General features: G+C 50.8%; 2 protein-coding genes and 1 pseudogene across 6 annotated transcripts; 2 read left to right on the forward strand and 1 right to left on the reverse strand.

The window, feature by feature from the left end:
- Positions 1-13,379: 13,379 nt before the first annotated feature.
- C14H10orf143 (chromosome 14 C10orf143 homolog) lies at positions 13,380-57,724 on the reverse strand. Of its 5 annotated transcripts, none has more exons than XM_047702193.1 (4): positions 56,234-57,436; positions 26,936-27,043; positions 26,766-26,828; positions 13,380-13,935 (listed from the first exon to the last, which is right to left on the reverse strand). In XM_047702193.1, exons 1-4 carry the CDS (start codon positions 56,333-56,335, stop codon positions 13,906-13,908), a joined length of 303 nt encoding a protein of 100 aa, XP_047558149.1. In that variant the 5' UTR covers positions 56,336-57,436; the 3' UTR covers positions 13,380-13,905. The 5 variants fall into 5 exon arrangements, with proteins under 5 accessions (XP_047558149.1, XP_047558146.1, XP_047558147.1 ...); XM_047702191.1 differs by lacking the exon at positions 13,380-13,935 and adding an exon at positions 54,799-55,519 and having other exon boundaries at positions 26,803-26,828; positions 56,234-57,724; XM_047702190.1 differs by lacking the exons at positions 26,766-26,828; positions 26,936-27,043 and having other exon boundaries at positions 56,234-57,724.
- A 14,137-nt stretch (positions 57,725-71,861) lies between these two features.
- On the forward strand, positions 71,862-105,238 carry GLRX3 (glutaredoxin 3). The gene is made up of 11 exons (XM_047702041.1): positions 71,862-72,016; positions 78,957-79,065; positions 88,105-88,179; positions 88,938-89,139; positions 94,429-94,601; positions 94,820-94,881; positions 97,166-97,223; positions 98,877-98,929; positions 101,720-101,759; positions 101,853-101,945; positions 104,987-105,238. Exons 1-11 carry the CDS (start codon positions 71,928-71,930, stop codon positions 105,035-105,037), a joined length of 1,005 nt encoding a protein of 334 aa, XP_047557997.1. The 5' UTR covers positions 71,862-71,927; the 3' UTR covers positions 105,038-105,238.
- On the forward strand, positions 82,201-82,313 carry LOC125085391 (uncharacterized; annotated as a pseudogene).
- Positions 105,239-142,218: the final 36,980 nt, after the last annotated feature.

Here is a 142,218-nt window from a genome sequence, read left to right on the forward strand (position 1 = left end):
TTTTAATTTTTACATTTTAATCAAAAATAGATCAAACGGTGGTGGTCCCTCCGGGGACAGCCTTCAGACGGGAAGCCGGCCACGCTCCTCTTAAATCCGTAAAACCGCTGTGCCACGTGAGCCACGTGAGCCACGGAGCCCGCGGCCCACCGCCCCTGCCTGCCAGGGGCCGGGTGCGTTTCGGGAGGTGCCAGTCCCCACGCAGCCCCTCCTGCTCCCGCCCTTCTCGTGGGCTTTAAACCACGGCCCCGAGCGGCACCGCGTGTGGCCTGAGGTCTCCCCGAGAGGCGGTTCCCTCTCCCCAGGGAGTCCCCTGAGCTCTGCAGGGGCGGAGCAGGCGGGCCATGCGAGTTGGCGCTCGGTGCGTGCTTGCTCTGCCCTGGAACAACAGGCACCACGGCCTTCCCACCGCAAGGACAGGGCTGCGCGTCCTGACCTGGGTGCCTGACAGGGATGTTCCCCACCTCCCATCAGTGTCACTTACGTAAAAATCCCCTGGAAGTACTTTTTCTGATTTAGCTCGAGGGAAACAGGGCAAGAAAAACAAAGAACAAGTGTGTTTCTTTCCTCCTGGCCATCGGGTATCACCCGTCCTTGTTGCCTTAGAAGCCAGAGGAATCCGTGCTCAAGCCCGTGGCTGGCTTTCTGGTCCCTCCGCCTCCCCTCCAGTGCGACACGATTCATAGGACAGCGGGGCTAGGTAAGGGCTGGAATGGCCGCGCCCCCTCCCTGGCCCCAGCAGCCAGCAGCCAGCAGCGGCAGGAGGTCCAGAGGGTGGGAGGGCCCTTTCCTCCTCGCTGGGCGCTGTCTTTGCTGCTCGCTTCATTCCCAGGTGCGGAGCACGCCCTCCAGGCCAGCAGTGACTCTGCGCTTGGTGTGCGACACGGCAGGCAGGTCCAGATCTCCCCGCATCGGGGTCAGGGACCCTGCCTAGGGACCTGCTTTCCCGCTTCTGGAAGCTGCTCAGGGCAGCGAACCTGCACAACCACCCAGGCCCACGCTGCAGCCCAAAACCAAAGTTTCTTTTTTTTTTCTTTTCTTTCTTTTTTTTTTTCTTTTTCAAAAGATTTATCCCTCCAGTGTTCCATATTTATCCACCCGCTGATTTATCTCAGTATCCACTGAGAGAGAGAGGGTGTGAACGTGGTCCGGGGAGGGGCGGAGGGAGAGAGAGCATCTCAGGCAGACTCCCAGAGGGGCCCCACGCAGGGTCCAATCCCAGGACCTGAGACCGTGACCCCGACTGAAACCAAGAGTCAGGTACTCAGCCAGCGGGGCCACCCAGGCGCCCCAACGACAGCTCCTGACTTAGCAGCCGGCCCTGGCTGTTTGGGTCTTTTGAGGCCAGAGCGACAGGTCCTTCTCGGGCCACATGCGGGACGTGCCCCTTCCAGTGCTGGGGACAGCATTCTCCTGGCCGGGCTGAGTCTGGGTTTTTCAACTTTGAGGACTTGGCTCAGGACCAACACGGGGGAAGAGGCAAGCACAGCAGACAGGGACTGATGTGGTCAGATTAGAGGTGAAGTGAGTTCCAGTCTTACGGCAGGTGTTCTGTACTTCCTCAGCCTACCGGGCTGTCACCCAGGAGAGGGTCACCCAGACACAAGAGACACAGCTCAGGGCGCAGTGCAGGACCAGGAGGCGGGTGGCAGACTCGGAGCTGGGAAAGATGGACCCTTGGGAGCTGTGGGCGTAGGGCTCAGGAGCAGGAAGGGGACCCTCAGTGGCCCCCCAGCCCCTCGGCACATGCTCGCACCTCACAGAGCCCGGCTGGCCAAGCACACGGCAGGCCTCATGGTGGCTGGAGCTCTTGAGGCTCTCAAAGGTCAATAAAATCAGTTCAAGCTGACCGTGTGGATGTGCCCCAAACCCGTCTGGGTGCCAGGGAACTCTGCCCAGCTCTGGGCCCCTCCCCGTGACACATCCTCCCTGCGTCCCATGCAAGCCCGCGACGACCCTTGCTTGGCTACGCCACTGGGTTTTATGATCCACTTCCTCATCTCCAGAATGGATGACGGCACATGCCTCAGTGCCATGGTGGGGAACAGAGCTACCAGCCCCCCATGCAGGGTGTTGGGGAAGCGGACCTGCGTAGACGGGGCTGGGGCCGTCATAGGCAGACAGCTGAGTCAGTGGGACTGGATACAGGACAACGGCACAGTGACCTTGTCATCATCCTTGAAACATTGACGTCTTCACCCACAGAATTAAGTCAAACTACAGAAAAGAAAAATGCAATCCTAGGAAAGTTTTATAACATGCTTTAAAGACACTTGAAAATCCACACATGACATTGTCCACGTCAAATAACACAGGGGACATGGGAATTAAGTTCCAAGAAGCCACCAAAGAAACAGGAGTTAGCATCCAGGTTTCATTTTAAAAATCATTCTGAGAGATTGTTCTCGGCATAGAGAGCGTAAGGCAAGCAGATCTGCGCGGGCACCGCCGGGAGCTTCGGAGCCCCTCAGCCAGGGGTGATCCCTGCTTCCAGCACCGACCTGCCCCGTGGCCTCAGCCAGGCACCTGCCCTCCCTGTCTCCAGAGCAGATGACCCTTCCTGTCTCGGTGGACCATGTGGGGACTCCCCAAGCTGCTCTGCTCAAAGCATCCAGGACGTGCATGGACAGAGCCAGGCGCAGCTGTCACCACAGACCTTGGGTTGTACTACGAAGCCAACGTGCTCCTTATTCCACGTTAATTTTTGAGAGAACATCTTAAATACAAAAAGATAAAAGAAAAATACATCACACACATGCATGTTCTCCCCAGAATTAAGTGTGAGCCCTGGGTCATATTTGTGTTAGATTTTTAAACTAGTTAATCATGACAGCAGCAGCAGATGTTCCTTCGGTCACGAGAGCTTGTCCCCTGCAGCCAACCCTCTCTTTGCCTGGCCACCAGCGTCCTTCCCACCCAGCAAAATATGCTCTGCCTTGACCTCTGGCCAGGTCCACTGGGAGGGAGCCCGAGGCAGGGGCACCTGTGCCAGGGAGCGTGGATGGGCCCTAGAGAGGCAGGAGCAGGATGGGAGAAGCAGGGGCAAGGCAGCTTCAGGAGACGTCTGATCAAGCAGGGCCCGATCCCATGCGGAGCCGTCCGAGCGCCTGCAAGTGAGGGAGCAGGGGTCCGTGGACCCCACACAGGCCAGTCGGTGGCTCTGAGCCCCAGTGGGAGGCAGGAGTACCAGCCACAGCCCCCGGACCTTCTGGGCTTCCCCAGGACAGGCAGCCCAAGGCGACCACGCCCCAGAGGAAGCCACCAGGAGCCCGAGCCCCAGGCCTAGCCTCGGGTCTGCACGGTCTCATCAGGCCGGCGTCATCCCAGATACCACCGCCTATTCCCATGTTACAAGTATTCCTATGAGAATACAGGATTGACGTAGGAGTTTAGACCAGGACACTGAGGGTCAGAGGAGCCCCAACAGCGTCCTAGATAAATTAAGTATCAGACAAGCGTTTGAAAATCTTGCATTGACTTTGAGGAAAGAACACATGTCCTAAGAACGTTCCCCAAGCGTGCGCGTCTGCTTAAAATGCCGGTCAGGTGTTGGTGGAGATCATTTGTGCAACAAACATTTCCCACCTTCCAAATTCCACATCTGACAATCTTATAATTTATACAAATTGTGCCAAAATGTCATTTTTTGTTACAACCCAAAGGTTCTCAGAAGGGCACAGAGGAAGACAGCTTGTCGATACTGCTCAGCTGCTGTGGGACTTACGGAGTCTGTGGAGGCCACAACTGCTGTTCTTGGGGTTTTGGGGGACTGGGTCAGAACTTCCAGGTCTAGCCTCTGTGTCCAGGGAGGTGTTTTCCAGAATGAGACCTGGAGCCCGCAGGGGCCTGGTGGGAGCGTTTCTCCTTGTGCGGGGACTTCACTGTGGGACGTGGGTGATCAGCTGTGGGAATCTGCAGTCTGGGTGGGGTGGCCGCTGGTGTGGGCGTCTCTGCAGCCTGAACTCTGGGACTGCAGGTCCTGAGCGCGACCATCACTTGCCCAGACGTCAGCAAGACCGCACTGTAAGGGGAACTGTCTGGGGAGATAAAGGGTCTCTGTGAGAAGTCCCCCCTGCTCTGTTGTCGGGGTGCAGCCCTAACCTCAGGGAGAAGCTGCTGGCCATGGGGAGTGTGAGAAAACCCTTCAGCGGTGACCATGGAACAGAGGACACTCCGGGAGCAGCAGTGTCTGGACCCAAAGGGAAAGACAGAGCGTGAGCACAACCCTCCCTCCAGAGTGCTGCTGTAGCGACACGTCGGGTTTGGGTTTGGGTTTGGGTTTGGTTTTTTTGGTTGTCGTTGTGGTAAGAATGCTTAACATGAGCTCTAGCGTCTCCAATGTCCAAGGGCACAATTCGTACTATGGGCTGTGGTTTCTGCATTCATCGCCGAGCTCCCCAGCGTAACCGTCTCGCAGCTGGAGCTGTTCCCGCTGAGCCACAGGTCCTCCGTCCTGGCACCCCCTTGTCCTTTGCTTCCCTGAGCCTCCTGTCAACGCCTTCCTTTAGCGCAATGACGCAGTATTCGTCCTTCAGTGACTGGCACACGTCACTCAGCAAAACATCTTCCAGGCTCTTCCCTGTCGTCGGGTAATGCCGGATCTCCTCCTTTTTAGGCTGAGTAGTACTCCATCGGGTGTGTGTGCCACTTTCCCACCCACGTATGTGTGGACGGACACTAGGACCGTTTCCAAGTCTGGCTCCTGCGACTCATGCTGCTCCTTCGAGATCTGACTTCAGCCCTTTCGGGCACATACCCAGGAGTGGAGCTGCCGGATCATACGGCAGCTCAATTTTTAACTTTTTGAGAAACCTCTGTACCGTTTTCCACAGCAGCTGTGCCGGTTCGTGTGCCCACCAGCAGCACACGAGGGCTCCTGTGGCCCCACGGCCTCGCCAGCGCTCACTGTCTTTCGGTTCTTACAAGCGGCCACCCCCCAGCTATGAGGTGAGATCTCATCATGCTTTGGGTTTGCATTCCCTGGTGGTGAGCGATCTAGGGCGTCTTCTCATGTGTCCGCTGAAGGCATCCTCCATCCTGACTTCCAAATATATTACAAATCCACAGTCACCAAAAAAAGTATGCCCTGATATGACACAGGCATGTAGACCTGTGGGGCAGGACAGAGAGCCAGGAACAAACACATCACGGTCAAGGGGCCTTCACCTGCGGCGCTGAGAACACACGGCAGGGAAGTCTCTTCAACAAACGGTGTTGGGGGGACGGGAGCCCACGATCAGAAGAATGAAACTGCAGCCCTAGCTTACACCACACACAAAAACACGTGGGACATGGAGCAAACACCGAGACGTAAGGTCCGAAACGCACACTTGCAGAGGAGAACGCAGGAAAAGCGTCCTGACACTGACTCTGGCAATGACATCACGTGGCATGGCCAGGACGCCAAGCACACCAGCGACGGGAGCAAACGTGACCCCCATGCAGCTTCTGCCCAGCAGAGAAAGGCCCGGCAAAGTGGAAAGGCTTCCTGCAGGCTGTCTGGAAAGGCCAGCACCCCGACCGTCTGACAGGAGGAGAACTCCAAAGGTAAGTCAGGAGCTCCTGTCCTTCCCTCAACAGCATGAAGCTGAGAACTCGGTTTGCAAAGGGGCCGAGGACTGGACAGACATGTGTCGGAAGGAGATGGCTAACAGCCACGGGTCGTTTTTCACGATCGGCAGCTTTCAGGGACTGGAAAATCTCACTGAGGTGAGATTTCTTTTGCTAATTCAAATGAATTATTAGGAGGCTTGTAAAAAATGTTTTTAAAAATTAAGAGATGTAGATCGTCACTGAGCTGGCTCTGCTGAACCATGACTAAGGGGGTCTCACCAGAAGAATGACCAGAGAGATCACTTTCATTGAAATATACATTTGTGGTTGATGGTTCCATCTTTTCTCGTAATTTACTCTTTCTTTTAAAGGTCATAACTAAATGTGATGTAAGTTTGTATTTGTGTAACTATTGTCACATAAATGAATTTAGATGTCACTCACCAACCTTGTGTGTCCTGAATTTCGGCTAAAAAGTCACTGTATGTTTATAAACGCACAATGAGCCTTGAGTGACCCAAGCAACCCATTCCGAGTGCTGCTCCCTGTGCCCCCAATGCTCCCAGACTCTCCTGTCCACCGGGAGGCTGCAGGTGGGGCCGCTGTCACCAGCAGGATGGGAGGGCACCCAGGGAACCACACGGACATGGTTCCACAGCGGCAGCGACCCCGTGGGGAGCATTCCCCACAGGCGTGTCCCCTGAGGAGGCCCGCAGACTGGCCGTGCCTCTGTGAGATATTTGGCCCAAGATACAGTGGAGAACAGGGTGGTTGGACAGAAGCCCCAGCTGAGTCCGGGGAGGTGGGAAGCGCAAACCCACACTCTGCATTCCGCCCCCCTCGGTCAGCGAGGGACACCGTCACCTGCCACCTCCAGCCAGGGAGCACGCACACGGCCGGGACTCGTGCTGCCCCGCATCCTGGCTGCTCAGAAACAGCTCAGTAAACCCAACCCACTTACCACCCTGGCTCCAAGGGCCTTCAAGCCATCTGTCCATGGCAGGGACTGGAAACAGGGCGGCGGGGGTCGGCTTGGGAACAGATGCTGCCCAGCCCCCGTCCAGTGCTCAGCGAGAGGGCATTCCTGCTGAGGCCTTGAGACAGGCAGTCACTCTATTTGACGTAATCTGTGGGTCTGGGATGGGGTCTAGAAGGAAACGAGGTCAGGCGTCTGACAAGGCCCCTAGCAGAAAGGTACCGTGAGGCTCAGGGCTCCGTGCTTTGTCCTTCATTTTGTCAGCTGGGCCGTCCCACGTGTGATGGACAGAAAGGCCAGAGACCCACATGCTGCGGCTGCCTGGGACCTTCCCCTGCAACACGGTTAATGAAAAGCAGTTATCCTGGTCGTCACTGGGTCACTGCCCAGCACTCTGCCATCCAGCTGCCCCGCACCCCACCCCTAACTCCAGTGGGGGCCCAGGAGCGCCACCCACCCCTGCAGGACGGCTCAGCACGACTGGGAGGAGTGGAGCCCGTCCAGATGCCTGTCAGGGCCGTGTGCCCCCAAACACGGGGTCGAAGCCTCACCCCCAACGCAGACCGTCTATCTGCCCATCGCACCTAGGGTGGGGGTGCTTGTCTGAGTCCCCAGATTATCCGGGGTTTCCAGTGGCTGGAGGAAGGGGACATGGAGAATGAGTGATAAGGGTCTGGGCCATCCACAGCCGATGATCGCAGAAGACGAGGGGAAGAAACACCTCCATTCCTCACAGAGAGGAGAAAGACCGAGTACTTATAAGTCTTGACTGGATTTGTTTTTGTTTTGTTTTGTTTTTTATTATTGTGGTAAAACACACATGACCTAAATTGTGCTATATCTGAGCGTCCCCATCTGTGGCACAAAGCATGGCTACAGTGTTGCACAACCTTAACTCCAGGGGTCCCCAGCGCTGTTTCATCTTCAACTGGAAGCCTGTCCCCGCGGAGCAACTCCTTGCCGCCCGGCTGAGCCCTGCGAAGTTTGCGCCAGGCAGCCCCGCCCTCCTGCCCGGCTGTGCAAGTACGAGGTCGCGTGTGATGGCCGGCCGGAAATCCTCACCAAATGTGCGTACGGATTTGTAAGGAACTGATGGGCCAGAAGTTTCTAAAGGTGCTTTACAATGCACAGCGAAACCACAAGTCCTAGTCATGAGTGGAGGGCAGCGGCCCTGAGATGACGTCTGGAATGGCACTCTCCATGGGGCCTGCCCTGCAGGGGAGGGGGCTTCGCCACAGGGTCAAGGTCAACGTTGGGGGGCAGAGAGGGCCCGGCTTTATGACCTGTCACTGGCATCCAAGGCCCCATGCACAGATGCACAGTCGCAGTCACTACTCCCGGGTCCCATTCAAAGAACCTCAAATGCGTCATTCCACGGCTCACTGCTCACAGCGGGCTCCAGAGGGGAAACTGAGGCACAGGGTCAGGGCTGGGGGAAGCAGAGCAGTCCCAGGCAGGCACCTACCCCAGCAGTCCACCAGACAGTACTTCAGGCAGTGGGTTTGAGGGCTACCTCGTCTGGCAAAGTATACGATGCAAATTCCTCCAAAAACTGGAAATACTATCCACGTAGAACCAGGAGCTGTCTGCCCCTCCACAAAGGTCCCGTTTTCTCACCACCTCAATGACTCAGGGATGCCGATTCTCAGAACGGTGGGCAGCATCTATGGGAGCTTACTGAAAGGCCGACTTCAGGGACCCTCCCAGACCACGTGTCTGCAGGTTACAAGACCCCCCCAGCCCTGGGACCCACCCACGGGCAGCCTGAGGAGCATGGGTCTGCACGGGCAGGCGCTGGGGTCTGAGAAGCCCGCTTTGGACAGGCTCTGTCCTCATTAGTACAGTGAGGATAATTACTCCCTCAAAGGGTTTTAGACTATAGAAACGATCACTCAGCACACTGACCTACAGTGTCACTAAGTACAGAGTAGCTTCCTTCTCACTACATTTTGGGGGGGAAATGCACTATTCAGTAGTAGACAGCAGTATTCCGAGAAGCGATCTGCTAAAACAGTTATGATCAGAACATCTAATGGAAAAGAGACAGCTAGGACTGAGCTTCAAGTACGGGATCTGCACTAGTGAAAAAGGAAAGGAAGCCTAGATACATAAAACGTGTTTATCTGGGAAAATACCCAGTGTCTCTGGGCAGTAGGTCCCAGTCCTGGAAAGCTGCTTATCCTGCAATTAGTAAATTCAGCCGCAATCCAACTGCCGTCTTATGTGGCTTTTATTTCTGAGACCTGATGAGGTGATTCTGAGGTAGATGTGGATGAAAAAGTGAGAAAAGCCGGGAGCTGGGAGCGCCCTGACGGACAGCGGGAGCCACAGAAGTCGGCCACCCACGCGAGGACACGTACGTGCCTGGGCCTGGCTTCGCACTTTCCGCATGCGCGGTGTTTTAGTAAAAAACCTCCATGCACGCATGCATCCCCCGTCACACATACGTGCACACACGCATGCACACGCACTCGCACATACACACATGCACACACGCACGCAGAGCTCCGGCCACCGGATGAGAAAGACAGATCAAAGAATGGAAGAGAAAGCACTTTTCTCATAATTTTACTCTTTTTTTTTAAAGGTCATAACTAAATGTGATTTTAGTTTGTATTTGTGTAACCATTGTCACATAAGTGAATTTAGATGTCAGGGTAGAAATGGAATTTACAATCAGTGCAGAAAATGTGGTTAGAGTAACTGCTAATATCTGGGGAAGAAATCGAGGTAGATGTATCACCCTTTGCTCCTCAAAATTTTTTAGCTAGTGCCAGGTTTTAGATGTTAAGAATGAAATAAGAATCATGCAAATTGGTAGATGCATAATTACATATCAATTCATATGCTGTACAGAATTCGGGAGAAAGGAAGGCCTTTCCTGAGGGATTCTCAAGCTAGAAACCAGAGAAAAAGAGGCTGACAGACAGCACAGGAAAGTCCTACGCGCGGCTAAGAGGACCATAAGCATCACTGAGAAGAAAGTGAAAAATCATAAAGTGGAAAAAATATTTGTAACAGAAAAACAGACTTATTAGCCTTAATATATAAAGAAGTCTTAAAAATAATTAACAAAAAGATACAGGTACCAAAACAAAAATGGGCGAAGATGGGAGTTCATGAAAGATACACACACGGCCGATAAATGTATCAGAAATGCAAACACCAGATGAACGGAACAAAGTCAGCAGCAAAGATCAGAAGGGCAAGGATCAAAACAGAACTTCTGCCAAAAAATAAAAATCGAATCTGATCAAGTTTTCCAATCAACTACCAATTCACAGGAAATGCAGAGGTCAGAGGCATAGGTATAACACAATAGAGACACGATTAGCAAAATCTTAACACAAACTCTACGAAGAAATGAGCTTTTTGAAAATACAGTCCAGGGGGGAAAAGTAAGGGACACCCTCAATCTGTAGAGACAGAACTCATCAGCCTGTTGGATGTGTAGACCTTATTTGGATCCCAATTCAGACAAGTCATAAAAAACAAAACAAAATCAATCACATATGAAATTGATAAGACATGCAGAAATTTAACCAGAGACTAGAGATTTCTTAGTAGAAGGAATTATTGTAAATGTTGTTTGAGGAGTAACAATCACATCCTGGTGATGGCTTTTTAAACGTCTCTGGGAGGGTCACATGGAAGTAATTCCAGGTGAACTGACATTATGTCTGGGACCTGCGTCCAGTGCACGGAGTGGGTGGGCGGCCAGAGCTGGCCACGGGCTGGGCACTGCCAGAGATGAATGGCACTTGAAGGAGTCCCTTGTACTGTTTCTTCTGCCAACTTTGGGTGTGTTCATAATGTTCCAAGTTTAGAAAAAGAAGAGAGTAGGCTCTACCTAGCATTGGTGAAAGGGAAAGAATGTGGGCTCTTGGAACAAACTTTGAGAGGGCAGAAAACCAGAATGGACCCTCTGTCCCACCAATTCAACTTGTAGAATGTTCTCTTACGAAAATAGTTGGAAAACTTTATGAAAAAGTGTAAGAATGGTTACCCAGCAATTTCTGTAATAGCAAGTAGATAAATGAACAGTGAACAGATGAAGGACTGAGAAGAACCTACACACACACTCCAGAGGCACTCGACAGAGGCCCTGGGGCACTTCCGCTCAAGGGGACAATGTGCAGCCATTCAAGGAGAGGACCCCGTACACATTCATGACGCGCATGATGTCAACATCAGAAGTACATGTCTCTGGGAGTTTATGTTTACGGGGAAAGTTTTACAGCGACACGCATGCTACCATCAGGGTGGGACTGGGGGACCTTCGTGTTCGTTTTTCATTTTCATTGATGTATATAGTTTTAAATTTTTTCTGTACTAAGTATGGATTTGAGGCCTAATTTTAAATGTTTAAGAAAAAAACTTGTAAGTGAACTATATATTAAAAGGAGGCAAAACATTTTGAACGATGTTAATGTCTCTTCCTTAACCACTTAACCGCGTTTTTGGGTTTTCTGAAATGAGAGTTTTAGAATTTGTCGGTTTCGAAGCCACCAGAAACTCACTTTGTGAAATGACAGGAGGAACGTGCTGACGTTCTCGTCCCTGCACCAAACACGAACAACGCTGGAGTGCGGGTTCAAGGACAAACTGAAAATTTAGCTAATGGCCCTGCACAGACAAACCGCTAGTCTGCTTCCTCAGCTGACAAGGGCAGGTCTTCCCTTCTCTTCTGACAACAAAACACAGATGGGGCGCCTGGGTGGTTCAGTCGGTTGAGCATCTGTCTTCAGCTCGGGTCGTGTTTCCGGGGTCCTGGGATCGAGCCCCATGTTGGGCTCCCTGCATTGGCCTGCCACTAGCACTCTCACTCTCACTCCCTTTCTCAAACCTTTTTTTTTAAAAACGAGAACACAGATGAAGCACTTTAAGGCATGAGCCCTTCTGTGGACCTCACGGGTAGGGTGTGTGCAGGATTGACCTGTTAGCCGACGTGCTCCTGTCCCGCGGTGCTGACAGACTCACGTGGCCAGGAGGGGTGGCTGCCGTGGGAGGCGTGTGGCCGCCCCGGGCACTCTTCCAGCAAATCCCAGCATGACATGCAGGCCTCGAGCCTGCCACGCTGGGCATCCTGGCCTAGCTTTCACCCCCAAAGACGAAAAAGACATCCCCACGCTTACCTTCCGACTTCATAATCAACCTCTTCTGGCAAGACAGGCAGACTTGGTGTCAGCGCCGTCAAAACGGTGGGCGGCGCGCTCTGGGATGGGGTCCCCACCACTTCCCTAGGCCACGTTTACCTGCAGCGAGCAGCCCCCCCTGCCACAGCACGGCAGTCCACACCAGCCCACAGCCACCATCTGTGCCCGTGGCGCCCGCCTCCCCGGCTCCGTGTCCCCCATTCTTCTTCAGTGAACAAGCATTGCTCTTCTAACCCTGAACACAGCCAGACGGGGCATCACCTGCGCGCGGATCTCCCTCGCGGCCTCCAAGGGCAGCGCCTGAAGGAGGCTGACTGGGCGGGGCAGGCCCAGAGCCGAGGGGGAGGCCGCAGGCCGGGGTGCGTGGCAGCCGGGCAGGGGAGGCCGGGCTGAGATGGGCCCTGGGATGGGGACCCCACAGCCATCTGGCCTGTGACCCGGTCTGAGTGGATGAGTCGCGCTGAGAAGACACCGAAGCCATGCGTCACACGCGCTCGCTGACACTGTCCATGGCGAGCGTCCCTCCCCACCCGGGGACCGGAGGGATTCATGATGAAACTGCCGGGTCGGGCGTCACCCCATTCGTCCTTGCTGCTGCTGCTCTAACTTCTGTGTCCTTTTGCTCTCTGGAGGAGTGTCTGCTTTGGGGTTTGAGGGGCTGCTCAGGGGAGCACGGCAGCGGCCCCCGAGCGGTCACCGAGGTCGTCTGTGCATGCCTGTGTCTCAGGCTCCCCGCAAGGCCTGTGCGCCGTCACCCCCTTGTGCAGATGGGAGGGGGACAAGGCTCCAAGACACTGGTGACTGGCTCCTGCAGCACGACGCCGTGGGGGACGTGAGCCCCGCACCCCGTGTGCCCGGCTCTCCGCGGGTGCTTTCCAGCCGGCAGGAAGATGCACGGGGCTCATTCTCTACAGAAAAGCTTTTCATTCCCTAAGTAGCCAGGGCGAAGTGTGTGCTACGGCCCTCACCACAGCGACAGATGACAGAGTCTGGGTGTGGCCACCCCCTCTCCCCGTGAGGCCAGGGCAGAGGCACGAGTTCACCCCAGAAGAAATGCTGTGAACCTAAGAACTCCAGAACGCCCGCTGTTTCTCGGAGAATGAAGACGTGTCTCCTGAAGAGAGGAGCCCATGACAGCTGTCGCACAGCACACATTCAAGGCCACGAATCCCAGCCGCACCGCTCTGGGCCTCGGCTTTGCTGGCGGGGATGGCCGCCTTGGCTCAGCAGACCATGCCCTGACCCGCGGCCAAGTGCCCACAGACTGCCCAAGACGCCGGGGGCAGAAAAGTCTCATCTGTCTCCTGCAACACAGGAGTGTGCCCTGCGATTCCGGGTGACCCACAGCTGGCCCGTGCTGTGCCGGCTTCCTCCCCACACCAGTCTTCTCTGGCCCTTCCGCGCCACGGGAAACCCCTCCACGACCACACGCCGTGGCCGTGCGTGGACTGGCTCTTCAGACCACCAGTGCTGAGGGGTGGCAGCTGGCAGAGAACATGGCCCTGGGGATGACACAAGGACAACACAGGGAGTGCGGGGGCTCTGGGAGGGTAAAGGACCTAGGAGCAGTCCCATGACCCAGTGGCTTCCTGGCGACCTTGCCTGTAAGTACTAGGACATCTCAGGGAGCCTTCAGACCCAGGGAGAAGGACGCCAGTCTCCACAGTCAGATGATGCACAGAAAACCCAAGAGAAATGAGAAATTTCCATTTTAATATAAAAGAGGCTCTGTGTCTGATAACTTCATTTGGGGAATTACACAGAACAGACTGGATACCCGCATTTACTGAAATTTAGTTTAAGATGATAGAGCATTTTAAATATAAAAATAAGTCTTTTAATTACAAAAGAGTACACGAGCAGCCCCGGATCCATCCACGAAACAACAGGAAAGTGCGAAAGCAGGGCCACATCTGGATACCGTTCCAGAAGCCACACGGTCCTCAAACCTCACAGGAAATTTGACACTGACATTTTTTTTTTTTTAACTTTTAAACGATGCAAACTATTTCCTTGTCAAGAAAGAGACGTCTGAAAGGTGTGGCGGGGGACGTCAGGCTGAAGACTCAACTGAGGCGACAGGGTCCTCCTGACTCGCGCGCAGCAGGCGGTGGTATCTCCCGACCGGGGCAATCGGGCTGCGATGTGACAGGTGAGCACCCAGTCCATGCTGAGGGCGACCCTCGTTGGCACACAGACAGAACCTTCCAGCTTGCGCTCCTACTGGCTCTCGGTGTGGTTAAGATGTCCCTACAATGATACAAAAACACACGGTGGGAATGGATTCACCACGGCTGTCACCCCCACGCAGAGCTGCACCTAAAATGACAGGGCCATCACTTGTGAAGAATGTTTTATTTCTGAGGTAAATACACATTTACAGACTATGCATAACATATAATAAAAAAGATATTTAAAGCACTTCCTACAGTGCTTGTTACATAGGAAGTTCTCAATAAACATTATTTTTCTTCTCCCCTATAGTGCTATGAGGGAAAAAAAAAGAGTGAAAATTTATATATTCATAAAGTAGAATTTTTTAAAATTATGTTGTCTAAATATCGAGTAGGGATCCAACACAAAGGCGCTGTGGCGGGGACCAGGCTCTGGACGTGCCCCAGGTTCATAACAGTCCAGGGCCCCTGCCCACCTCGCCTCACGCCCCCTCACCTTCACCCGCAGGAGGAAATGGGAGGACCAGATGGCTCAGGGCAGACAGGCAGCCAGACACTGAGCCACTGTGAAATGACCGGTCTTGTCCAGCATCTAGGAGCCTTTGTCCCACTTGGGCATGATCCCAGCAGAGAGCAGCGTGAATCCGTGGCCCAGTGGCAGGAGCCAGCAGGGGGTTCCTGCTCTGTAAGACCACGTCATGATGCCAGCGGGCTCCCCGGGCTGGCAGAGGCCCGGAAGGGTGGGTGGGGCCAGAAAGCCTGGTCCATGACCGTGTCCACTTCCGAGAAGGCAGTGCTGTTCTGAGCCACGGGCACCCAGCCTGAGAGACCTGGGACTGGCAACAGTTGGGGAGGTGGGACCCAGGCTTGTGAGCTCCTGGGTCACAGACATGGCTCATTCAGGCAGCTCGGAATGGGATGGCTTGGAGGCCGCTGATTCTACCTGAGGGGGCGGGTCTGGAAGGCTTTACACAGGAGAGGTATCTTGAGTAGACCAAAAAGACACACTGGAATCCTACAAGGTGGGAGAGAGCCTCCCAGGCAATGAGAACAAGAGGTCAGAATGTTCTAGAACCAGAGAAGCCATCGGGGACAATGGAAGCCACGTTCACGGCACACACAGGCAGGGACAGGGGATCTATTTGGATGGTCAGGCTGCACCCAGACTGTGAATACAGGTGCTGAATTTACTCAACAGGCCTGTGTTTCCCAGAGCAGTAAGACTGGCTGGTAGGGAGGGGCTGGACAATGCCGTCGCCATCATCATCACTGCTCCCAACAGCACCACCAGCGCGTGGCCCGGAAACCAAACTTTCTTTTCAAGAAGGTCTTCACTGAGACGTCTCCATCTAGCCCCCGTCCCCACCCTCCCCGTGCAATGGGGTCTTGCTGGAGGCAGAACGGACCAGACGGTAATAATTACACAGACAGAGCCACGTCAGCATGAACACTGAGACCCAGGACCTCAAGCACAGAAGAACCTGCAGAAACTGCTCCTTAAAGCCTGTCACCCAGCGTCTCTCAGGTTCCCACGTCGCTCTAGTCACTCTTCTCAGCACCTTGTCAACGTCCATCTCGCAGGGCAGAGCCACAATGACACCCAAACAGGAGCCTGTCTGTCCCTGACCGAGTGGCCGGGCATGCGGTCCCCAGACCTTGCAGTGCCCCGTGGCGCACACCAGCCCCCAGGGCGCGTGTGACGGCGGGGTCTGGGCGCTGACTGCGTGTTTGACTCCACCCGTAAGGCCTGCACTCGCTGACGATGCCGGTGCCTGAGCAGGCCTAAAACGTCATCTTGTAAGAAACTGTGGGAACATGTCACTTTTGATAAAATACACTTCCAATAATTTTCCACCAAAGAAAGGTGGGTTTTGAAGACAGCTTTTATTTGTTTCTAATACTGGGACCAAAGGGGCCTCAGGCCCAAAGGGGTCCGGACCTGGACACGGCACAGTGAGTGTCAAAGTACAGATCCTCTCGGAGGCAGAGCAGGGGAAGCCTCCAGGCCTACGGCGATCCTCTGGAAGGCGGACAGCTGACTTCCCGTCAGAAACACAATAGTCAGGAGGCAGTGAGAGGACGTAGGCACAGTGATGAACTAGGTCCATGCAGAGTTCTGGATCCAGCCAAACTAGCCTCCAGAGACAAAGGTGTTCCTAGGACAGCCCCAGGTACACAGGACAGGCTGTGGCAAGCAGACCTGCCTGCGACAACTACTGAAGGGAATCCTGCAGGTACAGGAACCCAAAGCCAGACCTTCACACTTTTCTGAAAGTGCGAACTGGCCTTTCAACACGGCTCCCCCTCTCCTCGGGGCGGAACAGATCTTACCCTTCGAGAAGCTTTTGTTCTGTTCTTCTCGTCATCTGAAGACTTGCTGCTCCCCACCTCCAGAAGAAATCACGTAACTGTGCCTTGTCTCCAAAGTTCCACCGAGTAAGACTTCATCTCTCTCTCTCTCCATCCGAGCCACCATCCCAGTGCACCCACCAGCCTAGGGCCTCATACTGTAGGGGGCCCCCCACTCCGGCATGTTTCAGCTGTACCTCTCCATGGGGTAAAGAATCCGCAGAGCCAATGGGATGTGTCCTCCCCTGACCGCTGTTCCCCTTCAGAGCCTGCTTCCTGGGGCCAGCCTCTTCTCCAGGTACGTTCCCCTGAGGACAGACCGCTCCGTGGCCCTACTCCAAAGGCTCAGTGTCTGTTGGAGGGAGGCTATGTGAGGTGGGAGTGGGGGTGAGGAGCCTGGACGTGTCCTTCAAATGTGCTCAAGGCCCCGTGTCATGCAGGACAGAGCCCAGAAGCAGGTAGAGGTGTGCCCAGCAGCCAGCTTTCCCACATCCCACAGGTCCCAGGATGGGACTCTGAGAAATTCAGGGATTCTGTATCAGAACCTGGCCTTCCGCCTTGTCATGAAGGCCTCATTGTCAGCAAGCACATGAAGTAGTTGAGGATAGCAGGGCCTACATCAATGCAAAGGACACCTGATTCTTGAGATGACTTTTTTTTTGGCCTCCATTCCAGAATCTTCCATAGCTCGGAGGCTCTGGAACTTGCTGTAGCCTCATCTGTGTAGGACCCTTCTGGGCGTGGGAATGGACAACATGAACAAAATTCAACAACCAGCAGCAGTCAGCAGCTTCCAGTGAGCAACTCGGAACAACACTGAGCAAACTTTATCATCTCCTCCCACAGATCACCCTCAAATGGACCAAGGTTGATAACTGCTCCATTTGGAGCGGGGGCGGGGGGGAGGGCAAGTGGGTAGGACTGAAGTCGGGGAGGTGGAGGCGGCCAAGTGGCATCCCGTAACCTTGCCCATGCTCCCGAGGTGGAGTCGGGTGCTCGCGCTGGGTAAGGAGATCTAGGGCTGAATCCGGGCTAAGGCTTGTGCTGGGCGCAGATCCACCAGCCCGAGCGGGTGACTCACAACACTCCCATCCCAGATGCATGAGGACGGGGAGCTTCGCGGAGGAGTACTGTTGAGCTGGGGACAAACAGGTCCTTTTGAAACCGGGAATGTGGAAGAATGTGCATTCTGGAAAAGCCTCGAGTTTACAACAAAAAACCAAACAAACCACATGCCCACCTTTCGTGGACTTCGGAAGTGGGCACAAGGGCAGACTCTCCAAACTCCAGTGAGCAGCCACTCTCACACAGAACTGTTTCGGCGCAAACCCATGTGTCCGGGCTCTGGCGGAGGGGCGTCTGGAGCTCGGAGAGGACGCCGCCGCAGTCTCCAGCAGGCACCCCTGTGAGGAGCCTGAGCACTTTAATGAACCCCCAGGTTCTGGGGCTGCTACTGGGGCTGCTACTGGGGCTGCTACTGTCTTCTAAATTTTAAGTTTTTCGTTTTACCCCTTTTGACCCCTCTCACCCTCTACCTTTGGCACCCAACAAGCCGCTCTCAGTCTCTACGCACTGCTTTTTCTTCTTCTAAGACTCCACTCATAGTGGGATCACACAGTGGGAGTCTTTTACTGACTCATCTCACTCAGCACAAAGCCCTTGAGGTTCACCCACGGTGTTGCAAATGGCAGGATTCCATCCTTTTTCACAGCTGAGTAACACTGCACTGTGTGCGTACACACGGCTTCTCTACCCGCTCACGCACCCTGTGTTCGAACATCCGTCTTAGATCCAATAGGCAGGAGGACTCCGTGTCCCGGCACTGTCCCCGCAGCTCCTCTTGGGTTTTCTGTGTAGGTAATTATAGCAGCTGGAAATGACAGTTTATTTCCTCCTGTCCAATTCTTACACTATCGCTTCTTTTTTGTTGTCTTTATGCACCAAAAGTCAAAGCATCCTCCCTCCCCGGGCAGCCAGGCACCCCCACCCACGAGCAGACTCCGTGCGCTGAACAGAAGTGAGACAGCCAGAGAATCCGTGCTCTCCTCTTTGTCAACACAAACGCTTCCACAACGTGGGACAAGCCCCAAACCTTCCCAGGATAAACCCTTCTGTTTCTGGTTTTCTGAGTTTTCATCCTGGGTGGAATTGGGGGTAACTAGATGCTGTTTCTGCATGGATGTAGATGATCATTTGGGTTTTTCCTCCTTTGATCCAGTAGTCATTTTCTAATATGAACTCACCCACCTGTTACTCCACATAGGATTTCTGTTGACCTATAAAGTCATCTGCGATGGTAGCTTTTGGGTTATCTTTCACAGCTCATCTCAATCTCACTATTACTGGTCCTTTCATGTTCTCTTCTGGAGTCAATCTGGGCAGCCGCATTCCCCGGGGGTGGGGCAGGGGGGTTCCCACTCTGGTCATCCTAGCCTTGTGCTTGGTACAGCCGGTCCCCATGTTCACATACGCACTGTCCCCTTTGAGCACGTCAAAGATGTCATGCCAAGGTTTCCCCAACAAGAGGTCCGGGGTCAAAGCACCACCCGCCCCGAACAAGCCCTCCCACCTCCCCAGCAGCTCCACAGAACCTCATTATCCTTCCCCTTCACCGTGACGATGTGTGCAGACTCCAAGCCCAACACCCACCGCCACAACTTCAGGAGAACGAAACAGCTACAGACAAGAACACAACACACCCTCACGGAGCACCGTGTAGCCGGGGTGGGAGGTGGGGGGGAGGGGAGCACATGAGAGAAACGCCTGAAGCGCCCTGCATCCCCCAAGTCCATCCGCCTTAGGAGAAAGCAGCTCATCGTCCTCAACATGGGGTGTCTCATTCTCAGCAACATCTTTTACTCCTTTAGTTTGTATCAATGTTTTACATGTTCACACGGGCTCTCAACAGCATCATACTACACGCGGTCTTCTGTAATTCCCTTAATCCATCCGTTTTTACTGTGTCTACTTCATCGGATTAATATACCCAAACTGGTCTATCCGCGTCCTATTGCACAGGTGGGCTGTTTCCGGCTTTTTGCGAGCAAGCAATGCTGCTCTAAGTTTTCTGTACACATTTCTTCGAGCATCTGTTAAGATTGCCAGGAAGCAATCTTCTGGGTCACCCAGAACAGCCACCACAACCCTGAGCAGGTACCAGCTCTGCACGTCACCGAGCCAAGGTGCTCAGCCTCGAAAGAGGTGGGAGGACCCTTTCACTCCACATTCTCGCCCGCACGTCCATCATCAGCTTCTAATGAGCAACCCGGCACTCTGTTCACACTCCGTCTCCTAGGCATAATCTTTAAAGGGCTCGGGTTTGGCAAGCAGTTCCTTTCAGATCAGGGGAAGGGATGTGGGTAGGACTCAAGTGGGGGGGAGGTGGACTAAGGCTAGAGGACAGAGGATGTCCCATATCCTTCTCCACACTGAAGCTCTGTTCCTATTTTTTTCTTGCTAATTCGATGCTTTAAGTTGATACCCTTAATTACTAGCGAGGCTTAATGTCCGTTTACATTTACTGGCTCATCTGGTTCCCTCTTCTCTGAACTTCCAATTTACAGACTTTGTCCGTGTATCTGCTACACTCCATCTGTACATCACGAATGTCTCCCTGCCTTATGGGATCTTCTGAAACCGTAATGAGGAACTTCGATATGCAACGTGTCTTATGTACGTAGTCAACTGTATCCATTTTTTTCCCATGTGGCTTTATTAGATTTTGTACTTTGCACATTTAGGGTTTTTAACCTTCCACCCACCTCCCAAGACTGATATGTGTGAGGGAGAGATCTAGTCTTCTTTTTCCCCATAAGATAGCCAAACATCTTGGCACAGTTAGAGGACCCGTCCTTCCCAAATGACCTGCTATACCATCTCTGCAATGCAGCGAGCGGCCATATACCCAAGTTCAAAGCCCACAGATTTACTGCATTGGTCTATTTCCCTACCCCTGGGCCAAGAGCACACTGTCGGAATTCTCGCAACTTTGTAATGAGTCTTGACATCTGACGGTGACCTCTATCACCTTGTTCTTCCATTCTTCCACTTCTAAACTGTCTGCCTACACATGTCTTTCAATTCTGGGAAATTCTCAGCTACTATCTTTTCAAAAGCCGTAAGTCTTTTCATTATCCTTTTCTTTTCTATTCTCTAAATTCATTCCTTCTGGATTTCCTGACAGAACTTCCAATCTTAGGGGCGTCTGGGGGGCTCAGTGGGTTGAGCCGCTGCCTTCGGCTCAGGTCATGATCTCAGGGTCCTGGGATCCAGCCCCGCATCGGGCTCTCTGCTCAGCGGGGAGCCTGCTTCCCCCCTCTCTCTGCCGGCCTCTCTGCCTGCTTGTGATCTCTCTCTCTGTCAAATAAATAAATATTTTTTAAAAATTAAAAAAAAAAGAACTTCCATTCTTTCCTCTGACTCCCAATCACAATTTCATATTTTCCAATTCATGCTGTTTTGGATGACTTCCCCAGACAAACCTAGTTCACCAATTCTGTCCTTAACTCTTCCTCACTTCAATGATTGTATCATTCACTTTGATTTTATCATTCACTTTTAGAAGGTTTTTTTGAGGGGATTGACCTTCCAATTCTTTTTTCACACTATCCTCTCATCGTGGCTGTTTCTTCTATCTTAAATCTTATTATTTTTGAAAGCGAGAGAGAGAGAGAGAGAGAGAGTCCATGAGTGTGAGGAGGGGCCGAAGGAGATGGAGAGAGATTATCTCTAGCAGATCCTTGTGGAGTGCAGAGCCCAGCACGGGACTTGATCTCACGACCCTGACCTGAGTTGAAACCGAGTGTTAACAGTGTCAGTCGCTTAACCCGCTGCATCACCCAGTGCCCCTGACTCTATTTCTTATTTGTTTTTGAAATTCAAAATAATTATCTTTATAGTGAACTTCATACAGTGAAGGTCTTTCAGAACGCATTTCAGAATCTTGGAGGTTTGTATTCTGTTTGTTGTCCTTCCAGATGGGACCCCGGCCCCGCAGTGGCAGATCTGTTTATGTCGTTATATTGTTCTGATGGGACATCCTCCGTACAGACGGCCTCAGCTTTGAATCCTGTGTGCCCTGGATGGTGGGGGTGTCCCCGAAGGATGATTCTGCATCTGCCACTGTCCAAGGCCTTAAAGGACTTCAAAAGCCTGTATCTATTTTTATGTTCATGCTTTCTTTTTGGTTCTTGTAGCACTGGGACAGAATAAACATGGGGCCCACACCCATGTATGGCCTGTTATTTTAATTCCTAATCCCCTTAAGGTAAAAGCAGTTCTCCCAGGCTCAGAACTTTTTGCAAGGGTCCAGATTCTGGCTCCCATGCCTCCACTGGTCAAAGTCACATCTGTCTCTGGGCATTAAGAGTTCCCGCCCCCTTGCCCTCGGGCCCCCTCCCCGCCCCATTCCAGGACCAACCCCAACAAAGGAGGACCTCACCACGGCCACCAGGATGTGTGTGCACACACAGCCCGCCCGTGTACCTGGCAGCGCAGTCCACCCACAGAAGGCAGCACGCACATGGGTGCAGCCGAGCGGCTCTGAGCGAGTCTACGTGATGGTTTCCTTAAAGTGCTTCTGACCCACGGCACCATCTCCTCGCAGTTTCACTCACTCTATTTAGAGAGAACGAAGCATTTGTTTCATTTTTCTAGTCATCTCAAGGCTCTGTGTTCCTTCAAAGCCTGGAAAGACAGTGTACACAAGTCGATCCAAACGCCTCTGTTCTGGGATTCACCTTTGGCTGTCCTGACACAGCCAGGCTCTTCTCCTGGCCAGCGTGCTCCTCTGGTCGGAGTCATCCAGCACTGAGCCTTGGCCAAGGAGCTGTCCCTGCATCTGGGCGAGGTGGCCGCGAAGACCCAGGCCCCCGCCGCGGGTGAGAGCTGCTCGCCACACCCGGTGCGGGACAGGGAAGCCGTGAGCACGCGGAGTGGCCAGGAGGCACGGAGAGCACCGCGAGCCTGCCCGACACCACGGGGGCCCTGACTCCTTATCTCTCAAGGGATGGGGTTGAACAACCTCTAGGATCCTTGACACACCTGGGCCAAACGGACAGGCGTGATCAGATTCTCACAGACGCGGTGAAGTTTCCCTTGGTTCCATCTGGTGGCGTTTTCTCCTCTCAGGTTAAGAATAAAGGACTGACAAGGACGAGCTTCTGCGGAAACGGGACACAAAGGGCAAACGCGCCGCACCTCGGCCTTCTCTCCTCTGTGTCGGGACGTCACAGCTTCATCCCCGCCTGGGCCGCTGCGTGTGAGCTCGGCAGCCATCGCCGTGGGGCGCGGGCCGGAGAAAGGCGGACTGTGCGCGCCAGCTCCGGGCCGCTCCTGCCTCGGGGGCCGTCTGCAGGCCCGAAGCAATCACCGATGACACAGAGAGGTAAACACAACCAGTATTTTAAAGGTCACCGTTTAGAGATGGAAAAGTGCGAAGAAAACAAGTGTATCTATTCAGAATCAGAATGTTCCCCCACGGGCTGGCCCGGATGGCCCTTGGGGACACCAGGCGGCGGGCATGGCCCAAAGCCCGGACGCCCCAGCCTGGATTTCTGCTCCCGCGTCTCCCCACAGGGGTCAGACAGGGCGTCCCTCGCCAACAAGCGAGCAGCACAGAGGCGGTGAGGCGGCTGCCTTCGCACCTGCCCCCAGCGCTACCCAGAGTCAGCTGGCGGGGGGGGGGGGGGGTCCATAAGACCAAACACCTGCTTCGCGCGCTGGCCCCCGAGCGGCAGTTCGCTAGCAGCCCAGGTCCTGACACGCAGGTCGCCCCCGATACCACAACGAACCGCCGGAGAGCGACACGGAAGGACCTGACTCTCTTCCAGGCTGACGCCAGGCGGCTCCGAGCTGGGCCGGGGGCTGTCCGCCCTCCCAAACGCCGAGCGCGCTGGCCTCAACCTGGAGACCCAGAGGCCCGTGCTTCACACCGCAATCTTTCTCTTTTTTCCCCCCAGGTGGACTTGTCCTCTCCTTAGATAATTAAGCCCAAAAGGGTCTAGTCAGAGAGGGACCTAGGGACTGGCACAGGGAGATTAATGTGGCTTCAAGCACACTACGGGGGGAAGAGCAGAAAAGCCCCATGGGGGAGGGCAAGGCAACCAGACACTCCCTCCCCAGACAGCCTCAGCCTCCCCCAGGGGCAGGTGGTTGCGGGGAGGACCTAGGGAGGCGGTGGCATGGCCCAGGGCCAGGAGCCCAGGCCACCCACAGAGCTGGGACCACGGGGACAAGTCTGCAGGAGCTGGCACCCTGGAGGGAGGGGCAGAGGGAGAGATGCTCCCGCTCCCGGCCGGCCCGGCCCCATACCCCAGCGTCAAGGTCAGAAACCAGAAGCCGAGGAGTCCCCACAACGCAGAGCAGAGCAGAGGCGGGGAAGGTTGCTGAGGAGGAACAGGCAGTTGGCGTCACGACGACCCGTACACCCTGAGGGCAGCGCCGCCCGTGAGGACTCCTGTGCTGGGAGCTTTGATGTCAGAGACCAGACGCTCTTGAGGACGGTGGCGGGAACCCAGCATCTCCACCTCAGCAAAGGAGGGAAATCTGTCCTTCCTGGAGTTTTCTGCCTTATGCTACCCCCTCAGCGCACCCGAGCTTCACTCGGTTGCTTGGAGAGCTTGCGGAGCCCTGCCAGGTTTCATTTAATGGGTCAGAATCCGCAGAGGACGGCGTGGCCCGCACCCTCCCCACGGCTGCCGTGGACCCCGTGCCAGGCCGGCCGAGCCAACCCGAGCAAGGAAGCGGGGGGCAGGGCTGGGCCCAGAGGAGCGAGCACCTGTGAGGGATGTGGGGTCCGCGCGGCAGCCAGCGGCACTGCTTCTGGGCTCGGGCCCCAGTGGGGCAGCACAGAGGGGTGGGGCAGACACCCCGGGGCCGGAGCACCACACCTCACCACAAGGACAGGGACGTCTCCCTGCAGCTGTCAGTCACCTGAGCGGGACGCAGCAGAGCTCAGAGGAGGCAGCTCTGCCCCGGCGGGGACCTCGCGGCAGCCGAAGCTGCTGTCCACGCACAGGCAGCCGGCGCAGACCCTACGGAGAGGGGACCACGCGCCAACCTGGAAATTAGGCGGAGGAGGCCAGCTAAGAAAGGCCCCGCGTACCTGTGAAGCCAAGACCCCCCATTCATGAGAAACGGTCCATGTTCAAAATGAGGAAAAGCTCAGGAGGAGAGAGAGAGCAGGTGCTCAGGCACGAAGCTGAGAGCGCGTGAAGATTCAGGGCAGGACCCGCCAGTCGGCTGAGGTCCTGCTCAGTCAGAAGCACACCAGGAAACGAGGTGCAAGGGAGGTGATGGGGGACACCACGGGAGGCAACGGGGGGAGCAAGGGAGGTGATGGGGAGAGCACCAAGAGATGTTATGGGGGAGCCAAGGGACATTATAGTGAGAGCAGCACCAAATCAGCTGAGACTCACAGGCAGGTTTCCCGTTAGGGATCCACAGACCCCTTGATACAAACTTTGCTTCTCTTTGACCCCAGGTCACCACCCTGGGTCCACTCTAGGAAAATGGTACAGGACAGGGCACACTCACGCACATGAGTGCGCATTTGTGAATGGAGCCATGTGTCTAATAAAGTCTTCTGAAGTTTGGAATTGCTGCCCATTGGTGATTTACTGTTAAGCACTTCTCCCTGGGATCTCACATTTCTAAAAATACTATTTGCTTTTTATTTAACACTGAACCTTCTGATGTTCCAGAATACAAAAATGGTGTCTTATTATTTTAAAAGCTTAGGAGAGAAACTAGCCATATTATTAGAAAAAGAAGATATATGCAGCTATAGTCTGTTCAAATATCAAGAGGTGTGACTTTTCAAATTCACATTTCAATCTTTATTTACATAAGACTTTTAGAAACAGTGGGTGTAAATATTAAATCACCCAAGCCTGGGTGAAATTTTATTGAGAATAACTACAGATAAAGGGAAACTGATTTTTTAAAGTCAGTTTCTGAAATTTAGATGAAAAGAATATTGAGCACTAAGGGAAAAAATGATGTATTTACCTATCAATGTAGGTCCTCTGCTCACAGATTCATTTCCTATGAAACAGAACAGAGGCAAGCTTGGGGAGTTACAAAGGAAGGAAAAATCCTAATCAAATAGAAACTGTTGTTCAAACAGAATATTAGCTAAAATGATCCAATCAGGTGCTTGAGCCAAATTTTTTTTCTTTAAGCCATTCATGCCAGAACACAGCATCTCAGAGCATTAAGAATCCATATGACGTTCCAAGTGTCAGCCCAACAGATGGGGGATTTGAGAGATACATTCCATGGAAATGGGATGAGAACAAAGAAGGTTACCAGTTAGTCACCAGTATTAACACAATTTACTCATAATGGGGCCACATTTCTCAAGGTAAACATTATGTATTTGTATTCCTGGGCATGTGTGCCTGTTTTAGGAATCGACCCAAAATACAGTAAGTTCTAATCACCAGATCTCTGACTTCACTATTGTTCAGGATTATAGCATGGAGTGCAGTGTAACATGCAGAAATTCTCCTGAAAATAAGAGTACGAAAAGCACACCTTCACAGAATGAGTTGGACACTAGCTTTGTTTTCCTATTTCTACAACGACTTCAGATGATCGGCAGTTCATACGGGCCATAACTGACACAGCACTAGGTCTTCAATTAAAACAAAATCCGTGCCTCTCACTGTAAAACATGTAAAACCCGGCAGCCTGCGGTACGCCCATTCAAAATCTTAGGATGGATCAACCCAATCTTTTGCTGACCAAAACAGAGCAATACAATTCTCTAAACCCTGTAGAGGGAAATCTAAGAAACACTCACGTGTACAAAGATACGCACCCCAGTTTCTAAACACACACACACACACACACACACACACACACACCACACCTCCTGGTTTCTATGTGGCAATTAAATGTAATTCTATTTTATTCCAATATTAACATTCTAAGTCTAAAATAAAAAAAAATTACAGAGGTTACCAAGGACATTAACTTGTTCTTAGAATAAGTGCAAAATTAATAACAATCGTACTATTATGCCTGTGTGTACTTTACGGTACTCTGCCCAACAAAGGAGACTGATATTCTGACTCCAGCCATTGTAGACCTCTTTATGTTGAATTAACGGTGTGAAAACTGCATTTCTCCTCCTGAAATCTGCAGTTTCTGTGAAGTTTATGGGAACACCAAAGAAAGTTTAACCAGGGAAAGGAGAAAACAACATCCATTCCTATTCCTATTTTTATAATTAACTGAGGTCAGGGCTTCGCTCCAAGATGCCCTCAAATGATCTCTATTAACTGTATCCAGTGGCCTGTTCCCTTCCCTGAACCCTGTGTTGAGAAAAGATTTTAAGTGCATTTTCATTTCTATTTCCAATCTGAAGCTGGAAACAAATCAGTCTGCACCCCAGCAGAATGCCAAGAAAGGCTTAAATCAATCTGCACCTTTTTATTTATATCCCTCATTCCTTAGAAATGTAATTGCCATTTTTATTAACTTTGTTTTATGGATCTAATATTTACGAACAAGTCTGTCTTTTATGTCACACAAGAAGGTTAATGCACTTACAGACTCCCCCGCAATACATCTCGGGCAAGGCTGGGCCGAGCTCCCTCCACCGTTGTGAGGAATCTAGTCAACAAATCAGAGCCGCAGACGCATCAGAACAGGGACTATTTACACTTTTTATTAAAATATTTAAATGGGTCATAGCTGGCTTGGTGGGAACGGGAACCTACCCCGACACGTGGCCGCCCCTCACCACTCCAGGACACCGGGGCGCTGAGGTGTGTGGGGGGGCAGGCCCACTCCGGCCCAGCCGCTTCTCCTCTCCTGCATGCCCGTTTCTGAAAGACATGAAGCGTCACTTGAGGCGGCTCCGGGAGCGCGGGGCGCTAACTGGCTCGGCCTTCTGCGGACTTCGGTGGCAAACACAGACCCCTGCGCAGCTGCAGGGCTTCCAGGGCGTCTGAGGGGTGATTTTAAACATCGTCTTTCAGGAACACGTTCCATCGATTACATTTAACTTCATTATTTCTAGCACTGTTTGGTGTTTACTTGGCTTTATGGATTTAAAATAGACATTTTAAACAATTTTGGTCAAAACTCTTGTAATAAACACTTGTGACTGGTTTATTGATATTGAAAATATACAAAATCTATTATCCATTTTGATCTGGAAACTAGTTACATGCTTTAACACATTTTGCCTAGTTCCGAGTTCCATACTTTCCTAATCCAATATGAATGATTCACAGGAGGATAATTCTTTGTTCCACTGACACTGAAGAGCAAATTAATTTTACTTATTTTCAGGTTGCGCGCATGCTCTGTAACTGACAACCTCCGGGAAAGTTAGCATTTGGGTTTTGCTTCCCCATGAACTAAAAAAGATAAAGTACAAAAGCAATCCTCTAACACTAAAGGAAAAAAAATATTCACTCTCAAAATCCCAAGACTTCGTGCATTTTGTGCACAACTTTGTGTTCAGCAACACAAAGTTGAGAACCAGGAAGAGTTCTGCAAAGGGTGGTGAAGTCCATCCCTTATCCCCAGGTCCAGCCTGCAGACTCTGCTGCTGGACAGCTCCCACCAGGTCAGAAAACAAAGCCCTTACACCGGCTCACTCTGCTTCTCTAGTCTCTTGCAAACCATCATCATGGTTTCCACCCAATTTGTTTATCTGTACTATTACTTGTGTTTTCTAAACTGACTTTTTTTTTTTAAACTCAATGGATTTATTCAATACAGGAGCCTTATATCATGGGTTTACTGTTCTCTAACATGTCTTAAAAGATTAAGGGAAATTTTGAAATTAAACCAGAAAATGCTGAACTCTGAGCCCCTCAGCCCACTGAGAAGAATTTCTTGGGTGAGTGCTTGACCTCTGGATGGCTGAAGACAAGACTGGCTACACAGTCACTGACTTCCTTATGGTTCCCCAAATGAAACTACAAATTCTACATCAAACCACACACCAGGCATAATGAAGCCAGAGAACGTGAAATATGAAGAAAAGGGTAGGAGAAAAGCCACCGGGTCCTGGTGGGGGCCACCTAGGCCCCCACCTCACACGTGCTGTCATAAGCTCCAGGGAGCCAGGGCAGAAGGAAAGACCGCAGGACAGAGAGGAGCACCGAGAAGGATGAAAAGTCCACATGAACATGAAGACGTTCTGACGTGCCCGAGCGCCTGCGTCAGCCCACACGCAGCGTTAAGGGGACAGACACCATTTACAGAGGCATTCCCAGGAAGACAACAGGCAAAAGGGGAAGGGAGAAGCACCTTTTGGCAACTGAGTGGTGAAGCTAAAAGAGGAAGAGGAAAAGCATGCGGTTGTAGGAGTAAAGAGGAAATAGCATCAGATTCACCCCGGCCCGTCCTCACCAAAGCCAAGCAGCTGGCTAACAGCTACCACAGCGTCATCTGCACTTGGCCACACCAAATGAAGAGGCTGCCACCAGACTTGCGATCTTTTACCAGAGAAACGTCCTCCTGAAAACCACCGCAAGTCAAAAGAAAATTGGAATTTACACTCCCAAAACATAATTAAGCATATTCAAACATTTGAGGATATGAAAAACCACCCTGAAGTAGAAATGCAGAATTAAAAACAGAAAAGGACAAAAACGGAGAGAGCAAGGGATTGGTAAGTGGACTCGGGATAGTAATGGAAGGAAAATAAAATTACCTCAGAAGTAAGGAATTGATTACAGAGCATCCAAGAAGAATAAATTCAAACAAAATTAACAAAGGGCATTGAGGAAAGACAGGCTCACAACCAAGAGGAGGACAGCGATAGAAGGACTGGAAAAGGGGAGGAAAGCAAAACAATACAGCAAAGCTAACATTTAACTCTGTAAGAAAATTCCCAGAATAGAAAAAGGCCCAAATCTTCAAAGGAAAGGGCTCACAGGGTACCTGGGAAAAATGACTCAGAAGCATCAACTTTGAGATGCCTCCCAATGAAACAAGGAATTTCAAAGGAAAGGACAAAGTCCTCAGGGCCGGAGGGCAATAACCAATGACTCTGCAGAGGAAGCCAGCTGGCAGGCGACTTCTCAAAACCAACACACATGCACCCCAACGAGGCAGCAACATTTTTTTAAATTCAATTAAAGTATGAACCAAGACTTTTAAATCCAGCCAGCCATCCTTCAATTACCAAGCCCACAGAAATGCAGTCTTTAACAGCATGAATTTGGAGAGGAGGACGCCCAGTCAACCTTTCTTGAGGACTCTATGGGAGGGTAAGCTTCACTTGCCCGGGTGATGACTGGGAGCTACAGCAGAAGGATTTAGGAGACACACGTAAAAATACTTAGATGTACATGTTAGGCCAGAATAAAGGTGCAATGAAGCTGAAAGACCCATGTGCAAATATGACACACAGTGACAAAACATAAGTAATTCAACTAAAAAATGTGAGTTGAAGGAAGAGGTAAAGAGCAAAAACTTTGAGTAATGCACAGGTAATTACCGCATAAGCAACAGGTGTGTACTGAAGAATGTGAGAAAAAACCAAATCAGACAATAAAGAGTTCAACAAAACAGGTTACTAAGGACATAGAAATAGGTTTATATACATAGGTAATGACTAGAAAATACAAATCTCTCTAAATCCAAAATCAAAAATATAAAAGCAAAGAATACAGATCTTTTTTTTTTTTTAAAGATTTTATTTATTTCACAGAGAGAGATCACAAGCAGGCAGAGAGGCAGGCAAAGAGAAAGAGAGAGAGAGAGAGAGAGAGGAGGAAGCAGGCTCCCCGATGAGCAGAGAGCCCGACGTGGGACTCGATCCCAGGACCCCGAGATCATGACCCGAGCCGAAGGCAGCGGCTCAACCCACTGAGCCACCCAGGCGCCCCAAGAATACAGATCTTATAAAGGAATTGCAAATACAACAAAACAAAATATGCACATTATAAAATATTTGGATAGAGTTGCAAGCAAATCATCAGTCATGTCAATAAATATTAATGGCCTTAATTTACCTATTAAAGAAAAAGGTTTTTAATTGGGCTCACAGAACAAGACCCAAATGAACCCTGTATACAAGAGGGACACCTAAAATAAAGTCCTTCAGAATGGCCAAAGAGCAAAAGAATGAATGAAGGTAAATTAAACAAAAAGAGAGACATAGGCAAGTAGAATTCAAGTCCCAAAGGGTTAAATACAAGCGGATATATTTAATATTAAAGCCACAGTTTGCAATGAAGACAGTAATACTCATGAACATCTATACAACGAAGTCACACAACCACCACCTTGGGGGGGCCCGTGTGGCTCAGTCTGTGATCTCAGGGTCCTGTGATGAAGCCCCACGTCAGGCTCCCTGCTCAGTGGGGAATCTGCTTCTCCCTCTCCCTCTATGCTTTCCCTCTTTCTTTCTCTCAAATAAATAAAATCTAAAAAACAAAACAAAAAAAAACCACCACCTTTACAAAGCAAAGGTGACAGGATATGCAAGGAGAGGCACGTAGGCATGGACGGAAAACAGGAGCTCAAATACACCATCTCCATTCAAGGCAGAGCAAGTGCACGAGGAAGAAGTATGAAGACAGACAGAAGCAACAGCAACAACCAAGGCAGAGCTTATAACATACAGTAAAGTCCATACCCTGATAATATAGAAAACACATTTTTCTCAAGAATCTATAGCACATTCCCTACAAATGGTCATATATTAGGTCACAAAGAAAACATCAACCATTTCCATAATGTAGAAATACTCCAAAAGCTTTCTGATCACAATGCAATAAAAGTATACATTATAAAAAACAACAAAAAAACCCAGAAAGTCATTTCCACTTGGATATTTAAAAAATCTATTGTTGACATTTAGTGAAAGACTAATAAATACAAACTAAAAGTATAGAATTTTTAAAAATAATTACACAGACAAGGATGCCCACTCTCACCACTCTTGTTCAACACAGTATTAGAAGTCCTAGCAACAGCAATCAGACAACAAAGAGAAATAAAAGGTATCCAAATTGGCAATGAAGAAGTCAAACTCTCTCTCTTTGCAGATGACATGATTCTTTATATGGAAAACTCAAAAGACTCCACCCCCAAATTACTAGAACTCATACAGCAATTCAGTAACGTGGCAGGATACAAAGTCAATGTACAGAAATCAGTGGCTTTCTTATACACTAACAAGGAAAACACAGAAAGGGAAATTAGAGAATCGATTCCATTTACTATAGCACCAAGAACCATAAGATACCTGGGAATAAACCTAACCAAAGAGGTAAAGGATCTGTACTCGAGGAACTATAGAACACTCATGAAAGAAATTGAAGAAGACACAAAAAGATGGAAGACCATTCCATGCTCTTGGATCGGAAGAATAAACATTGTTAAAATGTCTATACTGCCTAGAGCAATCTATACTTTTAATGCTATTCCAATCAAAATTCCACTGGTATTCTTCAAAGAGCTGGAGCAAATAATCCAAAAATTTATATGGAATCAGAAGAGACCCCGAATCGCTAAAGAAATGTTGAAAAACAAAAATAAAACTGAGGGCATCACGTTACCTGATTTCAAGCTTTACTACAAAGCTGTGATCACCAAGACAGCATGGTACTGGCATAAAAACAGACACACAGACCAGTGGAACAGAGTAGGGAGCCCAGATATGGACCCTCAACTCTATGGTCAGTTAATCTTCGACAAAACAGGAAAAAATATACAGTGGAAAAAAGACAGTCTCTTCAATAAATGGTGCTGGGAAATCTGGACAGCTGTATGTAGAAGAATGAAACTCGACTGTTCTCTTACACCGTACACAAAGATAAACTCAAAATGGATAAAAGACCTCAACGTGAGACAGGAATCCATCAGAATCCTAGAGGAGAACATAGGCAGTAACCTCTTCGATATCAGCCACAGCAACTTCTTTCAAGATATGTCTCCAAAGGCAAAGGAAACAAAAGCGAAAATAAACTTTTGGGACTTCATCAAAATAATTACACAGAAAACACAGAATCTATGGGATGCATTTAAAGCAGTAATCAGAGAAAAATTCATAATAATATGTTTATCAATAAAAATGAAAAAAATGACATTAATCAACCAACATGCCTTAGCTTGTTAGTACCCCAAAACAAAATGTAAGGAAAAAACAATGGAGGGAAAAGCTGACTAATGAGGGGAGGTTTTCTACTAAAAACAGCAAAGCTAACTAGTAATTAATTCTGTTTTATGGTTTTTTGCAGGGCTGGGGGATGGGAATTAACAAAGTAGACAATCTACCAGCTATTTGATCAAGAAAAAAGGGGAGAAAGAACAAATACGGAGAATAAGAAATGACACAGGGTAAGTGACCAGTGAAACAAGAAATTTTAAAAATCTGAAGAGACTCCTTTGTAGACCTCCATGCAACAGACTCGAACACGTTGCTGGCAGGGACAGCTCCCCAAGGAAGCTCAGACAGCCATGACCGAGACTGACCCCACTGCGGTCAGAGAGCCAAACCAATGAAAGTCAGAGAAGACAAAGTTCCCCAAGGAGCACCAGGCCAGAGAGCTTCACAGGGGGTTCTAGCAAAGGCTGAAGACCAGAGAGTTCCAGTGTTCTACATAAACCTCTCCAGAGCACTGACGGGGATGGACAAGTCCCCAAGTCCTTTTACGAAGCAAGAGTAATACTGATACACCAGGTAAAGAAGAACAAAGAAAGAAAACCATGACCAGTATCCCTCATGAATATCAATGCACAAATATTAAATAAAACTTTAACAAACAGAATCTAACACCACAGGAAGAAGCCACATACCATGACCAAGTAGGATTTTTTCCAGAAATGAAAGTTGGGTTCAATATTAGGAAATCCGTTTTCATTCCTCGTATTAATAAACCTAAGAAAAAGATGTATGATGATCTACCCAAATACTGAAAAATGCTTTGGCAAAACTTAAAACCCATTTATAAAATTTACAGGAAACAGAAATTGAGAGTTATATTATTAACATGATAAAATATACATGCTTTATTTCTAATGAGAATATCTTATTTAATGGGAAAAGACTAGTGGCATTTCCACTAAAATCAAGGCAAGGATGTCCAGTCTCCATTTCTGCTTACCACCACCCTACCCTAGAGGCATTACATTACCCTAAATAATTACGAAAGATAAATCAAGTGGAGGCATAAGAATGGGCAAGGAAGTAAAACTATCACTATTTGCAGATATCATAATATATATCTGGAAACCCCCAGAGAATCAATGATAAAACTAACCCAAACAATGAAAGAATCAATTGACTAGTAGGACACAAAGTTAATATACAAAAATTGCCTTGAAATATAAAATAATAAGTAGTTAGAGAACATCCCATTTCAGATCATTATAACAAGGAAGACTAAATGTTTAGGAATAAGTTTAATAGGAACTGCACTCAACCTGTATAAGGGGAATGTAAAACATTCTTGCAAGACATGAAAGTAGAAATGAACAAATGAAAAAGCATCTCCTATTGTTGGTTAGGATGACTGAACATTAGAAAGAGGACAGTTGCCCCTAAGTTAATTTATCAAGTCAATGTAATGCCAGTAAAAACACCAACGGACTACGGTGTAGACTTACATGGGTTGGTAATAAGGGTCATATGGAAAAACAAACACACAAGAATGGCCAAGAAAGGGGCACCTGGGTGGTTCAGTGGGTGTGAAGTCTCTGCCTTTGGCTCAGGTCATGATCCCAGGGTCCTGGGATCGAGCCCCGCACTGGGCTCTCTGCTCAGCAGGGAGCCTGCTTCCCCCCCCGCTCTCTGCTGCCTCCTGCCTACTTGTGGTCTCTGTCTGTCAAATAAATAAAATCTTTAAAAAAAAAAAAAAAGAATGCCCAAGAAAACCTGAGGGGAAAATCAGAATCTATGGGATGCCTTTAAAGCAGTAATCAGAGAAAAATTCATTAGAGTAATATTTTTATCAATAAAAATGAAAAAATAAAATTAAAACTACTGGACACAAAACCGTATATAAAGACTCTACTTTTAAAAAGGGTGGAGCCGGTGACAGACAAATGGGACTGAATACGAAGTGCAAAAGTAAGCCTGAATGTACACAGAACTCTGCCATCACAAGTCACTGGGATAAAGATGGGCCTTTTAATCCATGGTGCCAGGACAACAGGGTAGCCATTTGAAAAAAGATGAAATCAGATGTGTGTTTTGTATCCTATGTACGAATGAACCTCAGGTGGACTAAGGGCCTAAAAATGTAAGAAAATGAAACCACAGAATTCCTAGAAGAAAACAGGGGCGAGCTGTTGGTACAGACAGACTTTCTCACTGTGACTCCATACCCAGAAGCAATGAAATAAACACTGAGGAATTTGACTACATAAAAATAAAAATGTCTACAGGGCAAAACGAAACAAAACAAAGCAAATGGTGCCCTCAACTGCACAGAATATAACTGACAAACTGGAGGAAGTATTTACAACCTATACCACAGGAAAAGAGCCACTCCCCTTAATATATGAAACTCTCCTAGAAAATGAGGGACAAAGAACCAAACACACAAAAGAAACATGGAAAAAAGCCGTGAAGAGACAATTAACAAGAAGTTTACAAGTCCAAGCTCACTCACACTTAGAGGAGAGCAAACGAGAAGACCCCACATGTCACTCCACATCTATCAGACCAGCCATGGCCGAGATGGGACGCGGACTCTGTTGGAGGCTGTAGGGAAACGGGCTATCCTGCCCTGCAAATTGTGCAGGAAACTGGTGCTACTTAACAAAAGCTATAAACAGACTTTTTAACCCAGAAATTACACCTATAGGAACTTACCCAATAGGCACACCTACAACAATATGGGAAAAAAGGCTGCACAGGGTTATTCACTGTAGCCCTGGTTAAGCTGGAAGATCCTGGAAACCACCTCAGTAGGCACAGGCACAAGAGCAGCTGGAGAAGCAGCTGGAGAAGCAGCTGGAGAAGCAGCTGGAGAAGTGCGGTGCAGCTCAGCAGCGTGGCTCCAGGCAGCTGTGAAGACCTGTGCGGACCCGCTTGTGGTGATTCCCAAGACTTACAGTGACGGGACAAAGTGCAGAAGAAGAAGAGAATGCAAGAAGGGGGATGAGCTTCTGCCTGGGCCGGAGGTGCCAGACACCTGCTGGGGCGGAAGCGGGAGTCCGGCGGAGCCTCCGGTCCCCAAGACCACCAGTCTGAGCATCTGCCAGTTGATGTCGGAACACTGCGGCCAGCGATTTCCGGATTTTCACATTTACCTCAGAGAATCCTGGATCACTTCCCCACAGATTGACACCCCGGAATCCTAAGGAAGACCAAGACTCCTAACATTCAGCCAAGTTCCCCAGTTCTTTAATTTGCATTAGAAACACAGCTTTCGGCTTTAACAATGGGGAGGAGTCAAGATGGTGGAGAAGTAGCGGCTGAGATGGCATCAGGTCGCAGGAGATCAGATACATAGTTATCAAACCATTCGGAACACCTACAAATCCAACAGGACATCGAAGAGGAGGAGAGCAGCAATTCTAGAAACAGAAAATCGACCACTTTCTGAAAGGGAGGACCAGCGGAGAAGTGAATCCAAAGCGACGGAAGATAGACCGGGTGGGGAGGGGCCGGCTCCCGGCAAGCGGCGGAGCAACGGAGCACAAAATCAGGACTTTTAAAAGTCCGCTCCACGAAGGGACGTCACTCCAGAGGCTAAACCGGGGTGAAGCCCACGCGGGGACAGCATGGCCTCAGGTCCTGTGGGGTCACAGAAGGATGGGGGATATCTGAGTGCCACAGAGCTCGCAGGTATTAGAGCGGGGAAGCCGGCTACAGAGACGGAGCCGAGGAGTGAGCTCTCAGCTCGGGCTTACCTTGAACTCTGATCCGTGGCACAGTCAGGCCACTGCTCTTTGAGCAGGGACCCCACAAGTGGTGGATCCGGGGACACCCCCATGCAAGAGCAGCAGGGATCTGCTGGGTTTGGAGACTCCAGACGGGGCTGTGTGCCAGAGACAGAGACACAGGTCACAGGCTGGGGGAGCTCAGAGCACGGCCAGAGGCCAGGGAGACAGGATTGACTGAGCGCTTTTCTCCAAGGGTGCACTGAGGAGCAGGGCCCTGAGCTTTCTGCTCCTCCAGGCCGGAGACTGGGAGGCCGCCATTTTCATTCCCGTCCTCCGGAACTCTACAGAGAGCGTTCAGGGAAGAAAAGCTCTGAGAGCGAACCCCAGCGGATTACTTAGCCCAGCCCAGGGCAAGTGCGGTGCAATTCCCCTTCAGGCAAAGACACTTGAGAATCACTACAACAGGCCAGAAGATCAGCAAGAACATCCAGCCAAGACCAAACTCACTGATCAAGAAGAGCAGAATTCAAGAGGAGGGGAAAGCAAAGCATGGAATTCATGGCTTTCTCCCCACGAGTCCCTCATCTTGCAAAGTTAATTAAATTTTTTGAATTTTTTTCTTATTCTAATTGTTTAAACTTTTCCTCTTTCCTCTTTTAACATTTTTTAACTAGTTTATCTTAACAATACCTTTCATTAAAAAAAATCTTTTTGAAACTTCATTATTATAGTCCTATTTTATCCTTCATTGTATCTAACTTTATTTTTTGTATTCACATAGGGTTTTTGCTTCTTTAAAAAATGTGGGATACAACTTCTTCTAATAGATCAAATATACCCTAAATCTAGCACAGGGCTTTATTCTAGTCTCCAGCCTGAGCAAATTCTCTCCACTTTTCTTTTTCTTTCTTTTCCCAACCAACTCATCAACTCCTTTTTTAGAATTTTTTTTAAATTTTTCATCTTTATAGTCACATTCCATCCCTTCATTGTGTTTACCCTTATTATGTGTATGTGTATCTATATCTATATATACAAAAGTTTTTCTTTCTTTAAAATTTTCGGAGGTGGTTTCTTCTAAGAGACCAAAATACTCCCAAAATTAAGTGGGTGGCTCTGTTCTACTCACCAGTCTAATATATATATTTTCTTATTTTTTTCTTTTTCTTAATTTTTTTTTTCTGAACTTCTTTTTACCCCCTTCCTTCCCCCCACGATTTGGGGTCTCTTCTGATTTGGTTAACACACATTTTCCTGGGGTCTTTGCCACCCTTTTAGTATTTTATTCTCTCCTTTATTCTTACCTGGATAAAATGACAAGGCAGAAAAACTCACCACAAAGAAGAGAACAAGAGGCAGTATACTGAAGGCTAGGGACCTAATCAATATGGACATTGGTAATATGTCCAATCTAGAGTTCAGAATGATGATTCTCAAGGTGCTAGCTAGGCTCGAAAAAGGCATAGAAGTTATTAGAGAAACCATGTCCGGAGAAATAAAAGCCCTTTCTGGAGAAATAAAAGAACTAAAATCTAACCACGCTGAAATCAAAAAAGCTATTAATGAAGTACAATAAAAAAATGGAGGCTCTTACTGCTAGGATAAATGAGGCAGAAGAGAAAATGAAGCTGAGCAAAAGAGAGACAAACAACTACTGGACCATGAGGGGAGAATTCGAGAGATAAGTGATACCATAAGATGAAATAATATTAGAATAATTGGGATTCCAGAAGAAAAAGAAGAAACAGAGAAGGGAACAGAAGGTGTATTGGAGAGAATTTCCCTAATATGGCAAAGGGAACAAGCATCAAAATCCAGGAGGTGCAGAGAAACCCCCTCAAAATCAATAAGAATAGGTCCACACCCCGTCATCTAATAGTAAAATTTACAAGTCTTAGTGACAAAGAGAAAATCCTGAAAGCAGGCCAGGACGAGACGTCTATAACATACAATGGTAGAAATATTAGATTGGCAGCAGACGTATCCACAGAGACCTGGCAGGCCAGAAAGGACTGGCATGATATATTCAGAGCACTAAACGAGAAAAACATGCAGCCAAGAATACTATATCCAGCTAGATTATCATTGAAAATAGAAGGAGAGATAAAAAGCTTCCAGGACAAACAAAAACTAAAAGAATTTGCAAACACCAAAACCAGCCCTACAGGAAATATTGAAAAGGGTCCTCTAAGCAAAAGAGAGAGCCTAAAAGTAGTAGACCAGAAAGGGACAGAGACAATATACACTAGTAGTCACCTTACAGGCAATACAATGGCACTAAATTCATATCTCTCAATAGTTACCCTGAATGTAAATGGGCTAAATGCCCCAATCAAAAGACACAGGGTATCAGAATGGATAAAAAAACAAAACCCATCAATACGCTGTCTACAAGAAACTCATTTTAGACCCAAAGACTCCTCCAGATTTAAAGTGAGTGGGTGGGGGCACCTGGGTGGCTCAGTGGGTTAAGCCCCTCCCTTCAGCTCAGGTCATGATCTCAGGGTCCTGGTATGAAGCCCCACATCGGGCTTGCTGCACAGCAGGGAGCCTGCAGCCCCATCTCTCTCTCCCTCTGCCTGCCTCTCTGCCTACTTGTGATCCCTCTCTGTCAAATAAATAAATAAAATCTTTTAAAAAATAAAAAATAAAAAAATGAAGTGAGGGGGTGGAAAACACTTTACCATGCCAATGGACATCAAAAGAAAGCTGGGGTGGCAATCCTTATATCAGATCAATTAGATTTTAAGCCAAAGACTATAATAAGAGATGAGGAAGGACACTGTATCATACTCAAATGGTCTGTCCAACAAGAAGATCTAACAATTTTAAATATCTATGCCCCTAACATGGGAGCAGCCAACTACATAAACCAATTAATAACAAAATCAAAGAAACACATCAACAATAATACAATAATAGTAGGGGACTTTAACACTCCCCTCACTGAAATGGACAGAATATCCAAGCAAAAGATCAACAAGGAAATAAAGGCCTTAAATACACACTGGACCAGGTGGATATCACAGATGTATTCAGAACATTCCACCCCAAAGCAAAAGAATACACATTTTTCTCTAGTGCACATGGAACATTCTCCAGAATAGATCACATCCTGGGTCACAAATCAGATCTCAACTGGTACCAAAAGATTAGGATCATTCCTTGCATATTTTCAGACCAAAATGCTCTGAAGTTAGAACTTAATGACAAGAGAAAATTTGGAAAGAACCCAAATACATGGAGGCTAAAGAGCATCCCACTAAAGAATGAATGGGCCAACCAGGAAATTAAAGAAGAATTTTTAAAAATTCATGGAAACAAATGATAATGAAAACACAACGGTTCAAAATCTGTGGGACACAGCAAAGGTGTCCTGAGAGGAAAATATATACCAATACAAGCCTTTCTCGCGAAACAAGAAAGGTCTCAAAATACACAACCTAATCCTACACCTAAAGAAGCTGAAGAAAGAACAACAAAGAAACCCTAAACCCAGCAGGAGAAGAGAAATAACAAAGATCAGAGCAGAAATCAATGAAATAGAAACCAAAAAAAAAAAAAAAAAAAAAAAAAACCCAATAGAACAAATCAACAAAACTAGGAGCTGGTTCTTTGAAAGAATTAATAAGATTGATAAACCCCTGGCCAAACTTATCAAAAAGAAAAGAGAAAGAACCAAAATAAATAAGATCATGAATGAAAGAGGAGAGATCACACCAACACCAAAGAAGTACAAACAATTATAAGAACATATTATGAGCAACTATACGCCACCAATTTGACAATCCAGGAGAAATGGATACATTCCTAGAGACATATAAACTACCACAACTGAACCAGGAAGAAATAGAAAACCTGAACAGACCCATAACCAGTAAGGAGATTGAAACAGTCATCAAAAACCTCCCAACAAACAAGAGCCCAGGGCCAGACAGCTTCCCAGGGGAATTCTACCAAACATTTAAAGAAGAACTAATTCCTATTCTCCTGAAACTGTTCCAAAAAATAGAAATGGAAGAAAAACTTCCAAACTCATTTTATGAGGCCAGCATTACCTTGATTCCAAAACCAGACAAAGATCCCATCAAGAAAAAGAATTACAGACCAATATCCTGGATGAACACAGATGCAAAAATTCTCACCAAGTACTAAGCCAATAGGATCCAACAGTACTTTAAAAGGATTATTCACCGCGACCACGTGGGATTTATCCCAGGACTGCAAGGTTGGTTCAACATCCGCAAATCAATCAATGTGACACAATACATTAATGAAGAAAACAACAGGGTGCCTGGGTGGTTTAATTGGTTGGGTGACTGCCTTCAGCTCAGGTCATGATCCTGGAGTCCCAGGATCAAGTCCCACATTGGGCTCCCAGCTCCATGGGGAGTCTGCTTCTCTCTCTGACCTTCTCCCCTCTCATGCTCTCTCTCACTCTCTCTCTCTCTCTCCAAAAAAAAAAAAAAAAAGAACAAGAACCATATGATACTCTCAATAGATGCTAAAAAAGCATTTGACAAAGTACAGAATCCTTTCCTGATCAAAACTCTTCAAAGTGTAGGGATAGAGGGTACATACCTCAATATCATCAAAACCATCTATGAAAAACCCACCGTGAATATCATTCTCAATGGAGAAAAACTGAGAGCTTTTCCGCTAAGGTCAAAAACATGGCAGGGATGTCCATTATCACCACTGCTATTCAACATAGTACTAGAAGTCCTAGCCTCAGCAATCAGACAACAAAAAGAAATTAAAGGCATCCAAATTGGCAAAGAAGAAGTCAAACTCTCACTCTTTGCAGATGACATGATATTTTATGTGGAAAACCCAAAAGACTCCACTCCACTTGTACAGGAATTCAGTAAAGTGTCAGGATATAAAATCAATGCACAGAAATCCGTTGCATTTCTCTACACCAACAGCAAGACAGAAGAAAAAGAAATTAAGGAGTCAATCCCATTTATAATTGCACCCAAACCCATAAAATACCTAGGAATAAACCTAACCAAAGAGGCAAAGAATATGTATGCAGAAAACTATAAAGTACTCATGAAAGAAACTGAGGAAGACACAAGAAATTTAAAAATGTTCCATGCTCATGGATTGGAAGAACAAATATTGTGCAAATGTCTATGCTACCTAAAGCAATCTACACATTTAATGCAATCCCTATCAAAATCCCATCAATTTTTTTCCAAAGAAATAGAACAAACAATCCTAAAATTTATATGGAACCAGAAAAGACCTTGAATATTGAATAAGAGAAATACTGAAAAAGAAAGCCAAAGTTGGTGGCATCACAATTCCGGACTTCAAGCTCTATTACAAAGCTGTCATCATCAAGACAGCATGGTACTGGCACAAAAACAGACACATAGATCAATGGAACAGAATAGAGAGCCCAGAAATGGACCCTCAACTCTATGGTCAACTCATCTTCGACAAAGCAGGAAAGAATGTCCAGTGTAAAAAAGACAGTCTCATATGATCTCCCTGATATGAGGAAGTTGAGAGGCAACACGGGGCTTGGGGGGTAGGAAAAGAATAAATGAAACAAGATGGGATCCGGAAGGAGACAAAAAGTAAGACACTCTATCTCACAAAACAAACTGAGGGTGCTGGGGGGAGGGCGGTCGGGAGAGGGTGGTTGGGTTATGGACATTGGGGAAGGGATGTGCTACGGTGAGTGCTGTGAAGTGTGCACACCTGGCAATTCACAGACCTGTACCCCTGGGGCTAATACATTATACGTTAATTAAAAAATTTAAAAAAAAAAAAAAGAAATACAGCTTTCAGGGCTCCAAACTTAAAATTAATCACGGACTTCTGTAAATGCTAAGAGATGTATCACTGACTGGAGTTATTTTCAGAGATGGAATTTTCCCTTCTTGTCAAGTTTCTTGGAAGTTTCTCACTTCCCTTCCTTGTCTCGTGTTAATTTTGTTTTCGACATCTTTGGCAAGAAAATAAAATAAATTATTCACAAGAGAAAAAAAAAGTAAGGGGGTGAGAACACCTGCCCCGTCTGTTTATCCGGACAAAGGAAAGACAGGAAGGAAACGCCAGGAACTAAAGATGCTGCTTTCCCACGGATGGTGGATGGGAAAAGGTAAGAAGGAAGGGGGATGACAGGTATACAGCGGGGGCAGACACTTGGTGCAAATTCTTCCAAAGCTCTAGTCTCAGAACTGCAGTAACACTTCACATACCCTAAAAGAAGTACCAAATTGAAATCACCCAGGACGTCAGACCCAAATGGAACACAAATTATAACAAATGAAACTATTCTACAAACAGATAAACAGAGCCACACTGAAATGCAGAACTAGCCTCAGTAATTCTGGAAAATACTATTTTCACTAGAAACTCTTAAGTCTAAGGACAAAAAAGAGCTGTATGCAAATACTGACTCTAGTTAACAAATCTGGTTCTCAGAGATTAGCAATTTTGAAACGATTTTACTGGTAAACTAGGACTGAATAAATAAGTAAATGCACTGTGAATAAAGAGAGCCAGGTTTCTCTCTGTTGAAGAGACAAGTTATAAGTAAGGGAAGGGAGGAGGCTGATGGTGGGGCACCTGGGAGGCTCAGTCGGCTGAGCTTCCAAGTCCTGATTTTGGCTCAGGTCATGATCTCAGGGTCGTGAGATCAAGCCCCACATCGGACTCTGTGTTGGGTGTGGAGTGTGCTTAAGATTCTCTCTCTCCCTCTCCTCCTCCTCCTAAATAAATCCTTAAAAAAAAAAAAAGAAAGAAAGAAAAGAAAAGAAAAAGAACCCAGGGATGCTGGATCCGGACTGAAGTCAGCATGAATGCAGTTCTCAGTACGTATCCAGACAACGGCGGAGGAACACAGCTGTGTGGATATGCACATGATATGAAGCACAGGTACGAGTACTTACACACTAGGATACGCACCCACACCAATACGTACATTTTCTAGCTGTGTCTGCTGTGACTGGTGGCATCCTACTGGTAGCAAGACTATACCTAGCACGTAGACAGTGCTTTCTAACTACCATCTCCTGTTAAAGGAATCTAGGTTCCATGGAGAGGGGCTGGATCAGGTCTCGAACAGGCAAAGCATGAGATGAGCCTGAGACACTTTGTGTCACCCCAAATAAGTTTTTTGAAAAAGCATGAGACCACGTCAAAAAGACGAAGGCACGCCATCCTGAAGGAGTTCCCACAGCCAAAGCCAGAACAACTTAGGCAATAAAATAAGTAATGAGAGCACTGGATCATAATGTAGAGAATAAAATAAATACCTGTGAGTCTAACCAGGACATCAACAAACGAAAACATCACGGGGGAAGAGATCCTGTTCTCCTTTTCAGCGGAATTCTAATTAACAAGTGGAAAGGAATGAGGAAAACACAAAACCACCATTAAGTAAATGCCACAGTGAATGTTATTTCAAACAAGATTTACCAGGAGATGCTAAAAATCACTGAGCAAAAGTTTAAGGAGAGACAGGATATTGGCACAGCCTCAAAGCATCTCCTCCAAGGTTTTCATTAATTACAAAGAGAAAGATGGTGACTTCACAGTGGTTGAAATCACCTTCGTGGAGGGACAAGGTCGACGTCAGCAGTAAGGACAGGCACTGCCAATCCCTGATCTGAAGCACTGAGAAGGAGGAGCGTCACCTCTGCGGTCCTCACGCCAAACGCGTGGCCTTCATTAGTCACAGGAAACGTGAGACAACCCAGACCGCGTGACGCTCCACAAAAGAACTGACCACCGTCCATTAAAAGTGTCAAGGTCATGAGCACTGGTTAGTGCCACAGATTGGAGGAGACCGAGAAGCACAAGAACCACATGCAGCGTGGACCCTGGACTCAATCTGGTTAGAGAAGGGCCGTTACGGGAAAACAGGGGAGATAGGAGAGGGTCCAGCGTCGTCGCAGCCCCTCACCGGGGCTGATCTCACAGCACGCTCAGTGCACTAACGTTATGTAGGTCGTTTCGCTGACAGTATACCTGAATTCTCCCCATCATATTCGGGGGGACCCTTTCTGTAAATCTGAAGCTACTTTGAAATAAAGTTCTTAAAATCAAAGGAAAAAAAAAATCTCTCATAGCCCTGGTGGTATGTAGACCACACTTGCAGAAATACTGATTTCAGCCAAACTGCTTTCCCATGATCTCAACCCACTGATTCCAATTCTTCCCTCTTGAGCAACACAAAATAAACAGTCTCTCAAAGCAGGAGATAAACATCCTTCCAGATGTTTGCAGACGCTGCTCAGGTACTCGTGAGGTTTCCTCTCTCCAACCAACCATTCCTGTGGCCTTCGCTCTCCCACACCTGAGATGTTTTCCAGACTCGTCCTATCCAAGACACCCCGCTCTAGAGTTTCTGAACTGTCAATACCCCTCTTAAAATAAACCATAAAAGACACTTGCAAAGCTCAGTGGCCCCCACCGCGGAGAGCAGCATGACTGCCCTCCATGGCTCCACCAGTGCGTGTACGAGGAAGAAACCCACCTACTGGAACAAGCGCAGTGGCCACATGGCGTGGCTTGTCTGAGAGAGGTGGGCATCCTCCACTGCCCCGGCGTCTTCTCCGCGTGAAGCAGCTGCCCCAGCCCTGGTGCTCTCTGAGGGTTCTTCTTTACATGGAAGGGCTCCCTAATTTGACATCTGTGTGGTCTTCTGGTCTATCGGAGTACGTCCAGTCCTTCTTGTCCCGAATGCTGCAGTAATCCTACTAACCATCCCCAAGATGTTTGCAAAGAACGCAGCCCTCCGCACCCTGGCCAAGGCAGATAAGAACACCCTGGGAGACCGAGGACGTGGGTCTCCGGTTACTCGGGACATAATCCTCAGACTGTCAGCACAAGTACAATGGGTGAAACTGGTCTACTCCCGCAAGCTGGGCTGACAGAGAAAGTGGAAATATAAAATAAGCCCACATCACTGTATACACAGGCTTCACGCTCCCCGTCCATAACACCGCAGCAGGCTGACAGCGGTGTCGTTCCCCTGCTCTTTTCTGAGTAACACCAGACTGGCCAGAAAGGAAAGCAAAGAGGCATGGGTGGGAGACTCGGAGCTAGAACCCATACTTTCTGGATGACCCCTCAAACGCTGGAAGTGCATTCGGAACCATTTCTGTGCTGCGTCAAGTGACACCTGCGCGTTAAGTCAGCAGACTTGTGCTCATCCGTGGCGACAAGCTGACACTCTTTAAGTAGGTCAGGCAGTTGGGGAATTGGGTCCCCACACCCAGTGGCGGGTGAAAGGGGGAGTCATGCTGGTACGTAGGTGGTGGGTAAGAGCTGGGCTCCTCTAGGGGATGTGGGGGTTACCTGCTTGGGGGCTCCTGACCAGCTGAGTGCATTAAATTATTCCTGTTTTCTGCTATTTACGGCGGATTACAGAGAGCTGACCGCATGCGCTATTGACCTGACACTTACGTGGCAAATTGTGCAGTTATTATGGATTGGCCCAGACCAGAGGAAAATGAAGCCTGCGGGGACATTTAACTGTAGGATTGTGTTGCACGGTTCCTTTTACTCCCTCCTGCAGAGGCTATGTCAGCCTTCATAAAGGCAAACAAAGATTTACCACCCAACTACGAAGACACTTGCGCCGTATAAACAAAATTAAAATCCCGAGTATACACAAAGACCCCGTTACTTAACAATAATTGAATATCAATCGAATAGCAACCTCACCAGAGAACACTGGAAACAGAAGCACGGTTGGCTATGAGAAGACACTTGATAAGACACATAAATTAAAATATAAAGTATGTATCGTGCTGCCTCAATGACGGAACAGAAACCCTGGCAGGGTCGAAAAAACGAGGTGCCCCAGTGAGGAGGCAGGGGCCCACGGACTCTCTCCTTTACCAGAAGTGCCGAGGCCCAGCTGGATGAGCAGGGCGCAGGGAAGGGAGGAGGGTCACGGCCCCACAATTCGACAGAAGTGTAGAAACCAGACTGGGGACGTCTTCACAACGCACCTGGCACACACTGCGAGCCAGAAGAGGGGGCACAAGCCCACGGAGCGCAGCCCTGGGCCACCTCTGGAAACCTGTTCCTCCGCCCTATGCCCCAGAGGGATGTGGAGGAAAAAAAGATGCCAACTTCCTGAAATGTCAATAAAAAAGCACCCTGTATTCTCCCCAATCTGCACAGCAAGAAAATGGATTACTTCTTAAAAAATTAAACACTCTGAATTAAGCATTTTTAATGCATGCGCTCGTACACAAGCTAAGCATACACAGAATACGGGTGTAAAATCACTAGAACTCAGAATGCAGTTCAGGGTGAGTCTCTCCACACACACACATCTAATCTTTCATTCTGTACACACTGTGGGCATCTCTATGACTAATCGCCTTTTTTTTTCTTTTCAGCGTAACAGAATTCATGGTTTATGCACCACACCCAGTGCTCCATGCAGTCCGTGCCCTCCACAATACCCACCACCTGGCTCCCCCAACCTCCCACCCCCACCCCTTCAAAACCCTCAGGTTGTTTTTCAGAGTCCATAGTCTGGTCTTTTTTCTAAAGACCATTTGCACTAGCAATGTGTACCGCTGGTTAATTGAGTCCTAGTTACCAGAAACAGTGGCAAAGTGAGGCTGCATAGTTCAGTAGAGAAGTGCACTTTTGCTGGAGGAGCAGGTGTGGGCATCCACCAGCCCCGAATACAGAATCATTAATGCCGGGACAGCAAGATTAATAAGGCCTGCAGACCATCAGAGAGAAAACAGCTCCACCAGGCCCAGAGTCTCCTTCAGTAACATTGTGGTGTGGTGTGGTGTGCCCTCTTGGGAGGCCCGCTTTCTTGGGAGGTTGAGGGTGGTGACACCTGACACAGAGTCCACTACGGAGGCCAGAAGCTAGGGTTCCTCCTCTCCACTCCACACTCTCAGGGCATGCTGAAACTTTAACCACATGGATCTTACATCTTGATGCCGTGCTTTATTTGGCTGTGACCACTTCTGGAAGATGTGTCAGCCTACCGTACGTGGGCTTCCCAGCCCATACCCCTACCCCGTCTGGCTGGGACACGGGGAGGTTTAGGGAAGAGAAGCAGTCTAAGACCATAGTCAAAAGCAGGAGTGACAACTTAATTCCCAGTGGTCTAGTGACCTAGAGGAAGACAACGGGGGGGGGGGGGAGCCATGCTCATACTTCCAATTAAAGTAAAAAATGTGAATGAACTTACTAGACCTACAGAGGATCAAGTGCAGGCTCGCGAGATTTACGAAGTCCACTGTAAACTGCAGTCACTCTCCTGATTAAAGTGAAGGATCTTAGGAATCCAGGTATACAAATTTACCCACCGCAGCTGGGACTCACAAAGGTCACGCACAGTTATAAAAACTACAGTTTAGGGACACTTCCACATTGGTTACTTCATTGGGTCCTCTTACAACCTCATGACATAGGAAGGGTAAGAAACTTTATTTCTGTTTTGTAGATGAGAAAAATGAAATCCAAAAACCTGAACTAACTTGTGTGGAGTCTGGTGATCTGAAAGGACAGAGCTGGGGCGTCAGTGGCTTTCAGTCTAACCAGGGAGATAAGACTGAAAAATAAAACCAAAGAAACACTAAAAACCAAACCATGTATGAAAAAGATTTGAAAAGTTAATATAAACTTAGAAAGAGCTACAATAATCAAAACAGTGTGTTACTGGCATAGGGATAAACATACAGATCAACAGAACAGTACAGAGAACCCAGAAATAAACCAGTGCATTTACGGTGAACCGACCTTTGACAAAAGCACCAAGACAACCGTCTTCATCAGAAACGGTGTGGGCACGGCTCAAGCTCCGTGTGCAAAAGGAGAAACTTAGGGGCCTACCTGCACACCACACACAAACACTCACACAAAGGGATCAGAGAGCTAAACGTAAGTGCGAAAAGCATAAACATTTTAGAGGGGACATAGGACAAGATCTCTGTGAACTCAGGTAAAGAATTCTAAGATATGACTAGAAAAACATGACCTAAAAAGAACCAAGTTAATAGACAGGACTTCATCAATAGCCAGAACTTTGCGGGCACTGAAAGGCAGCATTAAGAAAGTAAAAAGGCAAGTCACATTCTTGGAGAAAATGTTCACACCTCATCTGTACGTTAAAAGACAAGCATCCAGAATATAAAGACAAGTCTTCCAATTCAACGAGATAACATAATTTCTTTTTTTTTCTTTTTTTTTTAAGATTTTATTTATTTATTTAACACAGAGAGAGAGAGATCACAAGCAGGCACAGAGGCAGGCCGAGAGAGAGGGGGAAGCAGGCTTCCCGCCAAACAGAAAGCCCGATGCGGGGCTCGGTCCCAGGACCCCGAGACCATGACCTGAGCCGAAGGCAGCGGCTTAACCCACTGAGCCACCCAGGCGCCCCAAGATGACATAATTTCTACCCGAGTAAAGGATTTGATAGTGAGTTCCCCAAGAAAGATATGCAAAAGGCCCGAAAGTGCGTGAAAAAACATTTGACATCACTTGTCATTAGAAAACGGCCGATGGTCCCGGACGGTACCGTCAGAAAGGGCGGGTACGCAGCGCTGGCACGGGTGTGGGGGACTGGAAGCCTCGTCCCACGCTGCTGGGAACCTAAACGGTGCAGACGCTCCGGGAAACACTTGGGCCACTCCTCCAAGTGCTAAGCCCCGGTTACCACGCGACCAGCCTCTCCACAGCTAAGAAACCGCCCAAGAGAACGAGACCCGCGCGCGCAAACACTTGCGTGCGATGTCCGCGGCGGCGGCCCGTCAAGCCTCAGCCGCCGGCGGCGCAAACGCCCACCACGCGAGGCGCCGGTGAAACGGGGAAGAGCCGCACGGGAGCTTCGTTCGCCAACGGAAAGGGAGGAGGCACGGACGCGTGGCCACAGGGTGGACGTCAAAAACGCGACCAGACCCAGTGGAAGGAGCCAGTCGGGACAGAGCTAAGCGCGCTTCCGTGTCCCACCGGCCTGACACAGACGGACCCACACGCACGCAAGGTCGGTCGCGGCTGCTAAGGGCTAGGGAGGGTGGAAGAGAGTGGCTGCCCCCCCGGAACCCGGTTTCCTTCTGGTCATGAAACGGTTCTTTGTCTGGATCCTGAGGATATTCTTAGAGCTCTGTAAATATATTAAGGCCACTGACCTGTGCACTTTAAAATCGTGAACTTTATGGCACGCAAACTGCAAACAAAGCTGTTCTTAAATATGCGCAGAAGTTCTGAATAATTCACGGAGAAAGTTACCGCGATGAGAAGGCCCAGGAAAAGCGGTCCGCGAGCAGGTCACTCGGGAAGCGCAGACCAGACTCAGACAGACACCAACCGCCCGCCGGGGATGCGGACTCACCGACGCCCTCTCCAGGCCGCCGGCGGGACGAGGCGAACGGGACTCACCGGCGCCCTCTCCAGGCCGCCGGCGGGACGAGGCGAAACACGGACTCACCGACGCCCTCTCCAGGCCGCCGGCGGGACGAGGCAAAACACGGACTCACCGACGCCCTCTCCAGGCCGCCGGCGGGACGAGGCGAAACACGGACTCACCGGCGCCCTCTCCAGGCCGCCGGCGGGACGAGGCGAACGGGACTCACCGGCGCCCTCTCCAGGCTGCCAGCGGGACGAGGCGAAACACGGACTCACCAACGCCCTCTCCAGGCCGCCGGCGGGACGAGGCGAACGGGACTCACCGGCGCCCTCTCCAGGCCGCCAGCGGGACGAGGCGAAACACGGACTCACCGACGCCCTCTCCAGGCCGCCGGCGGGACACGGCGGCTCGGGCAGCACAGGCCAGCGACCCCAGCTCCGCGGCTGGGGAGGACACCGGGAGCCACAGCCGCCCGCACCTGCTCTGAATGCAGCACTGCGCACGGCAGCCCCACCGCAACCAGACGAGGTCTGAGGAGTGACACACGGGGAAAGAGGTCAGGGCAGGTTCGCAAGGAGGAGGGCCAGCGGCGAGGAGGCCCGGGCTGCGGGGGACGGCCGGGAGCTCCCCGTCACGGAGCCGTGCGGGGAAGGCGGACCCAGGGACATGAACACGTGGCCGCGACTCGGCCCCACGGGGCGACGCGAGGTTCTCCATCAGGGCCGAGACCCAGCACCGCCCTTCAGCAGGGACCCCCACGCGGGCCAGATGGGTCATGGCCTCCCGTCGCTCCGGTGACCGCCGCGGGAGAAACGCGGGCTGAGCCGCAGCCCGGACGGCGACAACGGGGCGCGCTGTGAGCGCCGGCCCGCGGGGTCCCGTCCGCCCCCCCCCCCCCCCCCCCCCGGCCAAGCGCAGAGCGGTCCCTGAGAGCAGCAGGGGCAGCGCGCGCCAGCGAGACCCTTCGCTCCCTCAGCGACTCGCGCCCGCGTCAGTCAGCCGGGGCACGCCCGCTGGACACCGCTCCGCGCCAGCCCCGCACACCCCGCACACCGACGCGAGCGACGGGAGGCCGCGACCCGTCCGGCCCGCGTGGGGGGTCCCTGCTGAAGGGCGTCACCCCGGTGGGGCCGAGTCGCGGCCACGCGTTCGTGTGCCTGGGTCCGCCTTCCCCGCACGGCTCCGCGACGGCCGCCGCCTCACTCCGGCGCTTCCGGGCCGCGCAGGAGGAAACCTGCGGCGACGGTCGCGGCCACGAGCAGGCGGAGCGCGCGGGAGACGGCAGCGCGGCGGGAAGCCGGGCGGGCGGCGCGCGCAGAGCCGGCGGCGGGAGCGGCCCGCGGGGCCCGAGCTCACAGGCCGGCGGGGGGACCGCGGAGCTCGGGCCCGAGCCGGGGCCGCACAGACCCGGCGGGAGAGCGACCCAGGAAGCACCGCGAAGGCGGCGTGGCGGCCGCCGTGGGGGCCTGGCAGCGGGGAGCGACACCCGCGCGGGGGACCAGCGGACCGACCCCGACCTTCCCGGGGCAGACCCCGCAGGGCTCCGCGAGGGCCGCGAGGGCCGCTAACGCCGCCGACGTGGCTCCGCGGTTCTGCTGACGAGGCCCCGCTACGTTCACTGCGCGGTTTTTCAAGCATTAGCAAAGGCAGGTCTGAAGTTATAAACAGAGCAGGGACGACACGAGATTTCCTCAGCCCTCGGCTTCAGAGGCAACTATTCCTAATACCAAGAACTGGTGAAAATGGTAGATTGGAACTTTATAATACATTTATTCATATCAAAATCTCCCCAGTGGCATCAAAAATATTCAGTAAAGCCTCAGGATACAAAATAAACAGAAATCTGTTGCACTTCTGTACACTAATAAGGAAGTAGCAGAAAGAGAAATTAATCCCATTTATAACTGCACCAAAAATAATAAAACACCTAGGAATAAACCGGACCAAAGAGGTCAAAGACCTGTACTCTGAAAACTATAAAACTGATGAAATAACACAAACAAGGGGCACCTGGGGGGCTCAGTGGATTAAGCGGCTGCCTTGGCTCGAGTCATGATCTCAGGGTCCTGGGATGAAGTCCCACTTAGGGCTCCTTGCTCAGTGGGGAGCCTGCTTCTCCCTCTGCCTCCTGCTTCCCCGGTCCGTGCTCGCGCTCTCTCTCTCTCTCTCTCTGACAAATAGATAAATAAAATCTTTTTTTTTTTTAAGTACATTTTTAAAAAAAGAAGGAGGGGCGCCTGGGTGGCTCAGTGGGTTAAAGCCTCTGCCTTCAGCTGGGGTCATGATCCCAGGGTCCTGGGATCCAGCCCCACAACGGGCTCTCTGCTCAGCAAGGAGCCTGCTTCCTCCTCTCTCTCTGCCTGCCTCTCTGCCTACTTGTGATCTGTCAAATAAATAAATAAAATCTAAAAAAAAAAAAAAAAAGAAGAAGAAGGAAAGAAAGAAAGAAAGAAATTAAAGACACAAACCAATGGAAAGATATTCTATGCTCATGAACTGGAAGAACCAATACTGTTAAAATGTCCGTACTACCCAAAACAATCTACAAATTTAATGCAATCCTTACCAAAATACTAAGAACATTTTTTTACATAACTAAAACAATTAATATTAAAATTTGTAGGAAACCAAAAAAGACCCAAATAGCCAAAACAATATCAAGAAAGAAGAACAAAGCTGAAGCTACCACAACCCCAGATTTTAAGATATCCTACAAAGCTGTAGGAATCAAAACAGCATGAAACTGGCACAAAAACAGACACAGACATCAATGGAACAGACTAGAGAACCCAAAAATACAACCACAATTATATGGTCCATTAATCTATGACAAAGGAGGCAAGCATATGCAATGGGGCAAAGAGAGCCTCTTCAACAAATGGTGTTGGGAAAACTGGACAGCTACATGCAAAACCATGAAACTGGACCACTTTCTGACATCATATACAAAAATAAATTCAGAATGGATTAAAGACCTGAGCATGAGACCTGAAACCATAAAAAACCTAGAAGAAAACACAGGCAGCAACCTTTTGGACATCTAGTAAGAAGCTGCTGTCTCCTGAGGCAAGGGTCGCAAAAGCAAACAACCAATAAAACAAAAGGTAACCTAGTGAATGAGAGAAGATATTTGCAAATGATATATACAATAAATGGTTAATTTCCAAAATATATAAAGAACTCCTACAACGCAACATCAAAAAACCCAAATAATCCAATTAAATGGGCAGGACGTGAATAGACGTTTTTCGAAAGAAGACATACAAATGGCCAACAGACACATGAAAAGATGCTCAACATCACTAATCACCACAGAAATGCAAATCACAACTAAACGAGCTATCACCACAGAAATGCAAATCACAACTACAATGAGCTATCACCTTACACCTGTCAGGATGGTTAAAATAAAAAACACAAGAAATAACCAGTGCTGGTGAGGATATGGGAAAAAAGGAACCCTCGTCCACCACTGGTGGGAATGCAAACTGGTGTGGCCACTGCGGACAGCAGTATGGAGGTTCCTCAAAAAATTAAAACCAGAATCAGTATATGATCCAGTAATCCCATGACTGGGTATTTACCCAAAGAAAATGAAAACACTAATGCAAAAGATACATGCACCCCTATGTTCACAGCAGCAGCATCAACAAAAGCCCAGATATGAAAGCAGCCCAAGTGTCCATCCAGAGATGAATGGATAAAGAAGATGTCGTATATACACACAACGGAACATCACCTAGCCGCAAAAAAGGACGAGGTCTTGCCATCTGCAACACGGACTGGCCTAGAAGATACGATGTGAAGTGACATAAGTCAGCTGGCAAAACACAAACACCATATGCTTTTGCATATATGGAATTTAAGAAACAGAACAAAGAACAAACCAAAAGAGACCAAAAAAACCTTCTTAAATAAAGAGAACAAACTGGTGGTTGTCACAGAGGCGGCGGGTGGGAGGTCGGGTAAAATAAAGGGGATTAGGGGGACACCCACTGTGATGAGCACTGAGTAATGTACAGAATTGTTGAATAATTACACTGTATATCTGAAACTAATATAACACTGTACATACATTACACTTCGACTAAAAAAAGTACATACCAAAAAAAATACTAAGGTAAAAATGTTTTTCAAAAGAAAAAACAAGTGTTAAACAAAAAAACCTGTCAATAGCCAATTAATTAATGCATCCTGATATGTTATTTCCACAGGATACTGACAAAGAAAGGAAATTACAATAGAGAAGTGGCCACTTCTCCCTAGGAATCAAAAGCTGGAAAATGGATCTTGGATCAACCCAGAGGAAACCGGAAAAGATACCAATTCAATTGTGAGCTGAGACATTCTGGGTGCTTCTCTCCCAGAGAACTGGCTTTTTATAGAGGTCATGTGGAAGGAGTGTCTTCCCGGACGGTACAGGCTGAGCATTCACGACTCGGAGGTGTTCTGGGCATGTACTTTCCTTCTGGAACAGGTAGTGCGGTGACTGTGCCGTGGGTCGGGGGCCTGAACGAGCCGCACACCTGATGCCCCCAGGTCTCAGGGTCAATCTAACCAAGAATTTCCCTTTTCTTTCTGCAGAGCCTAGAATACTGCTTGCTATACAACAGGTGCTCAAAACGTCTCTACCTAACAGAAATGATAAGCCCTACTGATACTTAACTGCTCTACATGTGACCTCATAAGGCACCCTTCCCACAGTCAGGACACTCGATGGATGCGCGGAGGTGGCAGCCTCTGGCTCTGACAACTGCTTGTGAAGCTGTCACAGAGATGCGTCCTGGCAGCTGCGGTTTCTAAAACTCCACTGGTGGTCATAATGCACAGGGTGTAGAGCCACTAATCTGCGAACAGAGCTAGGAAATGCACTTCGCACAGAACCAAATTCTGGAAGGGGGCGTGTGTGTGTGTGTGAGAGAGAGAGAGAGGGAACAGAAAACGCAGAACAAGGACTTGGATACTTTATTGAACTCCATCTGGATTATTAGATCAAAGACCAAGGCACACGACAATACAAACAAGGACTTTATCGCATTAAGAGGCCATACACACCCTGGCAGTCAGACACTGAGCTCACTACTCGGGGGCAACGGTAGGGGCTACTGCAGCCTCAAGCTGGGCACTTTGTTTCAGCACCGAAATCTGAAAGACCATTCAAGGTTTCACCTCTAAGCCTTTCTTCCTTTCCAATCAATAAGGACTTTGTTGCGAAACCCCACACGGGAGGCTACAGAGCCCCGTAGCTAAGAGGACAGGCTCTGGAGGCAGACAGTGGGGTCTAAGCCCTACTTCCCTACAAGCTGTGTATCCCCGAGCTGATTAACCTCCCTGCACCTCAGCTTCCTCCCTTGTAATCTGGGAACAGCAATAGGGTATTGCGAACTTCAGAGAAGCCCCTGGTACCCACTCAATGAGCAGAAGTACCTGTAACCTCTGTTAAATGTCCCAAAGACGGAAAATGCAGCCTGTCCCAAGCGCAGCTCCTTTTCTCCTGCAGATCCACACCAATCTTCTCTCAGTAATAGCACCACTGCCCACCCAGGTGCTCCAGTCACAGACCTGGGAGCCAGCCCATTCACTGTCTCACTGTCATCTCCGTCCAAGCCTGTCACCTCTCGGAATCCAGACACTCCCTGCCTTCACTCTGACCACCAGCCCCTTCATTCTCCCCAGAGGTCCCAGAATAAGCTCTTAAAATGTCAGTATGATCATGTCACTTTACTATTTACTTCCAGCATATGGAATGTGAGCAGTCGTGATGACCCAGCGCTGACCTCACGTAAGAGGACAACACTGGGGAGTGCAGGAACCAGGAGGAATCTGGGTCCCTGGGTGTCTCTGATCTGGGCAGCACCAGTCCCAGCCCTGTATTGAAGGTCCCCAATCCACCCAACCCTCCGCCTTGTCGGAGCGAATGTGGTTTGAAGCCTCCCTTGCAGAAGCTGAACCTGTGCCCTGGTAACATGGACCCTGGAAGTGCGGTGCTTCTGTGACAGGGCGTAGGTGACACTGGCCTCATGGTCAGGCAGTGGGGGTGAGGACGCCTGTGCAGGGAAGGAGACTAGCCACTCCTGTTACGCTGTGCAAAACATCTGAGGAAACAGTGCTTGCATTACTCGGGCGCCAGACTCCAGGCTGATGGAGCCTGCAGGTGCAGAGGACACAGAATTCAGATGCGGGGCTGCCGGCGACTCCCGGGTGCTCTCAGCCAGGAGCCCCCGAGTCAAGGAGGTGCGGTGAGAGCCAGCCAACCCGCAAGCGGACATGGAAGTCAGAGCCCAGCTCCGGCCCCACGGGACCTCCTCCAGCTCCCGAAAAGGCTAAGGAATACTGTCTCCCATCCTGCTTCCCTTCCAGACTCCCGCAGGCCTGGTCAAGCTGGTCCAGCTCCCGCCGGACCTTGATCGGGGCCCGCCACGAGCCACCTCGCCTCACCCCGTTCCCTCCGCTCGAAGCACTCCACCCAGGCGTGTCCTCCACCCCCCGGCCCTACCCGCCCAGCCCAGCGCCTGCACGCGGGGACGCGACTCAGGAGCAGCAGCGCGCACACCCCGAGCTGGCGCGCGGGTCAGGACACTGCGAAGGACACTGGGTCCCGTCCTACCCACAGCCCCTAACAAGCCCCTCGCGGTCCCGCATCTCCGCGCAGGCGCGGCCGAGAGGCCCGGAGGCGGGGCAGCGCCGCGGCACCGCCCCTGACCCCGCCCCTCGGCCCTGGCCTCACCCAGCCCGCCAGGAGGGCGCGGGCGCGACCCCGGTCAGGCAGCCTCGGGAAAGCCCCCGGGAAGCTGCAAGGCCCAAAGGGGCACGCCCAGGGACTCCGCCCTTCCGGCCCTCACGCCCAGGCCTCGGGGCTCACCGCGTCCCCCGGAACCTGAAGCTCCTCCGCCCTCCGCCGTCGCCACCGGCCCAGCACCAGCGTGTCCATCCAGCCCCACGCCAGAGTCCGCTGGCCTCTCATCCCACCCGGCGCCGGCCGCCGGCCCACACCGCTGTGTCCACGCCTCCTTCCCCCCACGTGTCCCCGGGGAGCCAATGAGCGATGGGGGGCGAGGCGAAACCCGGCGGGTCCGGCCCCGCGGTGCCTGCGGGCCAGCGCAGCGGAGACCAGCGTCTTCTGGGCAAAAGGGCGCTTCTGTCCCAGGTCACCATTTCTCGAGGGCCGGCCTGTCACCTCTCCGACCACTTCGAAGAACCCACTCTTTAGCGTCCCGCCACGCCTGGTCTACAGGCGGCGAATCGGCCGGCGGAGCGCCCGCCTCCTCGCTCTCGTGATTGGTCGCTCAGCGCCGTCGGCAGCCATCTTTCTGCGGCTGGTGGCTGATGGATGGCGCAGCGAGCCAATCCGCTTGGGCGAGGGCGCGGGTCTCTGGGAGCTGTAGTCCCGGGGAGCTGACCTCACTTCCGGGCGGCTGCGTCCGTGGGGCTGCCACCGGGCCTCCGGCGGGTGCGACCGCGCGGGGCTTTCTCGGCCGGCTGCAGGGCTGTGCAGGGGGGCAGGGGAGGCCTCGCCGCCCGCCGCGGCGCTCTCGTCCTCCGGGAGCCTGGCCCGGAGCCGGCAGCCCCCGCGCAGAGCGCGCCGCCTGACCCTCCTGTCAACCAACACCTGCGCGAGCCGAGCCTCCGGCAGTGGCCGGCGGCGGCGGCGGATCACCGGGCTGCGGCCAGCGGGGAGGAAGGCTGGTCTGCGGAGGGCGGGGCCCCGGGACGGCGCGGTGGCCAGGCCCCGGGTGCGTGGGCGCCGCGTCCTCTCCTGCCCGAGCCTCAGCTCCGGGAGCCGCCGCAGCCGTCGCGCCAGCGTGAGGACGGCCGGCGGGAAAGGGGGCGGCCCCGCGGCGGCCGGTCGCTCGCAGCTTCCGAACCCACCCGCGGCCAAGCGCCTCCAGGCCGCGGACCTCGGCGGTGCTTCTGCCGTTTGAGTCCCCGAGCGAACCGCCCTGCCGCCGGCGAAGGCTCGGCCCGGCCCTGGGACCCGAGCGAGACCCGCCCGGGCTCCTCGCTGCAGGTCCTGGGCGAGCGCGCCGGCTCGTCTGCCTCCGCTCGCTCCCTGTGGACGGGAGGTGAAGCGGGGCATCCTGAGGGCGAGGGGAGACACCGAGTACTTGGCACAACGACACAAACGGGATGCTCAGAAAACGGTGCGTCGCCACCGCTAGTCCCGCAGCGACGCGGCCGCTGCCAGCCGACGGCCCCGTATCGGAACCGGGGCTCTCCCCGCGCGAGGCCGGCCCCGAGACCTCGCGGACCGCGGCGACCGCGGTTCACACACTGTGTCTGAAAGTCGTGAAGACTCGATGTGAAAGTTCTCACCCGAAAAAAGATTAACCATGAGAGGTGACACGTGATAACCGACCCTATTACTGTAATCATTTTGCAATATAAATATATGTCAAATCATTACGGTTCTACAATGTTCTATGCCAGTCGTGGCGCAATAAACTTGGGAGGAGGGACTTTGGGGCCAGATGTGTTTTTGGAATTCAGGATCTCTAGGATTTTTTTTTTAAGGGCAGTATATATATGGTGTGAAACACCTTCAGCAGGGCCTGGGATAACACCCTATAATCAAGCACAATATTTCTGTGGCAAAATGTGTGAATGTTCAGAAATATTCACCCTAACTGGGACAGCTTTAGTCTTGTATCAGTTTACCTGAGTTTGCTCAAAATGTAGGAAGAACTCACTTGTAGGACTGTTCGCATTTCAGAATTGAAAATAAGGTGCTATCGTGATCCTGTATGACTCCCTCTACCTTAAAAGCTTTTTTTTTTTCTTGGTGTTGCAGTTCAGATGAAATGATCTGCTGTGTCGTCTGGTTTCAGTATCACTGGTCTTTGTACTTGGGATTGCTCTTCCAGATGCTGAGTCAACCGTTGGGTCATGAAGGTCATGTAGCTTAGCCTACAAGCTAGTGACAGACCCTCTCCTTGACCAAACTGCGCTCGGGCTCCCCTGAACTCTTCTCAATGAGTCCCCGACTTTTGGGCTTCCGTGTCAGTCTCTGCATCGTCCAATTTAAGCAAGAATCTTGCTAAGTCAGTTTGCCAGAATCCCCGATCCTTGATACCTGATCAGCCTCAGTATCTGATGGGGCTCCTCATTCCCCACATCCCCCCAGGTGATGTCTGATCACCCCGCCTGCCTTCAGCAAGAATCCCATTAGGTTGATTTAGAAAGAATTGCCCCTCATCCCAGATGTTTCCTCCTAGTAACTTTCCACCCACCAACTTTCCCCTGCCCCGATCATACCCCTTGGCTGTAAATTCCCACTCTTCTTTGTATTGGGAATTGACCCTATTCTTCCTCCCCTGCTGCAAAACTCCAATGTAGTAATTCCTATAACTGTCATAATACACTAACTGTTAGAAAAAAAATTGCCACAATGGTCCCCCTGAATAAAGCCTACCTTACCTTCATGTCAAGTGTCATGAATAATTTTTACTTTAACACTGTGTACAGAAATAGATATATATTTAATAGGTCACAATTTAGTGTAATACACGATTTACCAAACACCAATCATTTGGGTATCAATTATAATATGTATACAAAACTCTGCTATTACTCACTTAGTATATTTGTTTAAATTAATATCGTAAACTTTTTAAACTAAATATAAAACATAAAAAATATAAAAAAGTATAAAAATATATAAAAATAAAAATATAAAAAATAATATAAACTAAAAAATAATATAAAAATAAAAAATTATATAATGTTTATCGTGCTCACTATTTTAATATTTTAAAGCAAATACATTAACTATTAGAAAAATCTGGAAAATCCTCATGACCGGATTCTTGCATATGACTCCAAAACCAGAGTCAACAACAACAAAAATACATAAATTGGACGATATCAAAATTAGACACTTCTGTGCATCAAAGGACACTATTAACAGTGATAAGGCAACCCATGAAATGGATTAAATATTGGCTAATCATGTCTCTGATAAGGAGCTAATATCTAGAATACATAAAGAACGCCCTCAATTCCACAACAGAGGAACAAACAACCTGATTAAAGAGCAGGCAGAGGGCTTGCATAGACATCTCTTCAAAATGATACACGATGGCCAATAGCCGCTTGCAGAGATGCACAACGTCAACTGATCATCAGGAATGGAAACCCAAAGCACAGTGAGATACCACCTCACACCCATTGGGAGGCCCATCGTAAAAACACAAGTGTTGGCTAGAATGTGGAGAAATTAGAAGCCTTGGGTGTTGCTGGGGAGAATGTCAAACACTATTAAAAACAGAATGGTGGGGGCACCTGGGTGGCTCAGTGGGTTAAAGCCTCTGCCTTTGGCTCAGGTCATGATCTCAGGATCCTGGGATCGAGCCCCACATCAGGCTCTCTGCTCCGCGGGGAGCCTGCTTCCTCCTCTCTCTCTCTCTCTGCCTGCCTCTCTGCCTACTTGTGATCTCTGTCTGTCAAATAAATAAATAAAATCTTAAAAAAAAAAAAAAGAGGGGCGCCTGGGTGGCTCAGTGGGTTAAGCCGCTGCCTTCGGCTCAGGTCATGATCCCAGGTCCTGGGTTCGAGCCCCACGTCGGGCTCTCTGCTCCGCGGGGAGCCTGCTTCCTCCTCTCTCTCTGCCTGCCTCTCTGCCTGCTTGTGATTTCTCTCTGTCAAATAAATGAATAGAAATCTTAAAAAAAAAAAAAAAAAGAATGGTGAAGTCAGTCAGAGAAAGGCAAATACCACATGATTTCGCTGATATGCGGAATATGAGAAACAAAAGAGATGTGTTTATCTCTTCTGGGGGGGGGGGAACCCAGAGGGAAACAAACGTAAGAGACTCTTAGCCCTAGAGAACAGACTGACCTCGACAGAGGGAGGTGAGTAGGGGATGGGCATTAAGGAGGGCACTTGTTATGATGAGCAGTGGGTGTTGTATGTAAGTGATAAATCACAAAATTCTAGTCCTGAAACCAATATTCCACTGTATGTTAACTAGCTAGAATTTAAATAAAAACTTAAAACATAAAAAAAAATCCAACCCTGTATAGCATTTCCTCAAAAAATGAAAAATAAAATTACTATCCTGCTCCACTTCTGGGTTTATAACACAAGATAACTGAAAGCCAGGGCTCTAGCTCCCATGTTCATAGCAGCACTAGACACAGTAGCAAAAGGTGGAAAGAACCCAAGTGTCCAGAGACGGATGAACGGATAAATAAAATGCGGTCCACCCATACAATGGAATAGTGTTTAGCCTTAAGGAAGGACATTCTCTTTTTTTTCTTTTTTTTTTTTTTTAAAGATTTTATTTATTTATTTGACAGAGAGAAATCACAAGTAAGCAGAGAGGCAGGCAGAGAGAGAGGAGGAGGCAGGCTCCCTGCTGAGCAGAAAGCCCGATGTGGGGCTCGAACCCAGGACCTGGGATCATGACCTGAGCCGAAGGCAGCGGCTTAACCCACTGAGCCACCCAGGCGCCCCTCTTTTTTTTCTTTTTTAATTTTATTTCTTTACTTGACAGAGACAGAGAACACAAGCAGGCAGAGAGGCAGGCAGAGAGAGAGAGGGAAGCAGGCTCCCCGCTGAGCAGAGAGCCCAATGCGGGGCTTGATCCCAGGACCCTGGGATCATGACCTGAGCCAAAGGCTGAGGCTTTAACCCTCTGAGCCCCCCAGGCGCTAGAGGAAGGACATTCTGACACCAGCTACAACATGGGATCCCAAGGGCGTTATGCTCAATGAAATGAGCCCGTCACAAAAGACAAAGGATAACCCTACTTCCATGAAGTACTGGGATAATCAGCCTCGCAGAGACAGGCAGATGGTGGTTTCCAGGGGCTGGGGGAGGGGACTGGGGTGTTAGTAGTTCATGGGTGCAGACCTTCCCTTTAGAAAGATGGTAACGGTTCCAGACACGGATGGATGGTGTTGATGGTCGCTTAACGCCACCGAACTGTGCACTTAAAAATGTTTAAAATGGTGAATTTTATGTTATGTACATTTGACTACAATATAAAAGTAAATATACTAAATAATAAAAGAAAAGGGTTTTTCTGTGCACTGCTTGCCATCACTTGCACACCGCCTTCCAGGGAAATGGCTCTCAGGAGGAAGGTGACCTGAGTTCCACTTCTACCCTGCTCAACTCCAGCTCCCCGGCAGAGTGCTCTAACCTCTCATTCCCCATCCCTCTCTCAGGGTATAAAATTGGGATGCTAAGAGAGGTGCCTACCTCATTGGGGTGCTGTGAATTTTTGGTGAGATACTGTCTGTCGAGTGGCGGGCATGACGCCCGATGTGGAGTACATGGTCAGCTCACAGCTCACTGTAGCTGCCTGGCCACCTCAAGTCTGTCCCCATCTGAGCACTGGACGTTTCCGGTGGTTTGGTTTGGTGAAGGCTGCAGAACCTAACGAGTGATGTGCAACTGTTCATTTCTGAGCCTCTATTATAGCAATAACGATCACCCTCTTTGCCTGGAAACATTTCCCCCTAAGCTGCAAGGGCTTGTTTCTGGTTGCTCAGATGTTGACTGATCTGTCCCTCCTTAGAGGGGCCGGGCTGACACCCTGCCCTGAGCAGCCACCCTGCACGCCGCTCACCCACAGCCTGGCTCCCCACCTCCAGGACACTCGGCCCAAGGCCTTCGTTTTCTCTTCTTCCGTTGGGGTCCCGTACCCACCCCCTGCCACCGGCGTGCTCGTGCTCCCCTGGCCAGGGACAGGCCCACAGCGGGACGCAGGCGCTGGAGTCTAGAGCAGTCCGTTTGGCACGCCGGACGTCAGGGAACCCCACAGTAGTGCTGCAGGGCTGTCTTCGTGCTCAGATAAAGAACCAGGCTCGGACGCTTTGCCCGCGGTGCCCAGGGCTGCAGAAGGCCCGGGGGGCGGCCCTGACTTCTGACACAACCCTGCCTGGATCGCCTACTGTTTCCGCCTTTCCTTCCTGTGGAGAGCCTCCTTACTGAGTGGCGGGTCACAAGCCACACACCCCACCCCTATCCAAGGGCTGTAGTCTGCCAATTGCCCCCCGGGCCTTGGTTCCGCAGCCCAGTTTCTAGGCCCCCTGCTGTAAAGTGCAGCCCTCCAGAGACAGCCTTTGCAAAGAACAACTCTGTTGTACACCTTTACTATGCACTCCACCTCTGTGCCAGAAGTGTCTCGTGCACGGGAGTGGGTGGTCAGGGGCCTTCTCCTCCCTAAGAACCTGGCAGGTCTCTGCCTCCCTGTGTGCCGCCTCCCCGAGCAGCCTGGGTCCGCCAGGTCCCTTCCCTGACCTGGGGCCCTGTGCACGCCTGGCCTCTCTCCTTCTCCTCATTGCTCGCAGTCCAGCTGCCATCCGTCTCTCCCATGGGAACTCCCCTCCACCTGTGGGGTCTGGCCTGGTCCTCCATGGAAGCCACCTCCTTTCTGTTATGCTGTCCTTATCTTCCCAACTGTGTCCCTCCAGATTTGGATGCTTTCTGCATAGAGCGGGCATATGACAAACGTTCTTTTCTTGGTGACTTAACAGGGAGTACGTGCTGCCTGGGGAAGTCCTCTCAGTCCTGACAAGGAGCCGCCTTACCAGTCCGACCATCTGCGGACACATCACAAAGTCAGAACTGCAAGGGCAAAGCCTCAGTACTGATGGGGGACCGAGGCTCGCGCACTCCTGTTCACTCACTCGGAAACATTCCATTGCCCGCAAAGTGGAAGGTTCTCTGAGTAGGAGCAGGTCTGTTATCCGTGAACTCAGAGGCTGACCCTCTGTTCACCGGAAGCTCTAAGAGTGTCTTTATCTTCATGTCCCCAGCGCCCAGCACAGGCAGGGCCCAGGGTGGGGATTCAGGGCCAAGACAGTGAACGAGTGAGCGCACAAGGTTATGGGAGTTGTGTCTGCTCCCGCCGAGGCCAGGAAGCCTTAAGAGAGGTGCCCTGGCCTCTCACCTCTTCGGGCCTGCTATCAGCAAAAGACATTTATTGTCGCTGGACCGTTAAGTGGATGACAAGCTTTCCTGTCTCTTGGCCCTCGTTGTGAGGCGTGGTCTTCAGCTCTACAATGAACGGGCAACTTGTAAGGGCCTCTCACCGGGGACAGGTGGTTTTATTCCTGGAGGATCCAGGTCCGAGAGACGCACTTCCGTCCAGAAGATCAGCGCACATTTGTTTTTCTGGGGACGTCATGGTTTGTGTCAATGCCGTTTTAGCTCGGGCTCTATTTTCCTCTATGGCAAGACTTGGTGTAAGAGTTCTCTAAATGCCGTCTCTATAATGATCCAGGAATACTTCATTGAGGCAAAAAAAAAAAAAAAAAAGAAAGAAAGAAAGAAAAACCCACCATATTTCAACTTCCAAAATAATATCTCTGTGTGGAGACTTCTGGGATCTAAGCCAGTTCCCCACATCATTTCCTGCTCCTGTAAATGTGCTCTTTGGGGATGACCAGCAGTGGATACTTATTTAATATTGAAAGACTTTATGACCAGTGCAAATGAGACATGTATATGATGCTGTGCAAGGTACGTGCCCCAGTCCCTCCCGGAATGTGAGTGTAAACACTTGGCACGTACAGCAGGCAAGCATTTCATGGTCTGCCGTTTTGCATTTTCTTCCCAGGTGCTGTAAATAAATAAGAATATTAATAACCCACAATTGTGCCTTCTAAAATCAATAATAGCTTTCTGTTTGAATGGAAGTATTAATTGTATCTCATCTTAACTTATCTCTGCTCCTAATCACTTGGTAATATTTGTCAAGCGCCAGACATCAGTGTACTTTCTGTGCTACCCTATGTCTCAACAACAGATTGAAATTTTAGCATGATGTTTTATATTTCATCCTAAATTTCTTTTATTTGCAAGTGTACGAAGTCACATTGGTTATGTTCGATAATCCATTTTTGGCATGTATTTTCATATAAATTATAGGGTGTTTTGCCTCTCGGCTCTCACGACATAGCAAGGAGATCCCTGGTAGCATGTGGAAATATGACTGTGTGTGGGTTGGAAGTAATAAGGGTTATAAATGACTCACTAGGTATAAAAAATAAAGGAGAAGACTTATCAGGGAGAAGTAAAGAAGCTTGCTCTCTTTATGTGCCACGAAAGAAGGCACCAGAAAGATATATTGCTGTCCCCTTCTTGTTATTTCTAAGGGGGGTTTTATTAACCCCTTTATATCAATCAAAATAAATTGATTGCCAGTGAATGCAGTATTTCCTGACTATATACAATTTGAAATTATAAGACAAAAGCAAAGGCATGGAAGCTCATATGCTACATCTCCCAGTATATAAGAGACAGAGCCCCTCCGAAGAGATTGCTAAATAGTGTTAAAGGTTTGTACGGCCGTCCCTTAGAACATTCTCTTTAAGGACATGGCTAGGCCTTGGGATCCTTTGGAGTTTGGCTTCATCCTGCCGTGTTAGTGACCAGGTATTCTAGAACACTGTCGTTTCATATTTACGTCCCAATGTAAAAGGACATATTTCTATGGGGTAAATATGGTTATGGCCAATAATAACTCGGTCCTGTGTAGGAATGATGATTCAAGGGGAGAGAACACTGGGCGGCCGGAAACTCACTGTGCCTCCTGAAGAGGGGTCCGTCTCTGCTTGTTGTGATTCAGGGACAAAAAGTGTGTGCAAAACTTGAAAACGGGATTTCATCGAAATGGCAGACAGCATCCCTCGGTCTGGACCAGTCCTGAGAGAAGACTGGAGAGTCAGGGACGATAGGAATAAAACATAGCAGGATAGAAGGTGGGACTGGTAGGGGTCCCCCCACGGAGGGACAAAGGATGCCAGATAGCATTGTCCTCTTCCACCTCAGCCCCTAGGGCGGCTGCGGCCGGACTCTGCCAGGCTCGGGACCCGGCAGAGCTGTCCTTAGGGTCTGCAGAATCTGCCAGGTGGGGCTTAGCGCCTTTGTCTCCCTCAGACCGGGGGCATCAAGGGCTCTTCTTTCCAGGGCCCCACACCCCTTCATCTTTTTTTTTCTTTTAAATTTTAAAAGATTTTATTTATTTATCTGACAGAGATCACAAGTAGGCAGAGAGGCAGGCAGAGAGAGAGGGGGAAGCAGGCTCCCCGCCGAGCAGAGAGCCCAATGCGGGGCTTGATCCCAGGACCCCGGAATCATGACCTGAGCTGAAGGCAGAGGCTTTAACCCACTGAGCCACCCAGGCGCCCCACACCCCTTCCTCTTATCAAAGGAAGGAGACTCTCCCCTCTATCTCCTGTTATTCATTTTGTGGGTCAACACAATCGGACTGAGAAAAGAATGCATGTCTTGCTTTGAAAGTCTAAAGTGGACGGTGGCACTGAAATGATTAAGTGAGCTATTTATTCTGATTAAATAATGAATTAAATATTACATAAGTAATAAGTAACATTAAATAAATATTAAATAAATAATAAAGCATATTTCATACGAAGGAGCGAGTGATTGATGCTAACTGAAGATAGGCTATCGATGGAGTGACTACCAAGGTTTGCTGTCCTCTGATAGAAAGACACATGCTTGGAGGTGTAAACTCAGCTACTTCATCATGAGAACATGAAACGCTGCCTCATTTATGTTACATACACATACACATCAGGGCAACAGGGCCCGTGCATCGTGTAAATATCAGTGGTTCGCTTTTTCTCCTTTCTTCTTTGCTTGTTTGGTTCTGAGGAAGGAATTCAAAGCCAGCAGTGATCTGGCAGGAAAACTGTGTCGCAGCCATCAAAATCCAACCTGGGCAAGCCAGCTTGGAGACCATTGAACTGGGAATCCTTTCTGGATACGAAGCAAATCCGGGTTGGTCCCCAGCACCCAGAGTTACGTCATTCTTTTGCAACCCCCCGAAAGCGCCCCTGAACTTCCTGGAGAACAGCTGCTGACAAGAGCGGGGCTCCCGAGCCGGCTAAGGGCGGGTGCCTTGAACTCCATACATTTCGCCCCAAATGGCCCACTGGACTCCAGCGAGGGCCATCGTGCCGGACCAACGTTCACACAGCAGCCCTGGAAGAGGCCCAGGAATACACATTTCAGATGACTGAAAGCAGAATCCTAGTATCCCGTCGTCCTATATCTGGGGAAACGTCACTGTTCTCTTTCACAGAATAGAAAGTGCAGGAAGCCTGTGTGGCCGAATTTCGAGGCATTGAGGCAAGGGTGAGACTGTTGTGGTCATGGATTTAACTAAAGTTCTGGTCAGCTTCTCGGGCTGGGATGGCATCTGCCGTGTGTTGAGAACCAACGATGGACTGTGAGCTGTGTGCTGCGGAGATCTGTCTTTAAGGAACGTGCGTGTGCGTTCCCGGTGTTTCCCAGACCTCTGTACCCTGAATTCCTTCCACAGGTAGGAAGGGCCACTTCCACGCACAGTGCCCACTGGATGCTCCAGACGGCCATTCCACATGCACATCTCCGCACCAGAGCAGACTGTGAGAGAATGCCAAGGTCAGCGCACCCAGGGCCCATGTGTTCACGTGAGATGACACAGGTGCGGAGCCAGTGTCTGGAAGGGTCCTTGGTAGGACCTCAGGTGCGGAAGCCACACAGCCTGAAGGAGCTCGCCTGGTTAAAACTTAGCTCCCTTAAGAATTACTTCTGATTGATAAGCGATGCTGTTTGTGACACCAAATCAAGTTAATCTGTGTCCTTAGTTTCTTAAAACTGAAGCAAGAATTATAAATGGGAGCAGAGAATAACACCAGAGGGACTTAGAGAACACCTACACAGACACACATGGGCACACGCAGTACTGTTTCCATGTGGAAAGTTGACCCAAGACAACAGGCAGCTGCCTATAGACATGCACAGAGATTACAAACACTCATGATCAACAGAGTGTCCCGGTATCCTCACCTGCCCCGTCACACCTGCAAACAAACACGCATGTGCGCGTGCAAGTGACAGCCTGGTCCCCGCCAGCACCCTCCCTTTCCCCCAGCCCTGCATGGGCACGCCTTCCCGGCGCGGTACAGACTTGGGAACTGTCACAGGATGTCCGGTATGTCAGACACTGAACTGAGAAGGGCCCGGGAAGGTGCTCGAAGTTGGCGGGTCAGGGAAAAGCACGTGTTTAGTGGATCAGCAGAGTGCCGACAGACACAAAATCAGTTTGCGTAAATCCTGAACGGTGGCCTCTCGATGTTGCATAAAGAAGCCCCCCAACAAAGGATGCTCCTTGCCCAGCCTGAGGAGGCAGCTGATGCCACCTGCAGCCTGCAGACAGTCTGCAGCTGATCCCACTGCATGCTCTGGCCCTGCGTGGAGGAGAGGTTAGAATTTACACTGGGGATGGAAAGATGGGCTGTCAATTCTAGGATAACATTTTTTCCTGATAAATTATAAATAATTAAACGTGAATTTAAAAATTATCGACTAAAGTGTTTTTGGAGGTCAGAGTAATTGGATTAAGATTTGTGAATACATTTCTTATAAATATATTTCCTCTAGAGAGCACCTTAGGAGATATGCATGTGTGTGTGCGCGCGTGTGTGTGTGTGGCAAGCCCAGAACATTCAACCCAATTCCAGATCAGGTGAGCGGGTACATGCTTACCCATGTAGTCACATCTTAGGAGAAACAACTAGATGGCTGTGGAACCATCAGATAACACACACATCTGAAAAGAAATGGAATGTGTTTTTATTGGCACAGCCAAGATGAAGTATGTCTTGAAATCTGTTTTACAAATAAACTTGCACATAAATTGTCCATTCACTGCTTCGAAATCTTTTTTCACGTTTGAGGAGCTGTCAGGGGTCCCTAATAAACATGAGTCTTATTTAGTTTACTGGATATATAATTCTTCTTTTCTTTGAAAATAATTATTTTTCAAGCAAGTGCAGCAAAAATACAACCAATAAAAATCTAGCTATGACAGCATAAACAACGTTTATAGCCAGCATATACATAGAGTTCTTCCAATAAAAGCAGTTTCTAGTAGGGAAAGGAACACAGAAAATTGGCCAGCTGGTGCCGAGATCCAAGACTGGCTCCTAAGGGTTGACAGACAAAGCCTCACCGCCTGTTGCCACTTCCCCGTCAGGATAGTCCCTGACTGTCAGGGACTGCTGGAACATCCCACCTGCCGCCATGTTTCAACATGGTTTGTGAGACGCCCTCCCCAAGACCCAATCTTGAAGGGGCCTCCAAAGCTGATGGACAGTGGGGTGAGAAGGTCCTGGGCGGGCTCTGGAGGTCAGGACACAGACCTTCTACCTTTTGGTTCTCCCTATTCTGCGTCCAGAGCTGTGGTCTCTTGAGAGGGCGGTGCCAGGGTGAGTGCAGGGGTGGGGCACGGGGTTTAGGGTGGATTTCACAGAATCTGGCCCAGGGATTCTGCTCTGAATTTTGGTCACTTCCAGTCCCCACCTGTCAGGGCTCTCTAGAAGGTTCGCTGTTTGGGCCCTTCCCAACCCTGTACCCAGCGGTGGTCACCGTGCCCCTGGTTAGGAGCCCTGGCCACCAGTGCATGTGGACAGAGTGTGAGCCCGCAGGGAGTGGGGGGAAGGGCGGGACTCCTGGTCGTCCACAGCCAGGTGTGGACCCCTCCTGGGGAGCTCCATGTTCGCGGGTTCTCAGCAGACATGCGGGTGCTCATTTATGCTTTTTATAGTAGCTGGAGAAGATGTTATCCCAGCTTGAGAACAGAAATTAAAATATGTATCCTTCAGGTGCAAATCTACTGTACTTACAGTTTTACTGTTTCTCTGCAGGGGGGCTCCATTAATCTTGTAACAGGGAAATTCCTAAGGAAATTAATTCCCTCCAGTTGGGGTTATTCTCAACTGGTCTTCGGGGGCGGAGTAATTGGAATTTAAGAGTCTCTCTTAAAAGAAAGGAAACATTGGCCATTTTACTTGAATAACAACACTTTTTAATGCCATGCTTTGCCCATTAAAAACGCTGGCTCATTCTCTCCCTCTCAGAACTCCTGTGTCTCTCAGCGCCTTGGGGTGAAATTTACAACCTGACCCCCCTCCGAAGCAGCCCCCCACCCGCCCCCCTGCCAGGCTGGGGTTTTATTCCCAGCCTTCCTCTGTAGTGTCCAGGCACTCCTCCCCACCATGGCTCATTGGTGTCTGCATTGCCCTTGGCCCTGTGCCCTGCCAGGGAGTGACTCTTGGCCCCGGGAAGGAAGGATGTGTCATTAAAAGTGCACGGCTAAAATATTTCCTTGCCTGTTTAGGAGCAGTAAGTGTCAGCTGTCGTTACCGGAAAAAAATGATCACACCTCCATCTCTCTCGCACACACCCTTCTTCAAAATGGGGTCAATTCACAAGCGTTGGTGGACCTGCTTTGCTCCCAGGAAGGTCCTCTGCAGCTCTGTCTAGAGCTCTGGCTCTCCTAGGCCAGGATTTCCGTCTTCAAGACCCGTCACCCACGCTTCCCGGTCCCCACGTTCCAGGTCCCTGAGGCGCCACACAGAGAGACCTAACATCCATTTCAGGACTGTGCTGCTGTCCTGGGACAGCTGTTCCTGACTTAGGGGAGTATGGAAGCCCAGGAGAGGGCCCTGCCCCAGGGACACTTCAGGTAAAATATCACTGGGTTCCCAAAGGGGACGCCCCGAGGGAATAGGACATGGCTACATGATGCTTAAATATGGGGTCAGCAGAAGGTCAGTGTCTGGAGACAGAGGCCAAAATCAGCTGCAGTATCTTGCTTTCCTGTGTTTTTAAGCTTTTGAGCCCTAAGGGTGTTGGCAAAGCCAAGTCCAGAATACTCGGTAACAGGCCAAACCAGTTTAAAATGATGATGAGGAGTTTTCCCCTTTGGGTGCGACGTGGTTAGAGAGAGGACAGGGTATTAACAGCATGTGCGTTGGATGGGGTGCTGTGGTGGGCCACCAGATGGGCTTGAGGTGGTAACAGAAAGCCTAGGGCGAGTCTTGATGCTGCCCCTTCCCTGCTGTGGGTCTGGGCATTTCCTTAGCTACGATGTGCAGGTAGGCGGTGATGTCTTTACATCAGCAGCTGGACAGAGCATTGAGTGATAAATACAGACGCAAGTGAAGGCTTTGGCAGGGGCAGGTATATATGCCTACAGATCCGAGGCTCACCAGCAACGGCCACACACTGGTTGGGCTCTGGGCCCCGCAGAGCGGTCTCTCTCGCCTAAGTCAGAGCATTTTAAAGCTCAGAGGTCAGCTTCTAACCCTGAGGCCTGTTGATGTAAACAGTGAGAGCTGCAGAGAGAGCCCGAGGCAGAAGTGGAAATGTAACCTGGAATTTCCTTAACATTCTTTCCTGAAAGTAGAGAGGTGCTTGGTAGCTGGTGTGTGCTGCTCTCAGCAAATTCCATTTAAAGGGAAAATCAGGCTTTTTAAAACAGCCACATTAGAGGGAGTGATTACTGCTGCTTTTTGAAAAAGAATGACTATAGCACATTTCCCTAGTGCATTACAGTTTCGTTATTTTTTAAATGACAAAGCCGGTCCCTGTCCTTTGAAAAAATGCAAATGACACTAAAAGGTACAGGATGTAAAAAGGGAAGGTCCTCCCTTTGATTCCCCTCTTTTCTGGGGGCAAGCTCTGCTAACACTTTGAAGACCTTTTTTCTATGTAATGTTCAGCTTATATACAGTCATGCTAATTTACTTACCTATAATTTTGTTTAAAACGGCCATCGGAGTACATACATCGTATTTTGCAACGGGCTATTTCCCCCCACCTTCTATTGCATTTTTGCATAGTAATCTCTAGGTTTCATTTATTTAAAAAAAAACCTTTTTTGGGGTACATTTTAAAATAATTTCGTGCCACATGCAGTTGTAAGAAACAATAGAGAAAGATCCTGTGCATATTCTCCCCCAAAGATGACATCTCGCAAAGCTGTAGTATGAAATCACAACCGGGATGTCCACATTCCCGCCATCCGCCCCTCTTCTTCGGGTTCCCCAGTGTTACTGGAAAGCGTGTGTGTGTGTGTGTGTGTTTTGTCCCACGCAATCCCATGTTTAGGTTTGCATATGTACCACCGCAGTTGGGATACAAAACAGTTCCTCGGGGGCGCCTGGGTGGCTCAGTGCGTTGGGCCTCTGCCTTCGGCTCAGGTCATGATCCCAGGGTTTGGGATCGAGCTCCGCATCGGGCTCTCTGCTCAGCAGGGAGCCTGCTTCCCCCTTTCTCTCTGCCTGCCTCTCTGCCTACTTGTGGTCTCTGTCCAAAAAAACAAAAACAAAAACAAAAACAAAACAAAACAAAAAAACAGTTCCTCGTGGCTCTTACTGCATTTTGAACGTGATTTCCCATTTTCGGTAATATCCCCGTCTTTTACTTAATTTCATTTTAGGTTAAAATGTCATCTTGTTGAATGTCCAGACCTCGTGACTGCACCTACACTCAGTCACCCGCGCGTACCCCCTCTCCCAGCGGCCGTAGGAGCCGCCCAGAGCGCGCGGGGCCCGGAGGACCGTGCGGAGCTGGGTGGGGGGCGGGAGCCGACAGCGCGCGGGTCCAACACGCGGACGCTCCCCCGGAAGCCCCGCCCCGGTTCCGCGCTCGCCGCCGGCGCCGGCCCGGGGCGGGGCTTCCGCGCGCAGCCTCCGGAGGCCCCGCCCCCGCCGACCGCCCGCACTCGATTGCTCCTGTCTGGCGGCTGCAGCATGGCGGCGGGGGCGGCCGAGGCGGCGGCGGCCGTGGTGGAGGTCGGCTCAGCCCAGCACTTTGAGGAGCTGCTGCGCCTCAGAGCCAAGTGAGCGGGGCGGCGGGCGGCAGGGCTGCGGGGACGCGCGCGGGGAGCGGCCTCTCGGGCGTCGGCGGGCGGCCCGGCTCCTTCGCGCCCGGCCGGTGGGGCCTGGTGGGGCGGCGGACTGGCGGGGCCCCCGGCCCCCGAGCCCGGCCCCCCGGCCCCGGCAGAGGAACGGGAGAGAGAGGGCCGAGCTCGGCCTCTCGGCCCGGCCTTGCCCCGCCGCCCGGCCTGGCGGCCTCCGGGGCCTCGGGCGACGCGGTGACTCAGCCCCGGGGCTGGGGGGAGGAGGTGCGCGGACCCCGCCGGCCCGACCCAGGCCCGGGCCCGGCTCGCTTTGTCTGCTGCCGGCGGCTCAGGAAGGCCCGGCTGCCGGGGCGGCCGTGCCCGGTGGGCGCGCAGCGTTCGGGGCACCGAGGAGCGGGCGGTGCTCCGGTTGTGCAGCTCACCGGCCGAGGCGCGAGGCTTTCCGGGGTCGGGAGCCGGCGGCCGCGGTCAGCTCGGGTCTGGGACGCGTGCTTCTAGCTGTCGGGCCGCCCGGGAACGCAGACCGGGGCGGGCGCGGAGACAGTGCGGGGAGCGCGTCCAGGCCGGGGATCCGGGGCGGCTCCGCACCTGGAGGCCGGCGGGCCCAGGAGCCCTCTGAGGACCGGGAGGGAGCCCGGGCCCCACTGCCCGCGAGGCTGCCCCAGCCCCGCCTCTAACTAGCCCTGGAGCCCCTGGGCAGGTTTCAGACCGGGCCTCAGTTTCCCCGGAGGCGACATGGCCTGGAGGCGTGCGGCCCCGTCCGAGTGGGTGGCGCGGGCAAATGAGATGATGCGGGCCGTGCGACCTGGCCTCGCGTGCGGGGCCGAGTGGCTGCGTGGTTCCGGGCAGGGCATGCCTGTGGACCCCAGCCCTGTGCTGCCCGCCGGATCTGAAGCAGAGGCCGGTAGCGCTCTGCTCGGAGAGCGGGTGGGATGGGGAGTTGGTCGCCTGTGCGGGAAGCCGAGCGCGGCGGCAGGTCCCGCCTTGCTCCTGGTTGGCCGCGCGTCCTGGAGGTGACGGAGTTCACGGTGTTAACCGGAACGGCCCGTTGGACATTTTAGGTTTCCTTGGAAAAGTATTTGGGGAGGAAAAGGGAAGTGACCGTCCTCACTGACGAAGGCTGGGTGGTGACACAGGCCGCGCAGGTGGCGGCGGCGCCGGAGGCGGCCTCTTCAAAGCCTCCGGGCTCGTGTGCGCCTGCCCCTCCTAAACGTCCGAAAGACTGTTTTGCCTCGTGCTGCACATTTTCGTTTTTATGTTTCATTTTTTTATCACAAAAACCCTTGAGATCGTACAGTCCGTACGATTTGGTTGTGCTCTTGCCAGTGGTCTGTACCCGAAGTGATGCCGGAAGCCGCACACCTGTTCCTAAGTGATGAGCTGAACAGGCCCTGGAAGTGACGGTCGGCGGAGGGAGCCCCGCTCCGCCGATTTTTTTGAAACGGAAGCGGAAAAATAATGAACAGTACTTGTTGCCCTAAGCATTAAAAAATCTACTTCCTGAATACCACTTCTCAGTTTTAAAGTGTTACGTGGGGGCGCCTGGGTGGCTCAGTCGGTTAAATGTCTGCATTCTGCTCAGGTCATGGTCCCGGGGTCCTGGGATCAAGCCCCGCGTCAGGCTCCCTGCTCAGTGGGGAGTCTGCTTCTCCCTCTGCCTCTCCCCACTTGTGCTGGTGCTCTCCTTCTCTCTCAAGTAAATGGGTAAAATCTTTAAAAAATACCTATATTTTTAGCTTTCCTTAAGTCATCTCAACTGTTTGTGTATCACTGAAACCTCAGCTCGTCTGTACAGTGAGGATTTTGATTCCCATCTGCAGAGGAATTGGAAGAGGTGTTACCCATTTGTAGAATACTCAAGAGTCTAGTATAGGATGGTGTTTGGTAAATGGTAGCTGGTGTTCTCAGGATAAGTCGCTTCGGGTGCAGAGCACCTAGTGGTAACAGAGAAACAGCTGTTCATTGACCACTAATTGTTTTGCTGATGTACAACTGGTATTCATTACATTGTCTAAAATTATATTAGTTGGGATTTGAACCTGATCTTTAAAGTTTTTCCTCAAACAGTGCACTGTGCCAGTTGGGTTATTTCATGCAGGCAGAGAGCACTCTTCCCTGTAACCTGAGAGAGGGTGGCAGCATTTGTGTTCATTTCAGGTTTATATTCTTGTGCTACTAGGCAGTGCGAACTTCATTAGAAAGCTGAGCATCTAAATGGGAGGTTACTATGGATAATGTAAAATTACTATTAATATTAATGTCATGCTTTTATCTTTCAAATGTTTTTATATTTTTGTTTGATCTTCCCAGTACCCCAGGGTATCAGGTATTTCTATTGTATTTTAATTTTTAAATATTTTAAAAAAATATTTATTTGACAGAGAGAGCACAAGCAGGGGGAACAGCAGACGGAGAGGGAGGAGCAGGGTCCCCCACTGAGCAGGGAGCCCAATGCGGGACTCTATCCCAGGACCCGGGATCAGGACCTGAGTGGAAGGGAGATCCTTAACTGACTGAGCCACCTAGATGCTCTATATAAAATAAATAAATATATATATGCATATATATATTTATTTTTAAAGATTTTATTTATTTGTTTGACAAAGAGATCACAAGTAGGCAGAGAGGCAGGCAGAGAGAGAGGGGGAAGCAGGTTCCCTGCTGAGCAGAGAGCCCAATGCAGGGCTCTATCCCAGGACCCTGGGATCATGACCTGAGCCGAAGGCAGAGGCTTAATCCACTGAGCCCCCCAGGCGCCCCCCCCTTATTTTAAAAATATTTTATTTATTTATTTGACAGAGAGAGCACGAGCACAAGCAGGGGGAGCAGCAGGCAGAAGGAGAGGGAGAAGCAGGCTTCTGCTGGGCCAGGAGCCCAATGTGGGGCTCCATCCCATGGCTCTGGGATCATGACCTGAGCCAAAGGCAGACACTTAGGCGACTGAGCCACCCAGGTGTCCCTAGTTACTGCTGTTTTACAATATGGAAGTTAAGATTGCACATTTAAATTAAGATTTAAATTACTCTTCAAAACCATGTCAGTGGTAATGGAATTTAAGTTGTGTGGGTATGCCATTTTTTCCTTTTTATTGAACTATTATAGTATAATTGATACACAATAGTATATTAGTTTAAGGGGCATCTTTTTTTTGCATGTCAGTTCATATTGTTAAAAATGGTAACATCTTGGGGCGCCTGGGTGGCTCATTGGGTTAAGCCTCTGCCTTCGGCTCAGGTCATGATCTCAGGGTCCTGGGATCGAGCCCCACATCGGGCTCTCTGCTCAGCGGGGGGCCTGCTTCTCTCCCCCTGCCTGCCTCTCTGCCTACCTGTGATCTCTGTCAAATAAATAAATAAAATCTTTTAAAAAAATGGTAACATCTTAAAATTAAAAAAAAAAATAAAATCATATTGTCAACATTTTTCCATATCATTAAAGTTTTTTGAAATGATTTTTAATGGCTTGATAATATTTTGTTATAGGACCATTAAAAAAGCTATAGTGTTGTTGAAGAATTGGTTCTTCCTGTTGAATGTTGTGTAAGATCATGGGAAAGTACTCATATATATACATCTTTGTGTCTTTAATTACTTCTTAGGATACTTGACAGTGTGTAATAAATTTCTGAAAGGTTCCAATTTACTTTTTACCAGTAGGATATGGAAATGCTTGGTTCCTTCCATCTTTTTTTTTTTTTTTTTTAATCCTAGAATGTTATTATTTAAAAAATCCTTTTTCAGTTTAGTTAGAAGTGGTATCCTGGCTTTTTTTAAAAGATGAGGCATTACTTAACATACCATAATGCAATGCACAGATCTTAATAGCTAGGTGCGATGAATTTTGACAGTCGTATATACACAAGTAACCACCATTCAAAACAACATAGTCCCAGAATGTTCTTTCCCATAGTTTCTGCCACTGACCTGCTCTTTGTTACTATAGGTTAGTTTTGCCTGTTCTTGGTACTTGATGCAAATGGAGTTACACAGCTCATGGTCTTATACCTCTGGGATGTTTTCTGCATCATGTTTTTAAGGTGCACGTTGTTGTGTGCACCTGGAGGTGGTTCCTTTTTACTGCCGACTAGTATTCTGTCGTATAAACATAAAACAGTTTCTCCAGCTTGTGGTCACTGGGGGTTATTTCCAGTTTTTGGCTGTTGTGTCCAAGACGCTGTGAGCATTTTTATTTACTTCTGTATTAATTTTTTAAAAAATATATTTGAGAGAGAGCAAGCACGAGTTGGGGGGCAGGGCCCTAGGGAGAAGCAGACTTCCCTCTGAGCCGGGAGCCTGATGTGGGACTGGATCCTGGGACTCCAGGATCATGGCCTGAGCCCGAGGCAGTCACTTAACCAGTTGAACCACCCGGGCGCCCCTGCTTTCAACATTCCCTCTGAGCCGGGAGCCTGATGTGGGACTGGATCCTGGGACTCCAGGATCATGGCCTGAGCCCGAGGCAGTCACTTAACCAGTTGAACCACCCGGGCGCCCCTGCTTTCAACATTCTTGTGCAGTTCCTGTCCTTTTGTGGGAGCCCCGGGCCTTGGGGCCTCCCCAGGGTCCTCTGCAGAGGCTCACTGGCCAGAGCTCAGCTCCAGGGCCCCAGACAGTGGCAGGGATGGCTGAGCAGCGTCGTCAGGCTTTGTGCCCGGGAGGAAAGGGACACAGCATAGTCTCTGCCACAGACTGCGAGGCCCACCTAACCGCACACTGAAGCTTCTGAGTTCTGTGGCACACCACTGAGCAGCCGTGGATCAGGGACCCACGGCACGTCCTTTCCAGCCTTGCGTGGATCTTTCGCGCTTTCCTCTTGCGAGCCCCTGGGCAGCTCTCCTTTCCTCCTCACCGCTGTCTATGACTGCAGGCCCCCATTTTCCTTTGTTTCAGCAAATGACCTTGCTTCCTGCCTGGGAAAACCAGACTTCAGGAGCATCTCCCCAACTCTCCTCCTACTCCTCCCCCGCCCAACATCTAACATTTATTTGTAGCTTTACCCATTCTTGATTCCTTCACTCCTGACCCAGAGGAGGCTGTCCCTTCCCTCATGGTGAATTTTCTGCTCTTATATTTCCCTTCTCTTGCCACCCCCAGAGAGCTTGTATCCTCAGCCTCTCTAGCATCTTCATCCTTCCCTCCCCACCTGGACTACACCCTATGAAACAAACATGAAGATTTTCTTGCATTAAAGGAAAAAAGCAAATCCCTTGATCCTTTCTTTCCCTCTGCCTAGCACTCTCTCTGTTTACAGGCAGCTTTCTTCGAGTGCAGATTTCTAGCAGCCGACAGCGTCTTCTCCGTTCAGTCGCTGCCTGCCCTAGTCTGGCCGGCTGGCCTGGATGGTTGTCACTCCTTGGTTCTCGACATCCTTTTCTTGACTTTGGGGAGGCCTTGTAACCTTGCTCTGCTTTTTAGGCTCCATTCTCTGGTCTACTGCCTGGGTTCCTTTTCCTCCATCTGTCAACTTACTGTCCATTAAGTCCAGAGGCTCTGACCTCTGTCTTTTATCCTCTCGTGTAGGAGAGGTGCCAGCTCTATTCTTGATTTCCAAATCCGTCTGTGGGTAAAGCACAGAGTTCTTTTCTGTGCTCTGGACCATCGCTAACAGCTCCCCACGCAGGTGTCCTTTCCTCTCAGGCCGGCAAGCTTCTATACGTGATGAGTGGCTCCTGCCACCAGGCGCCATCAGTCACTGAGCCAGAAGCTAGGAGTCTCTAGGCGTGCTTCCAAGGTCACCAGATCCTGCCCCTCCTAACTCTCCCCCAGGACCTCCCTTTGCTTCTGCTCACAGGCGCTGGGTGGGGGCTCCTGCTTCTTGAAGCTGTGTTGTTCTCCTGGTTTTACGGTTTGCCACTCCTTTTCTTGCCCACAGGTTAGTTGTCCTTAGTTCCTTTCTCTGGATAACGTATTTTTCAATGTGTTTTCTTGCCGATTTTTCAGGTTTTTTTTTGGTTGGGGATGGTTATAACTTGTACTTAGAATCCTATAGAAGGGGTTTTCAGTTCAATATGAAGATAGACTTGAAGGATAGCTTAGCCAAGACTGTTTTATATGAAAATAGTTGATAAGTACACGCTGAGATGCCCAAGAACTTAGTCAATAATTTATTAATCCACTGTTCTGTTCATACCATCAATTTTTAGAAAATCTTTTGTGGTAGAATATAAAAAAAGCCCGTCTTTGTGAAAATTAGTTCCATTTTTTCCCTTGTTCTCTGCCTGTGTGCCTTGCATTTTCAACATTTTATTCCTGTTCCTATGGTCACAGTTAGACACTGGCATCACCGTACTGTGCTTAAAAATTGAATGCTGCATAGTGACTGTGCACATGCGGCCATTTGTCACCGACGGGCGCCTTGGCTGCCGCAGTCTAGTTTTCACCTTTCCTAAGGGTCTGAAAACACAATTGATTTATTTGACTATTAGTTGAGATGGATGAAATATTTAGAACCACTTCATATGAGCTAAATTTTCACTCAAGAAATATCATTAACTTGAAAATTCATCTAAAAGATTGCCAAGATGTTGCAAGCCTTGTATTCCAGTCTGTGTTTAATATGATAGAATTCCAGCAGTAGAAAAACAGTTCAGGCACTTCTTGTAAAGGTTGTTTTAGTAATAGAATTTAACCTGTGTCAGTATTTCCTTATTTCTAAAGATACTGTAACTTTATTATTATTTTTTTAAGATTTTATTTATTTATTTGACAGAGAGCGATCACAAGTAGTCAGAGAGGCAGGCAGAGAGAGAGAGAGAGAGAGAGAGGGAAGCAGGCTCCCTGCTGAGCAGAGAGCCTGATGCGGGGCTCGATCCCAGGACCCTGAGATCATGACCTACGCCGAAGGCAGCGGCTTAACCCACTGAGCCACCCAGGCGCCCTGATACTGTAACTTTAAAACATTGTATTTTGTTGATTTACAGGTCCCTCCTTGTGGTCCATTTCTGGGCGCCATGGGCCCCACAGTGTGCTCAGATGAACGACGTGATGGCAGAGTTAGCCAAAGAACAGCCTCGAGTTTCATTTGTGAAGGTATTATGTTTGTGGCGCCGCTCTTATGAGGCAGACTGCATTTTATCAACACAAGGGAGGAGGGATGTGAAATGTTTATAATTGCTGTTAGTTTATAATTGTTTATAATTGCTGTTAGTGTTCTTTTTGCAGTAGATTATTATTATTATTATTATTTTAAAGGTTTATTAAGTGAAGATCTAGAAAAAGTACTTAAAAGCAAGGGGATCTTGACAGGGTTGCCTGCAGTAGATTATTCTTAAAAATCTTAAAATCGTTTTGCATTTCTCAAGTACCAAGTATTGTGACCATCAGCACACTTTCCCTGACACGTGTGTGGCGGGAGGACAGAGCCGGTGAATTGCACAGGGGCAGTGGGGGTGTTTTCCCGCAGAAGCAGCCGCATCGTTCACTGTGGATCATTGTGCTTTGAGTATAGTAACAATATGAACGGAGCTTGCTTCCTTGAAGCGCAGGGTGTGATGTGGGAAGCCAGTGAAGGGAGGGTGTGGGGGCCGGGGCCAGGGGCAGGAAGAGTCACTGTCTGCGATCGGTACATGCAGACCCACGCGCAGACCCACGCGCAGACCCACGCGCAGACCCACGCGCAGACCCACGCGCAGACCCACGCGCAGACCCACGCGCAGACCCACGCGCAGACCCACGGAGAAACGGAGAGCTTTTCTCAGCTGTTCAGGACGCGGAGGAGAAAAGAACGCAGCATCTCCCCGCCACGCCTTGTTTCCCCAGCTTCGCACACTCTGCATCCCTGGTTTGCCTCTTGTGGGGGCGCGGGAGGTGGTCGAGGCCGTGGAGCAGCTCACTTGCTTGACCACATTTCGTGCCGTCATTCAGGGCTTGGTCTTGGCTGAGGCAGCAAAGCCCAAATAGGAGTCAGGAGTCTTAGAAATGAAGTTTTGGGAAGGAGGCACACCCTGTATTCAAGAGCTGGAATCCTTAGGATTTAAAGAAACAAAAAGTACCAAATCCTTATTTTTTAAAACCAGAATTAGTGAGTTGAGAGCACAGGTTGACAGGTATACCCATATATGGGGCTAAAAGTGGTATCTTCTGCATTTTTCGCTTTTCATGGAAACTGAAAACAGAATTCTGACAGGCTAATTCATCTGTGTAACAGGCGATGTAATTTTCAGGCAATTTCTATACAGGTAAGTGTGCTTGGACTAGGTTTTGCAGTTAGATGTCTCAGAATCAGAACAGCGTGAAAGGTATGCAGTGAGAACGCTCCCCCATTTCTTCCCTGTCAGCCCTGGTGTCCCACCCTATAAAGAAGGAACTACTTAAATTAATTTTGCATGAATCTTTTCAGTGTTTTTTATGAAGATAGAGCAAATATAGATGTAATAGTTAGCTTTTTAAAATTTAAGGACTTATTTAAAATTCCAATGCAATGTGTAATGTAACCTTAGAAGGCAACCCTAAAATGTTCAATATAAATACTAGACATTAAAACTGCGTGTTTGGTCAGCGATAAAAGATGACGATTACCAGTGAAATGAATGATTAAACATTTCAATCATAAGATTAATCAAGATGATGGTAATTGTTGCATGTCTGGCTTTATGTGTATAATGTTACTGGTTAGGTAGCACATTGTTCTTGGTTGCCATCTGAATGATTTATTTAAAGCGACTATAGAATTCCTTCTCACATTGGTACCACACTTGGCAGTGAGATTTTAAGTTGTTGAAGTGCTTAAGTGTCTGAGTAAGCCAGGGGTTGGGAAGTCCTTATCTGTCGGGGACACCTGAACCTGAGTGCACCTGCTCTTCATGGGAAGGCTGACAGCACGAGGTGGGTAGTTCTCCCAGGAGGCGTTGCTTTCTGGAAATTCACTCTGTGGAGTTGTTTCGCTTTTCTTTCTTCCTTTCCTTTTTTTTTTTTTTTTTTTAAATTTTATTTTTTTTAGGATTTTATTTATTTTTAGAAAGAGAGCACGTGAGTGGAGGGGGAGCTGCGTTGGGTGGAGGGGGGGTCTGTGGGAAGAATCTCAAAATCTCAAGAGACTTGGCACTGAGCATGGAGCCTGACACAGGGCTCCACCTCACAGCCCTGAGATCATGACCCGAACTGAAGCCAAGAGTTGGATGTTCAAGCAACTGAGTCACCCAGGCATCCCAATAGTGTTTCTTTTAAATGGTAAAAATAATTTGCATGGAGTTTGTAAGGTAGGTGATTTAAATGTTGAGCAAATAAGTGAAATATTTGAGAGATGTGTTGGTATGCCTCAGTAAGAGAGGATGCAGTGCATTTAAGAGAGCTCACTTTTGTTAGTGAGAGCTCTTGAGCCGTCTCGGGTGGGGAACCCATGTTCTGCCGCCTCTGTCTTTTAATTTGACTTTTTAGTTTTTTTTTTTCTCTTTTTTTTCTTTTTAAAGATACTGTTAGAGAGTGAGAGAGAGTGCACGAGCTCTGTGGTGGGGGGCGTGGCATAGGGAGAAGGAGAAGCAGACTCCCCACTGAGCAGGGAGCCTGACGTGGGACTTGATCCCAGGACCCTGAGATCATGATTGAGCCAAAGGCAGGCGCCTAACTGACTGAGCCACCCAGGTTCCCCTAGTCTGGCATTTTTGACTTGTGAATTATAGAGATCAGTTGATTGCTTAACTTACGTTTACAAAATCATTGTATTAGGTGATCTTAAACATGATGTTTCAAAGAGTTTGAGTATGAAGTTTTGTGACCATAAGTAGTTTCTTGCTTTGTGGATGATGGAAAAGCAATACCTGAGAAAAGCGAGCGTGCATTTTGGCCTGGGTGCCCTGCTCACTGGAACAGGTTGTTGAAAGGCAGGACCTGTATAGGTTTACTGGAGCTGAATGAGCACGCTTTTGCTTGTACTGATGGTCAGTGGCGGAGGGCTCCCATGCTCCTCGGCACCGTGCGGTGTGTCCTCTCCTGCCCTGGCCACCCTGTCTAGACCTCCCTGAGGCTCTGGGCCCCAGGCGGAGGGTTACCCGCATCCAAGGGCTTAGAGGAGATCGACGAGTTACTTGTACAGCTGAAAGTCTTATTGAAAACTTAACATTTCTTCAGAATAAAATTAAATGGCGAATTAAAATGTTACATGCCTTTGCTTTTCAAATTATGTAAAGTCAGCTTGTTGGCACTTTAGCTTTAACTAAAATGAGAAGAATCGCTTCTCGGCCTTTTGGCTAAGATCAAGTGTAGTATCTGTTCTTATCAGTTTAACTAAAATGGGAAAACACATTTATCATTTAATCACTTGTTTGGGAGATAGAATCTTTCAAGATCTAGTGTCTGGTGGAGAGGTTGGAAGGAGGAAGAGAAGCACAAGGCTCCTTGTGATGGGAAAGCTGGGTACCACTAGTTCTGTTTGAGGTCCAGATCAAATTCATCTTTTTATAGGACTGGCCATTCATTTTTAACTTTACATTTGATTTTATTATGATTTAATTATTGAAATTTTATCCAATTTTTTAATTATTAAATTATCATTACTTTTTCTCCAAATTAAAGTTGTATGTTGTTACATACATGATGATTCAATTCAAATCCATTTTCTATGAGGTCTCCTGTGCACTCCTGTGGCTTTTCTTTCCTTCATCTCTGAACTTAGTCTGCGCCATAGTTAGAGACTCTTCTGTTTTTCCTGTTCTGTCATTTGATTTCCTGTTTAATTGGCTTTTTTTTTTTTTTTTTAAAGTGAGAGCACTTGGTGTGGAGTGAGGGAAGGAAGGGAGAGAGAGAATCCCAAGCAGACTTCATCCCCAGCCCAGAGCCTAAGATGGGACTTGATCTCACAAACCTGAGATCATGATCTGAGCGAAAATCAAGTGGGACGCCCAACCCTGACCTACCCAGATATCCTTTGTTTGTTCTTGGCTAGATGGTGGGATACTTGAAATAGAGACCTTTACCTTACCTTGTTTTCATTGCTTTCTTTGTGTAGGTGGCCCCCACCTTCTGTGTCACCCTCCGCACCCCTCTTCCAGCTTGATATTCTGATCTAGTTAGGCTATGGTATTCATTTTCCTTTATAATGCACTTTAGTACATACATTCTCAAAGTCAGGCTTATTTTCCGCCTGGTTGGTGAGGTTTGTACTACTGTGTTTCATTTAGTAATGATCTTGTTACACTGTACAGTACCTGCCGTACTTGAATTTTATTATGTGCATGGTCGCTTTAGGTATGATGGCGGAGGTATAGAGGGAGTTATATACTTAAATTAGCATTTTTTTATTTTCAGAAACTAAGACTTGTTTTGGTTTGATTTATCACTGAATATGCAAGCATCTTAAAATACAGTTCATAGTATTTAATTTCTAAGGGTTTATATAATCAGTACAGATGTTCTATATGGTTATAGAAATGTTTTATTCTAGGGACACCTGGGTGGCTCAGTGGGTTAAAAGCCTCTGTTTTCGGCTCAGGTCATGATCCCAGGGTCCTGGGATCGAGCCCCGCATCGGGTTCTCTGCTCAGTGGGGAGCCTGTTCCCCCTCTCTCTGCCTGCCTCTCTGCCTACCTCTCTGCCTACTTGTGATTTCTGTCAAATAAATAAATAAAATCTTAAAAATAAATGTTTTATTCTAAATGTCTGTACAATTAGCTTGTGTAAACAGACAATGTTGGGCAATCTCCAGAAGGGTACTAACCAGCTGTCTAGCTAGGTACCAGTTAGCCGAATTCCTGTTTTTCAGCACCAGAGAATACTGGTATAATAATAATAATAATAATAATAACGATGATGGCATTTTAGAGAACATATGTAGGATTCCATTTTGGGGGAACTCTTAAAAATGCCTCTCAGATAATTCAAGTAGAATTGCTAAATCTTAAAAATACCCCAATTTTTATTTATCCTATCTGGGTAATAAAAAAATAACAAATAATTGACAAAGTTTATTAGTTATTCCTGGGCTAAGTTTGGTAAAGGGCTTTTAAAAGCTACCAAAAACTTTGATTTATATATCTATCTGGACAAAGATTTTGAAAAATTTTCCTTTAGATCACATGTCACAAGATTTAGAAAGACGCCTCTTTATGTAGCTTAACAAAATGTCTCTGAAGGTCAGGTTTAATTGTTCGCAGCCTTGGGGATCAGGACTACCCTGGCCAGTGGTCAGTGCCATTGTAGGCTTAGCAGTAGCGACCAACATTTGTTCAGTATTGTGTTAGAATTTATTTATCTAACACTTATATATGCCACCATTACGCTAGTCACTGGGAGTACAGAACAGTACGACATCGAGTCACATGTAACCAAGGTAATTTCAGATAGTAGTAAGTTCTGAAAAGAAGGAAATAGGCCATTGAAGAGGAGGACTTGGGGGCAGGTGGGCACTTTATTTGGGTTGGGCTAGAGAGGTGTATCTCGTAAGGGAAAGCAGGAACGTGAAAAGGAGTTATTGGGAGAGCTGGGGATGAACTTTTAGACCGTACATCAGCAAGTGAGCACTGTTGGAGGGCCGACAGGAGGCTGGTGGAGCTAATGAAGGAGGAGAAGTTATGGCTAGAGGTTGGAGAGGTAGGGAACAGCTAGATGACCTTGTGGACACTGGAAGAGTTTGGGTATTATTCTGAGTGCAGTGGAAGTGACACACAATTGGATTTCTGTTAAGTTGACTCCTCCAGCTGTCCTGTGGGGAGTGGTTTGAAGTGGGGGAAGGAAGGATGCAGACTAGAAGCAAGTACACTCATTAGGAAGCTGTTTTCACAGGCCAGTGACCCTATGACTCTAGTGGAGAGGGATCATTGAAATGATGTGATGGTCTGATTTGGCTTATATTTTGGAGGGGAAACCCGGAGGACCTGTTGATAGAGTGGATGTCTGGTGAGGGAAATGGATTAATCAAAATTATCTCCTTTTTGATTTGATCATCTGGATGGGTTAAAGACATCAAGATGCCGTGGGGAGGAACAGGTTTAGTGGGAGACACCTAGTAGAGATCTGAGCGCAGATGTTGTGTGTATAGCTCGGAGGTGATGGGGGAAGGTCTGGCCTGGATACAACTTGGGCGTTGTTGCCATAATGGCGTTACTTAGAGCCACAGAGTTGCAGGAGACCACTGAGGGAAAATGAGGATAAATAGGAGAAGTGCACTCAGAACTAAGTCCTGGGATGTGCCAGCCATGTAGAGGTTGGCCAGATGTGAAGGAAGAAGCCAGAGAGACCATCTCAGAGTTCAGGAAAAAGAAACAATGGGAAGCCAAGTGAAGGCTTGGTGAGAAGGTGGGTGTGGTCACATGGATGATACTGCAAAGGCAGTAAAATGAGGACAGAGGATTTGCTGAAATGGCAGCATGGCCGTGTAGAGCAGAACTTGGCTCTGGAGCCATACTTGCCCTGCCCCACCACTCAAGAGTGTTGGAATCTTGGCTGACTTCTCTAACCTTGTTAAGTGCCAGGCTCTTCTGGAAGTTAGGTGTGATAACTTCCTAACAGTACAGCATCTGTTACTGTGCCTTGAGTACACAGAATGCACTTAGAACAGTGTCTGGCCTAGATTAGTCATAGATATTAACCATTACTGTCTTAGTGGTCTTCGGTGACCCCGGAGGGAGTGAATTCCCTACCTCTGGATTTCCCTTGCTGTGGTAACACCTCCCTGCCTCTCTTCACCCCACTCCACAGACATAAAGCAGACTTCAGGGGAAGGGTCCACCTTTGAGAGTCATGGTTCAGCAAACAAGTGGTTCCCACCAAAAGCATTCTGTCAGAGATTCCATTCTGGAGATGTTCATGTTTGGTGGATGCTCAAGTCATGTATAAATCCTGTCTTTGTAATTTCATCTTTCTGATTGATACAGTAGAGAAAGTGTACCACAATATAATGAATAAAGCATTGGTTTTATAGTCAAGCAAACTTGTGTTTGTTTCTTGGCTCTACTACTACTCATTAACCATGTGTCTTTGGACAAGTTACGTCTTTACGTAGCCACCATTACGTATTATACACCTTTCCAGGTTTTAATTTAGTAATTTAGGCCATTGTCTGCAAAGAGCTTGTCATGGTTTGTGGCGTTAGGCAGGCTTTCCAGGAAACATTGCTGTTACTGATGACCTTTGGTCTTTTCTGAATGCAGGTCAGTGTTCAATACTCTTTATTTTTATTGATAGAACTGTCATGTTGTTTTACATCCAGTAAAAATATTCCCAACGAATTTCAGTGTGCAAAGGTTTTAGAACTTCAGGTACCCTTGATATTCTGGGGAATGGGTTTGCCTTCAGTGGCACTGTTGGCCGGTACTCGGGGGAACTTGTCTGTCACCACTGCCTTACTAAGATGTCACCGCTGTCTTACTAAGATCGCATCTTCCTGGGAGCTGCTTTGCGAGAGGCGCATGTGGTGATCTTCCTGGCTTTAGGAATTTCAAAAGGATTGTTTGCTTTCTGGAAAAATTGTCATTAAGGAATACTGTTGGAAACCAGCAGGAACATGAGAAGAGGTCAACTTTTAGCCACAGAGAGGACTGTGTTTTTGAGTCCAGATGCTTCCTGGTCTGGTTTGGTTAAGACTATTATGTTGTGGGTTTCTTTTTTTTTTTTTTTTTTTTTTTTTTTCCTTCTCTTCTTAGTATTGCCCCTTTTTAAAATTTGTCTTATTTCGCGGTTAGAGTCCAGTAGTACCAAAGGTAGGGATAGTAACTGAGGCTAACCCAATGCCAAAGTGTGGTGGGCCCTCGAGAGTCTATTTGAAAGAAAGAAAATAATGAACCACCTTAATCATGGGCTTTTCTGTTCCTCTTTGGTCTGAGTGTGCAATTGTATGAAAGAAAACAACGCAGAAGTTGTAAAAACTTTGAGAAAGTATGTTCTAAATAGCTGTCTCCAAATGCTTTGTCTTCTCCTTGTTCATTTTTTCAGGTTTATTGGACAGTGGATATTGATTTAAAATGTATATAATTTTCACCTTAGTACACTTTGAAAAATGAAAGTAATTAAAAATATTGTTTCAAAAAGGTGTTTTAAAGAAAAAAAAATAAAGTAGGAAACGAGCACCCAAGAAATATATGAAATGGAGGGTAGGAAGCAAAGACAAACGACTCTGCCTCCCACTTACTGTCAGGCTTCATCTGGATAGATATATACTGGATTGGGGAAAGTGCTAGATAAAAATAGTGTTTTAAGCCCAGTGGAAATCTTTCATTCCTGGAAAAATACAGGATATATATTTTTAAATCTTTTAACAATATAATTTATCAATAAATTTTATTTCCTACAGGTATAATGTGAATACAGATTTTTATTGGTTTTAAAGAGTTTATATTAAATTGACAGTCCTATGAGGGAAGGATATAATATTATGTCTTGGTTTTTCTCAAAGTTTATGGTTTAGAAAGTCCTACATAAATAGCTTACAGGAATTGTGTTCTAATTACTTAGAGTTGAGTTATTAAGTATGTTTAAAATTCATATGTCAGATAGCACATCATATCTTGTTGAGGGGCCTCAAGGAGATTACCAAGCAGAATGCAGTCATTTATTTAAAATGTATTTAAATGTGTGAATAGACCCAGAAGCAAATAGCCTAGCAAGATATCTGCTTAGCATCCAGCAGCCTTGCAGGAGTTAACGGTAAAATTTATCAGACATCAATAGTTTATTGAAGAAATACTCCTTTTTGCTCCATAATTTGCAGAAGGCTACAGCTGTCAGTCGTGATGTGCCGCCTCTTGAAATCAGTCAGTAGAGCAAACAACAGGAGCCGCCGCGGGCAGAGGGCGAGCGCGGTAATCATGACACAACTGGGGTCAGTGATTTATGGATTCCAATATAGCAGGAGCTGCATATGATTGAGAATTTACTAGGTCACTAGTGCACCAAAAATTTTATTCACAGCCTCCAGGCATCTTTTGAAATGTGCAACAAAATAAAAACCTCTGAACCTGTTTTGACACTGCAGACTCAGTGATGACTCATTTAAATGTAAATGTGTCATAAACTTTCCTCCCCTACTCTTTAAAAACATCACCTACTCGAAGGGATGATGTGTGTGAAGCTGATTTACATATTGAAGTAGTAAAAAAAGGACCTTTTTATAATCAAGCTTTAAATTCTTTTATTTTAAAGTTGGAAGCTGAAGCTGTTCCTGAAGTATCTGAAAAATATGAAATTAGTTCTGTTCCCACCTTTCTGTTTTTCAAGGTAAGGATGAAGAAGGCACAAGAGATCCTGCATCTGTCGTGGGCCACGGGGCTCTGTCGTGGTCCCTTTACCCTCCCCCCCCCCCCCCCCCCCATCCCTGAACATTCAGCACTTGGTTGTTCCTGGCTTTGCCCTGTCTTCTCATAGTCTCCGTGTGTTTGCACTGATGCCGAAGCTTGGCCTGGGGATCCTGAAGAAGTGACATGGGCAGTCAGAGTTGGGGGTTCTAGACAGCAATCCAGATACTTGACTGTAGACCCAAAATGTTCCCTGAGTTGCGTAAAAGTTGGTTACTTAGGGCATGTGCCTGGGCGTAATGGAACATCTGGCTGGTCCTGGTTTGGTTAATGACTCTCTCAGGAAGAAGGTGCAAAGCTGTGCTTTAGGGCACCCTGGAGTGTTACCACGTCCCCCCCCCCCGCCCAATACCGCATTTATACTCAGTAATAGACTTGTCCCAGTGAGGGTGGGGAACTCTTTTCTGTTTTAGGTCAGACTCTGATCTGGTTTGAGTTTGAGGCATAGTGATGTTCCCCTAGTATGTTTACAAAAAGAGAAAAAAGAAGACAATTATGTATTTCTAAAATTGAGATGCATCTGACAGTTGGTAATCAGATTTTAAAAAACATACCTAATAATAGCGTTGATGCCTTTAAAAATTGGCTAGAGCTGTGAGTTCAGACTTGTTAAAATTTTGGATCTTAAAAGGGATGATGAAAGAATGCCACACATATTCTAAACGACTTTTTTAACTTCAGAATTCTCAGAAAATTGACCGATTAGATGGTGCACATGCCCCTGAGTTGACCAAAAAAGTTCAGCGACATGCATCTAGCGGCTCCTTCCCACCCAGTGGTAACGAGCGTCCTAAAGAAGATCTCAGCCTTCGCCTGAAGAAATTAACTCATGCCGCCCCTTGCATGTTGTTTATGAAAGGAACTCCTCAGGAGCCGCGCTGTGGTAAGAAGCTGCTTCCCCAAGGACACACACCGAACGGGTGCTTTACTGTGTGGGGCGCGGCCAGGTGCCCGTCTCTGTTCTGTCCGTTGCTCTTACACTCGTGTTGAGAAACCTTTAGAAAATCCGGAGAGTTGCAGTTCCCACTGGCATTCTGTCGTGTGGTGGTGAGAGTTAGTGTGCAGCAGACACAGAGAATGCTGGAACCCAGAGGCATCTTAGAAATCATCTGATTGAAGATTTTTGTTTAATTTACATAAATACCCAAAGAGGGGGAGGCCGTTCAGGTCACCTTGGAGCGGAGTTGGCATTAGGTTCCAGCCACCACATTGCTATCACCTGAGTGGGCTTTTTGTCTGTTCAGTTCATTTTGCTGTTAACAGTTTCCTGGCTTTCTTAGCAGTCTCTCTTGACTCATGTCATCCAGATTCAGCAGTTTAAAAATATGTAGAATTTTGGTGGCATTCCTGTCTCCCCTGTGCTTTTACCTTCCTTCTTGTCCCAGAGTCGAATTATGTGACTGCAGTGTTCACCTGTTGCTTATAGGTGCTAATAATGGAAAGATTCTGAATTCTGTGGCTTATAGTCACTCTTATTTTCTGTACATATATGCTTGTAATTTTGTCCTTAAGTGAGTTTTAAGAGTTGATTCGACCCCTCTGGTATTGGGTTTATGTCATTTTCTTTTTACTATGCCGAGTGCACCGTTATTATGCTTCATAATTGAGCATTTAATGCCCTTTGATGGTGCTGTTGAGATTCTGAGAGTGTTTGTTTCAACTGTACAGGAGGGAGTTTATTAAGATATGCAGCAGTAAAATAGAATGTGCTACTGATCCAATTACTGCGTGTCCAGTGTGACTTTATAAAAACAACCTAGCTTCCAGTGTAAATTTAATTGTAAGTTCTTCCCTATATGGTTAGCAAATTACATATTAGATTATGAAAGTCTAGTTTTAAAAATAAAGTTTCATCTTGAGACCTGTCTTAAAAAGGTAAAGAAGTGGTTCCTTTTTCCTCTCAGTTCTACTTGAAAAATGTCCTTGCTACTATTACATATCAGGTAATGCCTGCTATTTATATGTTGAAAAACCTCGCTTCTAGGGGTGCCTGGGTGGCTCAGTGGGTTAAAGCCTCTGCCTCCAGCTCAGGTCATGATCCCAGGGTCCTGGGATCGAGCCCTGCATCGGGCTCTCTGCTCAGTGGGGAGCCTGCTTCCCCCTCTCTCTCTGCCTGCCTCTCTGACTACTTGTGATCTCTGTCTGTCAAATAAATAAATAAAATCTTAAAAAAAAAAAGAAAAAAGAAAATCTTCATTTCTACTAGAATTAACCCCAGATAGCAACAGCCGGCCTCTGTTGTGCTGCTTTGTTTTTAGTAGTGGTTGCAATTGGTTTACTTTCTCTCATCAGGCTGGAAAAACATTTCTGATACTTTCTGTGGTGACCTGAGAACAGGGGCTTACAACACGAGTGTGATGGGTTTTATTCAGTGCCTTCCTTGCGTCCTAAACCGCAGGTGACTGCTGTCAGATGCGGATGAGCCCGTGGGACGGGTTCTACCCTGTAAGCCTGCAGTAAAACCCATAGAGTACTCTCTTCTTGGGATTGGCAAAGGAGCATTCTCTCACGCCTTTCTGAGTGAGAGCCTGAGAGGATGGGCAGGTGGTAAAAGTGCAGCTTGGGAAGGGGTGCTAAGCAGGGGGGAGGTGGTGTGGCAGGAAGCGTGGTGGCCAGATGTCACTGCAGGTGAGCTGCATCCTGACACCACCTTATGCTCCTGCCCTGGTGATGTAGGTACAGGTCAGTAACCCTCCCTGAGCCCTCAGTCCTTCCTTCGCAGGTATTGGGGTTGGAGCCAGTCTTGGAGATCCTTTTCAGATCAGATGTTGTATGATTATTCAAGTAAGTTAGAATTACGCTTAGAGATAGTCATTTTCCTGCTTACCTTTTTATTAGACTTAATGTATAATGTTTTTCTAGCCATTTGTATATTAACTGCCTGACATTTAGAACACTATAAATAAGGTAGAATAAAAAAGAAGCTTTATAACATGTCAGAACAATCTGAAAAACACAGTATTATAGACATTTAGATAATAAAAGATGTAATTAAGGAATTTGAAAGAAATTTTTAGATATATATGATTTACCAGTTACAGTTTCATTCCAAACAAGTACTTGTTTTATTTTTTATAATTTCTTAAAAACATTTTATCTATTTTGGAGAGAGAGAGAGATTGATTGATTGGCGGGGGGGAGGGGCTTGGAGCCCGCCATCAGACCAGATGCCACGACCCCAAGGTCATAATCAGATCCCACATCATGAGCTGGATACTAACCTGACCAAGCCCCCCCAGCACTCCTGTTCTTTATCATTTTCAGAATTACATTTTTAACAGGATTCTCTGTTTCCTAATGTCTTGATTTCTGTAACAGTATGGCTTTCTGTCAGATGTAGTAAATATGTGACATCGGGTAAACAGATCATTTTAGAATGTAGGTATTCTTTAAAAAAAAATCTACTTAAGGATCAGGTAGAAGGGATTTTTTGCTGTGACTGCCCTGCCACTTCCTTCAGTGATGCGCCTCTGGCCCCGTTTTCCCCCTTCTCTGTGCCCGCGACACAACTGTCTGCATTTCAGGCTGTTCTCTTACAGAGGAGCACCTTGACTTCCACCGTCTTCCTTTCTGAGCTGCTTAGGGGAGAAGGGGTTTGCTCTTGTGTTGGCACGTCGGAGACGGAGGGTAGCCAGAGCCTCCTTTATAGAAGCAGCAGCCGTTTGTGCTTATGAACGCGCCTGGCTGGTATTTCCATGTTTCGTGCAGGATTCCCGCGGAAGGCCCTGCCGTCGGTAGCGCCCAGGACTCCCTGGGTCCCGTTGTGGAGTAGGGCTGTGGTGAGTTTTGAGGAGCTGGCCCCCACCTTGCTTTCAATTAATCAAAAACCATTAGTGAGTAACATTAAATTTTTTCTCAAGGAAGCCCTGAAAGCCATTTCAGGGTCTGCCGTGGAGCCCGCTGGCTCTCAGCCCGACCCTTGCACACTTTACACCCTGTCTCCATCGCTTTTCCTTTTGGGCTCTACCGGCAGAAAAGTGTATTCGTGTGTTATGAGCCTGGCGCGTTGATAGGGTGTCTGTCGTTGAAGAATTAGATTATCCTTATTCTGTATTCCTCAGGAGGACAGGAGAGAGAGGGCGCTCATGTTTTAGGCAGATTTTCAAGAAGCACTGAGATGTCCGTCTTTTTAAACAGAATGTTAAATCCTCGAACATGCCGGTTAATTAAGTTATTTGGGAATTCTTGTATTCATTTCAGGTAACAAAACTTTTAGCAAAGCACAGGATATTTGAACCACGGGAAAGACATTTCTTCTGCAGGAAAATTCTCCCTTAGTGTGGTTTTCTTTTTCAATCATACATAAACAGTGTAGGTTCAGAAGTGGGTTTTAGGGTTTTACTGGGACTGCATAGTGCTGGCCTGGCCCAGGTCGGTGCACTGTTCATGCCTCCTGTTGTGAATACAGACGACTGCGGACTGAAGCACTGGTTGTGCGGCAGCTAAATGTGGTTTTCCCTTTTGTAAATATTTCTATGGCATGCGTGCTTTTTTCTTAAAAAAAAAAAAAAGTGTGTAAATATTGTGTTATTGGTAGGAAGCCTTCTCACTATTTTATCCTTAAGCATAACATTTCCAGTCTGCTACTTTAACCCTTAAAAATGAAACATTACCCATCAATCTTTCTAGTCTGCATGTAATTGCCTAAAGCTAAAATGAAGCTTTTCCTCAGCCAGTTACAGTAGAAATGAGTTAATATATTGGCAACAGAATAACCATCAGCAATCAGCCGTTAGCTGTTTACTAATGAACTCCCAGATGAATGAAAAAAATTTCAGAATCAGTGTTTTACTTCAGGCTGTACATGAACTTAACACTTGAGTTGGAGGAACAGCAACTTATATGCTGTACAAATAAATACCAGTGCTTCATCTCAATAAACTGTAGATCTGGAAGATGTCTGGAGCTCAGTAAAACATCCAGATTTTAAGAGTAAAAGTGTTTTTGCATGACAGCAGGGGATGCCTAATTTTGTAATTAATCTTATACCGAATTTTATGATTTGATTTTATTTCAAAAGGCTGATGTTGTGAAATCCTGCAGAAATTTTGCCCCTGAAGAAATTTTGCCCCGGAAGAACAGGTCATTTTCTAGTGAATTATGACTGTGTTTGAAAAGAAGGATGGAAAGTGAGAGGAGTGATACAAAGTATTGAAAAACAATTGGGAAGAATTGGCTTATGGAAAGAAAAATATCCTCTTTTCAGATAAGACTAATAGATTTATAAAAGACTGATATTCACACTCTCTTCAGTGCTAATGTCATAATCAGAAAATGATGTCAAAAAAGTACAGGACAAAAATGTGTCACAAAAGTATAATAAAATCATGGAACATAAGATTGTCACTACAGTGCAGTAAAAAAAAAAAATCACATTACATACTTTAGGGAATGTAAGTAGTTTTAAAAAAGAGACTGTCAGGTTACGGTACCAGATGAGGAAGAACACTGTCAGTCTGTTGACAGTGCCTATATAACAACAGAGAAGACAGGTTTGAAATTCAATGTACCAGTTTCAACTGAAAGAACACATTCCTCCTTGACTTTTAATTTATTCTATTAGAGATGGCAAAAGACAGAGAAGAGCTGCACCGGGCACACAGACCTAGTACAAGGCACTAGAAACCAAACAGTTGGGTTTCCAGTCTGTGTGCACAATGAGTGGCTAATGATGGCTGCTGTGGGGCTTTTCCTCCATCCAGTGGAGATTCGTAGAGATTCACACAGTGGGCAGAGCTGGGAGGGATGGTCTGGGGCATCCAGGTCCATCCTCTGATTGATGGGGAAGTGCAGGGAGGGGAGGGAGCTGGTGCAGGGCTCAACTGTTTGTCTCCCTGCTGGACTGAGCAGGTGCCAGGGCTTTCTGGCTAGAATTGTTTCTCCTACAACAAAAAATGTGCCTAATAGTAAGAGGAACATCGATAAATATGCACAGACTTTTAAACTCACACGTGTGCTTTACACTAAGCCATACTGGAGCACGTGATACAGTTCAAGGTCAGATGAGTGGTTTTTGGAATTCATTTTTCTCTTTATGTGCCGCATAGGCATGCTGATTAAGTCGTGGGTGAGGCAGCAGACTCTGGTCAGTAGCTGATGTGTGCTGTGAAGCAATATGAAATCATGGGTATGAGAAAGAAGCTAAGTTCTTGATTTTCTTTTTCCTATGCAGGTTTCAGCAAGCAGATGGTGGAAATCCTTAACAAACATAATATTCAGTTTAGCAGTTTTGATATCTTCTCAGATGAAGAAGTTCGTCAGGGCCTCAAAACCTATTCCAACTGGCCCACCTATCCCCAGCTCTATGTTTCTGGAGAGCTCATAGGAGGACTTGACATCATTAAGGTTAGAACCGAGAAGTCTGTATTTTGTGAAGAATTTTCATTTAGAGCTCACTTTTCTAAGTGTAGTAATCAATCTAGAATATAAATTAATTCTGCATTTACAAAAATGAATCTGGGATATGTGAAGTATTTCTGATGAATTGATTGATACTCTGTATTAGCAAAGAGATTTATGTTGTGGTGAATGTTTTCTTAAATTTAGATGTGGGTTTATTTCAGGAGCTGGAAGCATCTGACGAATTAGATACAATTTGCCCCAAAGCTCCGAAACTAGAGGAAAGGTAAGTATTTTAAAAGTTTCAAATAGTCTGCTGTTTAGTACCTTAAAAATATTTCTTAATTCGTGGTTTTTGCATTGCTCCTTCCACATAGAAATCAGGGATTTGTTTTTGTGCGCCAAGGTCATAATTGTGTTGCTTGCAGTCAGATTAGCCATGCAAACTTGGGAAGGTCTCATTTGCAATGGAGAAAGTTTTACACGAAATTAATGATTAGGTGGAGGATATTCTTTGTTTTTATAGAAACATCACTGTTTCAGTGGAACAACTCAGTTTTTCTCTGGGTTTTGGAGCTGGGATCCAGCAGTCCTGGTCCTTAGGTAGCAGTCCCTGCTCGTGGCATTGTCAGGGCACTGAGCGCGAAGGGTGCCGATGTGAGGAGCGCAGGCTTTGTGTGTGGTGCGTGTGTAAACACTTCAGTTTCACACTGCCTTTCTAACCACGAGAACTTAGAACTCAAGGAGATTTGGGAGCCGTAAAATTGGTCTTTGTTTTACGAAGGATCTCAATCAGCTTTTAAAGATTTTGTCTTATGGAAATTTTGGACTTTGGCCTGTAGGGAGGCTTAAAGGGATTTTTATTGTAATAAATTTGAATTAATGTAGAGATTTAAAGAAGAATTTTATTTTGAAATACATCAGTGTATCAGCCATTCATAGTTTGGGCTTGAGTCTGTAAGGTGAAACTTCCTCTTCTAATTTTCTTGCTATTGAGCATTTTGAGAATTTCTAAAATTGTTTATAATAGCACCTCACTTATCTGTCCTTGATTAATAAATAGTATCCTATATATGTCAAACTGACCTGTAAGTGCCACATTTTCTCAAATGATTTGTACCCTTTCTTGCCTTTTTGATAGGACGGTGATGCTCCTAGTCCCTTTGTGGTCTGCGTCCCCAGTTGTCTTCTTCGGGGGGAGGGGCAGAGGGAGAGAGAATCTCAAGTAGGCTCCACACCCAATGCAGAGCCTGATGCGGGGCTCGATCTCACAACCCTGAGATCATGAACTGAGCGAAATCAAGAGTCAGATGCTCAACCGACTGAGTCGCCCGGGCGTGCCCCCAGTTGCGTTCTTTGTCGTACCCCTGGGCGGCTCGTAGAGGTGCTGCAGCCTCCGATGTCCTCTGTGCTTGCTGTGTGCTTGTGTCTGCTTTCCGCCCGTCCTTCTCTGTACACTGTACAGGTACACTGTAGCTGTCATTTGTGTCCCTGTCTTCATCACACCTGCTCTCTCTTCCTGACGTGCCATGTCTGTTTCCTGTGGCTCAGACACCGAAATTGAACCAGCCAGAGTCACAGAGAGGTTGTACAGGGACGTGTATTTGTTGTGCTTGGAGTGATCCCTTGAAGGACCGCCAGAGTGCAGAGCCGGAGCCCGAGCTCTCGGGTCTGGTGACGTCTCTGCGTGTGGGACGGAGGGACACGTTTGGGTTTCCTGGATCCAGATTGTTGTGTTACTGTTGGTGATGGATGGTGATCAGCGCCGTATTCCTTAGTTCTTTTCGGAGAGTCAGCCCAGAGTACTCTCTCCGAAGTGAGTGTGACCTGGCTGTGAGCGTGAGTTGTGTGCTTCGTTTGTGATCACTTTGTTCCCTGAGCGGGGTGAGCTGTGAGTGACCCAGGGCACTGGTGGGAGGAGGAGCCAGTGACCTGACCACCGCGGGGCTCAGAGGGTCTCCAGCAGCCCCTTCTCATGACGCAGAGTGTCCCGAGCCGGCTGACTGGACCTTAGGCTAGACACAGACAGCTGGGCTCCTGGCAACAAGTGAGGGCGCGGGGTGTGAAAGCCGGCAGGCCGGGGACACAGACTTAGGGTGGGGGCACTGGACTTGAGCAGCTGGTGCTGCCCGGTGTCGCAGCCCTTGGCACTTCCCCTGCTGCTGTGACCTTGCAGGCACTGGGGAGTATGGAGCTGTGTGCGGCCTCGCAGTGGAGCAGGGAGCACACAGGATCTGGTTTTGGAAGTGGTGGGTGGGCTCCGTGTATGGCCCCTTCTTGAACAATTCCTTATTGAGTTGGTTATTATTATTTTGTTAGTGCTGTGAGTTGATGGGCTTGAATTGCAACTCGAAGGAACATTCATTGCCTTAAAAGCCATATTGTGTTTTATGGTGGCTCAGGGAGAGAAGAAATAAAGGAAAATGTCAATGCATTTGCTTGTTTAATGCCTCTCAGAGCTGTGAACCATCATCCTGCCGTCCTTCAAGTGTGCATGGTACTCTGAAGCGGAGCAAAAGTGGTGTTTAATAATTGAGCTGAGCCATTTTATATCAATTTTCTCTCTTTAGGCTCAAAGTACTGACAAATAAAGCTTCTGTGATGCTCTTTATGAAAGGAAACAAACAGGTAAAGAACTAAAAAATGGTTTTATTTGTAATTTCTTTTGATGTTAACATTTGCAACAAGGGGACACTTAAATCTTTTTTCCTAGCTGTGGCTAATGAAGCTGTAGTGGCATCAGGAAGTTACCAGGCCTTAACTGGTGCTTATGGAGATCAAATAAAGTAATCTGCATTTTGCCTGACTTCATCATCAGCATCTCCGTGGGGTGCATCTCTTTCTGCTGCCAAACTTGGCCAACACTGTTCACCCTGTCCTGGTTCTGTTAGCTGCTGTCCCGGCACCTTGTAGGCCGTGGGCTGGTGTAGTGGGCTCTCTGGTCCCAGTACTTCCCGAGTACAGGGAGCCTCGTAGCTCCTGGGGTGCACAGCCCTAGATCACCCTTGAAGAAGTGAGCACTGGAGGAATAAGCCCCGCGGCATCGTGGGTGGTGAGCGCCGTTGGGTGAATGAGTGAAACGGTTCAGTGGTTCTTGTTCCCAACGGGCTGCTTCCCGGAGCTGTTTGGATGACGATACGTGGCCGCTGGGCGTCATTTTGAACATCAAGGTTGAGAGACCGCTCCCGCCGACAGCTGGAGCAAAACTGATGGTCATCTGTGTTTGGACTGGAAGCGAGCTCTCCAGACACTGGGCTCTGCTACCTTCCTTTATTCTCAACCAGTTGCGGAGGTGGGCAGAGGGGGACAGTGCGGTCTGTTTCGGAGCTGGGGAGGCTAAAGCCCCGAGAGGCGAGGCTGACGGAACAGAGAAACGCGCATTTGCGTTCCCTGCGGCGCAGGCGCTGCCCAGGTGTGTCGGCCGCCCGCGTAAGCTCCCCGGGCGCCACTGCCCCGGGTGTACATGGACGGGGTGCCTCCGGGGTCATTGAGAATGAGGTTGTGATAGCTAGTGTGAGAGTCAACATACAGTGGAACCAACTAGTTAACGTAACTAGTCAGTGTAACTGTTACAGTGAAGGTAGCGACTGGGAAGCTGGTAGTAAAGGTTTCCACATCCTGGGGTCACTAGGGTAGGACCTACATTCTTTGAGTGGTTCACTGATTTCATTAAAACAAAATAGAGGAAGTTAATACTTCTCAGGATAAAGTTACCGTTTTATATTTTCTTGGTGATTATTTAAAGCAGATATTTATTCTCAGAATTCTCCAGTGTTTTCTGGAAGCCTGGCTGGTGTTGATCTATTTTGGAAGCAGAATCATTTGTGCTGTTAAGAAGTTTATGTGAGGCCTCGTTGTTCCATGGGATTGCTGGGATTTGGGGCCTGACAGGAACCATGTCGCAGCGCCATAACCTCAAAAAAAAAAGTCAGTACTCTCTAAAGATAAATTTTAAAAAATGGGAGTGACTGTGTAGTTGGGAATGGGAAGATATGATCCTCATCATTGCAGAAAGGTTAGGTGAGTTGAGGTCATCTGTTGAGAGTGAAATGGAGAGGGAGTCAAACTGCAGAGCGTCGAGGCTCCACTCAGGAAGGTTTGACCATAGAGCTTGTCAGGTTCCAGGACACGTGTCATCCCCGATGGTCAGAGCCTGTATGCGCTGGGGCGTGTCCATGCCACCCTGGTGACCGACCTACCATGGGACCACACCAGTGTGCTGCATAGAAAATGTAATACATCTTTACTCATTTCTTTCTTTTTTTCTTTTTTTGCATTTAGGAAGCAAAGTGTGGATTCAGCAAACAGATTCTGGAAATACTAAATAGTACTGGGTACGTAAATCTTGGTTTCAAATGGTGTGTTTAAGAAGTTCCAACTTTTTGGGGCGCCTGGGTGTCTCAGTGGGTTAAGCCTCTGCGTTTGGCTCAGGTCATGGTCTCAGGGTCCTGGGGTTGAACCCCACATTGGGCTCTCTGCTCAGCGGGGAGCCTGCTTCCCCTTTCTCTCTGCCTGCCTCTCTGTTTGTGATCTCTCTGTCAAATAAATAAATAAGATCTTTAAAAAAAAAAAAAAAAAAGAAATTCCAACTTTTCAGTTCTGCCACTGATGCCTCTTATTGTTACATCTGTAGCTGTTTCCTTTATCTTTGCTACAGTGTCCTGTGAATGACGCAACTGAGACCACAGTAGGGTTTCCTGGCCAGTGTCAGCCAGTTGGTAAATAAAGGAGCTTCTTAGAAGGCGATCATTAAAGTTACCATTTGTCTACTTTCCCAGAAGAAAGTCCTTAACATGCGTAAAGATATTTTAGGGAAAGTGTATCAGAGGTTTTTAATTTTCCTTAAAATTACTCTCATTTCTAAACAGTTTATGAAACGGCTGGGGCATCTGCGGAGGTCGTTAGGTGCATCTGAGAAGTGGGGAAAGTTAAATGGCTGTGTTCATGCTTTTTGATCTGCTCAGCGGCGATGCTGACAGTTAAGAAAACTGCATTGATTTTTCTGCTTAAAAACAAAACCACTTGTTTGGAGATGTTTCACCCATGTTCTGTGGAGTTTATCAAATGTTTTGGCTTTTTAAAAAATTTCTTTTCTCATTCTAGCTTCTTTTTAATATTATAAGTATTCTAGCCATAGCTTTAAACAGATTAACGAAACCTATGAAGCTATGGGGAAGGTAATCTCTGAAATATGTAGATAGTCATGGGCAGAGTTGAAAGTAGTCAGTTACAACTCTAGGGACATAAAAAGCTAAATGACTGATTTCTTCACAAGAAGATTGTGACAATCTGCAGAGGAGAGTCTAGTGTCTTGTCTTGCTCTGGCCTGCCCCTTCCTCACTGCCCGTGGACGTCGGAGAGGCTGGCTGGGTTCTGGTCATCATTTCTTTGTCTTCCTTCTGTCATAGCTCCCTGGCATGGTACGCTGAGTCCACCTGTCCCTCGTGACGGTGTGTCCCCTCGGGGTGTCCCTCCACAAGGCTGTGAGGCCAGAGCGCCGCAGTGCCGGGCCGTGGCGGCCCGTGTGTCTGGTGCAGGGCCTCCAGAACGTCGCCTTCTGCCCCTCCCGTCTGTCTGATGTTTGGGTTTGCCAGCCCGGCTGCCCCAGAGCAGAGGGGCTTCTTCAGGGATAGAGTCCTCCCAGCTGCAGACCTGGGATGCGCGGGCCGGGAGCCTGTCTGGCTCTTTAGCTCGACCAGACTGATGGCGCTGAGAGCCGTCGGTCCGGAGAACGAGCTGCTGGCTTTGTGTTCCGGCGCCTCCACTCTGACGCCTTCCCTCCACTGGCCCAGCGACACGTCTTGAGAGGCTGTGTGCCAAGTGTCCACCGCATCTCTGTACAAGAACTTTCAGGAGATGCATTGGCCATTATGGCTACACACACACGCACGCGCGGGCCCAGTACCTCCTAGGACCCTCGGAGATGGTTCTGGAACTCATCGCTTTCATGACATTGTCCAGATTAGCGCCTGCCTCCTTCAGCTCACCTTGAAGGGCAGCCTCCACTGGGGCTTTTTTTTCTTTTAATTATTTTGTGCTTTCAGACATTGCTATTTTGGTGCTTGGTGCTGACTTACTGTGTCGTCTTATTTATTGGTTTTTGATGTTTTCTGCACCATGGACCATTTTCTTAGAAACTTGTTTACAAGTGAACAAGATTTCCCTATGAAGGTGGTTTTAGTTTTAAGGAAACCGAAGTCTTTTACATGTGGCATTTTCTTTGGCTAGTTCTTGGGACTGCACATATTCCCATTCTCCCTGTGGGAGTCCGTGCGACACGCACGCTGATTCCTTGACCACCTGATAGTGACGTCCCTGCGAGTACGTGTGCTTGGGTTTCCATGCAGTGACTGGCATTCATTCTACATGTGGTGTTCGTTAGACGGCGTGAAGCCAGACCGTTCTCGCTGGTGTCTGCGTATCGAGAGCAGCATCTGTGCTCTGAAGTCTGATTATTTTCACGTGGGAAAGCACAGCTCCGTAAGGTGGCGTCTGTTGACAGTGTCATTGTCCCGGCTAGTGAGCCTCCGGTCCAGCTGTGGGTGTCTGTGGGTGTCCGTGGGCGTCCGTGGGCCTCAGTGCTGCTCCCTCCTGCTCCCTGAGCACCTGGTAGTAGGTCAGAAGCAGCAGCCCCGGGGTGGGCGGTAGAAATGTGGTGTTAAGGATAGACTTGTATAAACTTCGGGTACAAGTCTGACCTGCGAGTTGGCACACTGCAGCTGGTCACCGACCCGTGCACGTAAAGTTTTACCGGCACACAGCCACGCCCACTCCCCTCTGCCCTGTCCAGCCGCTCCTGAGCGGTGCAGCCCAGTGAGCGGATGCAGCGGACTGGCCGACAGAGCCTGTGTGTTGGCCGTCTTGCCTTTTGAGACAAGGTTAGCTGACCCCTGTCTAACCCAGTACTGTCTAGAGAAGAATCCAGATAAATTTGTATCTTGGGCTGACTTGTTCTGTGGGGTACCTGACGGATTGAAAAGTAAAGTCATTTCCATTTTCCACTATAAATGTCAGGAGCAACAAAACTCTTTCCTTTTCTTGACTGTTTCTAAAACATGAAATAGGTTTTATAATTTTTGTTTAATGAAACTATTTCCTTTTAAAATGTTTTCTCCTTTTTGTAGTGTTGAATATGAGACATTTGATATATTGGAGGATGAAGAAGTAAGTTCTATGTTTTTTGTTTCTTGACCTTTGCCTTAGTTTTACTCATTAGGGTCTTACAGTAAGGTTTCAGAGTTCCTGTTGTTTCCGTAGGTTCGGCAGGGGTTAAAAACTTACTCGAATTGGCCCACGTACCCTCAGCTGTATGTGAAAGGGGAGCTTGTTGGAGGTCTGGATATTGTTAAGGTAAGGTCGGAGTTCATCTGGTATCCTAAAGACGGAAATGTTGGCGTGTTTGAAAATTATCCTTTTACACTGAAAGGTAACTATGGGGCTTCCTTGAGTGCTTTCCTTCCTGGCCTCCTATCCAGTCATCTCTGACCCCGTGTTACCACTTCTGTGTCCGTAGTACCTTGTTCTTTCACTGCCCCTGCTGGATCAGACCATTCTCACCCTCCCCTGATCCAGTCAGATATGCCCCTGCCGTGGGGCCTCTGTACAACCGCCGTCATCTCCCGAGGGACTGCCGGCTCAGGGCCAAACTGTAACTTGGCGTTCTGAGATGCTCTAATTATGGCCAAGCTCAAAATCTGATTTTTACTCCCACTCTGCTAAGTCGTCCATGTTTTTAGCTTTTCTTTCCTCATCTCCTCTGCTTTGGATCACTGGCACGTTCCGCACTTGCATGCTTTCTGTGTCCCTCGGGGCCCCTCTTGTCGACAGGGATATTTTGCTCCTCCTCCTTAAGTTCTGTCCTTTTATATTTATATCGTACTATTTTCTCATGTTCTTTCATTTTGCCTTGTGTGCACTCGGGGGGATGGAGAGGCACGCACCAGGCCGTGGGCAGAGGCCGGACTCCCAGTGCCGCCTGGCCTGCGGCTGTGCGACGGATCTGAGAGCCTGGGCCCCGGTTTCCCAGAGCACAGGGCGAAACCGCGGTGGCCCATCTCCTGTCCACCTCTGGTCTCAGATGCTTTTACCCTGGTTAGGTCTGTCAGGTTGTAAGCATGTTTGGAGAATACATCTTTGATGATTAACTTACTCCTTTGGTTTGCTTTACATAAACTCTCAGTGAATTTCAGTGGGCCTGGCTGTCCTCCGGGCACGCCCGCCCGATGGCACCTGTGTGCTCCCCGGCTCAGTTTCCCCGCTGGCACAGGGGAGCTGCAGCTCTGCTTCCTCTACCCCCCCACCCCAGCCGGGCATCGTGGTGTCGGGGGAAGACAGCGGTGGGCGGGGGTCGGGGGCCCAGGACGGGGCCTGAGGACGAGGCCGGGCTCTGCTCCGGGCGCACAGACCTCTACGGCAGGGGCGGCTGCTCCCGTGTCCCGCGCTCCGGCCGGCCCTCTGCTTGCCTTGCCGGTTAGAAGAGTCTCTCTGAGGCACATGTCTGACTTTGTAAGTGGAAAGCACCTGATAAGTAGCACTGTTTTAAAATAAGTTTAGCTCCTGTTTTCATCACGTGAGAGGACCCAGCCCAGCGCTCAGTGACGTCCGCCCCGTGGGCCGGGTCGTCTTGTCCGCCCTAGCACAGGAGCCGTTTGCTGCCGAGGCCCCTCATCCTGCCGGTTCCCCGTGCAGCCCCCCGCCGCGCGGTCCTCGTTCGACTTCACGCTCCTTAGGGCACTGTGAGGCGGTTTTCCTAGTGAAGTGTCTCATTCCTGGAGGAGAAGAAAACGTTTAACAGCTCTTGAGTAGCCCAGAAGCACCAAAAATACATGTGCATCTGTTGTGTTATATGTACTTTTATTTGTTTAAGACACAGACAGCCTTCAAACCCCAAATACTCTTGAGCCTGTATCGTCTGAGTGTTTTGTAGCCTCTGCCTGAGCCACTGTTAACGTGTGGGAAGATAATGCTCAATAAATCTCATTTAATTCTAGAGCTGAGCTTTATGGGCGACTTCTCTGTAGGTGTGTATCCGGACATTAGAGGACTCTTGTTCACCTGGTAAAAACATGCATTTGGCAGTGTGTGATGCTGGGAACGTGTGCCCCGGGAAGACAGCTGGGGACGGTTAGGTTGCCACGTGGTGGTTTTCTGCAGAGCCCAGTCCTGCACCTCCAGTTCCCGGGACGTCAGTGGTGTTCCGCTCGCGTTCGTTCTGGCTGGCCCTCAGGGCACTGAGAGCCTTTGTTGTTGAAGGGCTGGATAAAGGAGTGACCCCGTGATTCCATGACTTGGTCAGTCTGGTGTCCTTCGAGAAACGGCCGCTAATTAGCGGGTCAGTGCTCGGTGCCTGCTGCAGAACGTTTGCTCCGACGGTGAGACTGTTCAGCCCAGCTCGGCTCCCGGTAGCAGCGGTGCTGGTGAAGAGGGTCCCCCCGTGTGCCAGCTGCGCTGCCTCTGTGCTAGGCCGTCCTCACAGTGCCCTGAGATGAGGGGACACAGACACACAGAAGTTTGGGCAGCCAGGAAAGCTGTGGCTGCCGGGCCTCGCCACGAGCTGCATGCCCCTCCCTTCCCCCCGCCCCGGCCCAGGTCTGGCACTCAGAAAAGTGCTGCCTCCTCCTTCAGTGCGGTAGGACGCCTGCTTGTTAGCGGGCTGGAGGTAGGAGATCTCAAGACATCGCCGAGTGCTGTCTAGTTTGTATGACGGGATCACACCTGTTAGGGTTTAACCAGCGAGGAGGTCAAATGGATTTTAGTGGTTTTACTGATTGATGTTCATGTTGCTTAGTAATAACCTGAATATTGACATCAAATTAAGTGCTTATCTCAAACTAGAAAGTCTCAATTAACATTTATTGTCACATTTTAAATTTGATAGCTGTGTTCCAAATTTTAAATCTGAAAGCAGAAAATATTTCTGGATGTTTATGTCTTTTTAGTGGTTTTTGGCCATTACGTGTACACTTTGTACGAGTACTGTGGTCTTTCTGGGCTGGCCTGAAATCGTGACCCCGTGTGGCTGCGGGTGTCCCATACCTCGCACCGGAGTGGCCTTGACTAGCACGTTGCCGCTTTCTTCCACATTCGTGCTTGCACGTCACTCACAGTTGTCCCCCGCATTTATTGCTGTTGTTCAAATAGGAGGTGTCATTGTGTTGCTCTGATTGTTGTCTGCGTTAATGCTGAACAAGCTCTTGGGTTTTGAGTGCCTTTTGTAACCCGATGGTGCGCTCAGTTTTATGGCGTGGCACCTGGTTCCGGCGTGCTGGTGGCTGGAGTTTCATTCCAGTCCAGTGTTTATTCTTGTTCGCAGGTTGGGGTACAGTCTGGGAGGTTTCTGTTTTTGATCTCTGTGCGTACATACTATTTTTGCTTTCTGTTTTTGTTGTTAGGAACTGAGAGACAGTGGAGAGCTGCTGCCAGTGCTGAAAGGAGAGAACTAGGGAGTGTCCGCTCGGTGCCCGACTGCTACGGGAGACCTACGGGAGACCATCGTCACAGCCGGGCCGCGCACGACTCCGTTCTCAGACCGCTGCTCACCCGTTAGGCTCGGTGTATCCCACCAGCTTGTGCTAAATACACGTATGATTTGTTTGTTTTTCACCAAACAGGATGCAATAAACATCTTCAAATCCGATTAAAAATACTCGTGTAAAAAAGCGGTCTTTTTTTATAGATGTTAGATATATAGTAATTAGCCAACTTTAAATTTCTTTTTCATACTCTGTGGGTACCTGATAGGAGCTGAGAAGCAGGCAGGCTTCAGAAGATGCAGAACGGTGATGGCGTCTGAAAGCCGCAGTCCTCTTTAGAACAGCTCATACACCAAAGCAGTGGCTCCCCTCAATGGCCAAAGAGCTCTTTACAGCTTGGAAAAATTCAGCTGAAAATGCGTTTCTGACAGCATCCCTGCATGTGGCCCCAGTGAGACTGCAGAGGCGATGAAGGGCTCCGCTGATTCGGAGACTCGCTTCAGAAGGCCCCAGGGCACGTGTTAGCAGAGGACGATCGGTGCTGGTGACCGTGTTCCTGGCCTCACGCTCTTCACAACAGGGAGAAGAGCTGGACACGAGGGTGTGTTACGCACCACAATTTATTTCAGTCATTCTGTCGAAAGCACTGATTTAGCCCTTGCATAGGCTGAGAACATCCTGATGTCCATGAATATTTCAACAGGAGTTTTGATCCTGAATCTCACATGTTTAAAAAATAGTTGTCCTGGGCACCTGGGTGGCTCAGTGGGTTAAGCCTCTGCCTTCGGTTCAGGTCATGGTCTCAGGGTCCTGGGAGCGAGGCCTACATCGGGCTCTCTGCTCAGCAAGGAGCCTGCTTCCCCCGCCCTACCCCACCTGCCTCTCTGCCTACTTGTGATCTATCAAATAAATAAATAAAATCTTTAAAAAAAAATAGTTGCCCCATTAGGCCTTTGTCCGGTTCACTTTAAGCCAGTGGCTGAGTTCGCCTCCACGGTTCTTCAACTTCAGTGGCCATGACCGTGTCCCTTCATCCGATTCTCCAGCTCGTCGGCCTGGACGGCTGAGGCTCCACGGAAGCGTCTGCTGGTTGAGTAAGGAAAGGGGAGCAGAAGTCAGCAGTTTTCATGAGAAACCAGAGGGAAGTTAGCTCTCACCGGTGCTCGAGCACCCGGCCACCCCCTTGCCCCATTCGATTGTGTGCAGGAGAGTGCCGACGTCTGTGGTGTGTGTGTGTGACCAAGGGCAGTCTGCACAAGACCCTAAAGGCGGCAGGGCCCCGGGCTTCCTGTCAGAGGACTGCATCTGTCATGGTGGCTTTCCTCGCCAGTGTGTGTAATTAGATGGGTCTCCTTTGGGCACTGGTCCGTGAATTTCTTTTTTCCATTTAAAACAAATCACTGCATAAATGAAACCTTTAAAATGTAGATGGAAATGAATTGTAACAAACTCTATTAAGCCATTGGCTTCGGGATGCCGTGAACCACGGGGGAGAAGTGCATAATTTTCTCCTGTCCTGGGACCCACACTGAAAGTACTGTGCTGGGCTTCCGAGATTTTTGCTCGGTCTGCAAGGGCTGCCTGTCAACAAGCCAGCTTTAGCTTCACCTTATCCTAAGCAAGAATATATCACTGCAGAGTTGATAAGCTACTTTTTTTTCCTAATGCACATTTAAATCAACACAAGGCATACGTTTCAACAAGTGCCCATTCCAATTTGGGAAACAGCGCTCGGGCCTAGGGTGGTGGCTCTGATAGCGTCTAAGCTCACACGTGGCAGGACGGTCTCCCCTCCCGGTGGGTGACTTGCATGGTGCGAAACTGGTGATGTTGTCCTTGAGCATCATCACAGGTTGAGTTAGGGTGAGTGTTCAGAGTTTTCGGGGGAGTTGGCCCTTGGTTGGATTCTGTAAATGGTCGTCTCCATTGGCTCCAGGAGCGTCATGGTGGCGGTGGCACGCATTTCTGTTTAACAGGTGTTTTCAGCTAGCCGTTGAGAAGGTCCGAGATCTCAACCATGCGAACGGATTTAGCTATTCTTAACCTGATTATTAGGTGTATTTTAGGAGCAAGGCAAGCGATTCCTGGGCCCAACTGAACTTCAGTTTCTCTGGGCAATCCCAGATCCAATTTTCTAATAAAAATGGAGCCTACCCTTGTAATGTTTTGTCAAAACTGAAATCCTCTCCGTCTCCAATCTACACATCCTAGAGAAAGCTGTTCCCAGTGCTCGAGGGACTGTGGAGCCCTCTAGGTAAGGTGACCGTGTCATTGGCATGTTGCCTCGTCCAAGCTTTGCTGGGAGCTTGTGGTGGGAGGGACTCCAGGGAGGTGCTGTGGGATGGTTTTAGTGAGTTGGGATGTTTTGGAGGAGTTGGGGTGTGCGTCTGGGTTGCAGGGCTCTGCACATCCCAGCTGTGCTCGGTCAGCTGCCAAGTGCTTGAGTTGCCTTGTAAACTGGAGCTCATGGTGGGACCCTGAGGGGCTGTGGCAGGCGGTTAAGTCTGCAGGGCACAAGGGGGCAGCTGGCATTGTGACTGGCCTGTTACCCTACCCTCAGGATCGCCCTTCCAGAAAGGCCTAGAGGAAGGGCAGGTAACTCCTCTTGACTTGTCTGTCCAGGACTGGAGGGAACTTCCTTTCAAGGGAAGCCTTCTTAGGGACTTGGCACCCACCTGGGGTGATAAGCCTATAGGAATGGACCACCCCCTCCCCTTTAAGCTCTGATTTTGTTTCATAACCAAAAATTGAAAAAACAAAACCAGTGAGAGGAGCTGGGCATTCTGCGCAGGAAGGAAGGCAGGAAGGTCAAAACTTGCTCAAGGGCACAGCCATAGGGTTGGAGCAGGGGTCCCCCTCCAGAATAATGTGTCTCCCTAAGGCTGAGGCCCACTGCCTCTGTGAGGCCTCCCCCAGTGAGGCTGTGCAATTAAATTGCCTTCACGCGCGTGGGAGGCGCGGGGGCTGCTCTCTCTGGGGCTGCCCCTCTGTTGGGCGTCAGAGCAGGTAATCCCTCCTGCCGGCTGCACCAAGGGACTCGAGGATTGACTTGAAGGAGGCCTGGTAGGCAAATGTGTTAGAAGTTGCTGTGTTGACGTACATGTCCCTCTTGAACAAGAGAACAAGATGGAGGGCTGGCTCTGCCCATGAGGCAGCGGAGACGTTTTCGTGTCACCTTGTGGGACAGCTGAGCCTTGCCGAGTCGGGAACTCTGGGCCTGTCCATCTTGACTGATGGACGACTTGCTCAAGAAGGATGAAAACAGTGGTTTTCCGTTTTCAGTGTACAAAAATCTAACTAAGGAGTTGGGAAATTGAGATGGATTTTTGTAATCTATATTTTTTATTTCTTTGAGATTGGTTTTTAAAAATCACATGTTTTTATAAATAGAAAATCTCACTTTAGTAACTTAAAACTACAATGTAGTCCTGAAAAGTTTAACTGATCAGTAAAACCACGGCTGGACTCAGGTCAATCTCCCTGTCTCCTTGGAAAGCGTCACACAGAGCAGACCTGTCCTGCGGTCAGAGAAGAGTTAAAAGCTTAAGATTGAAATACGAAACACGATTTCTGATTTAATATTTAATTACAATCCGTTTTCTTAAATTGGACGATTGGTACTTATTACCAAAATCCAAACCTTTTTTTTCCCTAAAGAAAAGCAATTTGGTTCTTTGTAGATGAATTCAGTTTTTTATACATGTTTCAGATGTTGGGTTCTGGGAATGGACAGAACTTGAAAGAACTTAGGGATGCATCATTCCCTGGAATGGGTAGTTCCAAGACAAGGTTTCATAATTGGTTTCCCCACCCTGGTTTCAGAATCTCGTCCTCCCCTTCCCCGCCCTGGAATTTTGTCTGCTACCTAGAGATGTTCAGATTCGAAGGACAGGACTTCAGTTGACCTCGAGGACAGAGAGGTGCCCAACCAGGAGGGTGACCGGGTGCCTGTGTGCTGGGCGTGTGCCTGGGCTCCCCACGTACTGGCTTATCTTGGGCTGAGCATCCCTTGGGAAATGACTCCTGGTGCATTTATGTTACTGCAAGTTTCCAGGGCCAGGAATTAGAATTTGAGCCAGGACCCCGATCCCAGCCCCAAGGCTGTGCTTGAGCAGGCCACACGCCCCAGGAGGCCTTGCCTGCGAGTCTCCTTGCAGAAGGCTGGCTTCTGAAATGACAGCAGTTTTACATCCATTTTAGGAGTATTGTGGCTTTTTAAAAATTAAGTGTCAAGTGTTAGGCCTCGGAAAATTGTGACCATAAAAAGCTTCTATGCCCTCACACCTTTATCTAAATGGTTATCATTTGTAGATCATATTATTTAATCTTCCCTTGAAACACCAAGTTTTATCTGGGGAAGTTACAAGTCTCCCATAGGAACTCCTACAGGGAGAGCCTGTCCTTTCTGGGGGCCGCCTGGGGGATGCCTGCCTTGTGGTCCTGGCAAGGATTCCTCTCTAGGAGCAAGTGTTGCCGTCAGACACAGTCTAGCCTCTCAACAAGGCCTTGGACATCTGTTCAGGAAGAAGGGACCGTAGTATTTTTACAGGAGTTAAATTTAGTATTTTATAGTATTTTTCTGTGTGTTATTTTACAAGAAGGACCATGACATAATGAAACAGGGAAGGAGTGCATATCTTCAAAGACCCCTCCCTCCTGAGGGAGAGCTGGAGGGGGTGGCCTCCGGGCACAGTGCTGGGGCTTCCCGGTCAGCCTCTGTGCCAAACAAACCTGGCCTTCCATTCCCAAGAGAACACATTCCCGATGCGTCAGAGAAGGCTCTCCAAGGTGTGTCCTGCCACTGGGAAGGAGCCACGGCTTCACTTCGGTGGGGCCTGAGCGCCGGGCCAGCTGTGTAATTCCCAGAGCCCAGCGCAGAATGAAAACTTGGGCCCCTCGTTCAAAATGCAGGAAAGGGGCGCCTGGGTGGCTCCGTGGGTTAAACGTCTGCCTTCGGCTCAGGTCATGATCTCAGGGTCCTGGGATCGAGCCCTGCATCGGGCTCTCTGCTCAGCGGGGAGCCTGCTTCCCCCTCTCTCTGCCTGCCTCTCCGCCTATTTGTGATCTGTCAAATAAATAAAATCTTTAAAACAAAACAAAAAAACAAGCAGGAAGAAAGTGCCCTTAGAGGTGCTAAAACAAGGGCTTTTTAGTTTTCAAAGTTTTTAAAATTTGCAATTTAACGTTTTAAGTAAAGCTAAAAATTATTAGCACGCGTCCATCTTTGCATCATGCAACGGTGGTTTTAAATGCAGATCTAGGAGCATTTGACGTGTCCCTGGAATACGCCTGACGTCGGGTCTGCCGCAGCTCGTGCAGAGCTGCGAGCTGTTAATAACGCGGGAACGCTGCACACACCAGACTTCCTGTTTCAGTTCTCGATCGGGCGCACGATCTCTCAGTACTGCGCCTTCAGCGTGCGAGGAGGGCGGAGGAGGACCGCGGTGCTCCCTCTTCCTCCCTGTGAGGCTCACTGCACCAGACCGGCTGGCACAGGGCTGACAACTCAGGGGACAGGCTTTTCTTGGTCGCCTGTTTCTAAGACGGCTGTTTTCTTTTGGTGAACGAGGCGAGTTCTGGTTTGAATGGAAGGCATGGTTGCTTGGGGCTGCGTGGTCCCCACGGCTCTGTCATAGGTGTCACGAGTCACCTGTCCTTGATCTGAGCCCCACTGACCTCCTCGTGCTGCGGCCACTGGGATCTCGAGCCCACCGGGCATCAGGCATGCTGTGTGCGGGTGGGGTGGGGGAGCACAGGGGGACCTGCCTATCACACTGTCCCCTCCTCCCACGGCGCGCTCCATCATCCCACTACTCCGCGGATACAAAACCCAACTGCAAAGGTGCAATCAGAAAGAATTTCCAGGTGACACAGTATGAAAATAGCGGGGCCGTCTGAGTGCAGGGCTGGGTAAGGCCCACGAAGACTGCTCTGCGTCAGAGCAAGTAGTCCGAGGAGTGAGGGACTGGGGACCTATCCCTGGACCCCCCCCCCCCCCCCCCCCCCCCCCCCCCCCCGCTCTTTCCTAGAGATTCTGTTCAAGAGCCGCTTAGCCTAACCACTGGCCTGCTAAGGCCGCTTCTCTCGAACTTGATCAAAACTGTTCGCTCGAGGGGCGCCTGGGTGGCTCAGTGGGTTAAGCCTCTGCCTTCGGCTCGGGTCATGATCTCAGGGTCCTGGGATGGAGCCCCGCGTCGGGCTCTCTGCTCAGCGGGGAGCCTGCTTCCTCCTCTCTCTGTCTGCCTCTCTGCCTGCTTGTGGTCTCTGTCTGTCAAATAAATAAATAAAACCTTAAAAAAACCAAAACTGTTCGCTCGAGAAACGTCCCCACTGCCCAACACGGTGGCCCGTCGCCCGTGGGAAGGCCTGCGATGACGACATTCCGTGTGGAAGTGTCAGGTACTGCTGCCCCGCAGAACTCACGGACGCCAGCCCCGCTTCACAGCCCGGGAGACGGCGCTGGAAGAACTGGTCCAGGTCACCTGGTAGCTGCTGGACCCGCGATGTGGCCCTGGGTCCCCTCCTTCCAGAGTCCGCCCTCCCGCTCCGGAGACACTGAATAGGCGCCGACCTCCCTGAGTCAGGGGGCCGAGGGCGCTGGGCAGGGCGCGGGGCCGGTCTGCGCGGGCCAGGGCCGGTCGCCACGCGCCCTGAGCGGGGCAGGAGGTCGGGCAAGGTCGAGCCTCCCCCGCGTCCACCAGGAGGGAGAGCCGAAGGCCCCAGGGGCGGCTCTCGCCGAAGGCCAGGCGCGGCCGGGCGCTCGGGGCCGGGCACGGAGGAACTGCTGAGGGCCCAGGACGGCGGCAGCCGAGGGTCCCGCTCTGCCCGCGGGGAGCAGGTGCCCATTCGCCCAAGTCGCTCGGCAGTGACCGCGCCAGGCCCCATCCCCGCCGCTCCGGGACGCGGCGCGCGCTCCTCCTCCGAAGTGTGCTCGGGCAGCCGCGTGGTCAGAGGGAAACTGCGCTCGGGGCAAGGCCCCGGGGTCGTCGCGCCCAGGGGCAGGCTGGGGCTCCGACCTCCAACCGAGAGCGCACACACTGGAGTTCGACATCCAGGGACGGAAACGCTCCCGCGTGCGCTGCCCTCTTACCTCGGCAGCTGCGGGCGGAGGCCGGAGCCGCACGTCTGCGCGGGGAGTCACCGCGCTGCCCACCCCGGGCTTCCGCGGGCGCCTCCAGCGCACAGGTGCGCGCCCGGCCGCCCGCCGCGCTCTGTGCGCAGGCTCGGCCCGCGGGGAGGGAGCGCGCAGGCCCCGCCGCCGCCCGCCGCCGCCCCCCGCCAGCCCCGCGCCCCCCGCCCCCGCGCCCTCCCTCCCCCACCTGGCTCGGCCCGGGCGCGCCAACTTTCCGGAGGGCCGGGCTCCAGGGCGAGTCCCGGGGGAGGTAAGTCCCACCGCGCCCCTCCCTAAGGCTTGGCCCGAGGGCGCCCCCCGTCCCCCGCGGGCTCGGAGCCGGGACGCCCCCGCCTGTGGGGCCGTGCGTGCGGCCGGCCGCGGGCTCTCGCGGGAAGGCGCCGCCCGTGCCTGCAGCCGGCTGTGCGGGTCGGAGCGGGTCGGAGCCCTAAGCACGCGGGGTCCCTGCCCCGGCCCCCAGCGCGCCGCGGTCGCGGGGTCTCCAGGTGCGCCCGGTCCGCCTGCAGCCCCAGCGCGGCGGGCGGCGAGGCCGAGCTTTCCAGCCCGCGTGGCGGGGCGGGGGCCCGGGGCGACCCCGGAGGGACCGGGCTGCGAGCTGCCGCGTCCGGAAAGAGTCAGAACCTTTCAAGCCTCGGCTCCCGCGAGGGCAGACCGGCCCGGCCAGGGCTCCCGCTCCCTGGCCGCGGCTGGGTTGGAGCTGCGGGCGCGAGGTCAGCCCCGGAAGGGCCTCCGCGCCGGTCGCCCGCCTCCGCTCGGGCCGAGGCAGCACGTGTCCACGCGGGGGCGCTGCGCACCGCGTCCCGAACGGGCCCGCGCCGCCTGCAGGGAGGCTGCCGGGCACCAGGGGGCGTGCGAGGACCGAGGAGCGCGCCGGAGCCGGCCCGCGGAGCCGGGCACGCGCGCCTTGCTGTGAGCGCGCCGAGAGCCGGGCCGTGAGCGCGCCGAGCCGGGCCGTGAGCGCGCCTTAGGGCCCGGAGTCCCGCGCCTCCCTGGCTTCCCGGGAGCGCGCCCCGCGCACCTGTGCGGAGGTCCGCCGGGGCTCACGTGGTGTTCTGGCCCTGGAGGCCGCAGGGGGTTCCGGGCGGCAGGGGACCCCCGCAGGGCGGGCGCCCTAGACCTGGGCCTGCTGGCAGCTCCGTCCCTGCCTAGGCCTCCGGGAGGCCGTGCACCGCCCCCTGCGGCCCAGCCCATCCCTCACTGCCCTGCGGAGGGGACAGCGCTCAGCACGCCGTCCCCAGGCCGTCCCAGGGCCGCAGCTGACCGGCCTCCGGCCTGCGTGGGGGCGGCTCCCTGCGGGGGGCTCCCTGGTGTCCCCTCACAGCCCGGAGCCCAGGGACCTGGGGGACACCGGGGACCACTTGAGTAGATTTTCAGAATCCGCGTGTATTTTCTAGACTGGTGTCAGACTCGACTAGTTACAGAAACATGGAGCGGGTAGACCGGAGGGTGCCCAGTCTACCCTGCGTCTACACCCTGAGTATCCAGAGTCTAGTCCGTGTCTACACCCTGTCTATGCAGAGTCTACCCTGTGTCTATACCGTGTCTACACCATGTCTACCCCGTGTCTACACTCTGTCTACACCCTGTCTACCCAGAGTTTACCCTGTGCCTCCCTGGTGTCTACACCATGTCTACACTCTGTCTACACCCTGTCCACCCAGAGTTGACCCTGTGTCTACGGACTGCTGTCCATAGGGACTGCTTCTTTGGAAGGAGGTCACCATGCGCAGCCTGCACTGCGGGGCCGTCCTTGGTGGGACTATCTGATGACACGGCTTGGAGTTCTTCTCCGTGGAAACGTTGGCAGGTTAGTCTTTTCTTCCCACTTGTCTATTTATCCGATGACTTGCATGTGCCAGTGGGGACTCATGGGTATTTGTTTTAGACTTCAAGGTAGGAGAGAGAATGGTTTTAGACTTGGGTGAGGCTGGTGGTAGGTGCATGGCTTTTGTTGTAGGGGTCTCTATTCTGGTCTGTGTTTGGAGTATTTCAAATGAAGTGGAAAAAAAAAAAAAAACGGAGTCAGGGCCACCACTGGGGGATTGAGCCAAACAGCTGGACAGTCGCCGTCCCCATGGCACCCTGTGGTGGGGATGGCGGCTGCTCCGGGTGTTTCTGGCCTATCTCTGACCCACCTCCCTGTCTGGGGTCCCATCCCACGCTCCTGGGGCACGGGCCCAGCTTCCGCTGGCGTCCAGCACCTGCCATATTCAGTGCTGTTGCTTGGCTGACACAGACTGAGAGCAAGCCTCAGACCTGCTGGAGCAGGGCTCTGTGTTCCCAGATGGCCTCCTCCATCGGGCATGCACCCCATCTTTTCCTGGCCAGCAGTGTGGGCACCGCGGAGGAAAGGTGACTTTGCAAAGTTCTGGGCTGGAGTGTGCCTGTGCCTGCTGGGTACCACAGGGGGCTTCAGGCACACCTGCAGTTTGTGCCCGGTTTTGGGCCATGCTCACAGCCCGAGGGAGGCGTGTCTGTGGGGGCCTAGCCCGCGATCCTGTGCCCCCCAGCCTCCACCCGCCACCTGCTTGGACTGCATCCTGCCTGGGCCGTTGGATGTGGGCTCATTATCTTGTCTGTCTTGGGGAACGGTATTGGCTTGGCAGTTAATAAAGGATTTTAATTAAAGAAGGAAGAATCGTTTTGGCGAGGTAGACTTGTTCCCAAACTCAAATGACCTATCAAAGTTACAAGTTTGGTTTATTTCCATATGAGACTCTGCAGTTTTGGGGGGAATTCACTCTGGAGCCTGGGGGAGAGGCTGGGCATCCTGGGAGAAACCTTTTTTCTCTTTCTTCCCTACTGCAAAAGCCCAGCAGCCCTCCCATCCTTGCTTCCTCAGGCTGTCCCCACCTGCCACCCCTCAGAACCCCCAGTAGGTCCAGACATGCGCTCTCTTCCTGGGTCTCTGCTTCCCGGGGTGTGGCCTCCTGGAGGAGCTGCCCGGCCTCTGCGAGCTTCTGGGCTGCTCCAGCCTGCTGCGTACACGCTGGCCAGTGGGACTTGGAGAAAACTCGGGGTAATAGCCGGTTCGCATGCACTTGTAAGAAATAACAGAAATGCGGGTGCCTCACCCTGGTCCCCGTAAGGGCATCATGGTGGTTTACCAGCACGGTGTCACTATCACTGCAAGCCACCAACCCTGACCAGATGACACCAGCTCTGTTTCAAAGCTGCGCCCGGACAGGTGGCACCTACCCGATTATCCCAGCAGGAGTCCGGTGTCCGGGGTGGGGGAGCAGGGTCGGAGCTCTGGTTGCGCCGCCTGGCGACTTAATGAGACACGCGTCTTGGGAGTGCTCCGTGTTAATGACGCTTTCCTGTGAACAGGACAGGGTTTTGTCGCGCCTGTACTAGTTGTCTGTGGCCCCAGTAAGAGCACTCTGTCCCTTCACGTCCTGTCCCTGGCCTGTCTGCACCCTCGTGGGTCTGCTACCAGCTGGGATGCGGGGGACGCACACATGGGATATGTGGGCCAGGCTCTGTGGGGTCTCTCATCCTCCCTGCATCCACCGGCCAGCCTGGGTTGTTCTCACGGTAGCACGGTGTCCGGGAAAGGCAGTGGGCAGGTTCAGTGTCTCTGGATCCCGGGGGAGAGCTGGTCCCTGGCCTTTCCTCGGCAGCTGCAGAGGCACCCCAGGTCCAGGTGCACACACTGGGGCTACGGGGGTGCACTAGAGGGGCCGGCGTGCAGGGAGGGAGAGGTGGCATCTGTGCGCCTGACCTGGTGCGGCTGAGCTGCCGGGACAGTGGCTGGTGCCGGGGTCCCAGGCTGAGTCTGGGAGGGGAGGTTGCTGTGGGGGGTATGTGGACGTGTGTGGACGTGTGTGCATGTGTGTGGACGTGTGTGCATGTGTGTGGACGTGTGTGGGAATGTACGGCCCGTCTCCAGCGCGTCTTGTTTGAGTTCTTCTCCACAACCCTGGGATATTTTGCGGAAGGTCGGCATCTGAGTGCAGAGGGGAGCTGGGGCGGGAGCGCCGGTGGAGCTGCAGCCCTCAGCAGTGTGAGTGCCCAGTGTGCTGTCCAGGAGAGACCCCGAGATGTCTGCACGTGGCCCTGTGGAGTGGTGCTGGAAGCACGTTGGGTTCAGTCCCCGCCTTGGAGTGACTGTTCTCAGTGACAGGATCCTGTGGGGAGCCGTGGGCACAGCGGGCCACCATGGGGCACCCAGTCCCTACTCCGTAGGTGCGGCCAAGGTCAATGACTAGCTGGTCCTGTCCACCCCACCGGAAGCTCCGGACTGAGGGAGGCCTGCAGGGCATCCGGACTGCCCTCCTGGGGGCAGCAGCTCCGGCTGATGCCCACCAGGCTGCTCCTCCCCAGGTGGACTTGTCCCACGGGCTCCGAAGTGGAGGGGACATGCCCCAGCCCCCCACATTCCTGTCTGCTCCAAATCCTCTACGTTGGCTGGACCCTGTCGGATTCGTTGCAGCTTTCTTCTCGAGGCGTGGAGCAGGGTGAACCAAGAGACTCTTTCTTCTGTTAGCAGATAAAAAACTGGGGACTGATTTCTTTCAGTGCTTCTGGCTGAGACCCTCGGCCCAGAAGATGATGCTGTAGGGAAAGGGATAGTGGTGCTGCCAGTTTCTCCACAAACCCCAGTGACCTAACCGTTGTGTGGGAGGGCGCTGGGCAGACCCCGTGGAGAAGGGCCAGGTGTGTGGACCGCCCCCCCGCGCCCAGCCTTCTCTCCTCCGCACGAGCATGGACGCAGCGATGGAGGCACGCTGCTCGTGGACGGTTTTGCGGGGAGCATGTCTGGCTTCCTGTGCAATGTGTGAATGATTGATTCCAAACATAGCTGGAGATAGAAATTGTGAAAAAGACACCAGATGTCTGGCCGGTTGAAATTTGTGCTTCGTCACAGCCCTTGGATCTCTGTGAGGAGTGTGTCCTCTCCCACCCTCAGCTGGAGAAGGGGCAGGGAGTCCCCCCTGGAGCTCTCCTGGCTCCCGGCTGTAGGTAACAGCACCCTGCCTGGGTGGGGGCCTCGCAGCCGACCTGCCCAGCAGCTCTCCGGCTCAGCGAGGTCTGGGTTGCAGAATATGGAGAAAGCAACTTGTGAACAGTAATACGAATGTCCAGTTACTGCTAAAACACCCTTGAACCTTCACTACTCGGTATTTCCGGAAGCCCAGATGAGCACCCAGCATCCTCGCCCCAGGGCCATCGTCTAGTCGGTCCCGGCCTCCCCTCCCCCGGTCCGAAGGCTTCGTCTGGAGCTCTGGTGGCTGGGTTCCCGAAGTCGCTTTCTAAAACGCACTGCCCTTTGGTGTGGACTTCACTTAGAAAGGAGACCTCAGAGCTCAGTAAAAGCCACAGGCCTGGCTCTGAGGATTTACAAGGAGCAGCTGGAGGGTGGAAATCAGGGACTCTGGGCTTTCCGCAGGTTTCAGTTGCTGTGTGCCTAGAGGGATGTCAGACTTCGAGATATTTGCATATCAGCTCTGCTGGCTTTTCTGCTGTGTTAATCCTCCCTGTACACCCCCTCAGTCCCCCTCCCCTCGTGTCTGCCTTTAGTGGCTGTGTCCTGGGGAATCCTGTGGTGGGGAGGGAGGCCTCCTCTGTTCCCCCAGCTCTCTGAGTGGATGGGGTTGGGGGAGGAAGGAGCCCGGTTTGGGGGACAGGGGGTGGGGGAATGAGGAAGGCCGACTGGGAGTGGGAGAGGAGACAACTGCCCCCCCATGGGTTCCTCCCTGGCTGGGGGCGCACAGAGAGCCCCAAGGTCTCCCCAGGTGGTGGGACAGCGGGAGGGGCCAGCACTGGGATGGGGTGGAGGGAGGGACCTCGGACTGGAAGCTCCCCTGGGGCAGGGTAGAGATGACCCTGGCGGGGCTGTGGCCCTGCCCTCATCAGCCTGATGTCTGGGCATTAGGCCACAGGGAGGCCCTGGGAGTGACAGAGGCAGCCCAGGAGCCCCGTCCCTCTGATTGGAAGAGAAGGCAGGAAGGGCTGTTTCTGGAGTGTGTGCTCTGGCGGACTGCACCCTCACCCCTGCTGGCTGAGGCATCTCCCACCCCACTCCCATCTGTGAAGCTGGATGTGCTGGGCTGGTCCTCCTGGGCAGCCCCATGGTCCCCAACAGTGCTCTGCCTCGGTTTGCTCTTTAGGTGGGGCTGGTGCGAAGGGTGTGGTGGATGCCCCCCGGGGTCACTCCTGGGTGGCAGTGTGCCAGCAGTGAGTCGGGCCCTGGAGGGACAGCTGTGTGCTGGAGCGAGGCAGAAAGGGCCTGGCGGGAAGGGTGGGGGTGCTCCCTAGTGGAGTCCATGGTGGGGGGCAGCGGTGGGGTGCACCTGTCCCTGAGAGTGGCTGTCGCGTGTGGTTGGGTGGGGGTCCGAGCAGGGAGCGAGGGCGCCAGCAGCAGGACCTGGCTGAGGGGTGCGGGCAGGGGTCAGAGGGACGGGGCCAGCCTCATTCTTCAGGGGCCGCTGCGCGTGTTGAGTCCAGAGGGGCTGCTTGGGCCTGCACAGAGGAGGGTAGTCCATGTGGGGGGCCCGAAAAATGTGTTAGGGGGATGAGCCCAAAGTGTGTAGTGTGCTGAGCAGATAACACGCAGACAGGATGCTCTGGGCCGCAAGGGGCAGGGTGTCCCTGGGGTCGGTGGCCCTCCAGCCTCCTGTGTCCCTGGGACTGGGCCCTTCCGGTGCTGCCAGCCTCACCAGGAGTTCGCATGATGATGGTGGTACTGGGGCGCGCTCTCCTTCTGGGGCTGGGGTCCAGGCACGCAGCGAGGGTGGGGGGGCTCCTTCCCCCTCCTGCTGGGCTGCTCACTCTGCAGGAGGCCCCGTGAGAGCCCGGCGTCTGGTCCCTGCCGGGCATGTCAGCATGGTCCTCAGGGCGGTGACAGCCCTGCCAGCCCCTCAGGCAATGGCCTTCCCCTTGAAAGGAGAACCACAGGTTAGCGCCATATCTCAGAATTAAGTTTTCTTTCGAGTGAACGTCAGAAGTCCCATCATTTCACTAGAAGCCCTGTAAGACCCTATTTGCTTTTATTAATCTGGAGGCTGCTTAGGGAGTGGCCTGGAGGACAGGGGGCTTCTTGTGAGACAGGAGGAAGAGACTATTCCCGAGGGTCATGGCCGTGACCCGCCGCCGTGACCTGCGGCCCAGTGCACAGACCAGCCTCTCCCATCAATGGCTGGCCTCGGGGCTACCCCGGGGGCTGAGGACTGCTTTCCGGTTTTGACCCCCGTGCCCACCTGCGGTGAGGTATTAGTTAACCTTAGAAGGAGGGGAGTGCTGACTCGGGCCGCAGGTGCGCCTGGGACCCTGCGGAGCTCAGCTGGCCACCGGGTGCCACAGGGTTCCACTCCCAAGTGGCTGAGACAGCCGTTGTAGGCGGGAAGCAGACGGTGGTGTCCAAGGGTCCGGGGCATGAGGGGAGCTCGTGTGTCATGGGGACGGAGCTTCAGTTGGGAAGATGAGACCGTCCTGGAGATGGACAGTGGGGACGGCCACACCACAGGGTGATGGATTTTGTGCTGCTCGACTGTGTACTTAGAAAATGGTGACGTCTACGTTCTGTGTGTTTTACCACAATTTGGGGGCCCCGGTCAGCTTCGCATTGACCAAGACCCTTGAGTCCTCTGTGAACCCAGATCACCAGCGCCAGAGACGAGGTCGGGCTGCCGGCCATGAGTGCGGGGCCGGGGGGAGCGCACGGGGCAGACGCATCCTGGGTGCTGGCTGTCCGTGAATTTGGCTGTCCGTGACCCTTTGCCCCTTGTTCCTCCTTCCGTGAATGGGGACGGCGCCCTCAGCATCTTAGCAGCTGCGGAAGCCGGAGGACCGTGATGTGATGGGTCTTGAGGAATGGCTCTGAGTGGCGAGTGTGGTTGCTTCAAGTGAGGGTTTTTGTTCTGAGTCCCTGGGTGAGTTCTCCATACCTAGGGTGCCCGCGTGTCCCTGTGCGGCTGCCACCATTCCCCAGGTGCTCGTCCGTTCTCCATGGCGTCTCCTCGTGGCGTGGCACAGAGGACCCCCGTTCGTGGAAGACGCCGTGCCGTGCCCAGCTGCTGTTCTGGTGGAAAGCGTCCTGCCCCCAGCTGCGGGGGGCTGCCATCCGCAGGCCCGAGGTCCTGTCCCTTCCCGGGGTGTCAGCCCTGTGGAGGGCGTCCCAGTAGTAGAGCTCCCCGGGGGTGGGCTGAAGCCCTTGTGGGGACCAAAGGAAGCCGACCTCGCCCCTCACCCCCTGCGGCTCCCCCTGCCCCGAGGGTCCTGCTCTGAGGGCCCCTAGGAAACCTCCTACACACTGGCCTCCAGGGCAGGGCGGGTCCCCTCCAGGGGTCTCTGAGAGCAGACACTGCAGTGAGATTTGGGAGCGGGTAGTGAGGACTGGCCTCTGGGGGGTGGGTGTGGGGCCCCACCTGACCCAGGGTCACTTCTGAGAACTGTGAGCTGCAGTGGGGAGCTGGCCTGGTGGCTGGGGAAGGGGCAGCCCGTGGCGCTGGAGGAACATGGGGCTCGTCATGGCGAGGGAGGCAGGCGGACGGCACTCCGGGACAGTGGATATTCCAGGGGGAGGGCCCTGGGCAGCAGCTAGAGCCCCCACCCCGGCCATGGGGGCAGCCAAAGCTTCACCTGAGCAGAGCTCAGCCTTGGCAGGGGAAGCAAAAGGACCTGAGATGTGGGATGGGGTCCCCGAGGGTCTGGGATCAGAAGGGGCCCATCCTCCCACTGCCGACTGGAGCTCCCTGCTCCCCTGCGCTTGAAGACAGTGCAGACCTCTGGCCTGCCGGCCCAAGCCTCCCCTGTGGGCCCCAGGACACTACCTTGGCCCAGTTTGGGCCTGCCCATGGCTCAGCCCTATTGCGATCCTTGCCTCCGGCTGTGGTTGGGGAAGTAAAGCGAAGGGAAACTCCAAAAGGACCTTCATCTGCTGAAGGAGACTCTCGGGACACCCGAGGCCTGGCTGTTGTCAAAGGAGGCGGGTTTCCCCCCAGCGAGGCCCTGACATCAGGACTCTGGGAGCTTCCTGGACGGGGCCTTACTCTCTGCCCGCCTCTAGTGTTTGTCTGTGGGCTGCAGGTTATAGGGACACTTAATTTCTTTTAAAAGATTATTTGAGATCAAGAGCATGAGCTGGGTTGGAGGGAGAGGGAGAAGCAGACCCCCCACTGAGCCGGGGGCACAATGATGCGGGTCCCGAGACCCCGACCTGAGCGGGCCCTTCGCCGACTGAGCCCCCCAGGTGGAAGGACATTTGATTTGACCTCCATTTCCTTCTGCCTTGGTTTCCCACAACAGGGCTGACCCTCAGCTGTAGCACAGCAGGTAGAAAAGGGGATTTGTGACATGGGATATGGACGAGCTAGCAGGACCCCGGGGAGTGGTGGCCCCTAGAGGCAGACTCTGGGGGAGCCGAGTGAGGGGAAAATGCCGGGGTGTGTCCCTCGGGAGAGCCTGCAGGTCGGGGGGCACACCACGCAGGGCTCCGGGACCCCTGAGGAGCTCCCCAGTGGCCTCCCTCACGGGGGCAGGAGGGTCCCACATGGCAGGAGCTGGGGGAGTAGCTGCAGAGGGAGGCCCAGTCCGGTGGTGAGAGGCTGGAGGGGCGCTGCCCTGGAGCGCTGTGGAGGTATCCGTTGCAGGAGGCTGTCAGCAGGGACAGAGGGGAGGGGGGTCTAGAGGCTGGGGGGCCGCCCGGGGCAGGGCACTGCCTGGCCACATTGCCAGGGCCTGAGTCACTCCCCCACCAAACCCCTGACTGAGGGAGGCCTGATGTCCTGGAGGAAGGATGGGGGAGGCTGGCACCATGTGGCCTCAGCACACGCAGGTCTCGGGGGGCGGGGGCGGGTCCCCCTGACAAAGGGCTTCCACCCCCAGGATGGAGCCCTGAGCCTCCGTGCTGAGCTGAGGTGCTAACGTCCTGGAGCTGGGTCTGGCTGAAGGCCGGGTACAGTCCTGGGGAGAGGACTGGCCAGGTTTGTTTTCTAGCTGGGGACCCTGGGAGCCGGGAGAGGACCGTGGAGGTGTCAGGGCCCAGCCCGAAGGAGCAGAGACCCGGAAAGTTCTAGTGAGCCAGGGAGCGCAAAGGATGGCCAGGAGGTCCGGGTCCCCACTGCGTGTTCGTAAAGCTTTCGAAAACCTGTTCGTCTACATGATTATGGCAAAGTCATATATGGCGAGACTCATGCCTGTCTCCGTTTTAAGTGTCCAGTCGCTGGTGCTACATGTGTCCCCATTGTTGGGGGCCCTGCCCCTGCCAGCAGCCCCCGCAGCCCCCAGAGCTGGTTTTTGCTGGGAACGAACAGGTGATCCCACTTGTCGGTGGCTGATGGTCCGGAGAACAGCCCGACCTCCTGGCGTCTCTGCGTCTCTACAACCCGCTTTCCCCCCAGACTGCTCTTTGCTGTCTTCCTGGGTTTGTAACATCAGAAAGCTCCTTACCCTCCAGAGAGGAAGTAGCCTTTTAGAAGAGCTTCTTGAAAGTCAAAGTAATTCCCACAGGTTATTTTTAATGCTCTTGTTATACGAATTACACAAGAAATAGTTTCTTTCCCATAAGCTTTGGCTGCTGTGGATCTGTGGAAAGCCCTGCCTGTCCTCCCTCCCCCCCACTCCCTCCAACTCCCTCCTTCCTTCCCTCTCCCTCCTTCCTTCCCTCTCCCTCTTTCCCTCCCCTGCCTTCTTCCCTCCTCTCCCTTCACCCTCCTCCCTCCCTCCTCAAGCCTCCCTCCCTCTCCCTCCTCTTCCATCCTTTTCCTCCCCTTCCTCTCCCCTTCCTCCCATCCCTCCTCCCTCTCTTCTACCCTCTTCTGCCCTCTTTCCCCTCCCCACACCCTTCCCTTCACTTCTCCCCCTCACACCCTCCCTCCTCTCATGTCCCCTCCCCACTTCCCTCCCCATGCTACCCCCCTTCCCTGTTAGGTGGCTGGGGGACTTGCAGGTGTGAGGCGATAACACAGTAACTCTTCCAGGTGTGGTCCTGTGTCCTGTGCCTGGAGCTCTGAGGGGCAGATCCTCGAGTTGGCTGGTGGGTGCTCTGCCTTCTGTGCCCCCCACAATGCCCAGGGGCACACCTGTGCCTTGGCGGCCACTCTCAGCTTGCCATGTCAGAGATGCTGGCTGGAAGAGGACCTCTATCTAACCGTGGGGGCCAGAAAGCCCGGTGTTGCTGGCACGGCCCGCGGGTCAGTGATTTTCTGGATGATTGCCTCCTTCGTGTTCAGGGAGGCAGTGCCCTCCCCGCCTCTGACCACCATGGACAAGGCATGGGGGAGGAGGTGTCCTTTCTGCAAAGCTTGGTGGCCATGGGCAGAGCCTGTTGGGCAGCTCGGGGCTCCTGGCCGTTGCCCTGTGCCTTCTAGCCCGCAGGTAGACACGCACTGGGACCCGCTCCCACCCCGCCTGCAGGTGAGTGTGGCCCAACACAGTGCTCCTGGCGCCGGTCTTCCTGACCTTGGCAGCCAAGGCTATGAAAACTCACTGAGAATCTGATATTGTGATTCCTGAAATGTTCTTATTTCAGGTCAAAAATGCTGGCCGGGTCACTTCACCACATTCTTGAAGGTCACAAAGGGTGTATCCAGCCAATTTAAAGGGTTCTTGTTGTGAACACAGTTTCTTGTGGGGTTTCACTATTCAGTGAAAAATGAGATTTATCTCATGCATTTGTTCGCATTTTCCTCCAAAGATCATTATACGTGATACACTCTGGCACGCTGAGTTCCCCTTTCTGTGTTCCTTGACTTTGAAAATGTGGAGATATTATAAATTGCGCAATAAAAAGCTGATTCTGTATCGAATGAGACAGAAAGGCCCTCTTTCTAATTGCGCGTGTTAATCTTGTACACATCTTCGTTAGAGCTGTTAGTATATTGGGAAGATGCATCAGGGTTGGCGAGTGAGAGAGTGTCCTCATCCAGCACAGGTTAATACATTTGTCTCTGTCGCGAGCGTCCTGGATGGGGCTCAGGTCTGCATGGGGGACCGTGCCTCTTCTGCAGCGCCAGGCTGCACACAGACGAGGTAGAGGGACTGTGCCAGGCTGGGGTGTTTAGTGCCTAGTGAGCCGGTGCCCTACTCACACTGGAGCCTCGCAGCAAAGCCGAACAGTGACTGAGACTCCATTCTGGAGGCCGAGAACAGGTCCAGAGAGGTGAGGATGGGGGCAGGGTGCACAGCAGGATTTGAGCCACGTCTGTGGGTCTGAGCCCAAAGCCCCAACTTTTCCCCCTCAACCGTGGGTCTCCGTGAATCTGGGGGGCCCGCTGGCTGTAAGAAGGCAGGCCCGTCTTCCCAGGGGGCACTCCCACGTTCCAGGGCTGCCTCTGGCCACCAGCTGGTCAGAGGGGGAGCGTGGCCCCACCCCAGGACTTGCGCCTCGGGTTTCCTTGTCCAGCACCAAGGACAGAGGACAGGGCGAAGCGCCGGATGGAGCGAGAACTGGAAGGACTGAGGACCAAGGAGTTAAAACCTTCCTCCCTGCCTCGCGAAGCTTCTCGACGTGGGCCTTTGGTTTCAGAGCTGAGGTGAGGGATGAAGAAAGCTTTTAAGCAAAAAACAAACAAATGAAGGGGCGCCTGGGTGGCTCAGTGGGTTAAGCCGCTGCCTTCGGCTCAGGTCATGATCTCAGGGTCCTGGGATCGAGTCCCGCATCGGGCTCTCTGCTCAGCAGGGAGCCTGCTTCCCTCTCTCTCTCTCTCTCTGCCTGCCTCTCTGCCTGCTTGTGATCTCTCTGTCGAATAAATAAATAAAATCTTAAAAACAAACAAACAAACAAATGAAAACACTTAGGTAGCAGCTTATTGGTCCAGTCGAGGAAAGAATGTGGGAAGTTACCTCCCAAAGGAAGGGGCGTTAGTCGGGCGTGGAGAAGTCGCCTGCTTGCTCTTGGGGTTCGCGCGGCCTGTGTTTGCCTCTTGCTGCTGCCGTGGAGGCGGCAGGAGCTTCCGGTGTTCTCACCGTGATGTTCCTTCTCTTAATTAGCTCAGCTGGCCCGCGTTTGTGAGCGTCCTCTGGAATGTTCTGCAGAAGGGGGTCTCCCTGGGAGCCGGGCGGCGTGCGACTGGCTTTGTGAGGCGGCTCTGAAGGGCCCCACGTCTGCTGCCTGCGCCTGGCCCTTCGGAGCCCCGGGGCTGCAGGACGGAGGCTGGGGCTCCCCTGGGGGAGGTCGGTCTTCCTGTGGCAGGTGGGGGGCCAGAGCAGACATGGCAGCTGTTTACGAACAGGAGGAAGCTTCTAGATAGAACCCCACTGGCCTAGCAGCTCTGCTGGAACAGTTGGAGCAGACTGGACCCCTCCCCCACTCCCACCACAACAGTGTGTGCTGGACAGTTTGTGGCTTTAGAAACACGATGTCAGCATTTACAAATTTCGTCTCTTCCTGGGCATGGTTTACCTCAGTTTGTTTAATCCCTCCCTTACTTCACAGGTGCTTGGGTGTCTGGCCTGCACGCCCCTCCCCCAGCTTTCCGTGAGAAGGGCTGGTGCGATTGGTGTCCTTGCACTTTCATCTTTTTGAAGGAAGATTTGGACTCAGTGAAAGAACCAGCATGTCCAGTGTCTGCCCAGTGGTCTGAGAACTGGCTGGTGACTCTTGTGTTCTCCATGTCCAGAATATTCCAGGGAGGGCAGGCTGGCCGCCTATTGGGGTGTCCTGGGGGGGTCGCTGAGCCATGAGAGCACACTTCTGTGCACGCAGGAGGATTCCGGCAGTGAAATTAGGAGTCTAAGTAGACTTGTCAATGGCAAAATGAAATGGTGAGAATTATATTAAGAAAATTTTATTAAGAGAAATATGAATTGACACATGGGAGTGTATCCAGGGGAGGATTTCTTAGGAGTAAAAGTCTCCAGAACTGTGTTTTAGGCAGCACAGGGATGTTTAGCCCAAAAAGGCATTGGAACCACCATCAGGGACCACATATTGGCAGGACATCAGAAGAGGCTGCCTTCCCTGGGTGTCTTCCCAGGCTGGACAAAGAGCAGTAAAGACAACAGGGAGGGGCAGCTTGAGGCTCAGGAGGCAGAAGGGCCTTTGAGCACGTGCATTTGTCTGAAGAGCTGGGCGGGACTTCGAAGCCGAGGTGGGGGAGTGGGGCCTCCCTTCTCTGGTCCTGACGCCAGCGATAAGCAAACTGAAATGCGTAAGTACATAAATAGAAGAAACCACGTTCAGGAGGAGAACCCCCAGGCCCAGCACTGGAGGAAAGGATGGGGTGAACAGAGACTGAAGGGGGTCCGGGAAAGGTGGGGACCAGATGGAGTGGAGAAAACAGGGCTTTTCCAGCCCCAAATGCTTGTTGTAGAACCTGCTTTAGCCCTACAGGCTGTAGGGCCAGGCTGAAGCAATTTAAAAACAGATAAAAGGGAAAATATCCACGGGAAAAGTAGCAAACAAAACGACAAATCACAGTAAGAAACTCGTAAACGTAGCCCAGGGGCACCTGGCGGGCTCAGTCGGTGCAGCGCGTGACTCTTGATCTCCGGGTTGTGGGATCAAGCCCCACGTTGGGCGTAGAAATTCCTTAAAAATGAAATCTTTAAAACGAAATAAAACTCACGGCCCTGAGACAGTGAGAAGAACCCACAAAGGAAAGTGCACACCACGGAAAACAGCTGGAAGATGGGAGAGTTCGGGTCCCTACAGGACACTGAAGGGGGAGGCGTTCTTGAAGTGGGGACGGGGGGGGGGTTCAGCCAGGACAGGTCCAGTTCCTGGGAAGCGGACTCTGAGGCAAAGGCTTTCGAGTGAGGAATTTCTCCAAGGGCTCTTGGAGCAACGTCTGCAGGGGCCTGCGGGCAGGACGGCGCAAAGGGAGGCTCTGAGCACAGCCGCGGCCCCAACAGAGCAGCCCCAGGGAGCCTTGGAGCTCGGATGGCCTCAGAATTGTCTTCACGGAGGCAGGCGACCTGTGTCCCCCGGGGCCGGGCAGCTGTGGTTAGCCGGGCTCGGGGCCCAGGGCCTGGCCCGGTGCTTCTCGGCACCCGCGGCTGCGGCGCTGCGTCTTGCGGACGCTTCTGCGGGCTCAGGTAGGCGTCCAGGAGCTCAGTGTCTCATTCGTGTTGATTAATACTTTGCTTTTCCTGGTCCGGATGCGGTTATCGGCTTTGTGCTTCCTGCAAATGTTGTTTCTCCCGTGTTAACCTAATCAAATGGCTCCGAGCTCCGCACCCTCTGAAGCGGGTTCTCTACCGGTGAGGAAATGTTTCTAGCTAAAAAGCCACGCATGGTAATGCTCATGTATATTTCATCACTGCTTTTGTTTGAAGTCACTCAACGTTAAAAACAAAAACAAAAACGGAAACACAAGTGTGTTGCTGTGAAAAGGCAAAAGAACCTGAGACGAGCCAGAGTCCCAGAAGAGCGCTCCCCGGGGCGCGCTCCGGTCAAGGGGCCGCCCGGTGCCACAGATGCTGAGCTGAACCCTGGTCTCCAGCCGGCGGCGGCCGCTCCAGGGACCAGAGCCCGTGCGCCGTAGGGCCCCTGTCTCTCCTCCCTGTGCCCCTTTTGGAGTCCCCAGAACAGGCCTCGCCCACACTTGGTGATTTCGGGTTGTCTGCCAGATGCTTGCTGCTCCGCACACCCCGTCCCGGTGCTACGGAAACCCTACTCCGGGACAAGCAGTTCTGAATTCTCGGTGCCGGAATTTCTGAACGAGGCTCCGGTCCTTACCCTCCAGGGCCTGAGTGTTTAGATTCCTTTGCTTTTACCGGGACCCCTTCTTTTCCCTGACTTGCCTGAGGGCTGCTCTGGGAACTGCTAATATTTCCTTGGTGGCTCCGTACAGAGAGTTTCCCTACTGTCTCTCCTGTGTATCTCCTTCCCCAGACGTGCTTGTCAGGGCGGGAGTAGGACGTTAGCTCTTCACTCCCCACGGGCACACCGCGCGCTAACTGTACGAGCTGTCCCGGCTCGGCTGAAGCGAGTGACCCACACTGGCCAACTGGAACTGTTCCTTGCACGTTCTAGAGGCCAGAAGTCTGACGTCAAGGTGGGGCAGGGCCGCGCTCCCTCTGGAGGCTCTGGGGGTCCTTCCTGCCTCTTCCCCTCAGTCTCTGCCCCCATCCTCACGTGGACGTCTCTCCGTGTCTTCCTTTCTGTCCCTGCAAAGGACGCTTTTATTGGATTTAAGGACCACCCAGATAATCCAGGACGAGGTCCTTACCTTACATCTGCGAGGACCCTATTTCCAGATAAGGTCACATTCCTTGGTTTTGCACACCAGGACGTGGACACATCTTTTGAGGCCAGCACACAACCTATCGCATCACCTAAGGTCCGCACGAGATTGTGGACTCTGAGTGGACACGCAGCATGGGGGAGCCATCGGTGGCTTCGTGGTTGAGGGTGGGAATGAGATGGACTTCAGTGGGAGCTGGAAGGTCCCTTAGGCTGAGCGAGAGAGCACTGGGGCAGGAGCAGCCTGACTCTGGGCCAGAGGAAGCCACTGGAGCTGTTCGAAGAGTCCATCAGCAGCGAGGACCCTAGAGGCCCACAGAGGCTGGGTCCGTGCCTGCACCCTCAGTCCCTGCTAAGGGGCAGGGTCGGGCTCCCCCAAAGGTATTTGTGTGGACAGTTCCCTCCCTTTCACAAGTAGCATCTGGCCTTGAGTGGCCGAGCTGAGAGGGGTTTTCTGCACAGATGTTGTCCCTCAGGGGTGGCTGTCGAAGCCACATGGGGGCTGGTGTGGGAGGGGCTGAGTGGGGGCTGGGGGGTGTGATGGCCCTGGTGGTAGCACGGAGCTGGCTCCCTGGTCTGTGTGCATATGTCGGTTGTGTGGATGATGGGAGTGTAAGGTCCGTGCTTTGCTGCATGAGGTCCCTGGAGATGGACCCTCGGTGAGGTGGGAGGAGGGCGGTGCTCACCCCCGAACCTCCACTTCCATGGGCTGCTCTGACTGTCCCACCTGCTTGGAGCTGGCTCTCCTGCCCCTCGGGGCTCGTTCCCCTCACCCTATCCCTCCATGCCTGATGTTGCCTGCGCCCTGGGGAGGGTCTGTGCCACAGCCCCCTCCCCTGTTCCTCTTGACTGTGACCTCTGGCTCTGCTGGAGGTCCCTCCCTGCCAACTCCTTGCCCTCTCCCTGCCCCTCCCCTGCCCCTCCCTGCCCTCCCCCCGGCCCTTCTCCAGGGCACTTCGGCCTTCCTGGGTCTTCCTCCATAAAAACACATTAAACGTTGTATTTTGTGATTGCGTTGCGGGAAGATGGACAGAGTGCTTGTGAGAAAGCGTTTCGGTGGGCCTTTGCCTGGTACCTGCGGGGCCCGTGGTTTGCTCATGGGCCGAGAAAAGCCCCGCTGGCCTTTAGAGACCCGGTGGCACCAATGGTTACCGCAGCCCTGCCCACCCCGTACCCCCAGCTTGGGCGGGGCCCCCCAACAATACCGCACTTCCGACTAAACCCACGTTCGCATGCCCTCCGGCCCGTGTGATCTGGCCATGGCTCCCTGCTGCCCTCAGGCCACGGTTCTCTGGCTCTGGGATCCTGCCGCCACTGCCACCGCTGCCCCAGGAACCAGACTGGCAGAGTTAAGGACTCACACTTCAAACTCCGAGTAAATGCTCACTAAGGGAGTACAGCAAGCCAGCCCTGCCAGGGCTTCTGGAACAATCTCTGTACATTTACCCCAGCGCTGGGAGAGGTTACAGCGGGAGCCTCTGGTGCTGGGGGGGACACCGCAGTGGGTCAGGCAGTCAGTATCCAGGTCGCAGACACACGTGGACGGGGCTGGCGCAGCAGGTGCAGTGTAACGGGATGAACACGGGCCCATGTTTCAGCTAGAAGTACAGCAGCGGGAGTTTGCGGCTTCCTGCGGGGGACACTGGAGGGGACCCCCGGCTGCATCCCTGGGACGGGGTTAGGTGCTGTTGTCATATACGCTCACGCACGAGAGAAAGCACAGACCCTGCTCAGCCTCTCTGCTCAGCCAGGGTCCACGCAGGGAGGTGTCAGGGGAAAGACACGTGGCCTTCCGCTCTGGGGAGGGTCTTCCGCCGCCTGGTGTCTCCGGGGCTGGGGCCCGGGACTGGCTCCACAGACTGTGGGACGCGCACGGAGCCTGCATTTGAAAGGAGCTGCGGGCCTCGTTACCCTCTGTGTCTCAGCCGGTGCTGGATGGTGGCCACTGCGTTGCTGCATTGTGTACGGGGTCCCGCCCGCTCCCTCCCATGGACACAGTCCTACGCCGTCCGTGGCCCTGCCCGTGGCGCTCACAGCAGGCTCTGGGGTCACGCAGGCCCACACACCGCAGCCAGGGGAGTGCGGTTCTTCTGAGCCCAAGTAGCTGCCAGAACCCCTCGAGTTTCGCAAGGACGCAATATTTGTTCTTCTGTGACTGCCTTATTTCACTGAGCCTGATGTCCTCAAGGGTCATCCATCCGCAGCCGGTATCAGACTTTCCCTCCTGTTTACCGCAGAACAAAGTTCCCTTGTAGGGTGGACCTCTGCTTGTCTCCTCCTCTGACAGTGCACACCCGACTGTGTCCACCCTTCACTCCTGTGAATAATGCGGCTTCAGGCCTGGGTGCCCGCCTGTCTCTCTGAGCCCCTGTTTTCAGTTCTTTTGGGCAGGTACAGAGGAATGGAATTGCTGGGTCACAGAGTCATTCTCGGTTTGGTTTTTTGAGGAGCTGTCACATGGTTTCCATGATGGCTTGTCATTCCCGCCCACTGTGCACGGTGACTGGGGAGGGAGCACTTCCCTTCAGTGCGCACAGCTGCTCTGAAATACAGCCACCTTGAGGGCAACGTTATTGCCATTTCCTTCTTCGGTTCGCTTTGTGCAAAGACCTGTGTGTTGGCCTGAGTCAGAACGTGGCCCCAGGAGGAGGGTCTCTTGATTTGGCAAATGACCTCAAGGACCAGAAAGCAAGCAGAAACCCACAGGGACTTTGTATGGTTCCCCGGGGGATGGCACCCTACCTGCCATGGAGGGTCAATGTCATGGAGGGTCATATTGGAGGGGCCCAGTGCAAAATGATGTGTGAAACAATTTTAGGACGGAGTACTGAACCCAGTGTGTGGGGGGCATGAGACGGCCCTGGCTGGATGCTGGTGACCCACCTTGCCTGAAACAGGTCACACTCTGGCAAACTCCAGATTCTGCGGCGTGCTTTGTAAAGGATGACCCATGGGCCACTTAGGAGGTTTAGAGTCTCCTCTGGCCTCACCGACTACGGATGGGGTGGGGTGTAGGCAACCCTCAGTCGTGCCCGACCTTTATTCATTTGGCTTCAAAGGCAACAATTCAGTATTTCTCCTGATCCTGTGGCTTCGCAGGGTCGTCCTGCTGTCCTCTCCAGTGTTCATGCACACGCTCTTTGATCTGGTGGGTCAGCGGCTGGCAAAGCTCGTCTCACTCACATGGCCTGCGCGACCTCCTTCTGTGTCGGGACCTTGGATGAGATGGCTGGAACAGGTTGGGTGGCTGGGCCGTCCTTCGCTGTTCCTGAGTGGTATACTTTATCGTAAACCAGTCATCTAGGAGGTAAAACGACTCACGGAGTTCTGTGAGCCACTCCAGTGAATTGTGGAACTTGAGCCAGGGGTGGTGGGAAGCTCTGATCCACAGCCAGTCGGCAGAAGCACGGGGAACGGCCTTGACTTGCTGTCGGGGTCTGCCGTGGGGGAGGGGTGGTCTCGTGGGACTGAGCCCCTGACCTGCAGGGTCTGAGCTGTGTCCGGGTTGACTGGTCACGTCCCAGTGGAGTTAAAACCACAGGACACTCAGCTGGTGTCAGAGAATTCCTTGGTGTGGGACAGACCATCTGTGTCAGAGCGCTGAGTGTGAGTGGTAGGACAGACCATCTGTCTGAGTGTGAGCGGTGGCACCGACCATCTGTCTGGGTGTGAGTGGTGGGACTGACCATCCGTGTCAGAGCACTGAGTGTGAGTGGTGGCACCGACCGTCTGTGTCAGAGAGCTGAGTGTGAGCAGTGGGACCATCTGCATCAGAATGCTGAGTGTGAGCGGTGGGACTGACCATCCGTGTCAGAGAGCTGAGTGTGAGTGGTGGCACTGACCGTCTGTGTCAGAGAGCTGAGTGTGAGCGGTGGCACTGACCGTCTGTGTCAGAGTGCTGAGTGTGAGCAGTGGGACCATCTGCATCAGAATGCTGAGTGTGAGTGGTGGGACTGACCATCCGTGTCAGAGCACTGAGTGTGAGTGGTGGCACCGACCGTCTGTGTCAGAGTGCTGAGTGTGAGCAGTGGGACCATCTGCATCAGAATGCTGAGTGTGAGCGGTGGGACTGACCGTCTGTGTCAGAGTGCTGAGTGTGAGTGGTGGGACCATCTGTGTCAGAACGCTGAGTGTGAGCAGTGGGACAGACCATCTGTCTGGGTGTGAGCGGTGGCACCGACCATCTGTCTGGGTGTGAGCGGTGGCACCGACCATCTGTCTGGGTGTGAGTGGTGGAGAAAGACAGAGGGGAGAAAGACAGAGGGGAACTCTCGCAGCCTCCCTGTGCTGAGGTGCGGTGGGGCTGGGTGGTGTCCACCGTCTGGTCAGGCTCCAGCCCTTCTGTTCACCTGCCCTGAGAAGTGACTGTCACTGAGGGGGCCGCTCCTGCTCCCAGGACGCCGGACCACTGGGAAGGGCTCTTCCGCTCCACACGCACGGTCGTTGTCAATGTTTGGGAATTGGGAATTGCCGGCTGCGCCCTCGGCGATGCCCCCCGCTCTGCAGGACCTGTGGAGTCCGCAGGCCTCGCCGTGCTTGTGAGGAGCTGGCAGAGCGGGCGAGGCGGCCAGCGTCCCATGCCACTGCTCTCTGCTTGCCCAGGGCTGCAGCAGTCTTTGCTGGCTCCTCTCGTGACCTCCCTGAGACCTGGCAGGACATGCTCCGGGCTCTGGGGATGGAGCTGCCCGGTGCCCCAGCCTGGAGCCCATGTTTCCTGGACACTTGGTCAGCTCAGATGGCCCAGAAGACTGTCTCTTACTTGGGGTTTCTTGGTTCCCAGAGCCTTCTCGGGGGGTCCTTCCCCGGATGAGCATCATGGTGGATTGGCACAAGGTCCCTCGCGAAGGGTTGTGCCCTCCCCCAACAGGACTTCCGTGGTGACCCACAGGCCCCCGGTAGTGATGTGCTGGGCCTTTCTTTCTGAACCTTGACCTTGCCAGCCAGAAGAGCTGGGGTATCTGGATTTTTGCCCATCTTTGCAGAAAATAGTTTTATTTTTCCTAAAGAAGGTGGATTTGGAGACAAAAACAGAAGACCGATTCAATCTGACTCATCAAACTGTGGCAGCGGAAGGGGGCGCCTCCAATAATTGGACCCAAATCCCTATGTTTTGCCGATGAGAAAACAGACACCTGTACGCTGTTGGTGGCTTGTCCCCAGTCACCAAACAGTGTTAGTAGAAGCAGGGCAGCTCCCGTGCTGGCCACGGCCCTCTGTCCACCAGCTGGCCCCACTTGGGGCTTGGCAGTGTCTGGGCCTGAGGCCGGAAGCAGGAACGGTGACAGCTGGTGGCCCCAGGCCTCCCTGTGTGCCGGACGCTGTGCTCAGCCTTACAGCCACCCACCGTAGGCGCTGGCCGGAGCTGCTCGTCACAGATGAGGAGCCTGAGGCACAGCTGGGAAACGATGAATCCGTCCTGGCTGATGGGACGAAATAGGGTTGATTGCTTGAAGCTTGGCCCACAGGTCTCTCCTAGGCCCTCCTGCTGGTTTCCATCCTTAAAAGGAGTCTTGGAGAGGAAGACCTGCTGCAGCGAAGTCAGGAGTGATGTAGCAAATAGATACCATACAATGCCCAGGGCCCAGCTGAGAAGGGACAGGTGTCCCCTGAAAGGGCACCTGGCTGCTGCTAGCCATACCAGCACAGGGCCCTGGGCGGTCATCCGTGGTCACTTGGGACTTCAGCCTCTGGTCAGAGGGCCATGGGCTGTCCCCTCGAGCTGTCCACACGAGCGAGGGTGGAGCGCTTCCCACCGTAGCTGGGACCGTTGGTCATCCCAGGCTCAGCGGGAGCGCTCAAGGGTCTGAGAGCCTCCCTGATGGAATGGGGCCAGGCAGGTGCGTGTGGGCAGGCCGGGCCGAGGGCTTTGATTTAGGACGCATTCCCCATCTTGAGCCTGATGGGGACCTCGGTCATCTATCACCTCTGCAGGGAACTTTCAGAAGCAGATGCCTGTCTTCGATCAGAGGAACGGTGCACTCCCTGACAGTGTGTGACCAGGGAGACATTTGTTCAGGCCTTTGAGAGGATTTGTGCCATAAACTTCCAGCAAAATCACGGGGAGGTTATAAACGTTTAACCATCACAATGTATATCTTTTAAATAATGTGATGTTTCCCACGACTCTGACTGCTGTCCGCCAGCTGTGCGGGGCTCGGGGGGCAGGCTCTGCCAGACCGGGGGTCCTTGTGGCCGCACACCAGGTTAGCATCTAGGGGAGATGCCGTCCTTTGGTCGGTGGCCACAGCGGAAGCAGAGCTTGTTTCTGTGAGGGGGAGGAGGATATCCGTGCTTAGGTTTTGTTTCGTGAGTCATCGCAGATGTTGAAACGGGGTGAAGGTGACGAGCCAGGCAGTCAGGCGGCACCCAAGCTTTGCCGTTGACCCAGCACTGTCACATCTGCAGGACAGCCCTACCGTCTTCGCCCCCCAGAGCACAGAGCTGCCCGAGTGCCCTAAGTTCCCTGAGTGCCTGGCCAAGCCACAGCCCCCAGTGGGCGTCCACGGGTTCCTCACCTCAATTTGTGGGTGTGTACGAGGTGTGTGTGCGCAAGTGTGGGTGTGTGGATGCAAGGACGTGGGTGGTTTCTGTGTATCCGCTGAATGGACATTCAACCTTGATGAATTTCATGAGGTTCTACAGTCTAAAGTCTGTGTAAAAGGGTATTTTATGGGGCGCCTAGGTGGCTCAGTGGGTTAAAGCCTCTGCCTTCAGCTCTGGTCATGATCTCAGGGTCCTGGGATCGAGCCCCGCATCAGGCTCTCTGCTCAGCCGGGAGCCTGCTTCCCTTCCTCTCCCTCTGCCTGCTTCTCTGCCTACTTGTGATCTCTCTGTCTGTCAAATAAATAAAAAAAAACTTTTTTAAAAAAGGGTATTTTATTTTATTTTTTTAAAGCATTTTATTTGGAGTACCTGGGTGGCTCAGTGGGTTGAGCCTCTGCCTTTGGCTCAGGTCATGGTCTTGGGGTCCTGGGATCGAGCCCCGCATTGGCCTTCTCTCTCTGCCTGCCTCTCTGCCTATTTCCTATCTCTGTCAAATAAATGATGAAGTCTTTGAAAAAAAATAAAGCATTTTACTTATTTGAGAGAGAGAGAAAGTGAGAGCACAAGCAGGGGCTGGGACAGAGGGAGAGGGAGAAGCAGACTCCCCACAGAGCTGGGACTCCAATGCGGGACTCGATCCCAGGACCCCGAGATCATGACCTGAGCAGAGGCAGATGCCCAAGCCACTGAGCCCCCCAGGCACCCCGAATGTGTATTTTATGTTACATTTCAAATACATTTATTTCATCTGACTCTAAAGTAGATAAACATATTATGGGAAGTTGGAAAGTAGAGAAAGGTTTGAAGAAGCAAGTGAAGTTTCCCCTGAAACCACTGCAGGTCTCAAAGACTCCCCTTGTCCTCTGCTGTGTGTGTTGGGCTCATTTGTTCCAGTACCATCGCAGTGGGGGCCTCCCCTGGCCACGGCTTTTAAACCCTTGGTGGTCTGTGATCCTCCCCCTTTCTGTGCCTTTGTTGGTGCCCCACAGGCTGCCCCTGTAGAGGGTGTCTCCTGGGCCCCCTTCCCTCAGCGGCTAGTTTTCAGTCAGGTTCTCGAATGACAGGCCAGCAGGGCCCTAGGGGTGGGTTTTTTTTTTTTCCTGCTCCCACTTTGCTCTGGTGCTGGTACTCTGGGAGACGCTCCCCCAGCACAGCCCAGGGACCAGGTTTTCCCCTTGGCTCTGGCCCCAGCCCTCGGGGTGATTGGCTGTGGCCAGCGTCTGGGTTCTCAGCACCCCTGTGTGGTTGTTTGACTCTCCATCTGGACCTACTAGGGAGAAATCTCTTCCCTGAGGGACACAGCCTGGGATGCTAGAGCGGGTACAGAGGACTGGGTGGTCTTCTGTGGCTGGGAGCCAGAACTACAGCCTCAGGGACAGGAACCTGGAAAGACTTGTATGGATTTTTGACCTCACGGGGTGCCCCCGTGGGTCAGTCAGTTAAGCATCTAACTCTAGATTTGGCTCAGGTCATGATCTTGGTGTCATGAAATCAAGCCCCGCCTGGGGCTCCGTGCTAGGCGTGGAGCCTGCTTAAGATTCCCTTCCTCTCCCTCTGGCCACCCCCCTAAAAGAAAGAAAGGCCACGATTCTTAGGTGGCTGGAGTCTGTATGTGGTACAAAGGTGCATGTCTGTAGTGAGTTCTTGGAATCCTGCCCACGGGAAACACCCCGGCCTTTTTCAGTGAACCCTAGCCATCTGCGGGACTGGGACTAGCGCTGTCCGTGGTACTCGATGCTCTCATTCCACAAACAAGGAAATGGACACTCGACTTGAAGTGACATGTTTTGGGGGCACCTGGCTGGCCCAGTTGGCTGGGCATCTGCCTTCGGCTCAGATCATGGTCCCGGGGTCCTGGGATCGAGTCTCACATCAGGCTCCCTGCTTCACAGGGAGCCCGCTTCTCCCTCTCCTTTCCAACCGTTCTCTCTCGAGCTGTCTCTGTCTCTCTCTCTCATAAATAAAATCTTAAAAAAAAAAAGACAAAGTGACACATTTTATAAATAGCCCAAGTGTGACTGCAACCAGGCAACTTACATTTTATGTCTTTTATTATTTTTTTTCATTTTTGTTTTCATTTTATGTCTTTTAAAAAAATACTCTAGAGCACCAGTTATATCAGTCTCTTCAGCTGTCCCCTGGGTCTTGCACCCATTGTGACTGCAGAGTCCCCTGGGTCTCCCAGTGTGACAGTGAAACCTCGTGAGAGGACTGGCTTACCTCCCCCAGCCTAGGGTCTCCATGTGTGTGCCCCCACCCTGTTGTGTATGTTGAAACCTAACCCCCGTGATGACATATGGGGACGTGGGCCTTTGGGAGGTGATTAGATCATCGGCTCTGGGAAGGGGCTTAGCACCCTTACAGAAGAGAGAGAGAGAGAGCTAGCATGCCCCTCCCACCACCAGGTGACTATGCAGCCAGGATGTGGCCATCCACCACCGGAAGAGGCCCTCACCTGGACCTGACCACACTGGACTTGCAGCCTCCAGAACCACGTGAAATAAATGTCTGCTGCTTATGAGGCCCCCCAGTCTGGGATATTTTGTTCCCGCAGCCTGAACAGATGAAGGCACCATCTTCCCAGGAAGCACCCTGGCCATCCATTTACAAAGATCCACAGGAACGGATTAGTCCATGGTGCTGTCACAACCTCCTGATTTTTACCAGTTGAGTTTTGAATTTTTTTTTAAGTCTTACTTGGTTGCATAATTGGATTATGGCAGGACTAGTGTCCTGTGTGAACACTGCTTACTGACAACAGACCTGGAGGAAGAGACAGGACGAGGCTGGGGAGGAAGAGACAGGATGAGGGCTGAGTGGGGAATCTGCTACTTACCCTTCAGTTGTCATCAGGGAAAGAAATAGGAATGGTTTTCCTCAAAACCAACCTGGGAAGAAGTCCCAAGTATGCCCACTTCCCTGTGCTTGCCTTTTGTTTTGTTCATTCATTCATTCATTCATTCATTCATTTATAATGCCTTTAACTTTTTTAAAAATTAAGTATGTTCTACACCCAACGTGGGGCTTGAACCCACAGCCCCGAGATCAAGAAATGCATGCTCTCCTGGCTGAATCAGGCAGGCGCCACTGTGCTTTTATTGAAAATAAACTTCATTTTGGAATAACATTAGATCACAGGAAGGTTGCGAAGACAGAGCAGAGAGTTTCCCTGCGCCCTTCACCTAATTTCTCTTAACGCCAACTCTTGCATCTATGGTGTCTGTACGTCCTCAGGAACTGATCAGCACTGGCCCGCCTCCATTCACTTGGCTCCAGACTTTATCTGGAATCCTCTAGTTTTTGGTCCCTCTTTTCCTCTGAGAGCCAGTTTGGGAAATAACAGTGACATTGCATTTGGTTGTCACACCGCCTTCACCCACTGTGTTCTGTCACAGTTTCAGATTTTTCTTGTTTTTGATGACCTCAGCAATTTTGAGGCCATTTGGCATGTGTTTTGTAGACTCTCCCTCGGTTTCTCATGAGCAGGAACCACCATCTGGTGAAGCACCCGTCTCACCCCCCTATTGCGAAGGGTATGTGCTTTCGGCATGACTTCTCCTTGGTGATGTTAATGTGGACACTTTAAGGGACTGTCCACCGGCTTTCTGTACTGTCAGGTCCCCTGTCCAGACTCTGCTCTTTGGAAGCAATGACGAAGTCCAGCCTTATTCAGAGTCGGGAGGGGAATGAAGATTTCATGGCCCTCCAGGAAGTGCAGAGGGAAATTGCAGCATAAGTTATTTGAAAATTTTCTGTAATGAGGACTTATCTCTTCTCCCCATTTATTTATTCAAGCATTTATATCAATAGAGACTCATGCATATTTATCTTACACTTTTGGTTGGAATCCCATCCTACGTTATTTTTTAATTGTTCAAGTCATTCCAGGGTGGCCATTGGGGCTGCTTAGACACGTTCTTAGCCTTTTGCTTCTTGAGTGCTTACGTTCTGACACTGTGAGATGCTCCGTCTCATTTTCTGTTTGCCCTGCTCTAGTCCTAGAATCAGACATTTCTTCAAGCAGTCCTAGCTCCTTTCTCTGGGTAGTGGAATTTAGAAACCAAGATCTGGGCACTGAGTGTGCTCATTGCTACTGGGTGGTGTTGCTTCTGGGCCCCACAGATGACAGCGCTAGGGAGTATATGTGTCCGCCCTGCTCCATGCATGTTCAAATACCTCTAACTGGTCTTACCCATCTGTGTCTGTGTCGTCCTAGTATGAGTTCTACTCATGTTTCTGACTTTAGTCCGGGAGCATGTGGTCCATTCTGGTCTTCCCCCTTGCTTATCTATAACTTCCTGTCTTCCCTGGAGGGCCCTGGTTGCTTCCGTCCTCCACTCACTCTGCTCTTTCTTCCACTCCAGCATACATGAAAAGCCATTTCAGAACCCAGAACTCTTGTGAGAAACAACTTTGCAGAGCAGAGTGGGTGTGGTTCCTTTTCGTCTTGAGCCTTACAGCTTCTACTCAAAACACTACTTTCTGGAGCTGCTTAGGTCAGCTCCGCTTTCCCTTTGGAGAGTGCGTCATGTACAGGCACACCCCAAAGATATGGTAGGGTGAGTTACAGACCAGCACGATAAAGCAAATTTCATGTTAAGGAGAGTCAAATAAGCTTTTGATTTCCCAGTGCATGTATAAGTTTACTCTTTATTGTGGTCTGGAAAGCATGTGGTAACATGTCCAAAAAATTAGAGCACATGCCTTAATTTAAAGTACTTAATTGCTAGACAGTGCTAACTGTCACGTGAACTTTCAGTGAGTCAGAATCTTTCTGCTGAAGGGAGGTCTGCCTTGGTGTTGATGGCTGCTGACTGATCGTGGTGCTGGTTGCTGGAGGTTGGGTTGGCCGTGGCGGTTTCTTAAAATGAGACAGTGATGAAGTTTGATTTCAATTATCTCTTCCTCTCACGAATGAATTCTCTTTAGCAGGTGATGCTGCTTGATAGCATTTTACTCACAACCAAACTTCTTTCAAAGTGGTGAAGTCCGTCCTCTCAAACCCTGCTACTCTGGTTTGTCAGTGACATTTGTGTCATATTTGAAATCCTTTGTTGTCATTTGGACAGTTTTCACAATACTTTCTCCAGGAGAAGTGTCCGTCTCAAGAAACCACTCTCTTGGCTCATCTGTAAGAAGCTACTCCTTATCCATTCAAGTTTTATCACGAGATTCTAGCAATTCAGCCCCGTCTTCAGGCTCCACTTCTGATTCTAAATCTCTTGCCGTTCCTACCACATCTGCCGTGGCTTCCTTCACTGATGTCTTGAGCCCCTCAAAGTCATCCATTGGAATCAACTCCTTCCAAACTCCCACTGATGTTAATACTGTGACCTCTTCCATGACTCGTAAATGTTCTTAATGTCCTCCAAAATAGTGAATCCTTTCCAGAAAGTTTTCAACTTCTGTTCTCTACATCCATCAGAGGAATCGCTGTGTGTGGCAGCTGTAGCCTGATGAAGTGTATTTTCTACTTAAATAATAAGACTTGAAAGTCAAAATGAGTCCTTGATCTTGGGCTGCAGAACACATGTTGTGTTCGTGGGCATGAACACATTAATCTCATACATTTCCATCAGACTGTTGGGTGTGACCAGGTACCTTGTCAATGAGCAGTAATATTTTGAAGAGAGTCTTTTTTCTGTGCAGTAGATCTGAACAGTGGGCTTAAAATACTCAGTAAGCCATGTTGTAAACAGATATGCTGTCATCCAGGCTTCGTTATTCCATTGACAAAAACAAATAGAGTAGATTTAAGCATGATTCTGAAAGACCCTAGGATTTTCAGAATGGTTGAGGAGCATTGGGTTCAACTTCACGTCACCAGCGGCATTAGCTCCTAACAAGAGAGCCCGCCTGTCCTTCGAAGCTCTGAAGCCAGGCATTGACTTCTCTCTCCCTAAGAAAGACAAGCTGGCATTTCCTTCCAATGGAAGGCTGTTTCATCTACACTGAACATTTCTTGTTTAGTGTGGCTACCTTCATGAATTATCTGGCTTGTTCTTCTGGAGAATTTGCTACAACTTCTCCATCAGCACATGCGGCTTCAACTTGCACTTTGATGTTACGGAGATGACTTCCTTTCTTAAACCTCATGAACCCACCTCTGATAGCTTCAGACTTTTCTCCTGTAGCTTCCTCACCTCTGTACACTTGAAGAGAGTCAGGGCCTTGCTCTGGACTAAGCTTTGGCTCCAGGGCATGTCGTGGCTGGCTGATCTTTCTCTCCATTGGCAATAAGGCTGTTCCACTTTCTGATCATTTGTGGGTTTACTCGGATAGCACTTTCAGCTTCCTTTAAGAATGTTTCCTTTGTCCTCACTACTGAGCTCACTGTTTGGTGCAAGAGTCCTCGCTCTTGGCCTCTTCTGGCTTTCAACATGCCTTTCCCCATAAGCTAAGTCATGTGTAGCTTTTGATTTAAATTGAGAGGTGTGTGCCTTTTCCTTTCACTTGTGCACTTAGAGGCCATTGTAGAGCTATGAAAGCTGGCCTAATTTCAGTATTGTCAGGGAATGGGGAGTCCATGGAGAGGGAGAGAGTTGGGAACAGCCAGCCGGTTGAGTAGTTTATTATGTTCATGGTCTTTGGGTGCAGTCGGTGGTGCCCTGAACAACGGCAATAGTGGCGTCCAAGATCACTGATCACAGATCACCATAACCGATGTAAGTAATGATGAAGTTAGAGATAGCGGGAGAATTACCAGACTGTGACCCGGGGACACCACGTAAGCAGATGCTGGCGACAGACTTGGCCGGACACAGGGTTGCCACAAACCTTCGATTTGTGCGAGACCCGGTATCTGGGAATCGCAGCGAGGTACAGTACAGTAACTCTCGGTTCGCCTGTGTTTGTAAGCCTTGATTCGTTTAGCACAGCTGGAGTCCGCCCTGCTGTCCTCGGTCCTTTTGGGTGATTTTAAAATTATTTGCATCCATCAGCGTTCACTTTCCATCTAGAACATTCCATTCCCCTTAGAACTGCGGCACGTACTCCCTTGGCAGTGATCGCGGGCCGGCCCCGTGTGCTGTCCGTCCCAGGTGTCGTGTGTGAACCTAGCCTGTCTGGCCCGCCTTCCTCCACGGGTGCCGCGTTGTTGCGTGAGATCCTGGCTTGTCCGCGTCCGGAGTAGTCCCTGCTGTGAGCGTCGCTCTGCTCCTTCACCCAGTGCGCGCGGGGGACGGCCTGGCAGCTGCTGGTTTCTGGCGATTGTGATAAAGCTGCTAGAAGCACTCTCTGTAGGTTTCGGGGTGAAAATAGGCCTTCAGTTCTTTGGGACAAATGCCCTGGAGTCCAGTTCTGGGCTGTGCCTCCTGGGGGCCGAGGGAGACTGATGGCACTGGGGGA

The sequence above is a fragment of the Lutra lutra genome, chromosome 14, assembly GCF_902655055.1.
Source record: "Lutra lutra chromosome 14, mLutLut1.2, whole genome shotgun sequence".
In the NCBI taxonomy this organism is placed as follows: domain Eukaryota; kingdom Metazoa; phylum Chordata; class Mammalia; order Carnivora; family Mustelidae; genus Lutra; species Lutra lutra.

Excerpts from the sequence above, each read along its gene's own strand:
- C14H10orf143 (XM_047702190.1), bottom strand. The coding sequence starts at position 57,448 with ATGCCCCGCTTCACCTCCCGTCCACAGGGAGCGAGCGGAGGCAGACGA.
- GLRX3 (XM_047702041.1), top strand. The coding sequence starts at position 71,928 with ATGGCGGCGGGGGCGGCCGAGGCGGCGGCGGCCGTGGTGGAGGTCGGC. Across the intron at positions 72,017-78,956 it reads CTGCTGCGCCTCAGAGCCAA|GTCCCTCCTTGTGGTCCATT; the intron begins GTGAGCGGGGCG and ends GTTGATTTACAG. Across the intron at positions 97,224-98,876 it reads TTATGAAAGGAAACAAACAG|GAAGCAAAGTGTGGATTCAG; the intron begins GTAAAGAACTAA and ends TTTTGCATTTAG.